The 130,427-nt window shown below is 41.5% G+C and overlaps 1 protein-coding gene and 1 long non-coding RNA gene across 3 annotated transcripts; one reads left to right on the forward strand and one right to left on the reverse strand.

Moving 5' to 3' along the window:
* Positions 1-752: 752 nt before the first annotated feature.
* On the reverse strand, positions 753-4,119 carry LOC138388317 (uncharacterized). Its single transcript, XR_011234113.1, has 3 exons — positions 3,643-4,119; positions 1,488-1,602; positions 753-804 (listed from the first exon to the last, which is right to left on the reverse strand). It is a non-coding gene; the product is annotated as an uncharacterized lncRNA (long non-coding RNA).
* A 112-nt stretch (positions 4,120-4,231) lies between these two features.
* FAM120A (family with sequence similarity 120 member A) lies at positions 4,232-119,872 on the forward strand. 2 transcript variants are annotated; one of them, XM_069476246.1, is made up of 18 exons: positions 4,232-4,929; positions 24,394-24,640; positions 28,882-28,964; positions 50,008-50,136; positions 51,035-51,131; positions 70,672-70,769; positions 70,984-71,267; positions 81,444-81,531; positions 83,320-83,547; positions 86,119-86,293; positions 96,463-96,712; positions 102,485-102,599; positions 107,954-108,163; positions 109,060-109,243; positions 109,792-109,929; positions 112,050-112,191; positions 112,782-112,878; positions 117,965-119,872. In XM_069476246.1, exons 1-18 carry the CDS (start codon positions 4,456-4,458, stop codon positions 118,274-118,276), a joined length of 3,351 nt encoding a protein of 1,116 aa, XP_069332347.1. In that variant the 5' UTR covers positions 4,232-4,455; the 3' UTR covers positions 118,277-119,872. The 2 variants fall into 2 exon arrangements, with proteins under 2 accessions (XP_069332347.1, XP_069332348.1); XM_069476247.1 differs by lacking the exons at positions 96,463-96,712; positions 102,485-102,599; positions 107,954-108,163; ... (3 more) ...; positions 112,782-112,878; positions 117,965-119,872 and adding an exon at positions 62,536-62,538 and having other exon boundaries at positions 4,424-4,929; positions 86,119-86,371.
* Positions 119,873-130,427: the final 10,555 nt, after the last annotated feature.

Genomic DNA, 130,427 nt, shown 5'->3' on the forward strand with positions numbered 1-130,427 from the left:
GGGATTGGTCTGGCTCCAAAGTGCAGGTGGAACTCGATGAGATGAGATCACTATCTCCACCTTGGAGGGCAGTATGATCTGTGGCAGGAGGTCTGGATAGGTTACTTAAGTCACATGGGTAACATTAATCCCTTTCTGTTCCTGATTTCTACACAAGTATGCTGATGTACTTTCCATACTACACTGCAATCTGTTCATATGTCTGTCTACTGTTAGACTGAGCTCCTTGAAGCATGTTTTTCTTCATCTCCATGTCCCCAGTAGCTAGCCAATGTCCAATATACACTTGGTGATCAGTGAATGACAGTTGTTTGGTTAGTTATTGACTCTATTCTGACTTTGGACATGTCACTTTCCCCTCCTGACCTCCATATTCACACCTGTGAAATGAGTAGGTGAGTAAAGGCCCTTCTAGTTTTAAAGAGTTAAATGAAACTTGAAACTGCCTATAGTGGCCGTACTGAAGAATTCCCAAGCCATTACACTTCCTGTTACTTCAGAGAGGGGTGTTTGACCATAACATCTTTCTTCCTGCCTTTTGATGCCATCTTAAAACCCAAGAAACCCCTCCGATACAAACAGAACTCTGAAACCAGAAACAGAAGCTACTGAGTGGTGAAGAGAGGGTTTTTCCTGGCATGCTGGATAGGACCTACAAATCTGGCTATTGAAGTGGTATCCTGCCACTTCAATGCCACTGCAGAATTTTACCCCAGTTTTCAAATTAGTCTCAAGAATGATCTTTAGTGTTGGTGGTTTTGTGAGTTTTTTGGGATTGTTATTGACACAACAGCTTCTGGAAATCTGAAAAGAAAAAAAAAGGTAAGTTATGTATCAGTTGTTTGGAACATGAAACACATTTTGTCCTGGTCTCAAGAGTGTGCATGTTGATCAGTCTCTCCTTGTAGTTCTCATACCCTAATGTTAAGTCATAGTATTGAAGGGATGGCAGAGCCTGAAGACCAACGACACTTAACTACTGCACTGTGTACAGTGTGATCAGTTACTAACGTACAATTTATGATGAAGACTGTTAAGGATAAATCTGTGCTCTTCTAGGTAATTTAAGTTGACATTAGTTAACAGATTAGGCATGGTGCTAGGAAAACATTACAGGTTCAAATCCCAAACATGGATTAATTTGCTCTCTTCCATGGCCACAGATTTCATGCTTAGCTCCAGTCTGCTGGTCTCCTAACATATGCCAACGATTATATGGGTAGGAGTGAGGTCTCTTATCACCTTACTTGAAAAACAAAATTCACTTTTTATTGCTGGTGGATAGACACCCCAACTCAGTAGAAAATTAATTAAAGGTATCATTCTACTATAAAACATGTTAGTTTGGAAAGAATCAAGTAAATAAGATACGATCTTCCAGCTTTGTGCTGTGGATCAATTGACCAAAAACAAATTCGAGCCTGAGAAAGAGTGAGACCCCATCTATACATAAAATGTAAAGATTAGCTGGGTGTGGTGGTGTGTACCTGTAATCCCAGCTACTTGGAAGGCTGAGGCAGGAGGATCACTTGAGCCCAGGAGCTTGAGGTTGCAGTGAACTATGATGATGCCACCACACTCTAGCCTCAGCAACAGTGAGATCTTATCTCAAAATAAAACAAAACAAATTGGTTGTAATGGTGTGAGGGCTGAAAATAAGTTTTTCTCTCACTGGTTGCCAAATATGGGTAATTTCTGCACACCACATGCTAACTCTTTTGTCTATTAATCACAACTTTTGAGGTTTTTTTGGGGGGGGGGGATTTTTTGTAAAGCATGGGTCATGTCCTTTTTAGCATTTTTACTTATTTTCCAGATTTTTTTTTCTCATTTGTGTGGCAATCTCTTTGGGAAATTAGAAGTTTTACATTCTATGTGAATTGTCCAAAGATTAAGTGATTGGAAATGAAAGTCTCTATTTGTTGTTATATTGTGAACCTGAAGAGGTACAACTTCATTAAATTTTAAATATAGATGTTTACTTTTACCTCATATTTCAAAAATTTAACTTCAACCAACCCCTGAATTTGAGCTGAGGATGCAGAGTATATTAAATGTTTGTCAGCCAAATATTTTGCCAGCCATTAATAATGGTACTCAAAAAATAAAAGAAATTTTTTTAAAAAAGGTGACTACACAGTTAAATAAGGAAAGTAAGCATAACTGAATTTTATGTTTCAGGTTGATGAAAATGAATTTTAAACTATCAAAAAGTAAAAATAACTGGTCCATGTTCTCAAGTGTAAAGTCTATACAATTATGTGGAAATACTAACTACAAAAGCAAACATTTATTGACTATTTGCTGTGTGGTAGGGACACAGATTATCTGATTTGATCCTTATAACAACCTGGTAGTTAAGTACTATCAATATGCTCATTTCATAGATGGTAAACATGAAAGTTCAAACAGGGTAATTTTAGCAAGGGCACAGAGTTAAGACGGGACAGATTTGGTGATCTGATTCCAGAATTTTAACACCCTACACTGTCTTAAGGTGAAAATAATTTATTTACAGACTCTCAGATACTGGCACTAATGCATTTTAAAAAATCAAAAGCAAGATTGCTCAAAAGAAATAAAAACAAGTACACAGTGAAGGTAAATATATGGAATGCAATAATACAAAATGAAAAATACAATGAGTGATTAAAACTACTACTCTTAATCTTGTGAACCTGCCTTGGGTTATACCAGGAAATTTGGATATTTCTAGGGTGTCCTCTTAATTGTTATTTAACATGGCTTTAAATAGCTAATTGTATTTCTAGATAATTTATAATCCTGGCTTCATCACTAACTTTGTGCATGAGCAAGTGGCCTAATTTGCCACGGTCCGAATTTTAAAAATTAAAGGTTAACTTATTAAAATACCAAGAGCATTTTATTTATGTATATATCATACTGCATTTGAGATGATTATGAAAAGGAAACAAAAATTCAATTTGCCTTTTTACAGAGAGCACGCGGGCTTCTTTGAGCCTACGTGGCGGAACAGGGTGGGTGCAGGCTCCATCTGCTCGGTAGCTGCTGTCTGGGCTACAGCATGTAGCGGCGTCCTGCTCCTCTACAGAGGCTGCTCCAGAAAAAGAATGGATGGAGGATTGACGATAACTAAAAAAGGCACTTTAAAACTCTTAAGATTTCTGGGTTTCTAAATGCTGCATTCTGAAAGACACTGGTCTCTTTTTAAAGACGTCTTACTAAAGCATAATATACATACAGCATTGTATTAACCTCATTTTATTATAGAAGCAATTATAACAGAGCTTTGGAATAGAAGTCATGTAAAGGATCTTCTTTCAGAAGACGCTACTAAAGCAACAGCAGTATTTAAGTCACCCTCCTTCAGAAACAATGCTGTGTGAAAAAAGAAAAAAAAAACAAAAAAAATAAATCACCCTCCTTAAGAGGTGCAGCGTGAGCCACAACAAAGAGCAAGTTTAAGAAGATGGGCTATCCTGCAGTAGGAACTAAATATTATAGAAAGCAGGCATTTCACACGCTGTTAACAGAACTATAAAGTCTGCTCTGTGATGATCAGACATTTAGGGCTAGTTGTATTTTCAGACATTAGAGTGTGTTTGACCATGTCACTTGTCACAGGTGTAAAAACGGCAAACGAGAGCCCGAAGCTGCTACCTTCTGCGGAATCCTGCTCCCTCGCAGGCACATCTACAACGTGCTCCAGCGCTCTACCCCGCTCTTTCCGAGACCGGCCTCGGGGACTGCCAGGATCCCGCTCCTTGGGGCAAGGAGTCTGCGTGGGCGGCAGGCCCTAAGTGAGAGCCAGACCGCCGGGTCAGAAAGGCAGCGTACGGGCCTTCAGCGACGAGCGGGGTGACTCGGCCTCCGTCTCCCACTCAGAGCTGCCATCTTGTCGCCGCTTCCTCACGAGCGTCGCGAGCTCTCCCCCAGGGCCCTCTTCGCCTCCCTTCGCCCGACTCCTGCCAGGCGGCGGCCTCTCAGGCCCTGCCGAGGCCGGGCCGGGACGGCAACAGGCCTGAGGCGGGTGGCCTGTGGCCTCTGGGCGCGGCCTGCTCCGGCCGAGGCACCTCCTTGGGCCTGTCCCGGTCCAGCTCCGGCCTCAGCCTCCGCCGCCGCCTCCAGGAGCCCCGCGCCGCGTCCCGCCGGCGCCGCCTCTTCCGCTTGCTCGCCCGCGGGCCTGCGCGGGCCTGGGCGGCGTCCGCTACGTCAGCGCCGCCCGCCCCGCCCCGGCCCCAGCTTCGGCCTCGGCCTCGCGGCAGCGGCAGCGGCGGCGGCGGCGGCAGGTCCCTCCCCAGACATGGCCCTGGGAGGCGGCAGCACATGGCGGCCGCGGCGGCCATGAGCGCGCCCCCGACCCGCCCCAGTCCCCCCTAGAGGCCGCCGCCCCCGCCCGCCCTCCCGCACGCCACGGCCCCGCCGCCCCCGGCCCCGCCGCCCCCCGCCCGCGCCCGCGCCCCCGCCGCCGCCATGGGCGTGCAGGGCTTCCAGGACTACATCGAGAAGCACTGCCCGAGCGCCGTGGTGCCGGTGGAGCTGCAGAAGCTGGCCCGGGGCAGCCTGGTGGGCGGCGGGCGGCAGCGGCCCCCGCAGACCCCACTGCGCCTGCTGGTGGACGCCGACAACTGCCTGCACCGCCTCTACGGTGGCTTCTACACCGACTGGGTCAGCGGCGGCCAGTGGAACCACATGCTCGGCTACCTGGCGGCGCTGGCCAAGGCCTGCTTCGGCGGCAACATCGAGCTCTTCGTCTTCTTCAACGGCGCGCTCGAGAAGGCCCGGCTGCACGAGTGGGTCAAGCGGCAGGGCAACGAGCGCCAGACGGCGCAGCAGATCGTCAGCCATGTCCAGAACAAGGGCACCCCGCCGCCCAAGGTCTGGTTCCTGCCGCCCGTCTGCATGGCCCACTGCATCCGCCTGGCACTCATTCGCTTCCACGTCAAGGTGAGGCTGGGCCGGGGATCTGGGGCGGGCCAGGGGCTCTCGAGCCCGGGGACCAGGGGCGCACTGCACCCCAAGCCCCTTTCCCAAGGCGCAGAATGTGGCCGGGACGTGGCGGCGCGCGGGGCGGCGAGTTCCCTCGGGCCGGGCTGGAGAGAGCGGGCTAGGAGCCGGGCCCGGCCGCAAGATGGATGGCCAGCTGTCCAGGCCGCGCACTCTTCAAGCCTGTCTCCAGCTTTCCCTCCTCAGTGGGCCTGCTCGGGGTCCACAGACGTGTGAGCACACTTGAGGGCTGGTAGAGAGCCCCGGACCAGAAGCCAGAAGTGGCAAGTAGTGTCTTCATCTCCAGTATCCTTAGGATTTTCCCCTCTTTTTTGAGGCAGACAGTTTACTTACCTTCAACTTTAACAAAATGCTCATTTTTCGAATTTAGCTTGTTCTTTCCGAGCAACAGGTTTATCTTGGAAGCAAGTAGGATAAATAGTAATAGTGGGGGGAATCGCCAGGGCCAGTGAGGAGAAGCAGCTGGAAATACTAGTGCTGCTGCTGCTACCTTCACAAATGTTAGCCAAATGACAGTGAAACTTGTGTAAGGGCCAATGCATTAGTCTTTTCTTCAGAACTCAGTACACTGTCTGTGTCCCTTTTAAAATAAGATGTTTAGGGAAATTGCGGTTTATTGTGTTAGATTTCAAGGAATTGTAAAATTTGACAGGATGGCATTTTGTCAGTTCTGTGACTTACAAATCTGTGTGAAAAAGTCTTTAAAGTAGTTCAGTTTTGTAGATCCGATGCAAAAGAAGTAGTGTCAAATTGGGGGCCATATGCAATACAGGCGTGAACTTACAAATTTATTTTTCTGGTGCACAGTAAGTATTCAGTGACCTTCAGCGGTGCCCTGATGGGTGGGTAATCAGAGCTCCACATTATCGGCCTTCTGCTGTCCCTTTGGCAGAGGGCTCCACAGCTGAAACTGGGCCAGAGGAGAACTTCAGGACCCAGCAGTGACTGTGAAGATAAGCAAATAAATGATCCTGGATTTCAGGTTTTGATTGCTTGCTTTTTCATTGGTTTTCTTAAAAACAATATTTTGGGGACTGTTTTGCTGTTTTAGCTCTGGTCACTCTGTCCTCCATCTTGTCATCCTTTTATGCTTGCTTGAAGCTGTACTTGAACTCAAAGTTTGTGAAATTCTCACTCTTCATGATTGCCCCTGCTCCTGTGATGAGATGGTGGTAGTTAAGCCTAAAATGATAGCGGAAGTCCCACCCAAGATCCGGTTGCAATTGGTGAAATGGTTTTTAAGCCTGTGGGTGGAGGCAGCCGGAAGAGTAGCGATTGGCCTGTGAACATGGTAGAGCCACAGCTTGCCATTCTTCAGGGAAGTTTGGGTGAGAGGAAGGGTCTGTCTCTCACATTTTCTGAATTGGAGCCTGGGGCTCAGAGCAGTAAGATGATGCCATTTCTCCTATGGGACCACCTCCAGAAGAGATCATAAAACTGTTCATAGCTTTATCTGGTTCAGAGACGGAAAATACTACTTAAAAGACAGGATGAGTTTCACTTACTGCTTTTGGTAACAGCATAGCTATATACTTAAATACTTAAGTGATTTTCAAGGGAACACTGTAAATATTACTTATGATTAGAATCAGTATGTATTTATATGGTCACTGTATCTTTTGAAAGAACCATTGAAAATTCTTTTTTAATTGTAATATTTCTTTATATTTGTCTTTGAATGCCTTGCATATATAGTAAGGTGCTCAGGATTTTGGCTAATGTGTAAGTGTTTGGAAACTAGAATTAAACTACGTTTAAGATAATCTCTTCTGTTTAGGCATCTGGACACGGTAATCTTGTCTATATTTTGCTTTAGGTAAACTTTTAATTCCTGATCCAGAATCATAGCCTAGTGTTAATTGCACAGATTACCTGTGTGATGACTCAGTTACCTGGTAGTATCTTAGTTGGCAAGCATACCTTTTTGAAAAATGCCTAAGTAATTAAGCTACTAGAAATTTCTCAGCAACCAAGCAAGATAATCAGGAAGTTTAGATGTAACGACTGGGGAGTGCCGGGAAGCTTTCACTTTCCTCACTGAAGAATCCTTTAAGCTCTCACTCACAGATCGCCCTCTTCTTTTTAGATGTAATTCTAACAAGCCTGGTTATCTACTTTCTAAACTCAGTTTGAGAAGAGGGTGAAGAGGAAAGTCTGCCAGAGGCGGGAGCACCATTAATAGCAAGAAGTGACAACAAGAGAGAAGATTTAAAAAGCTATAAAAAGCAGACATAATTCTGGGACTATTTTAGAAGAAGGAAAACAACCCTAGGTACTGCAACCCTAGGCCCCAGGGGTAGTACAATGTTTATTCTATAAGGGTGATTTGAGTCAGAAAAATTTATGTCATGCATTCTCTGTTTCAGGGAGTGAAACAGTGTATGCTGTTTTTTTTTAAAAGTTGTCCATTATAATGGTTAAAAAATTTAAAACCACAATGAGATACCACTACATACCTATTAAAATGGCTAAATGAAAGAATACTGGCAATACCACGTGCTAGGAAGAATGTTGAGCAGCTGAGATCCTTACACATTGCTGATGGGAATGCAGAATGGCACCGCCACTCTGGAAAATGTGTCAGTTTCTTATAAAGTTAAATGTACATTTATTATACAATTCAACAATCCCACTCCTGAGTATTTTTCTTTTCTTTTCTTTTTTTTTTTTTTTTTTAATGAAGGGGGGGTTGTGAGGAGGGTTGTTCAGTTTCCTCTTTTTTTTTTTTTTTTTTTGTTGAGACAGAGTCCTACTCTGTGACCCTGAGTAGAGTGCAGTTGGCGTCATTGTAGGCTCAAGTGATCCTCCTGCCTCAGCCTTCCGAGTAGCTGGGACTACAGGTGTGTGCCACCATGCCTGCCTGGTTCTGTTCTTTTTGGTAGAGATGAGGTCTCACTTTCTCCTGAGCTCAAGCAATCCTCCCACCTCCCAGAGTTCTAGGATTACAGGCATGAACCACTGTGCCCGCCCCTGAGTATTTTTGTAATGAAAACTTTTGTTAACACAAAAACCAGTACTTAAATATTCATAGCAGATTAATTCATAATAACTTCAAACAGGAAACAATCAAAATATCCTTTAATAAGTGAATGGTTAAACTGTGGTACATCCATACCATGGAATACTACTTAGCAATAAAAAGGAAGGAACTATTGGTATATATAACAGCTTTTGTGAATCTTCAATTGAAGTTTTATGCTGAGTGAAAGAAGCCAGGCTTAAAAGGTATGATTCTATTTATATGACAGTCTTGTGAAGATAAAACTATAGTGATAGGGACCAGATCAGTGGTTGTAAGACCGGAGGAGGGGAAGAGTGTGTATGTAAAGGGACAGCAGGAGGGAGAATTTTGGGGTGATGAATTCTTCTGTGTCCAGGTGATGGTGGTGGTAACATGTTTTAAAATCAGAACTATACATTCAAAGTAAATGTGATAATTTTACTGTATGATAATATGTGTTTGAAAAGGTTAATAAACATTGGCAAAGGAATTGACATGAATACTTCATTATATATAATGTTGGATGAATGAGACATTTCTCTTGTAAAAATTTAACATTTTATTGGCCTTCTCTAAATGGGCAGAAAAGCATAATTTCCTGTCATCCTTGCTTACAGAAATCTTTTTTTAGGGAGCATTTCTCTGATGGAATACTTTTTGTACAGTAATAATTGTATTTCTTTAAACAATTAGCTGATGGCCTGTGTATCAACTGATTTTGTCTAGGTCACTAAATAGCCTAACTTGAACTTGGCTTTAGCTACTCAGAGAATTTCCTCCTGTGTGCCTTGTGTCATCATAACCTTTGAAACTTTAGTGAGTGACTTATGTTTATTTTAAAATACTGGTGGCATTAAATCACTGGAGCTTCCCTAAATGTTTCTGCTACAAGACTCATGGTGTAGGTGTGAAGTTTTATAATGAAGTCCTTCAGATCTTATTTTGAATTTGCTTCCATTGGAATTTTGTTAAATCAATGCTCTGGTGTATTTACTTAGATTTTATATAAAATGGTGTTCATGTTTTAGGTCAGTGGGAGAATGTGAGGTTAGACTATGGTTTAAGATTTTCACGGTTAGCATAATAACATGTTTGTATTTAGGAATAATCTTTCTTCTTGTATGCTTGATGGGGAAGGGAACTAACTGATACCAGACCAGATCCTTGCTAGGTCCTTTCTCACATACACTATCTCATCTGTCACTCAAGAGTGCCTTTTTCCAAGTGAAGAGACAGGATCTACTGATTAAGTGACATCTGGAGACAAGTCATCAGTAACTCTTCAAGAAGGAAGTTCAGTGCTAAAGTCAAAAGTTCAGTTTCATTGTGTAAGAATGCTTTGTGGGTATGTTTACCTGTAATTTACCCCCAGGTCAATTCTGATAGCTAACCACCTGCACTATTTTTTCCTGTCAGAATAGGATCAGCAAAGTTCCTATGCATAAGAGAAGAATCTATTAACACTGTGGTCCCCAACCCCCCAGGCCTGTTAGTAACCGGGAAGTGCATTGCTGCCTGAGCTCTGCCAAAAACCGCCCCGCCCCCCAATCCCTGGAAAAATTATCTTCCATGAAAGTTAGGAACCTGTTCACACAGCAGAAGGTGAGCAGTGGCTTGAGGGCTTGAGGCTGGCAAAGCTTCATCTGTATTTACAGCTGTTCCCCATTGATTGCATCACCGTTTATCCTCTGCCTCCCTCTCCGCTGGTCCCCCCCTCCCCCACCCCACCCTGGGAAAAATTGTCTTGTCTTCCATGAAACCACTCCCTGGTGCCAAAAAGGTTGGGGACTGCTGCTTAACAGACCCTAAACACTGACAGACAGTGTATCTTATTCTTAAGGACCTTTAATTGACCAGAAAATACTTAAGGTTCAAAATTGACCACATTATAACTCACACCAGTCATCATGTACTTTTCCATGTACCAGTTTTGTGACTAGTTTAATTCACTTAGCATAATGTCTTCAAGGTTCATCCATATTATAGCTTGTATCAGAATTCCTTTTCTTTTTTTTTTTTTTTTTTTTTTTTGAGACAGAGTCTCACTCTGTTGCCCAGGCTAGAGTGCCATGGCGTCAGCCTAGCTCACAGCAACCTCAAACTCCTGGGCTCAAGCAATCCTCTTGCCTCAGCCTCCCGAGTAGCTGGGACTACAGGCATGCACCACCATGCCCGGCTCATTTTTCTATATATATTTTTAGCTGTCCATATGATTTCTTTCTATTTTTAGTAGAGATGGGGTCTCGCTCTTGCTCAGGCTGGTCTCAAACTCCTGAGCTCAAATGATCTGCCGGCCTCTGCCTCCCAGAGTGCTAGGATTACAGGCGTGAGCCACCGCGACCGGCCTAGAATTCCCTTTCTTTTTAAGGCTAAATAATATTTCATTGTGTGTATATACCACATTTTGTTTGTCCATTCATCCATTGATGGACACTTGGGTTGCTTCCACTTTTTGACTATCGTGGATAATGTTTCTATGAACATGGTATACAAATATTTGTTCGAGTTCCTGCTTTCATTTCTTTTGGGTATAAACTAGAAATGGTATTGCTGGGTTATATGGTAATTCTGTGTTTAACTTCTTTGAGGAATCACCACACTGTTTTTCACTGTGGCTGTGCAGGCCATATATTTTATATCATAATTTATATAATATATTATTACAGTATAGTTCTAATTTTTAACATTAATGTGATCACTTTACATTTTTCAGCAATTTGCTTTTTTTATGTGAAAATCTTACCTTGTTTATACTAATAGTTCTAATTCTTTTTAATGCGTACATAGTGTTCCTTAATTTATCCAACCTCTACAGATGGTATACACACACAGTAGTGCACAGTATGCACATTTTAAAAGTCATGCAGAACTATACAGTCAACATTGCCAGATGTTCAGATTTTTTTAGAAAGCCAGAAACCCAGATTTTATTTGAAATTATATTATTTTAAAAATACCAAGGCAAGCAATTCAGGTCTCTAGGCTAGCTACAGCTCTTGAGCCACCAGTTTGTAATTTGAGCACTGATCTTTATGAACAATTATCATCCTTTTCTGAATCTTTCCTTTGATGTTAGACCTATCAAAGCCCAGTTTGACTTGTCCTGTCTGCCTCCTTGAATCTTTTTCAGTTATTAAAGTTTCCTGAGGTTACTGAAATAAGACTTTCTCTGTGTGCCACAATCCTCTTGACCTTCTCCATAATGTACTCTTCGTTATATACTCTATATAGTCTCCAATATTACCTCTTTTGACATTAATACTAACCACGTGTTTATTCAACATCTGACAGTTTCCAAGGCGCAGCCTCACTGTCCTCAAAGAGTTCAGCACCTGGTTTTACATACTTATAGATTGTTTTTCACCATGTCCCATCAACATGCACACTGACTATTCTTATCCCTATAAACTGATCTCCTGATTCTTCAACTGGAGTGAATTTCTCACGTCACTTTAGCTGCCCCAGAGCTTGGACCCTATAATTAGTGAAAATAGTGTCCCCATCTTTAACACTTTTGCATGCTGTACCCTTTTTGCCCCATGCCACTCCCTCAGTGTGGCCCTTGCTGATGTGCTCTTTCTTCTCCTCTTGCATTCCACATTTCTCTTCTCCCATCCTGTTCTGGTTTCACTTTTAGCCCTAACTATCTTGAACCTTGTGATCACTCACTTCAGAGTGACATGCTCTACCACCCCAGAATCATGCTTGCCATTCCAACGTCCCATCCTGCCAGTCCCCAGAATAATGATACATCAGGCCAACTCTAGCTTAACAGTCTCTCACTAACTGTCATGCTCTTATTTCTCATGTCCCCAGCATTCAAATTCATGAAGTTTACCCAAAGGTCTAACAGGTGCTTTGCAAACCTATTGGTGGGTTTTGAAACCGTATTATTGGATGTTTACCACCGTTTAAAAAATGATGTAGAATAAAATACAACAACAACAACAACGAAATAGAATGCAAGAGTTATACTACTGGTAAATAGTTTACACTTTTCTTTTACTGTGGGCAGCATCCAGAATGGCCTCTGGATCTGCCAGGCTCACCAGTGGAACCCATCTTGCCCACCCTTGGCGGAGTAGTCTGACACATCTTCAGGGAGGTCACTCTCCTGCTCAGACTTGAACAAAACCATTAAGTCCAAACTCCTTGTTCAAGCTTGTAGACCCTCCTGCTACCTGAATCCATTCCACCTTCTTGTCTCACAATTCTTCTATTGTCTATTTAAATGTTCCCAACCCGGCTGCTCGCTATTTCCTCAAGAAATATCCAACTTTTGCTTGTATCATTCCCTCTTGTCTAACTGCCATACTATCCCACTTTTGCTCGTCACAATTTTACTCATTCTTCAAAGCCTGTCTCACATGCAACCTTTCTTCTTGGAGTCTCTTCTGATATTTGAAAAGGTGGACCAGAAACACATACATACAGCATCATGTACATTTCCATTAGACTTCTAGTAGTCTATTGTATTTACAGCCTACGGCATACTTACCTCCCACATCAAACTGTAAACTGCTCAAGGCCAGGGATTGTATTTTACTCCTCTTGTATTTCCTATATTTTTAGTGTAGGCATTCAGCTCTTTACAAAATATTTGCTGTGTTCTATTATTAATATATAGCCAGATGAATTTAATTATTTTGTTTCAAACATCTGGACCGATGGTGATTACTTAAGATTTATTTTGTTACCCCAAATTCTCAAATTTCTCCCCTCTCCTCCCCTCTCCTTTCCTTTTGAGACGGGGTCTCACTCTGTTGCCTGAGCTATAGTGCGGTGGTGTCATCATAGCTCTGTGCAACCTCAAACTCCTGGGCTCAAGCAGTCCTCCCGTCTTGGCCTCCCAAAGTGCTAAGATTACAGGCATGAGCCACTGTGCCTGGCCCGAAATTTCTTACACTCTCTTTTCTGACTGCTTCCCAATGGTGATTAATTCTCCTTTCAGCAAACATTTGAGCGCCTGTTATTGCCCAGGCCTAAAGGAATGAACAGAAGAGGAAAGGAAGGAAACTTTTAGGGAGCTTACAATTGGGGGTTGGGAGTTTCATTTAAATCCTTTTTGTGGGTTAATGTTTGGAACTTTCTTTGATATCATAGAACAATATATTTACTCAGTGAAGACCTGTGAGTGGTTCTTAACTGGGATTGATAGTTGAGACTTTTGGTAGCATCGGGAGGCATTTTTGTCTGTCACAGCTGCAGGGGTGGGTGTGGGAGTGTGTGTGTGTGGGGGCGGTGTTAACTGTCAGGATCTATTGGGTGGAGGCCAGGGATGCTGCCAAACATTCTACAATTCTACAGAACAGCCCCCCACAGCAAGGAATTATCTGGCCCCAAATATCAGTAGTGCCAAGGCAAGGAAATCCTGGTATGAACAAATTAAAAAATTCTAAGCTTGGGGCCTTCGTAAAGCCATATAAATGTTTGAAATATAGGTATCTAAGTATACCAGGAAGAGAAGTAATCAAAAATAAAACTTAATTTTCTAAATTAAAATACATACATGTATACATCCAATCTCTAACAAATCTTTAGACCCACATGCTCTTCGTTTTATAATAGTTTTCTGAAATTTATACTCATGGGAAGAAACTAATTAACACATACTACACATTCCAACCTTAGTAAGCAGTTGACCATAGGAATAAATGTCAAATACTATGTAATAAGAGATATTTCATTGTTTGAAAAATTGGACTATTTTCCAGTGGATTTATAGACAATATTTTCTAACTGAAAAGACATAAAAATAAGAGTTCAGATGAAAATATTCTTAAATTCTTCAGATGTCTCCATATAGCTCATCATTTATTTCATTTTTACTTATTTTTATGTTTTCTCTAGAAAGTAAGTGCGATTAATACCTTGCCTATTATCCAGCTCTTAGAACAATATCTGACATGTAGTACGTGCTCAAAAAATATTTGGTAAACGGATATAATAACTCACCGATTACTGCCCTCATGCAAGGCAGTGTGCTAGCATAGAGATGGTAGGAAGCTGGAGTTTTCATGTCCACATGAAATTAATTTCAAAGATCACTGGTCTCTGGTTGGCCACCTGTTGCAGAGGTTTGATCTTTGAGCAAGCCTTTTACGCTTCTTAGGAGATGTGTTGAGGGCATAAAAGAGGTGACTGCTTAGGGAAATGAGCCATCGTTTCTCTTGTTATACCTGGCTCTCTCACACATTGTTTCTAGCCGTCTTAGGGACAGTGTAGAGTTAACTTGACATCTGTTTGTGTCTGCAAAGGGGTGGTAAATCTACATTATGGTAGTTTAGAATCTGTGATTTAGAAACATGATACTTTCATGCTCCAGTCATTTGGCATTTCTCAGTTGTCTCTGGAATAAATTAACTTTTTTGAAAGGAATGAGTTTACCATGTTGTTGGCATTTTACCAGTTAGCATAGGAAAGTATACTGGAGGGTTTATTGTTGAAGCATTGACTTTTCACAGGTTGGAAGTGCATTGTTTATCTTCTTAGCTAGAACACATGTATAAACAGCAATAACAAGTCAGCCCAGACTGTTGGAGGGGATAACTAGACTATATGGATGAGATTTTCAGTATTCTGGACGTATAAAGAGTTTGCAAGTGTCACTATCTTGACATAAATGGTATCAATCTGAGGTTCTTTTTCCTAAATTCTGAAAATTAAGTTTTGATGTTTTGTATTTTGGAGTGAAATTTTAGCAAGAATAATATCGCTACGATTTAGCTGTGTCATTAGGAGATTAATATGGCAGGCTAAATAGATTCTAAATACAAATAATGTGGATGTTTCCTTTTTTTCATTTTATTTTTTATTTTTAAAGTGTATAAGTTTAGTTTGTATTCCCATTATGACATTCACGCCTTTATTATTATTGTTTTAGAAAGGAAAGACAACAATTGTACAGGTTGGTCATCTGTATACAAAATTCAGAAATCCTAAATCTGAAATGCTCCAAAATCTGAAACTTTTTGCTAGCATGATGCTCAAAGGAAATACTCATTGGAGCATTCTGGATTTCATATTTTTGAATTTGGAATGCTCAACTAGTAAGTATAATACAAATATTCCAAAATCCGAAAAAATCCTAAATCCAAAACACATCTGGTCCCAAGTGTTTCAGATAAGGGATATTCAACCTGTATTACCAAATAGGCATTGAATCAGGCTTAGATCATGTCACAGGCAATCTGCTAAAGAGATTGCAAAAAAAAAAGGAATCATACCTTTTGATATAGCCTGGCAGATACAATCTATTGCATACATGCTAATTGTTGTTTTCCAAAGGAAAAATAAAACTTCTATCTTTTGACAACTAGGAAGTTAAATTTTGAAGCCATGCACCTAGGCCTTCTGAGAAAACAGGGAGACAGGGTGAAACCCTTCTTTTTATTATTGTTATTATTATTTTTAATTGTGGTGAACTACACATAACATAAAATCACAAAATTTATCATCTCAACCATTTTGAAGTGTGTAGCTCAGTGGCATTAAGTACATTCACATTGTTGTACAGCCATCACCATCATCTGTCCCCAGAACTTTTTCAACGTCCTCAACTGAAACTCTGTCCCCATTAAATATAACTCCCCATTCTCTCCTCTTCCCATCCCCTGGTAATCACCATTCTACTTTTTGTCTCTCAATTTAACTACGTTAGGTACTCGTATAATATAATGAGATCATGTAGTATTTGTCCTTTTATGTTTGACTTGTTTAACTGAATGTAATATCTTCAAGTTTCATCCATGTTGTAACATATGTCAGAATCTCCTTCCTTTTTAAGGTTGAATAATATTCCATTGTGAACAGACTACATTTTGTTTATCAATTCATCTGTGGATGGATGCTTGCATTGCTTCTACCTTTTGGCCATGGTGCTGCAGTGAACATGAGTGTACCAGCATCTCTTTTGAGTCCATGTTTTTCAACTCAGAAGTGGAATTGCGAGATCATAGGGTGGTAATTCTAGGTTTAATTTTTGAGTAACCACCATACTATTTTCTATAGAGGCTGTGCACCATTTTACATTCCCACTAGCAATTCACAAGTGTTCTATTTTCTCCACATAACTTTGACAACACTTGTTATTTTCTGATTTTTTTTTTTTTTTTTGGTTTTGGTTTTGATAGTTGCCATTCTAATGGATGTGAGGTGGTACAGTATCTCTTTGTGGTTTTGATTTGTATGTCTCTAATGACAGGTGAAGTTGAGCATCTTTTCATGTGCCACTCCCTAATTTTAAAAGAAATTTTTTAGCTTGCTTTTAAGACCACTGCACCCAATTCTTATAGAGTAAATGAGATAGAGAAGTTTATTCAGCTATGAGGTTTCTTGAGGAGGAGACATTTCTTTTTAGAGACATTGCTAATGTATGTTATAATGCTTAAATTGCCCTTTAAAGTAAATATCAAAAGTCTGCCATCAAATTGGAGTTGAGGCCGGGCGCGGTGGCTCACGCCTGTAATCCTAGCACTCTGGGAGGCCGAGGCGGGTGGATTGCTCAAGGTCAGGAGTTCGAGACCAGCCTGAGCGAGACCCCGTCTCTACTAAAAATAGAAAGACATTATATGGACAACTAAAAATCTATATAGAAAAAATTAGCCGGGCATAGTGGCGCATGCCTGTAGTCCCAGCTACTCGGGAGGCTGAGGCAGTAGGATCGCTTAAGCCGAGGAGTCTGAGGTTGCTGTGAGCTAAGCTGACGCCACGGCACTCACTCTAGCCTGGGCAACAAAGTGAGACTCTGTCTCAACAAAAAAAAAAAAAAAAAAAAAAAAAAAAATTGGAGTTGACTTTTATCTTCTCATTCTTCAGTTGAACTAGAGTAGGAAACAGAAGCCTGAGAGTAAAATTTACCCACCTATTGACTAGAGTTCAGTTGAGTAAAAGTCAAAGCCTGTTTTGTTGTTGTTGTTGTTTGTTTTTTAACGAAAGAATTTACATTGACTTTACTATGGTCAGGTTGATGTATATCTTCTAAATCAGATAGCTGGCTGGAGGATGTATCACATTATTCCCTGAGCTGGTATAAAATTATTCTGAAGAAAAACCACATATGATATTTTTCTTAGTGTCATTTATGACAACTCATAGTGTTTCAGGCCCTTGTATGAAAAATAAAAAGAAATCTTTTTCATATAGCTTACTGAAAAATAAGTAGTAACAAACATTTGCCAAGTGCTTAATATTTGTTGATGATGCAGATCTGTTTACATGCAGTATGTTAAATCATCACAGCTACTCTATGAGGTAGAGGAATATTATTTTTGCAGATGAAGAAATGGAAGTACAGAAATATTAAAGCAGGCAATGGAGTTCACCCCCCACCCTGGTGCCAGAGACACAAAACCTCCTTGTAGAAGTGTTTCTTCACTGGAGATTAGGAGTCAAGTAACAGTGTTAAGTTTTCATTCTTATAGGGTTGTCCCCATAGCTGCTTTTCAGAATTAATAAATAATAAATACTTGCTAAGTAAGTTTGGGAATTTTTTAGGTATTGTTATAAAAATACTGAATTTTGATATATCTGCCTTTTTAATGATGAAACTTAAAACTATTGAGATAAGATTTACCTAGGAATTTGTGGTAAATTTATAATAGCATAAAGTTATCATCTTAAACTAAGTATAAAGTGGTTTCTTAGGACCCAAAATGGGACATTTTGCAGCTTTTAACCTTTCCACACTAACTACACCTACCGTATTTCTTGGGGAGGGGGTAGGCAGGGAAGAAGAGGCTGAGAAGTTTCATGATTCCTGTGCTGGTGTGTCCCAGGCTGGGGTGTTGTGTGTGTTAGACACTAGCTCCCTCATCACTGGACAAGAGCTGAAGTAGAATGCTCCTCGGGGAGTTGGATACACACAGAAGGAATTTTAGAGTTTCTTTTCCTTGTTTTTACACTTGCATTTTGATATGGTGGTAATGGCAGCCATGGCAAAACTTAATCAAGGCCTGGTGCTTTTAAAATGGCAGATAGTCTCAGTGGTTACTAGCTTGGGATTTTCAGTAATGAGGCAGCTCATAATTCAAAGTCTGATTTACCGCTGGTGGGTGATTTTACCCCGTTATGTAAGTACGTTTTCAGGGCTTGATTTTTTAAGTTGTTTTATACTTTGGGGGAGTTCAAAATGAAATCATCTTCTCATGATTGTATTTAATAGTTTAAACTCCCTTCTAAAATTGACATTAAGAACTAGAAATATGAATTTCCTTGTATCATGCCCAGTCTGAGCCAAGTGTTGGAAGGCCAGGAAAGAGGAGAAACAGATCAGGTTGAGAGAGTCTCTTAGCACAGGAGAAAGACAAAAGAGAATGAAATACCTTCAGAAGACCAGAAAAAAAGACAGCAGCTCAAATCTGTCAGACACTGAATCCCCAAAGCGTAAGCTTAGTACTTAATTTTTATTTCCAATTAAATAACTGCCTCTTAGGTTATTTTAACACAACCTGCAATCTTTTTCCTTTCCCCAGTCAAATCTTCCATCGTATCATCTTTTCAACCCTGTCAAATTCTCAACCAGATTTTTACCAGGTTTTGCATGACTTAAGTCTCAAGGGATTATTCACTGGGTCTCTTATAAATATTCTTAGTTGTTTGACCGCATTCATTCATTCATAAATTTATAGGTAATCAAATTCCACACTTTGAAGCCTTTCTTGTTTCTCTCAAGTGGACTGTCTGTGGGAAGAGTTCTGTTTTCATATAATAGGCTTTTTGAAACTCTGCTGTTTAGGCAGGGGTTCGTTTTTCAGGTTACAGCCTGTTACTGTAATACTTTGTTCATCTAATAAAGTGGTTTCAAGTAGTCTTTCAACTGATGTCTTATGTCTTATAGAATATTGACTTTTTTCTAAATAAACTTTTTATTTGGAATAATTTTAATTTTATACAAAAGTTGCACAGATAGTACAGAGAGTTCCCAAATATCCTTCGGTCAGCTTCCAGGATATTAACTTCCTACTAGCTAGTACAGAGATCTAAACTAAGAAATTAGCCTTGGTAGAATATTGTTAACTACATTAGGGACTTCATTTGGATTTCATCTGTTTTCCCACCAGTGTTCTTTTCTGTTCTGGGACCCCATCCAGGACCCCTCTCTTCTCCCATCCCTTCTAGTCTGGGCCAGCTTCTCTACTTTCCTGATCTTGACACTTGTGAGCAGTACTGGTTAGGTATTTTGTCCCCCATCTGGGTTTGTCTGATGCTTTCTCAGGATTAAATTACAGCTGTGCATTGCAGGAAAGGATAGCCTAGGAGTTTGTGGTGCTTCTTAGCATCCTGCATGGCACATAACATCAACTTGGCTTAGCACTGGGTGATTCTGACCTTGATCGATTGTGTGAGGGGCTGTTTGTGGGTGTTTGCTCTGTAGTGACAATTTTTACCTTTACTTATTTATAACATCTTCATCCTTTGGAAGCAGTCATTGAGTCTAGCCCAAATTCAAGGGGGAAGTGGTTAAACTTCACCTGTTGGGGAAGGATTGTACATTAATTTTTTATACTTCTGTGGGGAAAATTTGTCCCTTCTCCACCCTTCATTTATTTAATCATTTATCTACATCAGTATGGTCTCTCATCCTCCTTTTGTAGGGTTGTAATCAGTTCATTTGGGATTGTATCCAGTGCTGCACTATTTATTTCATTGCCTTAGCTCTGGCCTTGGGAGCTCTTTTGAGTTGGCCCCTGTGTCACACGCCATCCTTTTGTATTGGGGGCACTTCCTTGCATTCTGGCCCTACAAGATGCTTCAGAGGTGTCTTGTGTTTCCCTACTCCAGCATCAGCTGTCTCTCCAAGGAGCAGCCCTGGTTCCTTGGCATGGGGAAGGATGATTAGAAACCCAGGTCTGGGCACCTGTGTGCTCCTGCTGCTGGGGGTCCCTGTGACAAGGAGAAATGTGTGTACTAATCTGAGTGAACACCAGATCTTCCATCATTTCTGTACTTACCTGTCTCTGTGTGTGTGTATGTGTATTTTCACCTCAACACCTGTTCTCACTGATGTCTCGTGGCTAATCCAGCACCACAAGGTTCATTCTGGGCTTCTCCCTTTGTGTAATTATTTGTAGCTTCTTTCTGATAGTGAGAACCTGGCTCTTGTGCCATTTGCTTCAACTCTAGGGTTCGTGCAAAGTAGTTTCAGGATTATCAGCCCAGACCTGCGTGGGGAGACACAGCAAGTAGAGTAGTTTTCCCACGTTACTCAAGCAGCTCATTCTCCCCAACCCATTTCTGTGAGGTTATTTCATACATTTTATGATACAGTTAAATACATTTGTCCATCTGCATTCTATCCTGGCATCCCCTGACATCCTGGTTGATTTGTTTTTTAATTTGCATGCATTAAAGTTCATTCTGTGTCATGTACAATTGTATGAGTTTTGATAAATGCATAGAGTTATCTTGTACCCACTACCCCTAGGCAATTGACTTTTAACTCCCTCTTTCAGGGTTCTTCTTTTTTGTGGTTTTCTTTGGTGGATCTCTCCCTTCACCCACTGAATAACTGCTGAACCACACTGCCATTATTCACTCACTGAAGAAAGGATAACCTCTTTGTTACCTTGTGGTTGTGGGTTTTTTTTTTGTTTTTTTTTTTTTTTAAGAGAGAATCTCTCTCTGTTGCCCGGGCAAGAATGAGTGCCATGGTGTCAGCCTAGCTCACAGCAACCTCAAACTCCTGGGCTCAAGTGATCCTAGTGCCTCAGCCTCCCGAGTAGCTGGGACTACAGGCATGCGCCACCATGCCCGGCTAATTTTTTCTATATATATTTTAGTTGGCCAGCTAATTTCTTTCTATTTTTAGTAGAGACGGGGTCTTGCTCTTGCTCAGGCTGATCTCAAACTCCTGACCTCGAGCGATCCACCCGCCTCGGCCTCCCAGAGTGCTAGGATTACAGGCGTGAGCCACCGCGCCCGGCCTACCTTGTGGTTTTTAACACTATGCTGGGCATCCTCAGATGAAGGCATAATGAGTTTTAACATGGGGTAGAATACTAGAATTTTAGAAGTTGAAGGAACCTTAAAGATCCCTCTGATTTCACATCAGTAGTTGGCAGGTTGTCTCTCCAAGTTGAGTGTCTGGGCAGAGCAGGAGCCTAGACTTTTCCACTGCCCCCGCCCCCCGCCCCTCCCATGGCTGTTACTCTGGAGACTTGAAATGGGAAAGATGAGCTTAGGCCAGGGTAGGAGGGCTCCTCCCACCTTTGCTGCAGGTGTGAAGCTTTGTTCATAGGTGTGGTTCCTCTATCTTTTCTTTCAGGACATTCATTTTGGCATTCAAATGTTTGTTTAATGCTATGTGTGCTTTTCAGAAGGATTAAGGTATTGTTAATCATTTGCAAATTAGAGTTGTAGTGAGTTATTACTAGTTCATTCACTTTGCTTTTTAATGCCAATCTGAAATCAAATGTTCTGAGTGAAAAGGGAATTGTTAGGGGTGGAGGAAGAAAGTGATTGTGAAGAGCTTCACATACTACCTTTGCTGGGTGTTAGCCTTTACTGGATAGACTGTATCATATTAGTATTTATAGATAATTTAAGGAATCTTTGGGGACCCACAAAATGGGACCCCCAAATGGAACAGTTTTTAATTCTTTTAGTGCTTATTGGGTGCCAGGCACCAAGCTAGACCCGTGATACAAAGATGCATGAACTACACCCCTTGTCCTCTAGAGAGAGAGAGACATGTAAAAAGAAGTACTGTAGCAGAGATGACCAGAGTGTAGGAATGGTTTGTAATAGTAATTCTTTAGCTTTTTATTGGATTCTTTCTTTTACAAAAGGATTTTTAAAGCATAATTCTACCACCCTGATACAACTGTTTTGGTTTTTGCTTTTTTTCTTTCCAGTCTTTTTCCACAAACACAGTTTTACATGGCTGTATATACATGCTATTGTATTCCAAAATAGTTTTAATATTTTATCATAAGATTTTCCCAAGTTTCTCCACAGTACAGTGTAGTTGCTGTATCTGCCTGTCTCTATAGTGTTTATTTTTTTCCCAGAGAAGTCTACTATGATCCTTTTTATGCTTCTAATGTTTTTTATTTGGTGCATTGGTTTCTTAGGCTCTATTTCCTGGAGTGAGATTACTGGGTCAAAGAGTATGAACTTTTACAAGCTCTTGAAATATATTGCCTACTGTTTTACAACACTGACAGCATTATTTGAAAGCTGCCAGATTAGACCTGATCCCTGCTGTTCTCAGACTTCATCATCTCCCCCTTTTGCCTTTGATCCCAGGGTCAGCATGCTGGCTGTGCTAGGAACACACACTCATTTCCGAGCCTTTCTACTCCCCCCCCCCCCGCCCCCCCACCCAAGGACAATCTCTTTGGAGGACTGGGTTAGGATCATCTCCTTGTGAGATGCCTTTTCTCCTACTCCTGGACAGCAGCCTCTTCTCACACCCAGGCACTCTTCGCCACCCTGTGATGCTCATTGCTCAGGGACTGGCAGAGAGTGAGCCCTGGGTGTCCCTGACTCTAATCATGTAGGTGGGCGGGGCTGGACTCTGACCTGCTCTCAGTCTCCATTTTAATTGGCCCCGGCTCCTCTACAAGACAGAAAAATCTTATGAACAAGTAGTCATGCTGGAACCTTTTCTAGCACTCTCCCTGGAGGGATTAGGAGAGAAGAGAGTGGTGACTCACTGTCACCTTTCATTTTAGGTCTCTTAATAGAGTATACAGACTTACTATTAAGGATGTCTGGAAAACAGCCAGTAATTTCTAGTGATTTAAAAATACTTTAAAACATCACTGTAAATATAAAGTTCTATGTAATAAAATGATTTGAGGTAAAGAACTTGGACTTAGAGATTACTATTTGTAGAAATGAGAGGATGAAGCCAGCCTTTTTTTAGAATTTTTTTTAGCTATTCTATTTTAGCTGGTGTACAGTGTTTTTAGATTTAGGGATAAAACAGCATTCTCTTATTCTAATTCTAAGAAATAGAACATTGTTTGACTAATTGGATTTTTTATCTATAAAATAAAAATTTTTTATTGAAATATTTACCAAGAGAATTCAGAAAGTTATTTTACCTTTAAATATGCATCTTTAAAAGGTTTGCTTTGCCTCTCAGTGAGATTTCACTATAGTTAACTTTCCAACAAAATTTGGTAACCACTTTTATTATGAAAGCCAGTGAGAAATGAGGTTAGCTCTATAGTGATGTCTAAGAGAATTTTCTGAGCTAGTAGGAATGTTCTATATTTGTGCTGTCCAATTAGTATGTTAGCTGTTGGTCACTTGTGACCACTGTATGCTTGAACTTAATTTTTAATTTAATTTAATTTCAGTTTTCATTCAACATAGCCACATACTGGATAGTAGTTTTAGAAATTTAAGTTTAAGGGCATATGTTTGTCTCCTCTAAGGCTCTGTGGCGAGTTAATTTTCTGTTGTTAACTGAATCACCTGATTTAGTTTAAAGTTCTGTTCACCAAACCACCTTAAGCCATTGTAGAAATAAAAAAAAAAAAAAAAACGGCCAGAATTTTAGTTGGATGAATGAGTATGGGAAACAGCAGGAGATTTGATAGTCTTGGACTTTAAATAATTTATAATAGAAGACCGTTTTTTCCCCCAGGTCTTTCTGGTATATTTTTAGGACTAGAGAGAGTCCAGAGGACTTTCCACTTCTCAGAGGTGTTGCTCTGCCTCCTTCTTCCTATGTCCTAGAAGTCTGAGGTGGTATTGATGTGCCATAGTGGGAATTCAGTAGAAGTAAAGAAACTTTGGCTTATATTTTTCATCAGTTGATTTAGACCTAGTCCAAATGGTAGTTCTGACATTGTGTGTGGGACACAGAAGGAGCACATGGCAGTTGTTTTTAGGGTGCGTGCGTGCATCCTTATATGCTGAATGCCTTAGCAGTGTAGGAACTAGTAGACAAGTAGATGAGGGAGCATACTTGGCTTTTAGTTTTTAGAAAGTCCTTCTGATTAGTTCACCTATTTGACACATTTGGTCTACTTTGAAGAAATTGTTTTTGTTTCACTGAGAATGGTTGGCTTCTCTCTGTCTCCCTCCTTCCCACCTCTTCATTTTTCTCTTCTATGCCCACCACCTTCATGTCACAGGGGTCAGCCAGCTTTGTGTGTTTTCAAGCAAGGTGATCTTTGAATTTGACAAGAATTGAAAATTTACTTATGGTCTAGATGGGAGCATGAGGCATGAGTTACTGACAGGAAATGATTTAAATCTGATTTCCCACAGAGATTTATCGGAACAATGCGCTGCACACTTTATTTGGGCACTTTTTTGACTGTTTGGCTTTCTTGGATGGTTTTCATAAATGTCATTTTTTGACTTCTGTACAAACATGTCTGCTTATTGATCATGCTGCTCCAGCATAACCCTACATCTGATGAAGTTTTCTTCTCATTTGCTAGGTTGCACAGAGCATTGAGGATCACCATCAAGAAGTGATTGGTTTCTGCAGAGAGAACGGTTTCCATGGCTTGGTTGCATATGACTCTGATTATGCACTGTGCAACATCCCCTACTATTTCAGTGCCCATGCCCTAAAACTGAGCCGGAATGGAAAAAGTCTCACAACAAGCCAATATCTGATGCATGAAGTTGCCAAGCAACTGGACCTGAATCCAAATCGTTTTCCTATTTTTGCTGCTCTGTTAGGTAGGTGGAACAGTGTGAAAACTTTTATTTTATTTTATAAGGGAGTTACCATACTATGAGTATATTGATCTTTTAAATATACCAATGCTTGAAAGTTTTGATGCATATCTTAAATTTAAAAGAAACCAAGAAATGGGCTCTTCCTTAGCTTTCCTTACTTTGTATTATTTTTTGGTATAGCTGATAATGGGCTGCTTTTGTTCTTAAGTGTTTGTTTATGTATAGTTCTATCCAGACTGGAAAACTGATTTTGTGAATAAACTCACTTTAAGTTTTGCAAAAATAAAATTTCTAGGTCACAGATGTTAACAGATGCTCACTATGAAAATTAGGCATTTAAACCTTTGGCATAAACTATGTTTACAGTAAAAGAAAATATGTTATGGAGTTAGCACTTTTATGTTTTCTCCCCACTTTCAAGGCACTCTCTACTTTAAAAGAAAAACAACAAAAATAAACTAACTTACCTTGTTTGAACATGTGAATTTTGAGTAATTGTATAAATGTCTTTAAAAATTCCCTGGGAGGAATTTCTTATGTTGAATACCCAGAAAGGACAATATCTTATTTTAAACTACAATTTTACGTAATAATTTCTTTTTCCTAGAGGTAATGCATTTTTCTGTCACCTATGTTTGCATTGTATAGTTATTTTCTTTCTTTTCTCTTTTGTCAGCTACCCTTTCTTTTGCTTTCAGTGTGGGTATCTCAAGCTATTTTAATATACAGTTCTAATTTGCTGAGAGTTTGTAAGAATTGTGGCCAAATATAAGTAAATATGTTTTGCAGTGAAGCATTCCTGTGTGATTAGAATCCACAGTTCTGATGGGATTTGGGGCTGTTTTGGACACACCAGGCCCTTTTCCGAAGCTGTGTGATACCCAGTGCTCTCAGTTTGCTCATTCAAAGTTTGTATTTTACAGAGGTTAGTGATCCAATCCAGGCTTGTGTAAGAGGAATTATGTTGTGGATCCTTTTTAGAAACTTAGTTATCAGAAAGATTTTTATAAACATTCCAAAATAATTTTATACAAGTAGAAATTACAGTCAGGGAGTCATAATTTTTTATGTAGTATTTTGTCATAGCATTTCAAGTTTTATTATATAACAAGCACTCAACAAAATTCTCATTTCATAAGTTGTCTTTATTTATTTCGATCTTATCCCAAATACAGTTCATTAGGGAACTTTTGTGACTTTTGGAATTTGGAAGATTAAAACTTACCTTCTAAATATATTTTCAAATATTATAAAAGGATTTTTCCTCTGATGTTAAAAGTGAGTGTGTAGGTGGCATGTTATTTGAAAAGTTCCATATTTGCTTAAATGTTAGTGTAGAAGGACTTGGCATATTAATTGACTTTCAGTGAATGTGAAAATCACATGCTCTTAGACTATGGATGCTTTAGCTCATTTGAAATGTGGAAGAATATTTATCTTATTTAAGAAACATTGAAGGCCGGGCGCGGTGGCTCACGCCTGTAATCCTAGCACTCTGGGCGGCCGAGGTGGGCGGATCGTTTGAGCTCAGGAGTTCGAGACCAGCCTGAGCAAGAGCGAGACCCCATCTCTACTAAAAATAGAAAGAAATTATATGGACAGCTAAAAATATATATAGAAAAAATTAGCCGGGCATGGTGGTGCATGCCTGTAGTCCCAGCTACTCGGGAGGCTGAGACAGGAGGATCCCTTGAGCTCAGGAGTTTGAGGTTGCTGTGAGCTAGACTGACGCCATGGCACTCACTCTAGCCTGGGCAACACAGTGAGACTCTGTCTCAAATAAAAAATAAAAAAAAAAAAAGAAACATTGAATATGTTTCTTGGGAGATAATGGTAACTCATACTTTTCTAGCTAATTAGTCTGTGAAATTTTGAAATAAAACAAAATCAATAGTAATAATTTGTCAATTTAATTTAGGGCTTAGGATACTCTTTAAAAAGTTTAAGGAGGTTATAGCTAAGCTCCTAATTGGGTGAGCTTTTTTATTTTGGATTTATGTAAGTTTCCATGTCCCCATGATGAGAAAGCTGATTTTTCTTTCCCCTTCTGAAATAGAAAGTATAGCTATATAAGTTACTTTGTTTTAGGAAAGTTGGATGGAATATTCATTTAAGTATTTGACCCAAGTTTTCATAGAGACTATTACTGATGTTGGAGTTTGCTTAATATTTTTTTAAATTGAAGCTTCAAAGCTGGGCATAGTGGCTCATGCCTGTAATCTTAACACTCTGGGAGGCCGAGGTGGGGAGGATCCCTTGAGCTCAGGAGTTCAAGACCAGCCTGAGCAAGAGACCCCGTCTCTACCAAAAATAGAAAAAAATCAGCCAGATGTCATGGTATGCACCTGTAATCCCAGCTACTGGGGAGGCTGAGGCGGGAGGATTGCTTGAGCCCAGGCAGGAGTTTGAGGTTGTAGTGAGCTATCATGACACCACGGCACTCTACCCGGGGTGACAGAGTGAGACTCTGTCTCAGAAAATTAAATTAAAAATTGAAGCTTCAGGAAAAATCTCAGACACTTCATATTTCACAATAAAACTCTATGCAATCCATTAACAGGAAGACAAAGCACAGTAAACCTAGACAGTTAATGCTTAGGTTTGCTTATCTGGACATCATGGCAGTTCAGTACTGTTTATATGTTTGGAATACAGGTTTGGTATTCCTTATCTGAAATGTTTGTGACCAGAAGTATTTTGGATTTGAATTGTTTTGGATTTTGGAATATTTGCGTATATGTAATGAGATATCTTGAGCATGAGACCCAATGTTAAGTAAGAAATTCATTTATGTTTCATAGTATATACCTTATACACATAGCCTGAAGGTAATTTTATAAAATACTTTTTTTTTTTTTTTTTTTTTTTTTTTGAGACAGAGTCTCACTCTGTTGCCCAGGCTAGAGTGAGTGCCGTGGCGTCAGTCTAGCTCACAGCAACCTCAAACTCCTGAGCTCAAGTGATCCTCCTGTCTCAGCCTCCCGAGTAGCTGGGACTACAGGCTTGTGCCACCATGCCCGGCTAATTTTTTCTATATATATTTTTTTTAGCTGTCCATATAATTTCTTTCTATTTTTAGTAGAGGTGGGGTCTCGCTCTTGCTCAGGCTGGTCTCGAACTCCTGAGCTCAAACGATCCGCCCACCTCGGCCTCCCAGAGTGCTAGGATTACAGGCGTGAGCCACCGCGCCCGGCCTATAAAATACTTTTAATAATTTTGTGCATGAAACCGTTTTGACTGCAACTCATCACATGAACTCAGATGTGGAATTTTCCACTTGTGGCATCATGTTGGTGCTCAGAAAGTTTCAGATTTTGCAGCATTTTGGATTTTGGATTTTCAGATTAGGGAAGCTTATCCTGTGTAATGATATAGCAGTGTTGCAAGTGATTTTACCTTTTTTGCTTTCTTTTAGGAGCTACTTCATTAATCTGCTAACTTAATGTGAGGGTGATTTAAATCATGTTATGAAAATCACAGTTACTTGGGAAATTACTGCTTTTAAATCGCATTGAGATAACTAACACACTGAAGATCAGGTATATCAGGCATGCAAGCACTGTCCTAAAAGTAGAGTATTCCCCCCAAAATGTAGTTTCTCAATTGAACACATTTTATTTGTAGACCATGACACATCACTGGTTGATAGGATGAACAGCTTAATGGCACTCATGAGTATTGTTGTAGGATGTGCTTTGTCACATATGTTTGTGGGTGGTAATGAAAATTATGGGAGGAGGGTGTTGATTCATGTTACAATCAGCAGTCCTTGTCATTTAATCTTGCTAAGAAAGATTTTATAATCGTGCACATTCTACATTTGGCTGTTGTACCTAGTTCACATAATTTTGAACCACAGCCGTTTCATGGACAATTGAAAACTTGAATCTAGTTGGTATTTAACATCCTGACATCATCAAACTGACCTTTTGCAAACTGGTATTTGTTTTTAATACTGTGCTGGGAAGTTGCTTAGGTTGAATGCAGTCTTTAGTTTGAATGCTATTGGAACTATGCTGGAAATTCATACCATTCTTAAGGCAGCTGCAAGGAGTCTGCCTGTTTTGTTGCTTTATGTTAAAAAAAAATGAAGAAATATTCTCAATTTCTATTTGGAAGTTTTATGTAGTATATCAACAAACAAAGGTAATCTACTATAGATGACAAGAATCAGTGATTTTATAAGTTTCCCTGTGTCACTTATGATGATTGCTTTTGTGTTACTCATGTTTATTTTTTAGGAAATCACATTCTACCTGATGAAGATCTGGCTTCCTTTCATTGGAGTTTACTTGGTCCAGAACATCCACTAGCCTCACTAAAGGTACCAATTTCACTTCATTTCCGCCATTTGTAATAATCAGCTATTGATTTTGCTTACTTTAATAATATAAATTAGATTTTTATTATAGAAGGAAACATGCTACGAAGTTAGCATTATCCGGTTTTCACCTAATTTCAGGATCTGCACTGCCTTAAAAAACAACCAGCCATCATTCCTTCCCTGTATGTAGGTAAATTTATAAATGTCCTTGAAAATTCCTCTTGAGGAATTCTTCATGCCGTTTATCTAGATAGAAAATCTTTGAGCTGAAATTTTTATGTATTAATTTTCTTAAATATTTGTAATAGGAAATACAGTCACTGTCACCTAGATCAACATCTTTTAGCATAGTTGATTAATTTCTTAACTTACTGATTTTCTATAATTATAAAATTGTCTAATTTAGGCTCTAATGCCTTTTGGATAATGGGGAAGATCCAAATTCTTATAGAAATGGTCCATTTGTACTAGATTAATAGCACTTGATGTGTTTTCTTAGCTTTCTCCCTTTGTATTCCCTTGCTGTTGTGATAGTAATGAACATTAGGGAAGAGGCACTTAACTCTGACTTTCTGCAGTGGGAAGGCTTCCGTGTTTGGTGTGAACATAGTAGTAATGCGTGAGATTGGTATGAGCCGGTCAGAGACTTCAGCTTGAACTTGTTAGTGACTCCTGAGATTGTAATTATCATTTGTCAGGTATAAGTGCCTTTTGTGACCTGGGGAACTAGGAAGACAGAGAGTTAGCCTTTGTATCTGCTTCCTGCTCTGGAACTAGCTTCCTTACAGTAAAGGACAAAGGTTAAATTGAATGATTTCTGAAGACACACTTTCCTGTGAAATTCTGAATTGTGTCATAATTGCCCTCACTCCATAAACTGTTTTAATTGGTGGCTAGTTTCATTTTGGAGTTTTTCTTCCTACATTTTAATTTACACTTAACTTTGGTGATAATTGAACAGAATTCAAGCAGAATTCCTTTCCTGCTTCTTTCATTTTGTTCCTTGCTGTTTAAAATCCCTTTTCTTTTTTATCTCTTACTGGTGTGCTGTAAAATGTCATCATTTTCTCTCTAACAGTTCTTGGTACGGGCTGTTTTAAACTTGTATTCAAAAGTTAGTTTTTCTCCTGTTAGAAATTACTTGTTTGGCCATGGAGTCCCTCCCGTGTGTGTTTTCACGAATGAAGTGACGTGATCTGTAACCTGGACCCTAAGCTCCTGGTGATGTCTCGACTGAAATGCAGTTTGGGGAGTGCAGTCTGTAATCAGCTGTTCTTCAGAGCACTGTGCCTGTGTTTGTTAGATCTGTTAAGTGTTATGCTTTTATAAGTTAGACACAAATGAAGGCTTGTTTCTTAGAAGATTTATTTATTATTTTGTTTCGAAGAGCAGGATTGAGAAACTCTCAGGGTGTCAGGCCATATGCATATGTCTATGTTGAACTAGCCTTGCTGCATATGTTAGAGGGTTAGAAGTGAGGAGCTGTTGAAAGAATTACTGGAAAACCGGCTTAATCTATTGATGGATCAATAACATTACATGCATGTTTTCCCTAACTTTTCGACAAGAAAAATTTTGAGTATATAAAATGTTGAAAGAATAGAAAATGTTTATCCATATGTCCACCATCTTGGTTCAACAGTTGTCAACGGTTTGCCATCAAGTGTATGTCTATCTCTGTGTTTTGTTTTGTTTTTGACACAAACTATTGGGAAATAAGGTGCGGATATAACACTTTACCCATGAGAACTTCAGCTCACTTCACCACCACCTAAAAATAAGGACATTGTCTTAACTATCTTACTCTTACTGCATCAGCTAAATTAATAAAAATTCCCCAGTGTCATTTAATAAAAGGGCTATATTCATATTTTTCCAGTTATCTTCCAAATGTCATGTATAGTGTTATTTTTTAAAAAATTGGGATCAGTCAAGTTTTATGTATTATTACCGTATGTATTTTGAAATTAGCTGAGTATTATATGGCATAAAATGGAGAAGCATTCCAAAATTATTTTTCCCAAGGTGTAGGATTTTAAAGTCACATTCTGAAATGCAAGCACACCTGGCTTTGAGATGAGTTCAGAAATTGTATTTGTTGGACACTTTTATGTTTTGACCCTTTATACACATTTTCTGTAGGCAGCACCATTTCAGTCATCTTAATTTAGATGGGGGGAAATTGCCTGTGATTATTTTTTCTTGAGCATTATTCATGTGCAGAACTGCATATATTTTGTCTGCCATTTTAGTCTTTTTTCCAGTTATAAAACTAATTACATCTTTTGAAAATTTGGAGAGTTGTTGAATATCTCCATAATATTCTTAGAGTTTTATTTTCTCAAATATTCTTCATTTTTTTATTGGATTGAAATGTTGACAGGCTTAAGATTATGGTATTGCATGTTAAGAGATACTTTGAATTGATTAGATAATTTATATAATACCAGCCCTCTGTGAACAATAATAAATTTGACTTAGGCAAAATATTACAAATATAATATGATAAAAGGAATGGGCTAAGGAGGCTTGAAATTGAGGATGCAAAATCATATATCGTTAACAGCTGTTTATCCATTATACTGTGTTTAAAAAGGAACTAATAAAAAACATGAGAAAGTTTCATCTTTTTACCATCTGATGAAAATCACAAAATACCACGGATAGGAAGTCATTAGTAGTCCGCAATTATTTATTTATTTATTTATTTATTTAGTTTTTGAGACAGGCTCTCACTCTGTTGCCAGGGCTAGAGTACAGTGACATCATCAGAGCTCACTGTAACCTCAAGTTCCATGGCTTAAGCAATCCTCCTGCCTCAGCCTCCTCAGTAGCTGGGGTCTTGCTCTTGCTCAGGCTGGTTGCAAACAGTAGTCTGTAATTTATGTGATTCAAAATCCTTAATATGTTGGCAACACAATGAAATTTTATTTTTTATTTATTTGATTTGTATATAAATAGCATCCTTAGACTCATCTTTTAAACTTGTGTCTTTACCCACTTTACTACATGCATCACATCCATTCGCTGTGAATTTTTAACTCTCTCAACTGTCATCCAGCCAAGTGTATCAGTTAGAAACCATGAAGTCATCCCTCACTGTCCACAGCTCTGGTTGTGCTGAAAGAATAGCATTGCTGCTTTGGGGCTAGGAAGCACAGAGGAGAAGCTGAGACAATCATATCATTGGATGGTATCTGCAAACAAGAAAGCTAGGAAGGGAACCAAATTCTGTTTTGTGCTGCCTCATTAATCAATAGGTCATGCCTATTACTAGGTTATGAATGCAATGTTAGATATATTGAGAACCTAAAATTGTGAAAAGGAAATAGGAAGTAAGGTGCTAGTCAAGTTTTAAGCTTTTTCATACTTCAGTGTCAACGTAAGAGCTGCTAGTTGGGCGCGGTGTCTCACGCCTATAATCCTAGCACTCTGGGAGGCTGAGGAGGGAGGATTGTTTGAGCTCAGGAGTTCGAGAGCAGCCTGAGCAAGAGCGAGACCCCATCTCTACTAAAAATAGAAAAATTAGCCAGGTGTGGTGTTGCAGGCCTGTAGTCCCAGCTATTGGGGAGGCTGAGGCAGGAGGGTTGCTTGAGCCCAAGAGTTTGAGGTTACACAGTGGGCTACGATGACGCCACTGCACTCCAGCCTGGTGACAGAGTAAGACTCTGTCTCAAATAAACAAACAAACAAAACATTAACAGCTTCTAGTTAGGTGGGCATCAAATTTATTAGATTTCGAAGTAAAGAATATTTCATTTGTGTTCAGGACAATGGGAAGCCATTTCATGTAACATGTAAAATTCTAGGATGGGGTCAGGGGTGAGTGGGGAGGTAGCTTCTAAGATGCAGTTATCTCTATAATGAAAAAAAGAAATAAGAGTTATGTATTCCTCCAGGGACCTGGCTGTTGAGGTCCCACACTGCAGTCTGGGAGGCCCAGAGAGGCTGGGATGGAGCACAGCCTCTATCCCCACCCAGGCCCAGGCCCAGGCCCTGCAGAGCAGGGAGCCTGGCAGAGTGTGAGACAGAAGGGGCTGGGGAGGCCTGAGACTGTGTTTACCTTACTTTGCTTTTAGGTAAGTCATTCTGTTCTATTGGTTGTAGAAACTTAGGGAAATATTTTACTTACCTGGAATAGCTGAGGTATGCTCCTGCATACCTTCTATACAATGAGGAAAGCCTTGCTTACTTGAAGTTCTTCTGATGGAAGTATTTTTAAAAGGGATCACGTACTTAATAAACAAAATAAATTGAACATCCTTTCAGTATGTTTTTGGACGCAGTGTTATAATTATGAAGATCCATTATTGTATTCACAATAATGAAAAGTGAGCGGGTTGCCTATTTGCCTTCTGAAGAGGACACCCACCCACCCCAACCTGTCTTGTCCCCCACAACCTGTCTTGCACTGGGCTGTTGTGCTCCATTAGTTGTTTTGGTGTGGCAGTGTGTTATATATGAGAAACAGAAGGCCTCAAGCAGCCTGGTACTCAGAGAGTGGAGCCAGCAGAGCCTGGGCTTCAGGCCCCAGGCCTGACCTGTGCTTGCAGCCCCTTTGGTTGGTGGTGCAAACCTGCCTCCTGTGCCCTGGGAGCCTTGAGGCCACTCTGCGCAGTCATGAGGATCAGTGAGCTGGTAGGTGCGCAGCATAGCTGATGGGGCACGCCCTCAGCAGAGGGGCCATGACGCTGTGGTGGTCCTGACTCTAGACACATGCTAAATGAGCACTTTTTAAAAATGTGCTTCTCGAGTTTTTAAAATTGTTTTATGATTTTGTGTCGTAATCAGTTACGGGATTTTTTATTTTGGGTGGACAAAATAATTTAATTTTTAAAAATGTTTTATAGGTGTTTGCTAACTTTCATTTTTTAAAAAAATATAATTCTTGTTGCCTCTGGTTTTCTTGAGTCTTGGGTTTCTAGAATGCTTTATAGAAGGCTTTTCTTAACCTGGGTGTTCTACATTCTACTGACCTCATATTTGGATATAATAACTTACATAATTCAAGTTGGATAATTAGTTACAGGTCATCGTATTAATTTTAATGGTTTTTGTGTTCCTAAACTTCATATTCAGTTTCATATGTTTTGTGTTTCCATCTCTTTTGGTTGTTTGTGTCCCTGAGTATTTTTAGCTGCTGAGCCCCTTCTGTCCTCCTTGTCTGGGACACCCTATCTTGCAGATTTTATTTGGACTTTCCCTTTCCCCATACTACCAGCAGTTCTACTTTCTAGTTAGGCCAAGTCTCTGTTTTACTCTCTCTATACCACTGTTCCCACTGTTTTTGTAAAAGCCCTCCCTCCGTGTGGTGAGCCTCCTCCAGAGGTCCTTGTCCACCTGACCCGGCTGCGTCTGTTGGTGTCCTAGGCCAGGCTGCATTCTTGTCCCTAGAACTCCCTCGTCTCTGTGTGACCCTCTCACACTGCTTCTCTCAAAGCACTCTTGCTTTCTTCAGCATCTTCTAAGAAGCTCCCTCCAACTCCTAGCCCTGGCGTTTCTGCCTTTTTGATTTAAGTATCTTTTAGCACTTATAACCTTACCATTTGGATTCACATATTTTTAGTCGTCTTCCTTGACCAGCATGATCCTTCCCTGAGGTGGCTCTATACTGAGGGTGGTCTGTCAGGCCATATCAGGAAAACTTTGTTTTAAATTTACCTCAAATTTTACCTAAGAGTATCTTTAACTTTATATTTTTTATGTCTTATTGTCTTTAGCCAAAAGTCGTTGAGTGATACAAGTGTCCTTTAGGGACAGGATATGGCAGTTGGGTCTGGTTCTGAGAGAGTAGCAAGGAGGGTGGGCACCAGGGTCTCCAGGAGTGGAGGGTACACCATAGGGCCATCATCTGGCCTTCCCATTGTGGGGACCGCCACCCCCAGGTTTGAGATGCACTGCAGACCCCACCGAGGGCCAGTCTAGCTCAGGGCCCTTTGAAATAAGACGACTTGACCAGTCATTTTCTCTTGGGCTTCCCAGATGGACACCTGTGTGGCTTCTGCAGCTGCTGCCCAGGGCTGAGCCAGCCTGTGTCCTGGTGACCACTGTGCCTGGTGCCTATCTGTGTTGCTGTGGCTAGAGGAGCCCATGGGTCTCATGCAGTACCTGGGGGAGCTTCCCTCAGAGAAGAGATGCATCATTTCAGGCATTTTGAGGTTTTACTGTGTTTTAATTATACCATATAACCTTATTGGAGCTACAGGTTGGCAATCGGGTGGCATTATCTTTCTGAAATCCTTTTTTAAATTATGTTATATGTAAATTGTAAATAGAAAGATGGACTTCACTTATTTCTGAGTTTCACCTTTTTTATCATAGCAGGAGAGGATGGTTTTGACTCTATGAAGCATCCAGAGAAGTAATTCTTATTTACATATTAATGTTAATTGAAGTTAACCTAATATTTTCTTCCCAATAAGTCATTCTATACTTTAGTAAGAGGTAAGAAAAACATCCTAAAATCTAAGTACTTCTTGGGCTCTAGAACAATGTTAGGAGCCTGAAAGGCAAATAGATTAAACATTTTTCTATTCTATTTTTCTATATACCCTAAATATGGGGAAAATAGGGACAGATAAGATGAGGTAGTTTGACTAAACCTTCTGATCTTGTTAGTTAATCTTTGTAGTTTTCATATTTCTTATCCATTTTTACTGTTTTAACTACAGGCCTATGTTTTTAAAAACATCTCTTTTTTCTGATTATAAAAATAGTATGAAAAAATTCAGTCAGTACAGAAATACGTAATGTGGAAACAAAAGTTACTTTAGCAAGAAATTTAGTCTTTGCTCATTTTTAATTTATATGTGGAGTTGTTGAGTGAAATAATTTTAAATGCAAGACTGAACTCAAAAGATTTTCTCTTGTTTATATCTTCCAATTAGAGCTTCTCGGTTCCTTGTTTGTTTTAAAATAAAAGTGGAAAGCTTGAGGTTCTTAGGAATCTGCTGGAATCTGTTGGAACTCAAGAATAGCTTTTTTATGTTTTTCAAAATTTTTTATTTTGTTTAGAGACAATGTCTCACTCTGTTGCCTGAGTTGGATGGAGTGCAGTAGCTATTCAGTCACAATCATGGTGCACCACGACAACTGCGAACTTGCTGGGCTGAAGCTGTCCTCTTGCCTCCGCCTCCTGAGTAGCTGAAACTAGGATGTGTACCACCACACCTGCCTTCTGTTTTGGGGTTTTTTACAAATTAGAATTGGGTCTCCATTCACGTTGCTGGGAAGTGAGGGGCACAAGTTGTGGGAGGAGGTTTGTGTTCCTTACTTGTTACAGGATTGCTTTCAGTTGGGCTCCTCCCGTGCAGTGAGTGGGACTGCCAAACAGAATTCTTCCTGAGTGACCTGGAAGGGACAGCCCTGCCAGCAGGAGCAGGAACAGAGGCCAGCAAGGGAAAGACACGCACAATCTGAGTGGGATCTGAAAGATACAGTGTGTTGGTAGTGCTGGCACTTCTGATGCCTCTGGGAGAGAGACCAGGAGTAAAGCAAACAAAGGGAAGCTCTGTGGTAGTATTTTTTGCTTTCTGTGCTTAAACCTGGAAAGTTCTAGTTTTATTTTAAATAAGCAGCATAATATCAGTCTTAAAAGTAAGTGGGTAAATGTTTTCTAGCTTACTTCCTACCCCGTGAATCCATAACCTCAGCTTTGTTTCTAACCAGGCCTCTTCATCATTTCCTGCTCAGAACACTCACCTTACCCTGAGTGTTATGACAACCCTTTAGTGAAATTAGTCTTACCGCTACTCTCTAATCCTAGTCCAGTGTCGCCCCCTCTGCTCCAGGCAGATGAAACAGACGCTATTGTCACACTCTAACTGCATACCAAAGGCTCCAGGGTAGCTCTCCACCTGGAGAGCGTCACCCTTTTTAACAAATTTTGCCTGGGACCCTCCACCCAACCAAATCTGATACCAGATTTGGTACTTGCAGGCATGTTCCTTCCAAGACTAGTTCTTGGTCAAAAACAGAAGGCTTGCCCGCACTAGTTTTAGATGTGTCCACTATCTTGTTTTCATAAGTCTCTTGCTCACAGGCCTTGTCCAGGGTCAGTTTCTTTCTCTCTCTGACCCTTTTTGTTGTGTCTTTGAGATTCTGGCCCCTCTCCCCTCTCGCTTCTGACTCCTGGTACAAGCCATCTTCGTGCTTACTGAGGCTTGTCCCCTCCAGGCAGTGTTTCTGCCACCTTCTGCAGTGGAGTCCCTCACTCTCTCTTGTGTGACCAGTCACAGGGTGGACACATTGTGCAGGCTCCACTGCCACTTCTAGAGTGATTCTCTCCCCGCTTTTAGAAAAACAGCTTTATTGATATATGTAAGTCATGTACCATAAAATCCACCACTTTAAAGTAAACAATTCAGTGGTTTTGGGCATTTACAGAGCTATGTAACCATCATTAATATAAAATTTTAGAAATTTTTGTCATCCCAGAAAGAAACTGTGTGTGCATTAGCAATCACTCCCCACTTTTCCTCCTCCCCAATCCCTTGGAAACCACGAGTATCATTTCTGTCTCTATGGATTGCCTATTCTGGACATTTCTTATAAATAGAATCATATAGTATGTGTTCTTTATGTCTGCCTTCTTTCCCTGAGCATAATGCTTTCAGGATCCTTCCATGTTGTACCATGTGTCATTACTTCATTCTTTTTTATGACTGAATAATGTCCCATTGTACGGATATATCACATTTTGTTTATCCTTTCTTCAGTTGGTAAACATTTGGGTTGTTTCCAGCTTTTGGCAATTATAAATAATGCTGCCATGAACATTTGTGTATAAGTTTTTGTGTGTACATATGTTTTCATTTCTCTTGGGTATGTACCTATGAGTGAAATTTCTGGGTCATATTGTGACTCTACGTTTAACGCTTGGAGGAACCCCCAGACTGTTTTCCACAGCAGCTGCACGGTTTCCATTTCCCCCAGCAGTGTGTGAGGGTTCTGATTTCTCCACATCCTTGCCAACACTCGTTATTGTCTTTCATTTTGTTTTAGCCATCCTAGTGGGTGTAATGAGGTTTTTCCTTTTGGTTTTTACTTGCATTTCTCTGATGACTAATGATGTTGAGCATCTTTTCCTGTACTTATTAGTGATTTCTGTATCATTTTTGGATGTCTATTTGAGTCCTTTGCCCATTTTAAAAATGGGGTTATTTGTTTTTTCATCATTGAGTTATAATATATTCCAGATGCAATTCTCTTATTAGATAGATGATTTACACATTTTAATCTCATTGTGACTTGTCTTTTCTCTTTCTTAATGGTGTCCTTTGATAGTTCTCTGGGATTTGAGCCATTTCAGTATACCAGTTTGTGCTGCTCCTGGCTGTTCTACCCACCTAGTCACTTTTTGCCATCTTGTCCCCATTCCTACCTTCCACAGTCCTTACACTTCACTGTATTTTAGGTCACCCACTAAACAACTGAATAGCATTGTCCTTAGTCTTCCTTAATTCCAGTGATCTTCCCATCTACACCACTGCAGCCTCTGTCCCAGAATCATATGCTGGCTCTTGTCTTCTAGAATGGCTCCATTTCATGTCTTAAACTTGAATATCCCTTCTTTCTCCTGTCACTGCTGCCTTCTATCCCCAGTGTCATCAAGGGCAAAGGGCGTCCCAAGGGCATCTGCCCTTGATAATGCCAAGTTTTGGGGATGGTGTTGAGCAGCTACAGTTCTCTATGTTGCTGTGGAATGCAGAATCCAAAGAAGAGTCACTTTGAAAACAGTTATAAAGTTAAACTTAACTCTCTACCATATAACCCAACAATCTCACTTCTAGGTCCTTATGAGGTGGTGTTAGGTTGGGACAAGGAGGAAGGGAAACAGATGCTTTGTCTAGGGGTTTCTATTGAGAAATAGATGACATTAGGAGATGCTTTGTCTATTAGGAGGAACAAATTGACCAGAAGGGGAGCTTCCAAGAAGGAGCAGATGATGTGTCAAGGAGTCCCCAAGGACTGACCAACCAGGAAGAATTAGAAAGCCCACAAAGTAGAGATACGATCAAGGCCACAAATGAGGGTTTCTGGAGCATGTGTACAAGTAAAGTGACAGTATCCTCAAGTGACCTACCCCTATTAACATAGTAAAAATCACACCCACTGGCGCCATGACAGTTTACAAATACCGTGGCAACCCCCGGAAATTGCCTTACAAGGTTAAAAATGGGGAGGGTTCCCAGTTCCAGGAATTCTCCACCTTCTTCCAAGAAAAACCATGAATATTCCACTCCCCCACTTAACATAAAATTAAGGAATCAACATAAAGGGAGAAATCTTGTTAAACTCAGGGTCTCTTCCACTCTCGGGGATTTACCCATTCCTTCTCTGGAATATACTATGCATTAATAAACGTTTACACTTTGCTTGCTTGGATTGTCTTGGTCTGCTCATTTGCTCTGTCGACTCAGTACCAGTAACCCTTCTTTGGTACCAGGAACCAAGAACCAGGGAACACGAGGACCTGACATCTGGTCCCCACACCTGACAATGGAAGATCATGTTCACACACAGACTTATATCTGAATGTTCTTAGCAGCTTTATTCATTATAACCTCAACCTGGAAACTACCTATTATGTCTTTCAAGTGGTAGATAGCAGTGAAGATAACTCATTACTGATCTTGCAATATGTATGCATCCAAAAGCATTATCTTAAGTGAAGAGTCAAACTCAAAGGAAATATGTCTGATCACATTTATATGAAACTCTAGAAAAGGCAGAACTATAGTGATAGAAAGCAGACCCGTGGTTGCCTGGGGCTGGGGCTGGAAGGGGAGCACTGGGACTCTCTGGGTGATGGGGATGTGATGTTTTCTTGATTGTGATTACATACTAATATATGCATTTGTCAGACTCTTTGGATTGTGTGCTTAAAATTGATGGATTTTACTGCATGTAAAATATCTGGGTAAAACTGATTTGAAAAATGCTGGCGTCTGACTGCAGGCAGGCCCTCCCCATGGCAGTACCATTTTATGCTCCTTCACAGTTACCTAAAGCACTCAGCACTCTCTTCCTGGAGACTCAGTTTTACACTGCTTTCTCTTAGCAGATTCTTTATGCCAGAATATTGATATCTTTGGGCATGGTCTCTCTCAACTTCTCTTTCCCCAGGTAAACATTTATTTTCCCATTTTTACGTCCTTTTTCCTAGCCTGACACTACAGTATTCCTGACATTCTTGAGCCTTTGTCACTGAACACATCTCCTGGGGCCTCTGTGGGATATTTTCCTGGCAGGCCCCTCTGGCTCCTGTAGAATCTCTTCCTTTCTCTTGGCTCTCAGCCCTCGGTTTGTAAATACGGCGAGGTCTCTGCTACGTTCTCCTGATTCCTATCTTCTCTCTTCCTCTTCTCACCATCTATCTTCCGAGGGTAGACCCTGTCATGCCCCGTCAGCTTGACCCTCCCTTACTTGGATCTCGCTGTCGTGGGATTGCTTTTGTCAAGACCACTGATGTCTCCATTTCCTGATCTCATGAATGATTTTCAGCCTTATCTTCATCCTCTCCTCACAGGGGAACTCCTGCTTGCCTTTGCATGCATCAGTGTCTGCATTGCTTCTTTTTCTTCTTCTCTGTTGCTTCCTACAGGTCCCACCTGCACTTCGGTGCGACTCACATACTCTCCTGGCAGATCTTTGCTGAAGTCTCAGCTACCATCAGATGTATTTCTCTAGACAAGAGCCCTTTCCTGAACTGTCCACACAATTATTGCCACTTGGATGTTCCACCTGCACACCAATTTGATGTTTTTAATTTAAATATTTCATGATCTTCTCTAGATTGTTTTCTCATCCTGTACTATATTTCCCAGCTAGTGCTACCATCGTCCCTGTCAATCATCCAAGCTAGAAATGAGGAGTCATCTCCGATTCTTCTCCATCCCTGCATCTGTTCTGACATTACCTGAGTCACCGCTCCCTCTCCTGACCTCTGCCCTGGTCACTGCTCTCTTGGATTGATGTGGGAGCCATGTCCCTTCCCTCTTCGCTGGTCTTCTCTCCTAACCATCTTCCACATGGCTAACAAAATGATCGGTCTAAACTTAGGCCTGATCTCGTAATTCCCCTGTTTAGAATCTTTTAGTGGCTCTTTCATCTATAGCAGTGGTTTGAATTCCATGAATCTGTTTTAAAAAAAAGTTGAGAAGACTACCATTATGTTGCCAACTCTTAATTTTTCTAAATAAGAATAGTAAGAAAAAGGAATTCACCATATACCATCTTTTCATTAAAAAGTACATTTCAACACTTGAAAAGGGTGCAATTTAGAATGGAAGGTAAAAAGACCACAGTGTAGTGGCTAAGTGTGGAGAGTCCACCCAGCTGCTCACCTAGTTGGCTCTGGCAAGTACTTAGTCAGCTCATCCATAAGACAGAGATGTTAATGGTGACTACTCATAGAGTTGTTGTAAGAATTAAATGAAGTGATACATACTTGGAGCAGTACCTAGGCACATAACACTCAAAACTATTATAACTAATGACAGCCCTTCCCCCAAGAGAGGAAAGTGGCCGTAGTACACTACAGCTTCTTCCTTGGACTGATGGCACTTCTTCATAAAGAAATCCTATTGTTGTGGGATGGAGCCCAGGCTCTGGTGCAACTGAAGCCATCCCTGGGCCACTTGCCTTTTCATCCTAGCCTCTAAGGCCTGCAAAATGGGATGAAGAACTTTTCTTTATTCAGTTGAAATCCTTTGAATATTTCAGTAATCTGCATAGCAGTTTCCATCTGTGGAGCTAGGATCACACTTAGCCAATTGTTTGTGATTAATTGTTTTTTTTGCAGCCTTTTCATAGCTTTACTTAGGCAAATGTATACAAAATACTGATATGTGTAATAACTTTTCAAGAATTTTGAAGGCATGGCCAACCATTCATGATGCATAACAATTACAGTTTTTAAATGTTTTCCTTTCTCTTGACTGTTTTAGTAGAAAATCTTGGACTTGCAGGGTGCATTTAGTGATGAAGTAGCTTGGAGGGATTGTTAAAACACAGATTGTTGGAGCTGAGGACTGGAGTGGTGACAGGTTTTTGGCGACCACACTTAGCGCCATCCACTGCTTCTGTGGATGATGGAGGAAGCATTTCTCCCCCTAGCACCCCAGACCTGTGGTCCACTGTGTCCTCTCAGGGCTCTCATGGAGACTAGGCCAACATTTTGTCACCAAGAAGAATGTGAACTTCTTTGACTCAGGAAACTTGGAGAGTTGCTCTACATTCCTGTTGTGTAGTGCATGACTCACCCACGAGTGAATTTTTTTTTTTTTTTTTTGAGATAGAGTCAGTCTCTCTCTCTTTCTCTCTCTCTCATCTGGCCTAGAGTGCTGTGGCACAATCACAGCTCACTGCAACCTCAAACTCCTGGGCTCAAGTGATCCTCCAGCCTCAGCCTCCCGAGTAGCTGGGACTACAGGCACATGCCATCAAGAGCAACTAATTTCTCTATGTTTTGTAGAGACGGGGGTCTTGCTATGTTGCTCAGGTTGGTCTTTAACTACTGACCTCAAGCAGTCTTCCCTCCTCAGCTCCCAAAGTGCTAGGATTTAAAGCATGAGCCACCTCACATGGCCCTCATGAGTGAATATTGACTGAATCCAGCTTTCACTTTATTCCCTGAAATTGCCAGAACGGAGTGTTTATAATCTTTGCACTTTGCTGTTTCCGAACAGTAATGAAGTGGGTCCATTCTTTTGCTTTAGCAGTGATGTCAAGTGAAGCTTGTGTTTCTATGTGCTTGGATTTAATGAGCAGCCAAGAGACACTTTGGGAGCAGTGGCACCAGCAGCCTCCAAGTATTTAATCATAGTTTTGTATGGTGTATTTAATTAGCTTATAAATCCTACAGGGATATATTGACTGAGTGGATTTTAAAGATCAAGCCAGATGGACACAGATGATGAGCATGTGGAAGTCAGAGACTGACCGTGGTGTTTGTGGTTTGGGATTGTGTACTATTTTTATTGCTGTCCCGGTAATTGATTTTGAAAAGTGGTACGTATTCCTGTTTGTCAGTAATATAATATTGAGTAGTCTTTAGATGCTAAGATAAAAATTGAAACAACCGTGGTGCTTGCAGAAATGTATGTGATATTTAACATTTATGTGAAGTTTGGAAACAAGGGAGCATCAGGAAAGGTCTTTTTGATCTCATTTTTTCACTTAGTTAAGATTTATTTCAGTGCCTTAAAAGCGTTCAGACTAATCAAAATGGTAGTACTGCAATTTCTTATAGTATACAAATACTTCATATAAAGCTTTTGAAAATGTGGATACTATTAACTAATCCATAACAGCACATTTTCCGATTCCCCAAAACAAAATAAAATACCAAAGAACTTTGACATACTTAAGAGGACCTAATTAGCAGTAAGAGAATTGATATGTAGCTACAGTACTATTTAAACAAAACAGACACAAATCTGTTTTTACACATTACACATTTATTTTTAACTTAGCTTCTTTCAAGTATTTGGATTTCTGACATTAAGTTATATTTTCTAAAAATAAGCATTTCTTTATAAATAAAACATTTTCAGGCATAAACCGCATCATTTACCATAAATTAATAAGTAAAATATAGTCCAACTAAATGTATTCATCTTCCCCCAATCTAACATCAGTTTTAGACAACATTTAAAAATAGACTTTATAAATATTTTTACTAAAGTCAGATCTCTGAGTCATTTATACAGATTGGGGAAAAACTAGTTTATAATAAATTGTTATCACCTTTAAAGTTACCTTCCACATACCTCATTCCCAATGCCCAACATACACACATAGGATCTGGTGAGCAACAATGAATATATTTCAGAGGCTCAAACAGTTTGTGACCGTAGTTTCCTGAACATCGAACGATTTCAAATTTCTGCCACTATAAAGAAAAAGACTCAAATGGCTAAAAACCATATATTCTGTATGAGGAGAAATGCATAGGATGAAAATTATTTAAAGAATAAGTAAAATTTTTTTATTTATGCCATTTTTTTGGGCTTCAAGCCCTGATGTTAAATTACATGTGCACACACATCTCCAGTGATGTTTAATTGGCTATATAGTTTCTTTGGGTAAGGGGACCTAACTTTTTGTGTTAAGAAACTGGTGTATATAAATGGTTCATCCCAATCTTGTGGCCAACATAATGCTGAAATTCTTTTTCCTTAAAAATGCAGTACAGATATTCACGATGGTCCCTGTTCCCTTAGTGAGGGCACCGAGTGATAGGATAGATTCCATTTCTCGTGAGTATGCAGTTGTGAGGTGTTCCACATAGGATAAAGCTCATACTAACAGTTGTTTAAAGGAAAAAGGAACCGAAGTGAAGAAAATTTTTGAATGAGAATATCCATTCTAAAAGAGGGAAAAGTGCTGTCCAATACAAAAATATAACACCTATTAGCTTGGAAAAATGCTCATTTTCTTTGTCTTAAAAAAACAAACAAAAAGTGGTCTGAATGGGGTGTTGAGACAACTTAGAATTGGGGCAGGCAGGATCTATACAAAAATGAAATGTGATGCAACGACTTAGCCTCATGAAGGAAATGACTGATTAAAACAAAATTTCAGTTATCATGCACATGATGAAATGTTGGTTCATGATGTATCAAAAATCCCATGTCTGGATTCCCCCACATCTCTGTGGGATGCAGCCCCCCTCCTCACGAGCTATATGTGAGGCAGAAACTGGGAAGGAAGGGAGGGACTTGTCGTGTCACTAGTGGGCAGAAGCATTTTAGTGCCATCATGTGAAATTTAAGACCCTGTCAAATTATCCTTTCTGGCAATACATTTTAGAAACTTTGAAAGAGTTTTTAATCAGCATATTATATGAAAAAGAACCTTAGATTTTAATTGAATCCTTTGAGTACTGTGGCATGGTGGGTTTAATTTAACAGTTGAGATATAACATGGTGACTTCATTTGAATGAACTCACAGCTGTAGAGAAATGTTTGATTTAAAAAATATAACCAAGAATGAGACTGCAGAATTTTAAGCAGTGAAATGCTAGAAAACTATGAATAAATAAACGCTTCTTTAGCAGGGTCTAAATTATTTATTATTTTGCTTTCAGGAACCAGGAAGAGATTGTTTTCTCTGGGGGTTCAAATGTTGTTGTAATGTAATTGTTTCTTAGCTTCCTTAAGATGCCCCTTGAATGGCTGAAATAATTCACTGAAATCATTTGCTCTAAAGAATCAAAGATGGCCGGGCGCGGTGGCTCACGCCTGTAATCCTAGCACTCTGGGAGGCCGAGGTGGGCGGATCGTTTGAGCTCAGGAGTTCGAGACCAGCCTGAGCAAGAGCGAGACCCCATCTCTACTAAAAAATAGAAAGAAATTATATGGACAGCTAAAATATATATATAGAAAAAATTAGCCGGGCCTGGTGGCCCATGCCTGTAGTCCCAACTACTCGGGAGGCTGAGACAGAAGGATCCCTTGAGCTCAGGAGTTTGAGGTTGCTGTGAGCTAGGCTGACGCCACGGCACTCACTCTAGCCTGGGCAACAAAGTGAGACTCTGTCTCAAAAAAAAAAAAAAAAAAAAATAGAATCAAAGATCTTTTCTGTGTGTAGTAACCAATAAGTGGTTACAGCGAGGATATCCTCTTTGAGGTTGTGTATGATAGGGTTTCCATGGACTTCCTTGTAATCTGGCATTGTGAGTGCCATCCTCTGTTTGCTGTCATCTTTAGGTCCTGTCTACCTCCGATGATGGTATATCAATCAGTTAAAATACCTACCGTTTATTCCAAAAGTTAGCCCTGAGGGTGTCCAGCTGCTTAAAGATGGGGCTGAAGCCTCACACCACATGGCTGTGGCAGAAGTGCTGCTGGTGCTCCATAGAGCTGCCTGCTCAGGAAGCAGGCCTGGGAGTGTGACCAGCTGGGCGCCCATGCTACCAACCCAGCTCCAGGGCTACAGCCTCCTGGAGGGTTTTTGTTTTTTTTTTGTTTTTTTTTTTTTTTTTTGTTGAGACAGAGTCTCACTTTGTTGCCCAGGCTAGAGTGAGTGCCGTGGCGTCAGCTTAGCTCACAGCAACCTCAAACTCCTGGGCTCAAGCGATCCTACTGCCTCAGCCTCCCGAGTAGCTGGGACTACAGGCATGCGCCACTATGCCCGGCTAATTTTTTCTATATAGATTTTTAGGTGTCCATATAATGTCTTTCTATTTTTAGTAGAGACGGGGTCTCGCTCAGGCTGGTCTCGAACTCCTGACCTTGAGCAATCCACCCGCCTCGGCCTCCCAGAGTGCTAGGATTACAGGCGTGAGCCACCGCGCCCGGCCTGTTTTTTTTTTTTTTAAATACAGATTAAAGGTTGTCAAGAGTGGCCAAAAGATGGGAGGTTGTTGTGAATGACAAAGAAGGGACCATTACTTACCAATTGTGACATGTCAGAGAAATGAGGCCTGTGTAGCAAGGTCATCTGAGTCAGGTTTGGTGGCATCCTACCTTCAGCAAGGCCTACCATGTTACACCCATCAGTCAGTGATGGTTAGAAGATTGCAGTACAAATTTTTCAATAGGAAATGACAGGAGATTGGAGGAAAGATGATGCTGAAAGATTTTTTCACAGATGATGTTTTTGCACAGAGACAAGTATCACCAATTTCTACCCAAACGGTATCCATCTATCATTTATAGATCCTGCCTAGAGGCGTGGGGTGGGCTAAATCTTTTGGAGGTCTTTTCTAGCCTTGAATTTGTTTCTTTACTTGTAAAGCAAGTATCTAACAATTAGTGAAATTACTACAAAGTGCCATGGAAAAGGCAGTTGATCAATAAACATTTGCTTTTTAATTAGACAAAATTTACTTTCTATCCTTAGAGATGATAGAAAGTACATATATTTCCAACTTTAGGTGTGTTGCAATTTATTTGACTTTTGTTTTTCGCAATGTTAAGATTTGGGGCAAAAATAAAAAACTGATTAAAGAAAAAAGAGGAAACGGGATTTTCATGACAATATTTGGTAGTTGTGTCTCTAAGCAGCAAACATTTATTTGGTTTGAGCATTAATTTGGTTTTATGCATAGACAAGGAGAGATTACTTAAACCCTCCTTGCGTAGTTAGCTGTGATGAGAAGGAACCATGTGCTAGTTTAGGATCTTGGGGAAGGTTTAGCAGCACAGCCGGTGACACTTTTTGTGGGTAAGCAAGTCTCATGGTGTTTTTATCCCAGTTTAAAGTATATTGATAAATACCTTAATCTATATGGTATGTATATATGTATAAAGATATATATCTATAGATTGGATGTTTGTAAATATATCTTTATTTAAATGTACCGGGGAATCTTGCTACTAAAAGGAATTCTAGGGTAAATCCTTTTGAAACTTGTTAAATGTTTTGACATGATAAAAGTACCATATACATATTAGAAGTTAATTTATATGCTGTTTTCTTCAATTTAAAATGTCTCCCATACAGTAAAATCCTCCCACAGGTCCCCATGGTTTTGGATTGGTGTTGGATCTTTCTGTCACCTAGCTGCTTTCCTAAGTAGGGGTAGGGTTTGCTATTGTGACCAGGCCCTTAGGAGGGCACCTCCGAGTTCTTCTGCACTCCGGCAACACACACAGGCCAGGTCCTGACCTTAAGGATTAAGGAAGACGTCAGAGAGCTCATCCTGAATTGGATTTAGAAGGCTAGATTAGGAACCAGCCTGGAGGGAAGCAAGCCGATTGTCACAGACGCTTGGAGCTGCCTGGGAAGCAGGTGGTGGAGAGTGGCTGTGTAGTCAGCAAATCGTAAAGGGCCAGTGTTTTCAGTGTTAAACCAGAGGTAACATCTTTGGTGTTATTTAGCCACTCAGAAGGATTTAGGAAACAATTTAATTATAGCATCTGTTCATTTATGGACATTTTGTTCCTTATCGATATCCATAGGAACAAAAGCAGCAAATTCTGTTACTTTTACTATGAAGCAGGATAGGAGTTAAGCAGATCGCCCAGTCACTTTTGTCACAGGTGTAAGCCACTGTTGTGGGCTGCACATCTACCTGGAGAGAGGAGGCCATGCTCCCTCCCCCGTGAGTTCCTTGCCCCTGCAGGAAAGCCCTTTTCAAATTTTGGCCATTTTTATATCCAGTAAACTCAGTTCTTGCTATATTAATTGTTATTTATTTGTTTTGTATATAAAAATGCTTAAAATGACCATTTCAAATATTGCATGCAACATAAAATGAGGTAGTCATTGGCTTGTAGAGCATCAAGACCTGAGTGGTCTACTTGCCCAAAACTAATGTAGAGACGAGGAGGGTTGGGTCCCAGATAGTGGCCCCTCCTCAGACCTGACTGTCCCTTCCCTGTATGCCCAGTGATTATTTTGTAGCAGGAGCCTGAGAATGACTTAAGTGTAGCACACCTCAGGGTCTCTGTCTCCACTCCACGGCTGCCCCAGGGGCTCTCTTACTTGCCTACAGTGGGATTGTTAAAGCAGCCCCTCGAAGGTGCCACCTGTACTGGTGGTCCTAGTGCGCTTTCCCACATGCTCATTCACTCTGGAGCCTGTGTGGCAGTGGCTTCCACTTTCACAGAAAAGGAATGGGGTCTAGGAAGGCACTTACAGTCCACATCATCACACAAGTTAGTAGTGCTCTGTAGGACATGAAAATGCAATTTTATCTTCACCAGATACTAATAACCAAAACAAAGGGAAAGTGCTTCTCTAGAAAGCAAAGAGCAGCTATTCAAACAGGGACAAGATTGTTTTTATGAAAAACCAATTGCTTTTTGTAAAAGGAAATTTAATGTAGTCTTGTGCATCTGGAAATTTGCATGACAATAACTTCAAAGTGTAAATATATATGTTCTCCAGAGGTTTCTTTCATTCCATTTACTGACTTTTTCTAATCTTTCTCTCTCTCTCTCTTTCTCCCCCCACCCCCATCCCCCTCTTTCACTTAAAACAACACATTATTATCTTAGTGTTAGAGGCCAGAAGTCCAAAACAGGTCTCAGCGGCCTAAAATCACGGTGCAGCCAGGGCTGGTCCCTCTGGAGGTCCCGGGGAGGATGTTCCCTGCCCCTGTCCGGCCTCTTGCAGCTGCCCAAAAGCCTCCACCAGCAGAGCCAGCAATGGCCGTCAAGACCTTGTCCCACATCACTCTGCACCAAGTCCTTTGCTTCTTTTCTCCACGTTTAGAGGACCCTGTAATTACATTGGACATATCTGAATAATCCAGGACGGTATTTTTATTTCAAGGTCAGCTTACTGGCAACCCTAGTTCCATCTTGCCACATAAGCAGCATATTCCCAGGTTCTAGAGAGTAGAACATGGACAGCTCTGGGAGGCCGTTGTTCTGGCTACCACAAAGCCCTTAGTAGATGTTCTTGCCCTCTTTTTCAGTCTGATTATTTTTTCTGGTATCAACTCCTTTTGGACAATGAGATATTTCTAATGCTTTATTTCACAATCTCTGTCATTCTTTCATCAAACATGCACCGTAATAGGCAACAATACCATTTTTCTCCAGTTTAGAGCTGAAGTTGGCCTTTTAAGGTGGACTCAGGTACTTGGTAACAGCATTTATGCCTGTAGTTTCAGGGTGTCCTGAGCTCAGACCTAAAGATCATGCCAGTCTAGGCCTTCCTATTTGTTGGTGTTGAAAGGAAGGGAGAGAATGGTGGCTCAGGGTCTTCTTTGTGGGCTGCTGTGTGCTTCGCTTGTTAAGTGGTGCAGGTCCCTGGGCTTGGGATTAGTCATGAGCAGTTCTCAGACTTCTCAAAAGCAATGAAAGGCTGTCAGATGCTTTTTTTTTTTTTTTTTTTTTTTACCTAACATGCTTTAAGCAGCTGAGTTGTATTTGATCGACTAGAAGAAAAACTCAGTTTCTGGAGCTTCAGAACATGAAAGACTTAGGGGCGTCTTAGGGCAAGATCTCGAGGATGGATCTGATAGGCTTTGATAGGATCGTAGAAGGTAGCTGTGTGTTGGAATTTCTGGGTTGTACATTCAGATTAGCCTGGTTCTGGGTGCTAACTGCCCGCTGTTGACACATGCGTTTGTTTTCTCAGGTCCGGGCCCACCAGCTGGTCTTGCCACCTTGCGACGTAGTGATCAAAGCCGTTGCTGACTACGTCCGCAACATTCAGGACACCTCTGACTTGGATGCCATAGCTAAAGATGTTTTCCAGCATTCACAGGTAAAAAAAAAAATACAAATTGGCAGGATTGACAGGATAGGACTTTGCATAGTGGTGTGGCCAGGTTTGGAAGAAAGGGGCTTGAGAGGTGCGAGCTGACTGGACAGGTCTGGAAGCTCTTGCTCGGCCTATCAGGCCGCTGGGAAGAAGCCCTTGGCCATGGAGCTGAGGTTGCTTCACCATGCTGCCTGCCAGTTGGGTGAGCTCAACCACTTCACCTAGCTTTTCCAGCCTTACTCCCAGTCTGAACAGAAGAAAGAGGATTAATGTAGATAGTCACTGAGAATCTCTGCTGCTCCTAAGTTCTCTGTCTTAATAGGATCTTTATGTCAGAGTTTTCAGAAAATGAACTGTATCAAATCGGTCAGGTAGTATTAGGAACCTCTGATTTGTCTGTTTCCTTGAGGTGATGGTTAGGGATTTTCTTCTTTTTTTCTTGGGAAGTAAGGCATTCAAACAAGTCAGTGTTAGTAGAATAGGTGAGGTTTTGTGGGACTCCTGTTCTGTCTCTGGAGAGCTGAAACCCTGGGTAAGCAGATCCCAATCTGTCCACTGTCATCTGTCCCACTTGGTGCAGGTGGCTTGTGAAACCTTCCTGGGCAGGATCAGAGGCCGAGCAGTGTGGAAGTCAGAGAAGTCCTAGAGCTAGAACCCAGGGCCCTGACTACCACTTTAGAATCCTGCTGTTTTAACTATATTGCTTTAAAAGAATTAATGTTTGGTTTGATTCTTCAGTAATGATCTCTTGATTTTCCCTGTAGGTTTTAATGTCATTCTAAATTCTTATCTAACTTGAAAAACTGCAGATTATTATTCATGTGCTGAATTATAAAAAATATGTTAATACACATGACCAGTGGCATACTAATTTACAAAGGTTTTCCTACATTTATTTCAGTCTAGAACAGATGACAAAGTTATTCGATTTAAGAGAGCAATTGGATATTATTCAGCGACTAGTAAGCCTATGTCATTTCATCCAACACATTACTTAGGTAAGTAAATAAAGGCCTCACTGTGATCAACACTGACCATGCAATAATCCAAAGAGGTTGAAATATGCACCATATAATCTTGTAGGTTTATTCTTTTGAAATGTGATTTTCTGCAGTTATACAAATAAGTATAGCCAGACTTCCTGGGTAGACTCAGTGGTAATCCCTGAAAATATTGAGGAGCTAGAGAAGACTTATATATTCTTAGAGTGAAGAAGAATCACAGGAAGTCATGATGAGACTGGCAGGTCATAGTGATGTTGACATCTCGGTGTCTGAGTTGTCCTCTTCTAAATACAGAATTCCCCAAGGACATGGAGGGGCTTGCAAGCGATTTCCTAAGTGCAGTGGATTTGTGGCTTCTCTTTTGTTACCCACCCCCCCCCTTTTTTTTTTTTTTTTGCAAAAGACCAAATTTAATTCAGATATTTGAAACTTGGGAATAAAAATATTTGTAAGCTGTTAGTCTGAAGCCTGCTTGCATAGTGAACATCTCCTTGGAGGTCGTAAAGCACTAAGCTATAAGTACCATCCTCTTTATCTAATCAAATTTGCCTGTGTAAGGGGCCAGAGCAGTAGAAGTATGAGAAATAGACCACAACTCTGGTTTAAATTGTGTTGTTTGCTTCGTGTAAGCTTATTCAAAGGCGGCTTTGTTCAGGAGACTCTTAATGGAATTAGATTTTTTATTTGTTTCAAAAGATTAATTCCAAGGTTGAAAATGTCCTTAGGAGTTGTCCTTTACTGTGATAGTATTCCTTTGTTTATTCAAGCATAGTGTCTGCTGAGTGCTAGGCACTACAGATGCAGAGATCAGAGGTGCGGTGCTGACTGTGGATACCTGTTGGGTGGGTGGCAGACAGGAAGTGCCGCCTGCACTGATGCTGTGTGATAAAGGAGGAAGGGGTGGCAGGAGCCTGGAGGTGGGTGAGGTTGAAGGCCAGGGCTGCTTGGCCGTTTCTGCTGGCCCCAGCCTCCCCGGTCTGATGGCAGTAGGTGGTGGCAGCCTCCTGATCGGGCACTTGGCTTCCCTTTTGCTCCCCTACAGTTCGTTTTCCTCACAGCAAAGTAAGTTTAAAATGTAAATTGGACTGTGCTACTGTCATCCTTAGAATTCCCCATTGGCTTCCCATCACACTTGGAATAAACTTCCAACTTCTTACTCCACTTAAGCCCTGTAATCCAGCTCCTGCTGACTGCTGGGCCACTGGACCACTTGCTCCTCACTCATGAGCCCAACCTTCTTTCTTGCCTTGGATGAACAGAGCTGGCTTCTGCCTTTGTGCCAGCTGTTGTGCCTAGCAGCCTCCTTTCCCTGACTGGCTTGTGTTTGGGTCATTCTGACTTGTGAGATCCAGGCTTCAATGTTGTTCTCCAAGGTCTTTCTTGACTAGCTGATCTTAACTTGACACCAGACCTTTCCTGGTTGTGAACTAAAATAAAATCTTAAGTTTCCCCTCAGCTGATTGAATGGACTGCCTCTTGGACAAGGGGATGCCCTAAAACTGAGTTGCTTGCCATGAGGAGGGAGGTCAGACATGCCTCATCATGCCCCCCTCCTTTCTTGTAGATGTCCTTTGTAACTCATCCACGGGCCTATGGCTATGCAAGGCAAATCTGCAGGTCCTCAATTAACGTAACAAATCACTTGAGTCTGGGTATATGGCCTGTGGCTTGTCTCTCATTAACTGACTTCCTTAACTAAAAGCATTCCAAGCCTTTAGGTGAAGTTTCATTTCTTTAACCAATTACAAATCAGAGTCTTTAATTTTTTTTGTTTCAAAATTTTTACGCGAGTACAAACATTTGGGTTACATATATTGCACTTGCACCGCCTGAGTCAGAGCTACAGGTGTGCCCATCCCAGACCGTGCTCACTGTACCTATTAGGTATGAATTTACCCATCCCGTCCTCCCCCCCGACCTGCCCAATCCCCAATGAATGTTACTTCCACATGTGGACATAAGAGTTGATCAGTTAGTACCGATTTGAGGGAGAGTACATGTGGTGCTTGCTTTTCCATTCTTGTGATACTTCATATAGTAGAATGAGCCCCAGCTCTATCTAGGATAATACAAGAGGTGCTAGATCACCATCGTTTTTATTTCCATGGTATACATATACCACATTTTATCAGTCCACTCATGTTTTGATGGACACTTGGGTTGTTTCCACATGTTTGCAATTGTGAATTGTGCTGCTATAAACATTCAAGTGCAGATGTCTTTATTACAGAATGTCTTTTTTTCCTTTGGGTAGATGCCCAGTAGTGGGATTGCTGGATCAAATGGTAGCTTTGCTTTTAGTTCTTCGAGATATCTCTATGTTATTTTCCACAGAGGTTGCACTAGTTTGCAGTCCCACCAGCAGTGTATGAGTGTTCCTTTCTCCACATCCACACCAACATTTGTTGTTTTGGGACTTTTTGATAAAAGCCAATCTCACTGGAGTTAAGTGATATCTCATTGTGGTTTTGATTTGTATTTCCCTGATGATTAGAGATGTTGAACATTTTTTTCATATGTTTCTTGGCCATTAGTCTATGGAAAACGATACTGTGCTCATGGATCAGCACAATCAATATTGTTAAAATGTCTGTACTATCCAAAGTGATCTACAGATTCAATGCAATCCCTATTAAAATACCAACATCATTTTTCACAGATCTTGAAAAAATAATTTTATGCTTTGTATGGAACCAGAAAAGACCCCATATAGCCAAAGTAGCCTTAAGCAAAAAGAACAAATTGGGAGGCATCAATTTACCAGACTTCAAGCTATAAGGCTATAGTAACTAAAACAGCATGGTACTGGCACAAGAACAGAGACATAGACTAATGGAACAGGACTGAGAACCCAGATATAAAACCATTCTCATCTAGCCATCTAATCTTTGACAAAGCAGACAAAAACATACACTGGGGAAAAGAATCCCTAATCAATAAATGGTTCTGGGAAAGCTGGATAGCCACATGTAGACAACTGAAACAGGATCCACACCTGTCACCTCTCACAAAAATCAACTCACGGTGGATAACAGACTTAAACCTAAGGTAGGAAACCGTAAGAATTATAGAAGAAAATGTTGGAAAAACTCTTATAGACTTCAGCCTAGGCAAAGAATTTACGAAGACAATCCCAAAGGCAATGACAGCATCAACAAAAATAAATAAATAGGACCTGAACAAATTAAAAAGCTTCTGCACAGCCAAGGAAACTATCATTAGAGCAAATAGACAACCTACAGAATGGGAGAAAATATTTACATGCTACATATCTGACAAAGGGCTGATAACTAGAATCTATATAGAACTCAGGAAAATCAGTAATTAAAAAATCAAATAACGCCATTAAAAAGTGGGCAAAGGACATGAACAAATCAGAGTCTTTAAACCTGTAAACTCTCCCTTTGAGATATCCCACCTTTTTGAGTCAAACCAATATACGTCTTCCATGTATTGATTTATCACCTTATGTGTAATTCCTGCCTCCCTGAAATGTATAAAACCAAACTGTAACCCAGCCACAATGAGTTCGCTTGCCCAAGGCTTCCTGGGTGTGGCTCTGGCCTATCATGCTCAAATTTGGCTCAGAATAAACCTCTTTAAGTTATTTTAGAGAGTGTGGCTTCTTTTCCTTCCATTGACATAGTCACTCCTCCTGGCTTTAATTCTCTGCACACTCGTGGGCTGCTTTTCTTCACCTTCCTCCCACCCCCGAGAATGTAATGTCAGGGGGTGGGGACTAGGGCCTGTTTGTTACCTTCATTCTTGTCTCCCCAGTGGGTAAATATTTGACTGAATGAATTAATTCACTCACCATTTTTAAATCAGGGAAGTAAAGTGATGAGATGTGTTTTAGGATTACTCTTGGAAAAGGGGTGCAGGGCCTCAGAAGGAGGGAGACTGGTTATATACCCTTTTATCAGTTAAGGTAAAAAGTTATGGGATCAGATTGTGCTGTGTCTGCTGTATTCCTATCAATGGAAAAGAACCCAAACTCTGTAAAATAACTTAAAGAGGTTTATTCTGAACCAAGTTATGTACTACCATGGCCCAGAGAACCACACCCAGAAAGCCATGAGCAAGTGGTCTCACTGTAGTTGGGTTACAGTTTGGTTTCATACATTTCAGGGAGACAGGAATTACACGTAAAACCATAAATCAATATATGGAAAGCCTACATTGGCATGGCCCTAAAAGGTGTGACATCTGGGGTGGGGTGGAGGGTGAGATTACAGGTTACAAGTGGGTTTAAAGATTCTTTGATTTGTAATTTGTTAAAGAAATTAAGCTTTGTCTAAAGGCTTGGAATGTTTTAAGATGAGCAAGTTTCTTAATCAGAGGCAAGTCACCAGGACTTATACCAAACACATACCACGATCTGCTAAGTAAATTGATGACCTGCAGGTGTGGGTTAAGCTTTGTCTTGTACAGCCTTAGGCCTGTTAATGAGTTACAAAGGACGGTCTCCAAGAATAATGGAGGGGGGCATGACAAAGCGAGTCTGACCTCCCTTTTCATGGCCAGCAACTCTGCTTTAGGGTATTTCTTGGCCAAGAGCTAGTCCATTCAGTCAGCTGGGGTGGAGGTGCGTAAGATTTTATTTTAATTCACATACCCCCCACACAGGAGATGTCTAATAAGTGCTTATTGGGATGGTGGGAAGCATGAATGTTGCCACCAGATTGTGTACGTGGCCTCCTGGCCTCAGGCTCCCTATTTTATTAGACAGGGTCATTATGTGAATATTAAAAGAGGAAACATGTAAAGTGCTTCAGTGAAGTGCTTGTTAAATCATTCAGTGCCCTTTTAGGCCATTCTGACTATAGGAATACAGATACTGTCTGACAGCAGATACCATCATTGTTATTCTTGTGGGCAGAATGGCCTAAAAGGCACTGAATGGTTGGATGTTGGAATGAGTGGTGACAAGCCTGAGAGGAGCTCACAGAGGTGGCACTGGCATCCCGTGTCTCTGGATGTTCTGCTCTTTGTGGAATAATCTGTGTGGCAGCTGTAGTTTAGATAGTTACTAGACTGTACCTTGGGCAAGAAAATTTACTTAGGAGGAAAAAAATAGGAAAGTAATTGTGGAAAAAGACAGCATACTTAACATTTGGTGTTGATCTGGGCCAATAATAACAATCTTGAAGAAGTTTTGAATAGATATGGTAAGTTTTAAGTTTGAATGTCTTAACAATATGTATACTATTCTGCCAAGTGCTTTCATGTTCTTATTAAATCATTAAACAACATTTTAGGTAAGCATTTTATAGGTGAAGTTGACTCTTAGAATTCAGTTTCATTTTTACTTTCACCACTCAGTGGTTTATGGGAGCAGTCCCCAACCTTTATGGCACCAGGGACCAGTTTCATGGAAGACAATTGTTCCATGGACGGGGGATAGGGGATGGGGTGGGGAGATTTCAGGATAATTCAAGCACAAATCTCTCTGCTGATAATCTGTATTTGTAGCTGCTCCCCAGCACTAGCATCACCACCTCAGCTCCACCTCAGATCATCAGGCATTAGATTCTCATAAGAAGTGCGCAACCTAGATCCCTCCCACACACAGTTTACAGTAGGGTTCGTGTTCCTATGAGAATCTAATGCTGCAGCTGATCTGAAAGGATGCACAGCTTATGCAGTGATGCGAGCGATGGGGAGTGGCTGTAAATACAGATGAAGCTTTGCTGGCTTGTCCGCCACTCACCTCCTGCTGTGCCCTGGTTCCTAACAGGCCATGGGTGGGTACTGGCCTGTAGCCCAGGGGTTGGGGATCATAGGTTTGTGGAGAACAGGAATGTAACTGGTAATGAATTTGGGATGGTTAGAGTTATACTTTCAAGTAGGTTGATGTAGGTGATAACTGCCTATAAATCCTTCTATAAAGCATTTCTTGATGCTTCTGACTGTTGCAGAAATTATAATTGTATATGGTGAGGGACTAACAAAAAGCACAGGTGCAGAATTACAACAAGGCAGGAAGCTTGAGGCAGTGCAGAATTTCAGGATGGCTGGTGTGTGGCCTGGAATGGCTGAAGGTAAGACTGGAGAGAGGTTGAGGCAAGATTTGGAAGAAAGTTTTGTTTCTAAAGTACATGTACACAATTTGAAATCAACAGCAATGGATTCTTATAAAAATCACTTCAGTTTTTTTTCCCCTGTTAACTCTAAAGAAATAAAGCAATGTTAGCTCTTATTGATTTTACCTCTCTATACTACTGGGATCCTACCAGTGAAACTAGGAGGACAATGACTGGAACCCAAGTTGAGGATCTAGAAGAAACAACATGGACTTGAGGAGATGTTTTCTGATATCCCAAGTTAGTACCCAAAATATATGTTCTGTAGAAATGTTTTTATAAATGGTGGGTAGGTCATAAGTGGTCTTTGGTGATCTGTCCTAGAATCCAACCATAGTTCATTATGTTATTCTACAGGAAAACAACTTAAGAGTTTTGAACAACTAACATGGGGATATAGCTTTTTTGTTTATTAGAACATGTCTTTATGGCCGGGCGCGGTGGCTCACGCCTGTAATCCTAGCACTCTGGGAGGCCGAGGCGGGTGGATCGCTCAAGGTCAGGAGTTCGAGACCAGCCTGAGCAAGAGCGAGACCCCGTCTCTACTAAAAAAAGAAAGAAATTATATGGACAACTAAAAAACATATATAGAAAAAATTAGCCGGGCATAGTGGCGCATGCCTGTAGTCCCAGCTACTCGGGAGGCTGAGGCAGTAGGATTGCTTAAGCCCAGGAGTCTGAGGTTGCGAGGTTGCTGTGAGCTAAGCTGACGCCACGGCACTCACTCTAGCCTGGGCAACAAAGTGAGACTCTGTCTCAAAAAAAAAAAAAAAAAAAAAAAAGAACATGTCTTTATTAATCATTCAGAAATTGAAATATATGTAGAGTTTTGAAAAATTTTAGGAGAATCATACTAGAAGCTTAGAGTATGGCTATTGGAGAAAAAAATGGGGTGTTTGGCTCCAACCAGAGGTTTCTAAACCTGGCTGGAATTTTAGATTCTACCTCAAAACTGCTATTTCAAGATCTTAATTGGGCCTCAGGAATTTATATTTTTTTTAAAAAAGCTTCCTTGCTAGGCACCAGTTGGCCTGGCATTTGAGAACCACTGCTCTCACCTTCTGCGCCTTTATTTCTAACCATGTGGATCTTTTGCAGTGTTGAGGAAAAAACTCAGATCTCCAGTTACTGGGTAGTGTAGAGTTTATGGGAGGGAATATACACACCCCTGTTGCATTGCCCCAGCGCTACTGAAAGGCATAGTCCAGATAGATGGCAGGTATTCTTAAAAGGTGAAAAAAGAATGTATTCTAGTCCGTGCTGCGTTCACACTGTAGACTCCCAGAAATTGTCTATTCTGAGATTGATTTTTAAAAATAAGTGCTGATGAGATGAGTACTTATTTACTTAAATATTTACTATGCCATAAATATTGTGCTAGGACCTATAGATACAGAGATGATTGTGATTTGTCCTGTCACAGCACATAAAATCTGCTATAGCTCACCAGGGAATCACCAATCTAAATGCAAGGATAAATAAGATGTCACAATTCAGTTGTCAAAATATTTGGTTCCCTGGTTATGCCAGTAGCTTCAAAATCACTGGTAGAATTTTAAAAAATATCAAGTAACACAGGTGCTAGAGTCCCACCTCAGACTCTATGGGCACAAGCTAGTACTAATGTATATTTTTAAAACTGCACAGGTGAAACGGAGGCCCACTGAGGCTGAAGAAGCATCCACTGTGTCTCACTGGCCTTCCTCAGTGAAAAGTAACACTTGTTAGAATGCCTAAAATACAAAACACCAACACCACCAAGTGCTGATGAGGATGTGGAGCAACAGGAACTCTCATTTGTTGCTGGTAGAATTGCAAAATGACACAGTCACTTTGAAAGACAGTTTGGCAGTTTTTTACAAAACTAAACATACCCTTTCCATATGATCCAGCAGTTGTGCTCTTTGGTATTTACTCAAACGAATTGAAAAGTTAGGTCCACACAAAAACCTGCACACAGATGTTTATAGCAGCTTTATTCATAATTGCCAGAACTTGGAAGTTATCAAGATGTTTTCAGTAGGTTAATGGGTATATAAACCATGGTGCATTCAGACAATAAAATACTATTCAGCACTAAAAAGCAATGAACTATCAAGCTATATAAAGACATGGAGGAAGCTTATATGCATGTTACTAAGTGAAAGAAGCTAATCTGAAAAGGCTATGTGCTGTGTGATTTCAACTGTTGGACATTCTGGAAAAGGCAAAACTGGAGGTAGTGAAAAGATCAGGGGTTGCCAAGGGTTGGGGTGGGGGAAGGAGGGATGAATAAGCAGATTTTTAGGACAGCAAAACTACTTGGTATGACACTATAATGGTGATACATGTCATTATACATTTGTCCAAATCCTTACAATGTATAACACCAAGAGTGAACCCTGATTATCATCTGTGGACTTTAGTTAATAATGTATCAATATTGGTTCATCACTTGTAATAAATGTACTACACCAGTGCAGGATCTGTACTCTCTGCTCAAATTTCCTTAAAATTGCTCAAAAATAAAGTCTATTAATTTTTTTTTAAAAAGTAAAGCGCTCATTGATTGTTCATTTTGTGCCAGGCACTGTGCTGGTTGCTGGATGTGGTAAACAAGACAGCTGTATTGTTGCCCATACAGACGAGCATACGGCTAGTGGGGAAGATGAGCACCAAGGAATCCTGCAGGAATGAGAACGGGGACCTCAAGGCAGACCAACCTAATTGAATCAATATATAATTAAGTTAGTGGTTGATTCCGATGGGTGAGATTAATGTTGAGGGTGAAGTTTCAAGGTTTGGCAGAAATCTAGTAAGGCGTGGGTGTGGGAGGAAGTATATTCCATGTGGAAATGGCATGTTCCAAAGGCCTGGGGAGAGGACATGGTGTGGAGGAAAAGGAAGAAGAATGTGGATGGAGCACAGAAAGCAGGGAAGAGTGTTCAGGTGGTGTTGAGAGCTGCAATGCCTTCACTTTAGTCTTAGGATGATAAAAGCTCATTAAAGGATTTTTAACTATAAAAACCTAAATGATTTTGTAACTACCGTACTACCATGTATGTGTTTGTCAGTAGTAATATCTTAGCCCTCTTAATGTGTCTCTCCCTGGTCGCGTTCCCCTGTCCCCAATACCCTCTGTTTTATATTAATCATTCCCTTGCTTTTCTGCATAATTTTATCATGTCTCTATCCCTCGATACTGAATAGTTTCATTATGTCATTAAATGAAATCATATAGCATGTATTCTTCTGACTTTTTAACTCAGTGTTTATATTATTGGGTTTCATTTATGTTGGTGTAGTTCATTTTTTTACTGCTGTATAGCAGTGTATTAATACATGCTTATCCATTCTACCGTTGTTGGAAAATTGGGCTGTTTCCAGCTGCTTGCCATTACGGAGAGCACCACTGAGCACTCCCACTCGTGCCCATGTGTGCAGGAATGGCATTCCAGGCAACTCCAGGGTAGGGTCCTGCTCACACCTCCAGTGTCACCATGCACCGGTTTATTCTCCCAGCAGAAGTAGAGGACTCCTCCAGTTGCTCCGTGTTCTTTCTTTGTCTAATGGTTGTGAAATTATATCCCATAGTGGTTTCAGTTTGCATTTCCCTGATTACTAATGAAGTTCAGAATCTTTACCTATATTTATGGTCCAGTAGTGTTTTCTCCATTGTAAAATGCTTGTTCATGTTGTTTGCCTGTGTTTCTATTGAGTTGTTTTTCTTTTTGTGTTGATTCATTCATAGGAATACTTTATGTATATATATTGGATACTAGTATTCTGTCAGGTATGCGGGCTCCAAATATAATCTCCCAATTTGCAGCTTGCATTTTTCCTCTTTATCATGTATTTGATATCAGAGTTCTTGGCTTTAATGGCAGATAGGTAAATTTTTTCCTTTATTGTTTGTACTATTAAGAAGTCCTGTCCTATGTTTATGAATGAAATGACGTTATGTCCAAGATTTGCTTCAGAATAAAACAGTAGTGGGGGAGGAAGGGTAGAAGTGCAGATGATACACCACGGACCATGTCTGGTAATTTTGAAGGTGGGTGATGGATACACGTGGCTCATTGTACTGTTTCCTTTACTCTTGTGTATGTTTTACAAGTGTTCATGGGAAAGGAAAAAGAAAATATAAAGGAAGAATTCTGAGGTGATAAACATATTTTGTCTTCTGAAAGTTTTATTGATGGCTTTGCCTTTTAAATCTACCTGGCATTGAATTTTATTTATAATGTAAATAGGGGAATTAGATTTCTTGTGTACCCATGCTGATAACCTGTTGCCTTAGCACTGCTCACTGAGTGAGCTGTCCCATGCTGTCATGAGTCAAGTCTTTCTAAACATGTGGGTTTGTTTCTGGGCTTGGTTCTGTTGAATTTCTGATTATCCTTGTGCCAGTATTATACCATCCTAATTACCATAGCCTTGTAATAATATTTAGTATCTGATTGGGCAAATCTGCCCATATAATATTTCTGCAAGAGATCGAGACTATTCTGGATCCTTTTCACCTTTATGTACATTTTGTGACCCTTGTGGAGGTCTTGATTAGAATTACATTGATTCTATAGATCAATTTGGAGAGAAAAATATCTTTAATATAGAGTATATTCAAGAAAATGTTATATTTCTCTTGATTTGAGTTGTCTTGAATGGCTTTTAGTAAACTTTAATTTTCTTCATAAAGGTTTCATACATCTTTTGTTAGATATATTGCTAAATATTTTATTTTGGGATGCTATATTTAAGTGTATCTTTTCTTAAATTGTATTTTCAAACTGCTTGTGTATAGAATGCAAACTACTTTTGCAAGTTGATTTTGTATGAAACAACTTTGCTCAATTCTTATTAATTTTCATAATCGATTTGTATATTCCTTTGGGTGATTGTATCATCTGTAGTTCAGTATCTTCCTTTTTGACCCTCATGATCCACTGAACTGGCTGTGACTCAAAGCAGAGTATTCAAGAAGAGGTATAATGGTGACTGTTCTTGTCTAGCCCATGATTTTATGGGGAAGTCTAATGTCTCACCATCTTAACCTTTCACTCTGTCTCTTCACCTTGTCCAGATTAAGGAAATATCCTCATTAAAGGGATTTAATCTGCAGAGTAGTGTGCTCAGGTGTGGATTTCGATGGCTGGGGCCACAGTGTGCAAAGGGGATTTGGGTGGGCAAGGGCAGGTGAAGGGAGATGGGATAGGAAGGTCTCCCAATAGTAGCAGAGCAAGGCATGGTTGTGGTTGCTGGGCCAGCCTCTCCATAGTGGAAAGTGGGAGTACTAGGTGGATTTCAGAGATTTGGGGGAGATACTATAGAATGAGCAGGTGTTGATGCATAGGTATAGAAGCTCAGTGAATAGAAGAATTCAGGGGAAATGGCTCCCAGATTTTTTACTTGATCAGCTCAGATGATGGCACCATTAAGACAGAGATGATTGGAGGAGGAGCAGATTTGGAGGACAGCTTCACGCACAAATTTTCAGGCACCTTCTAGGATCTAAGCACCTGGATTTAGGATCCAGGTGAGGATGTGCAATAGGCAGTTGAATATACAGGTCGAAGCAGAATGAAGAGCTAAGGCCGAGTCCTAGGTTGGCTTTGCTGGTTGATGTGTAAGGTTCAGGGGGGCTGTGGTAGTGGGTGTGGCAGGTGAAGAAGGCTGGAGACAGTACCCCTTGGGCCAGGTCGAGGAGGAGGAGGAGGAGGGGCAAAAAGAGGAGGAATGGTGTGGTACAGCAAGGCCAGAGGAGACACTCTGAGCACAGTTGCTGGTAGCTCTGAGTTCTGCTGAGAGGTTGGGTAGGGTGACGATGCTGCCTATTAGGTGGAACATCAGCAGAACCCTGCAGGGCAGGCTTCAACTGCAGCTGGAGCTCCCTAACCTTGAGCAGATGTGTTTGGTTGGTTGGCCCTCCACAAGGGGCAAGGGATCCTAAGAAAAATACTTTTTAGCTTTCCACCTTCTTCAATACTGAAAGACATAGAGGCGAGGGGGATAGGTGGCAAGTGCCAGTCCTCTAAACCTACCTCTGGTCATTTCCAAAAGAGGTGGGGTTTTGAAATGGGAGGAAGGATTGAACAGATTTAGATTATTAATATGAGGATGATGACGACTGAGGGGGGAGGCTGAAGTGCAGAAAGGGTAGTTCTGGTGCACATGTGGTGGTTTCACTGCAGGGGGCAGGGGACACCTGCTCTCTCATGTCACACAGCATCCTAATGCCTGGCCTCTAGAAAGTCTAGCCTACCCTAAGCAGTATGGGGAGGTCACAGAGGGGGCAGGCCAAGGGCAGACGTATAGACAGCGAGACTGCTCCTGCACATAAGGGCAGAAATTTGCAAAGAGGACCATATTGAAATAGGTGCTAATCACTAAGCAAAGAACAGATGCTACAAAATGAGCAGCAAAGAGAGAACGTTTGGGTGCAGCAGCTGCTGGGTGCTTGAGAGGGACCCATGGGGTGTTCCATTGGGACAGGAGCCAGCCATAAGCCTGTGTCCTAACTGGTTCCCGAGGCTGGCCACATGCTACCAGACCAGGTCAGAGGGACCTCCTCCATACAGCCCCAACAACAGACGATGCAGTCCCAGGAGAGAGCAGGCATGACCTGTCGGGAGTCGGCACTCCTGAGTCTAGCTCTCAAGTCAGCCTGCGCAGGAAAGGGAATTAATGTTGAGAAAGTTGCTTGTGGCAAAGCCGAGAGAGAAACAGGGCTTGTTCTGGTGTGGTAGCTCTGGGTTCTGGCTGTGCGGAACATGGAGGGCATGTCCCTGCGTTGCTGTTGGGTGTGACTGAGAAGAACTCCTGTGCTGCATGAAGTTTGCGTGTGCTGGTGCTTCCCCTGCCTGTTGTCTGCAGGCTGCACACTCCTACTTCACATGTCACCACAGCCCTCAGCCCTGCGTCACTTTGCTCTGTAGATTGTGTTAACAATTATTTTGAAAATATAGCTGTATATCTCCGACAGAGTGCACCCCCAAAATCTGAGGAAAATATTTCACTCTGAAAATGAAGAGACAATGCAAAGAATGATGTTAAACACATGCCAATGGATCCTAAGCTGATGCAGTCTGGACCCTGAGGTCTGACCTGAGCCTATGGCAGGCTCTCCGGAGCTCAAGGCAGGGTGAGCTATTATGAGGAATCCATAGTGTACCTGCCTGATACAGCAGAGTTACCCCAGCAGAAGGTCCAAAATACAGATGCAGGTCCTCTAGGAAAAAAAGAGTAAAAGTGTAAAAGGCGATGTGGCTGCTGCCTACACTGCCCCAGGGCTGGGCCTGGCTGAGAGCCAGGTGGTTGCACCTGGAGCCTCCTGTAGAGGAGCAGGCCCAGCCGGCAGCAGGGACACCTCCAAGGGCTCCCTGAGCCTGGGGTCTATGACCCATAAGTGGGGCCCTATGAGCTGCTTGATGACTTGCCTCATTTCCACTTAACAGTATTCTTGTGAGTTTCCCTGTCACTTCACATAGGTCTGCCTTATTTTTTTCAGAGATGGTTTGATACTCTACAGGACAGATGCATGGTATTTAGCCATGTCTCTGCTGTCAGCATCTGGAATATGTTCAGGTTTTTGCTATTATAATTTAAAAAACATTTTATTTTCACAAGGTATTCAATATCATACTTTTGCTATACTTTACTAATAACTTCTTTTTTTTTTTTTTTTTTTTTTTTTGAGACAGAGTCTCGCTTTGTTGCCCAGGCTAGAGTGAGTGCCGTGGTGTCAGCCTAGCTCACAGCAACCTCAAACTCCTGAGCTCAAGGGATCCTCCTGTCTCAGCCTCCCGAGTAGCTGGGACTACAGGCATGCACCACCATGCCCGGCTAATTTTTTCTATACATATTTTTAGCTGTCCATATAATTTCTTTCTATTTTTAGTAGAGATGGGGTCTCGCTCTTGCTCAGGCTGGTCTCGAACTCCTGAGCTCAAACGATCCGCCCACCTCGGCCTCCCAGAGTGCTAGGATTACAGGCGTGAGCCACCACGCCCGGCCCTAATAACTTCTTAAAATTTGACATTCTTTTAAAATTTGTTATATTCACTCCTCAAGCTTTGCTTACTAGACCCACCCTTCCCTAGGTTTTTCTTTTTTTATTATGAAAAGCTGTAAATGTAACAAAAAATATAAGGAATACTATAATGAGCAGTGGTGTACTCACTGAACAGGTTTCACAAATGGTGCCATGTGCTTCAGATTTTTTTCTTTTAAAGAAATGCATCAGGCTTTTCTAAAAGTCATATATAGCCCCCTTAAACATGTTTTTTATTTCCTTACCTCATACATATGGAATAGTAAATAACATTGTTTTGATTTTAATTAAATACTCTGTTGTACATGTCATTCTGCACGTGCTGTTTGGATATGTCTCCTTGTTCATCTTTGTCAGTTTTTATCCTTTTAAAGATAATGCACATGATGTTGCTGTCAAGCCCCCAAGTCTGACAGCATAGACGGCGCTGGAGGGAAGCCGGCGTTGCCCCTGTTAAGGGGAAGGTCCCTCATCTTTCCCAGCCAGGCTGGAGTCCCCAAGTAGAAAAGCAGGTTCTGATGCTGCTGGAGCCTTTGCTTTCAGTCTCCATCTTGTGACTTTCACTCGGTTTTCAGTGAGTTTGTTTTAGTGTGGTATATTCAGTCACATAGGCTGTCTGATCTTGTGGCTTTTTGGAAGGTCATTTAAAAAAAAAAAACTTAAAAATTGGTTGTTTTGGAAGAACTGGAAATATACCCTCCTTTGAGGTATTGTCTGGATTAAAAGACTGCATGTAGGTCTTCCCCAGATGGATGCATGTTTTATATTAGGTAACAAGTAAGGAATGTCAGTTCAGTTTACCAATGACTTCAAAATAAAGGCCTGTTAGACTTTTATTTCAGGTTGTGCTTTTCCAAAATCCACAGATGGACTGAAAGTAATTTATCTTATTTTATCATAGACTTATAAAACCTTTAGGTGACCAAATGAGATTTACTGTTCCTTTAAAAACTGCTTTCTTGAACTTTGCTCAGTCAGTACAAGTATTTTTTGCTGTTTGAACTCTGATTAATTGAGCCAAGGAATTGAACACGTTTAGATAAAATTTGCTATTTAAGACTCAGGCACCAAGTAGATTTGAATGATGCTATACTCTTTGATGTGTACCCTCTCATATCCATGTTCAGGGATGGAAAAGATTTGGATAGCGAGGTAAGATTATATGTAAGTACCAACCCAACTCACTGTTGTGGAACGTTCTTATATGAGCAGTTGAAACAATCAAGCAACCCTTTTCATTGTTGAACTGCTCTAGTTCTTAGAAAGTTCTTGTTTATACTGACTTGAAGTATGCTTCCCTAGTTTAATTTTTTCTGTGCCCATTCACTTAGTTCATAATCTTATTTTTCATGGTCCTTGTAGTGAACCTTCTTCAAGCTGATTGTCTCAGGTTTTGCAGCCTTCTGCTGCCAGGCCTCTTCTGGATGCCGGCCTGTGGCTCTTCCCCTGTGATCTGGCCAGCACCACAGGCTCTAGGCTGGCATCAGCTCCCCTTCGCTCTTAGTTCCTGGGAGTTGGTGCTCAACCGTCCGCCTCCCTGGACACTGACCTGTGTCTGGTCTCAGTCCAGCTCAGCCTGCCTGACTCGCTCAGAAGGGCCTCCTCTCCTACAGGACAGCCAGACTGTCCCCTGCTTCTCCCACTGTGCTCCAGGGCCCATCCCTGCCTTGGTGGGGGAAGCTGTTCGTCTATAGTTTAATGGGAACAGATTACGTGAAAGTTTCCTTCCATTAACTTTGTGTCTTCTATAGAATATTGATATTTAGTAAATATGTCCATGTGAATGTGTTTAAGATGGTTGGAAAAGTTTGCCCTTTTTTTGCAAGCATTGAAAACTAATGTTGGTGATGGGGATTATATTGGTTTATTTAATTTTGAATCAAAATTTTCAAAGCTGTATTTTTGGGGTAACACTACAAAATCATACACCAGCCCTTGTCTGTATTAGAGAATTTTTTAAAAAGAAACTTTGTACTATGTTTTGTTTAATGTAACATCTCAGCAATAATATGCTGGGCAGTACATGAGCATTTGTTAGGTTGGGCTAGGAATGGGGACAGGGGTAAGGCCTACTGTAGTTCTAAGTAGATGCTCTAGTTCAGCACCATTCCTTTTAAAAATTTATCTTATTTTAATTTAGAGCAAAAGCTAGGCAGCTTAGTATAGCTGTAGTGAGTCATTCGAGGAAGTAGGTAACTTAACAGCACTTCTTGTATACCAGGGTGAAAGGTCAACATAGCACAGCTGAAGGACTGCAAGGCATGTTTCATTTCTCTTCATTCTTAAAGAAGTTCATAATATTTAAAACATTTTAAAATTATAGAATGTTTTTCATGGAGTAAACATCTTTTTTTTTTTTTTGCACTTTTTTCTCCTATCTTTTCCTGTCTTGAATCTGCATACTTTTCTAACAAAAGCCTACCTCTCTAGTAGTGTTTGTGAAAGGAAGAGAATGAGAAACTGGTGGTGGTGATCTCCACTCTGTGAGCCCAGTGTCTCTCCTGAGAAAGATGCTCTTGTAGAGAAGAGAGACAGTGGCTCTGCTCAGCGGCACTTGGGCTTGGAGAACAAGAACTGATTTAAAAGAAGGCCTGTAGTTTGCAGAAGCAGGCCCTGAGTTATTAGGCATTTCTGCAGCCTTCAGAAAAATGTAGACAAATTAATTCACTTATTGGACTAAGTTAGAATAGAATAGTAACTCGCTCTGTGGATTCACAAAGGTTTATTTGAGGTCAATGATTGCAAGTGATTTTAGAGAATATTTTTTCCTTGGAATTCTTTGGTTTTATGCTATAGTATAGTTTGTAAGGTAGACTTTTTACTGTGGTTTAAATTATTAATATAATTTTTGAGCTTGAATGGATTTTATAATATTCTTTGGTCCAAGTCTGGCTGTAATTCAGAATCAGCTGAGAACAGGTCTTTAAAAATTACAGGGACTTTTATCTCACACTCAGAGGTGCAGATCTAGTAGACTTACTGTTTGATTAGGAATGTTGCCTTGTGTTTGTAGGTGCTTTGCATGCATGTGTGGAGTGCGTGTGGGAGAGTGAGCGTGCGCTTGTGTGCATATGTTCCTCAGAGGTGTGGATTTAGTGGACTTAGCAGTGTCTTCTTGTGTGCATGTATATGTTTGTGTGTGTGCCTGTGAACATATACATGCCAGTCTCACTGTTCCCAGCAGCTTACACTGTAGTTTCATTTGTTCAGTACAAAGGTGGAAGCTGTGCCAAGATTTTTTCTTAGTGAGAGCCAGGATCAAAGGCCTATAGTTTTCAGAGCTTGAGAGCTGAGGGATTAGAAATGGGAACTTCAGATAGATAATAGCTTTTAAGATTTGTGGATCCTCATCTGAGGGGGAAGGAATTAGCAACGATCTGTGCTTCACTCCTGGCTCTGTGGGCTGTGCCTTGGCTCCCAGGAAGCCAGGGTCCAGGACGGTGTTTGCATTTCTGGTTGCACCGTGCCTAGTATCAGCTTAGGAAGCCTGTTATCAGTTCAGCCATGAAAGTTTGTATTCAGAGAATGAGAGGGAAGATTTGGGGAATTTTTATTAATATATTTAGTTTATTTTGGCAAATAGTATGAGAGGTGGTGGTTTGTGGGTTGGGTTCCTCTTGCCTAGTGTTTTCTGTCCAGATTCAGAGATTGGAAAAGCACTCCTACTGCTTAAAGAAGGCAACTGGAGTTCAGGGAGCTCTAGGCTTGCTTTTGTTCCACTTTTAAAATAAACCTAAGGGCCGGGCGCGGTGGCTCACGCCTGTAATCCTAGCACTCTGGGAGGCCGAGGTGGGCGGATCGTTTGAGCTCAGGAGTTCGAGACCAGCCTGAGCAAGAGCGAGACCCCATCTCTACTAAAAATAGAAAGAAATTATATGGACAGCTAAAAATATATATAGAAAAAATTAGCCGGGCATGGTGGTGCATGCCTGTAGTCCCAGCTACTCGGGAGGCTGAGACAAGGAGGATCCCTTGAGCTCAGGAGTTTGAGGTTGCTGTGAGCTAGGCTGACGCCATGGCACTCACTCTAGCCTGGGCATCAGAGAGAGACTCTGTCTCCAAAAAAAAAAAATTTATAAAATAAACCTAAGGAAGAGATGGTGCAGACAAGAGAGCTGCAGGTTGGTGTGTTATGTCTCCACAGGTTTTCTATTTTCTCTGCATCTTCAGCAGTCTAAGTCTTAACGACACCTTCTCGGGGCTCAGTTCGCCCCCAGGCCCCGTCCCCCAGCCAGACACATTGTCGGCACGCAGTACCTACCTGTCCGGCACAGGAGCATGGCTCTGAGGAGTCCACCTACTGTGCCTCTCACATGTCCACTTCTGGTGATAATTTGAAGTGTTAACTTCGGGGCTATGCTCAGTCCACATTATCACGGGTCTGGTGCTGTCTCTGGGAGAGCATAAAGCACTGTCAACTTACAGCTGACATACTAGTTTCATGTATGTCAGCCATGTAAGTGGCCCCTGAGCTCTCTCCCTCTGCTTAGACCCTTGAGGCCAGCCAAAGTGTGGAAGTGTGGAGGCTTCCAGGCCCTGCCTTGTGTCACAGCTTCAGGCTGGCCTGGCTCCTCATCCTGCTGTCACGCTTCGGCCATTCCTGCACTTGGCTTTCTATCCCCAAGTATAACGAATAGCACACACCCATATACATCAAAACAGGTTTATGAAGTCATGTTTGAAGAGAACACAAAATCCCATGTTACTGATCCTGTAATGCATGTTAAAATGTGTAACCTAATAACAGTTTTGCTTAACAATTAAAAACAACCTGAAAGTATAGGCAGCAATTACCACACTTTAATTTTTATATTTAAAACTTGCTAGTTAGCTAAGAACCTAATTTTAGTTGTGAAGTAGTTTAAATAGAAAAATTGTCTTGCTTTACAAATGTAAGAGACAGTGTTCTGTTGCTGTTTTGGGCCTTTCATCCCTGCCAGGGCTTCTGGTTTTGCTGAGATCTCAGGTTAGGAGCAGCAGTGAGCAAAGAGAGAAATGCCCATCAGGTTAAACACAGAGGGACAGCTGGGGCATCCAGGAAATGCACAAAAGTGAAAACACTGTCAAAAGTTCACTGAGAAATCTGGAAAGCTAAAATTCTAGCCTCACTGTATAAAATTGGTCGTTATAAAATTAAGTTTTTCTTAATGTTAAACATTAGTTTCTCTAAAGATTTCTCAGAAGTGGGACCAATGGTGGTATCAGTGTCTGAGGACCCATCAGTGTATAAAATTGATCATTACAAAATTAAGTATTTCTTAATGTTAAACATCAATTTCTAAAGATTTCTCAGAGGTGGGACCAATGGTGGTGTCAGTGTCTGAGGACCCATGAGGCCATGGGCCAGCCCCACGGATGTCCTGGGGAAATGGCATTTTGTTCACAGCTATTTTATTATTTTCTTTCTGTGTTGATGAAACAGCCAGACCCGGTCCGTTTGGAATGCCTGGGATGGTGCCACCGCACGTTCCTCCTCAGATGCTCAACATTCCGCAGACCTCTCTGCAAGCAAAGCCCGTGGTAAGGGTTCCCTGTGTTGGGTGGTGCAGCAGGCCTTGGACCTGGCACAAGACTCACATTTTGATGAATACTAAAATAATTTTTTAAAATCTCGAATTGATATGTGAAATAGATGCCAATGTTTGTTGACTTAAAAATTAACCAGGAAAAGTCAGCATGGACCTGAGTCAGGTCCTGCCTGGAGCGTGTGTGTGATCTGTGCCTTTTGTTTCAGGCCCCACAAGTGCCCAGCCCAGGGGGTGCCCCGGGCCAGGGTCCATACCCATACAGCCTCGCTGAGCCAGCTCTCACTTTGGACACGAGCGGGAAGAATCTGACGGAGCAGAACAACTACAGCAACATTCCTCATGAAGGGAAACACACACCACTGTATGAGCGGTCCTCGCCCATCAACCCGGCCCAGAGTGGCAGCCCCAATCATGTGGATTCTGCCTACTTCCCTGGCTCTTCTACATCGTCATCTTCAGACAACGATGAGGGTGGCGGAGGCGCGACAAAGTGAGTAGTGCGTGGGTGCTGAGTGCTCCCAGGTGGGTAGTGACCTGGGAAGCTGCCTTCTGGCCTCTGGCCACACAAGTATTTTACTCAAAGACGCAGTTTGCTACAGTGACCTACAGTAGGTGATGGTCACTCCGTGCTCAGACCAGGCGTCCTTGGGCATGGAGGAGAGAGGATGAGTAGATATGTTCTTTGAGGTTTTCATGACTTAAAATCTGCATCATCCCAGCCCTGTGGTCTGGAACTGCAGGAACCTTTCTGGGTAGGAGTTTGACAAGAACTGGTTTGTGTGATCAAAACGTTGGAAGATTTATCTGGTGTGGTCCTGCTCATCCACACACACACACACACACACACACACACGCGCATGCTCTTACACACCCTCTGCTGCCCCCCGAAAAATTAACCTCTTGGCTCCTGGATCAAGGGAACTCTGAATTTTCTTCTCCTTCTCCTAAACTCAGCAACCCATAAGAACATTCTTGAAATAACACTGTTTGCCCAACCAAAACCATAGAAAGCTGCTTAGGTGCAGGCCAGAATTCTTTCTACAGAGGAGTATTTTAAACAGCATGTGTCCCTGAGCACATAAATTCAGAAATACATAATTGATTAAAATATGATTGGGGAAATCTTAAATGTGCATTTCCCCTGCCCTTAAACTGTCTTATGTTTCGAAAAGAAAGAGAAAAAGAAAGGAAGTGTCTTTCCTGTAAGTCTGGGTCTCCTTTTCCTTAGTTTGAACTGCTCTACAGGGCAGATAACCAGGGCTGGTTGGTGTCACATAAGTTTCTCCTGTGGGAAATCTAAGACTTGTAGTTTTCAGTCTGTGTAAGTTCTTACCAGCGTGGCACCGGAAGCAAGTGATTTTTCCTCTTTGCTCTTTTTTCACCTGTAAAATGGGAATGAGTGTGTGCTGACCTAGAGCAGCAGTTACTGAAGACTTAACAGTCACCCAGAGATTGCACTTCCTATTTATAGCAGAGAAGTATAAAATTCATAAATGTTTATTTGCTGTATGTACAATCCTAAAATTCCAAAATGAAGTAAATAACTAACTATAATTTAGTATGAAAACTTTTAAATCTCTAGCAAGATAATATATTTAGGACCTGTTGAACCAGAAACTCTGAATTAGAACCCAGAAATCTGCATTTTTAAACAAGCATCCTGAAGTTTGAGAACAACTGATAGATGGTCTTACAAGCCCTTCCACTCTAGAATTCTAAGGCACTGTGCATTTTCTTTTAAAACTTGACTCATGCCACCAAGATCAAAATATCTGTACAATACAGGTTCATCTTATAAGAAATATTCTTTCTAAGCTCTGAAACTTAGCTAGAAGTAAGACAAAAAGCAAAAAAAAAAAAAAAGTAAGCTTTATGACTAAGAAGTTAAGTGCTGGTGACAGAGATATAGAAACCAGATTGAGGTGCTGACTTGGGGAGCGTGAATGGTGACCATGGCACATCTCAGTGGAGGCTGTTCTCTGCCTTAGGAGAGGGATTCAGAAGAAAGCATGTTGCTCATTTAATTTGGCAAGTTGTCCTCATTAGGATGAGAGCTGAACTTGGAGTAAGTAGGATTCCCTGAGCATTTCCCTTCTTTTCTGTGTATTCAGCTTTTTTTCTTTTTTTTTTTTTTTTTTTTTGAGACAGAGTCTCACTCTGTTGCCCAGGCTAGAGTGAGTGCCGTGGCGTCAGCCTAGCTCACAGCAACCTCAAACTCCTGAGCTCAAGGGATCCTCCTGTCTCAGCCTCCCGAGTAGCTGGGACTACAGGCATGCGCCACCATGCCCGGCTAATTTTTTCTATATATATTTTTAGCTGTCCATATAATTTCTTTCTATTTTTAGTAGAGGTGGGGTCTCGCTCTTGCTCAGGCTGGTCTCGAACTCCTGAGCTCAAACGATCCGCCCACCTCGGCCTCCCAGAGTGCTAGGATTACAGGCGTGAGCCACCGCGCCCGGCCTGTATTCAGCTTTTACTTGTTTGTTGTAAAGGTTCTTTCTGGTCAACTTTTCCTAGCTCCTGGGGATCCATTCTCCCTTTGAACTCTTGTGGCACCAATTATCTTTATCTCTGACATGGTGTTTTTACTGTGTTTTCTGGAGGTGCATCTTGTTTCTTTAACTGGAATTTGATCTGCTCGGTGTCTCAGTATTTTGCCATCCTTGCAGCATGAAGTGTCATGAAGAAAGCAGGGTACACATACAACCGGGAATCAAAAGATTGGATTCAAGCTATCTGACTTAGCAATGACTTAAGTTCCTTGGATCTGCTGCTACCTTCATTATAACTAAGAGACAGACTGTTAGAATTGAGATGCAGGAAGGCAGAGGAGACAAGAGTGCTTGCTTGTTCCAAAGGTTTTGGCATCAGAACTAGGTAGCATTTGACTCGGGGCCAAACCCTTGATTAGGGGCATACTTTGCTTATGACAGGTGTGGTGGTACAACCTGGATTTATGTATGTGGCAGGATGCCAAGGACGGATGGTGTTCATGATTTTCAGCAAGAATTCTAGCCTGCTGAATGCATTGTGTGTATTGTGTGTACCTTGAGTCTGTGTATAAGAGAACAAAGAATTGCTTTTGTGGTTTACAACATAATTCAGTAGGAATAATAAAGTCAGGACTTAGTTTATCTTTGGTTAGGACTTTAATTAGAACCCTGGAACCTACATTGCCCTTTCAGGATGGTCCTGGGGGAAGGGAAATTATCCATTAATTTAGCTGAAGAAGTGCTTGAGCACTTACTGTTTACCAGTGAAGGACATTGGATGGCACAGATAAGGTCTGTGCTCAGTGCTTGCGTTCTGATAGAAGACAGTCTGTAAGCAGTGAACAAACAAACCCTGTCGATATGAGTGTGTGAAGAACACATGCAGAGGAGTGACTAAAGCAGGGAGCACTGGAGACGGGAATGGTGGGAAGACTGAGAAGAAGGAAGTGAGAAGAACTGATATGCTGGGATGTGATGCCCAGCAGGGCTGGGCCTTGCAGAGCTGCATGTGTTCTAAGTGCCATAGAAACCATCCAGAGTGTGCTTAGAGTGGCCCTGGGCTGGAGAGACCTTGGTGTTTCTTTGGAAGTGAGTGTACTCCCATCTTGATGGCATTTGCACTCAGGACAGACAGGTCTCTGGACAGTTAGACCATTCAGCTGGTATGAATTCATGGACAGTTGAACTCCAGAGCTCTGGTCTTAATGTCAACAGATTGACAGTGGAAATGTTTGTAATTTCTAGACCATAAAATAACAGAGGGGAGAGGTCTTCCAGATGTCTAGTCTAGCAAGGTGTGCTCCCACCCGTTACTCTCTCGCCATCCAACCCTGACTCCTCCACCCCCAGGAGTGCATGGATGTGCTCCCAGGCTGGGTCTCGGCAGTCATTTGCCAAGGGTTGCTCAGTAAGTGCTCACTGATATCTGCAACAGAAAACAAAGAGTCAGTTTCTACAGTTTAAAAATATTTTCTACAGTAAATGTTCAGTGGTACCACAAGGACATAATAAACCAAATTCAGAATGTGGGACAATCTGTAAAATAAATGGCCTAGTTTCCCCAACAGTAAATCAGTGGCGCTTTTTTTTTTTTTTTTTTTTTTTTTTGAGACAGAGTCTCACTCTGTTGCCCAGGCTAGAGTGAGTGCCGTGGCGTCAGCCTAGCTCACAGCAACCTCAAACTCCTGAGCTCAAGCGATCCTCCTGTCTCAGCCTCCTGAGTAGCTGGGACTACAGGCATGCGCCACCATGCCCGGCTAATTTTTTCTATATATATTTTTAGCTGTCCATATAATTTCTTTCTATTTTTAGTAGAGATGGGGTCTCGCTCTTGCTCAGGCTGGTCTCGAACTCCTGAGCTCAAACGATCCGCCCACCTCGGCCTCCCAGAGTGCTAGGATTACAGGCGTGAGCCACCACGCCCGGCCCAGTGGCATTTTTTTTTAAAGAGTTGTGGTGATGGGTGATGGGGACTGTCACAGAATAAAAGAGACAACCAAAAAAGAAAAAAAGCACCGTACAAATTAAAAAGGTAAGTGTTTTTAGTGGCAAAAGATATAAATGTGCCGGGCATGGTGGCTGTAGTCTCAGCTACTTGGGAGGCTGAGGCAGGAGGATTGCTTGAGCCCAGGAGTTTGAGGCTCAAGTGTGCTATGATCACTGTGAATAGACACTGCATATTAGGCTGGGTAACATGGCAACACCCTATTTAAAAAAAAAAAAAAAGATATAAGCGTGCAATTCATAGAGGAAACACAGACATCAGTAAATGTAAAAGGTTGTTCACTCTCATTAAGAAAATCAAAGGAATGCAACTTAAGACATAACAAGATACCTTTTATGAAAAACCGATACAGTTGTCAAACATTTGTTTGTAAAGATATTATGTGGTGGGGGACATGGGTGGAGCTGCTGGGTCCTGGTTTTCACCCCTGAGCATCGCTGGGCGTTGCCACGACCTGTAGGTGTCTGAGAGCCATGTGCGCTCTGTGTGGACATTTGCTATGTGCCCGTGTGCAGGAGCGTAGGTGCGCAGTGTGTGTCATAGCGACATTGGTGAGAGCAGGTGTATGTGCCCTCCTCCCGCTCCCCATGCTGTCAGCAGGGCCTGTCCACACAGGGAGCATCACACCGCACTGCAGAGAATGTTCTTGGGTAGCCCCAAGTCCACGAGGCGGTGGCTGCACAGATGGCAACAGATCTGGACATGTTCTCAGCCAGTCCTCAGAGGCGGGCGGGGGCAGCCTTCACCGGGTGCATTTGGCAGGCAGCCTTATGCTTTTTCTCCTTCTTTTCGTCATGTTTCTTTAGTACCTTACCCAGCCTTTTAGTTTCTTCAGTTAGGGCAGTTGTTCAGTGTCTGTTCCACCATACTGTTGGATTGGAAGTCATGGGCTGTTACTCTTTCAAAGTCTAAGTTTCTCTTTAGAATTTTTGGAAAATTTGTGTTAGACGAGTAATTCTTAGAATAGGAGAAGCCACCTTGCCACACAGCTGTGGCTGCCTGAGGCATTTTTTCCAACAAAGATTAGAGGTGAGCTTTCGGGGAGCTCAGTCCCGAGTTTAATTCACTCCTTGGCAGAGACACAACACTGTTCTTTCTAGCAGTGTCTTTGTTCCTTAAAGGGAAATGGACTGGTGCCCTGGGCAGTGATTGGAACTGGCTGGTTGTTCTAGGGCCATAATGGTTGGTTTAGCAGTAAAATAAGAAGAAATGTGCTGCTTTCTAACTAAATAATATTCTCTGCTACACCTTTTGTTAGATTAGTATCAGCATATGCTGCTTGCTTTATTCTTGGTCAAAATTTAAAAAATGAAGGTGGCATTCTTGTTTTTCTTCCTTTCCTGGCATCTGTCAGACCTTTGTTTTGGTTGAATTAAGAACAGTTGAATACTTGTGGAATTGTTTATTTTTTATTTTTTTCATAGATTTGTTTGGACTTGTAGAATTTGAATCAAATCTGAGGTTGCTAAATTAAAGTTTTAAATTTTTTTCTCTTATACCTTTTTTACAAAGTTATATAGAATTCAAACATTGGAAAATACAATATAAGGAATACCCCATGATTCTACCTCTATAGCAGTAACTATATTCAAAAGGTTGGTGAATATTCAAACACTTTATTTTTCTCTGCATGTACTAAAATTTATAATAATGGGGTCTGATCTTTAGGGACAGCGACTTTTTTCCTTTTCTTCTTCCTTTTATACTTAATATACTTATGTAAGTAAATACATTATTTGTGCATTAAGTGTAAATATGTATATATATTTAATAAGTGTAACTCTACATTTTATTGCTGTCATGTTTTTGAATGTTATTACTGACATTTTAAAATGGATAGTTAAAAGTTCTATTCAGAAAGAAGACTTTTTCAGCTGTGTGACTTTATTTGTATAGATTTGTTTCATTTTCTTATACATTTATATATGTATCTTAAGTGCAATACAGTAGAATATTTCTATTGATTGATTGAGACGGGGTCTTGCTCTATTGCTTGGGCTAGAGTGTAGTGGCATCATCAAAACTCACTGCAGCCTCAAACTCATGGGCTCAAGTGATCCTCCTGCCTCAGCCTCCCGAGCTCACGAGTAGCTGGGACTACAGATGCGCCCCAACACTTCCATTTAATTTTTCTGGGTTTTTTTTTTTTTTTTTTTACTTTTTGGTAGAGATAGGGTCTGGCTCTGACCAGCTCAGGCTGGTCTCAAACTTCTGGTTTCAAGTGCCTTGGCCTCCCAAAGTAGTGCTAGGATTACAGGCATGAGCCACCACATCCAGCCATCAATATTTATCATTAATTTTGATATGTAGTGTTATGGTGGCATCTCTTGCATAAGCTTTGCAGGCCCTTCCCCCTGTTAATTTATGCTAATGACATGTGAGTCCCTGTAGGGCTGTATCTGCTGGGCTGTGAAAGATGAAAGGCAGGCTGCTCAGTGTCAGCATCCAAGGGATCCTGTGAGCAGCACTGAGTCTCAGCTGTTGCCAAGAACCGGTTCTCTCAGAATCTCTTGGCTGGTATTTGCAGGTGTAGTTGTGTGGCCTCAAGCTTGTCAAATCCTAGGACACTCCCTGAGTTGTTTGTGAATTAAGCTGATGAATAAATGTAATAAATAAATTGTAGCTATCACTGTTATTTAAAAATAACTCTTGATATAATATAAAACCAAAACATTGATTTGGTCTTTAATGTAAAATAGCTAACAACTTCATTCAGCTCCGCTTGACCTGGTATCCTAGGAAATATGTTCCTGATATCTTTTTTCCCTTTAAGATGATACAGATGTTTTTCTTGTACTTTGAGTGCTGCCAGACTCCATTTCCAAACGAACCATGTGTTTCGCAAAGAAAATTCTATATCACCCTGCCCTAGGATCCTGTGGCACAGACAGGCTCAGGGCTGAGAGGATGGCTTGAGTGTAGCTGTAGGTTTTTCTTTCAGATTGTTATGCTGATGTGCTAGGCAAATATCTACATTTATATTTTGGCTTTTTAACACATGGTAACATAATATTGTCTCATAAAAACGATTCTGAATTTCATATGTTGGCAAAAATTAATCACGATTTATGCCATGACAGTGAGAGTCTATATATATTCTAGCCACCCACTGACTTATGTAGACATTTTATATTGATCTTGTCATGACTGATGTGTGACTCACAGTTAGGTGTCTCTGAACCCTCACTCGTAGGCTGTTAAGAGGACAGCTCCGTGACCAGTTGGGACTGTAGGGGCACATGCTCTTCCGACAACAGTGAGAAGTTCTGGCAAGCCTGTGAAAGAAGCGTGAGCTGTCGTCCAACTGCCTCGTGGAAAAGCAGTTTCTCTGCTCCCGACCTTTTATGCTCACCCGTTACATGAAGGACTTGAATGTGTGACTTTAGCTTAATTAGGAGCATGAGGAGAGTAGGCCTGTCATGTGTCTGTCTGTGTAACTCTTGCAGCTTCTCTGGTCAGGCAATGCAGATAATTATGCTTCTGTAGGACGGCACCTGGCCATGGCTGGGGCCTGTGTGGGAACGCCAAGCGCTGTTGTATGACTGGGTCCTCCTGCCGCCGCCTCCTTTCTTATGTGGACAGAGAACCTCCCACTCTTCTGGTCTCAGCCCTGTTGAGTTGGGAAGCAGATAGAAATCAAAAATTTACACACATTAGATATTTCTACTGTGAATTTGATTTTTATCTTTCTAAATTTAATGATTTATTTCTTCCATTTTGGTTTTATTTTCCTTTTATTTTTCCTACTGACAGAGAAGTCAGCTTTTACTCAATGTTCTCTTCCTTTTCTGCTCTACAAAGGAAAACTCTGCACCCTGGCAGTCAGGAACATGAGTGACATGTCAGTAAACTCAGTATAAATGAACACCAGTATATTTCAATCCCAAATCACCTGCCTGCTGTCTAGAAAAATCTGGAGAAGAAATCATTCAGTAACTAGAATCATTTGCTATCTTCGACAGGCTTTCATGCAGAAAAAGCCCCAAGTGTTCCTAGTGAAGTGACACCTTGTAGCACGTCTCCGGCATCCTGCGAAGCCCCATTGTGTAATGCTGGGCTTCGCCCTGCGCTGTGGCTAGCTTACCAGAGCTGTGCTTTTCCATTGCTCGCTGCGCGCTCGCTCTGGCTCTCGTGTATGTGAACCGTCTGTCTGCCTGGCTCTCCAGTTATAGCATGTAGCAGTACTTTGGGATAATGGGTCTGGGTTTGAATCCAGTTACTTTTTTTGTAACTGTGGGTATATTCCTTCTCTCTGAGCCTGAATTGTATCATCAAAGATTTATACAGCAGGAGTGTGGATGAGATTCTGTGACAGCACAGAAGGCTTCCTACAGAGGGCCCGGTCCACAGCCAGGGCCTGTCTCAGTACATCCCAGCATAGTGGGAGGCAGGGAAATGTCTGTCTGGTTCTAAGTATAACTTTAAGGTATTATCAGTTGTGTAAAATGAAACATAAATGTATACAGACATATTCTGAAATTTAATGTCCAGTCTTCAAAAGCAAGGCATTTGTCATTGAGATACTTTGTTTTCTTAAGTTGTAAAGTAGTATAGTTATCCTATTGAAGCTATTGTCAAGATGTTTCTCAGGCAGAATTTTAGATTTTATAGTGTTATTGTTAGAAGGTCATATGAGCATCCAGATTATGACATTATCTTATTTTTCGTTCGATAATCTATGTAGAACAACACTAATATTTGAAAGGGTAGGTTCTGTGTGATCACAGGTAGCACAGGTGCTCGGCTCTGCAGTCTTAGTAGAGAGGTGTCCTCTCTTTGGATGGCATTTTGCTAATTCACAGCCTCCCCTGCTCTACCATCCTGGTGTGTGATTCTTAAGGTACCCCAGACACACGGGGCAGACTCCCCGGGGGATGGAGCGCCAGCCCTGCTTAAGCCCCCGCAAGTCCCCTGCTGCTTGTAGGACAGTGCATTTTACCTTTGCCTGCGGGTCAGGGTAAACCACTATGTGGTGGCCCATATACACAGTGAAGAAAGAATTTATTAAGTAATGCTTATTCAGACCACTTACTCTGGTGTGCTCCATTTCAGGTTTGTGAAGTGCTCATTAAACTCACTAAACTTTTTTCCCAGTCTACTAATGAATCACAGCACAGTTTTTTTAAAATGCTAATTGAAATTCCTTATTCTGGTATTTGAGATGCTCTATGTGTAATCTTCCCATCTCTTTTCCCCACCCTATTTTTTTACTGATTTGCCAAGGGGGGGGCAAAAAAAACATTCCCCCGTCAAGTTTTCATTAGCTCTTTGTTCTTTGAACTCACTAAATCCATTCCTTCTCCCTTTGCTGGGAATGCACCTTTTTTGCCTTTCTGATTGCCTAGTGTGAGTCATCCCCAGCCTTAGCTCTAATGCCTCCTTTCCATGAATAGGCTGGAATGCCCTTGTCACCTTACATTTATTTATAAATTATGTGTAGCATTCAATTCAGATAACATTTAATTTCACACTGTCTTATAATTGTCAACTAAATGATGTGATTCTTTATCTTATTTGCCTGTGACAATTGAAAGCTCCTTCAAGGCAAGGCCTGCCTTTGTTCTTCTGCACCCTCTGTGGCACTAAGCACATCATAGACCATCTTTAAAGTGCTTGATGACTTCTAAGTTAGGTGCCTGATAGTTTCTTTTCCATAGTAAGTGATGATCACTTACCCTCTTTTTTTTTTTAGACAGAGTCTCACTCTGTCACCCTGAGTAGCCTGGGTAGAGTGCAGTGGCATCATTGTAGCTCATTGCAACTTCAAACTCCTAGGCTCAAGGGATCCTCATGTCTCAGCCTCCTGAGTAGCTGGGACTACAGGTGTATGCCATGACGCCCAGCTAATTTTTCTATTTTTAGTAGAGACGGGGTATCACTCTTGCTCAGGCTGATCTCGAACTCCTGAGCTCAAGTGATCCTCCTGCCTCAGCCTCTCAAGTGCTGAGATTATAGGCGTGAGCCACCGTGCCCAGCCCACTTACCCTCTTGGAGCAGGAAGAAATATTCCTATAATAGAATTATTTCTAGAGATAATTTTGAGGGGTGGTAAGATTGGTAAAACATGAAAGTATTATTATTATGAGTCTGTAGACTTAGTTTGGGCCCTTATCATTGTGAGTTTGTTTGAGAAAGTGGTTGACAGTAATCATGTTCATTTTATGTTCAGCCATATCAGCGGGAACAAGATTGGCTGGGAGAAGACAGGAAGCCACTCAGAGCCTCAGGCACGGGGAGACCCAGGAGACCAAACAAAGGTAATGAGTCTGTGCCTTTTATTCTTTAAGTTCTGACTCTGTAAGCATGTTGTATTGGTAACTAATTTAAAGAAAAATCCATTCTCTCTCTTTTAAGCAGGTCTTATAAACCTTTACAAAGGGGATGAGGGGGAAGGAAGAGGTCAGAGCTGTGCCCTGGCCAGCCTGTTGCTTGGCATGGCAGGCACCTGATGCACATCCCTCCCCACTTGTCTGTTCTCTTGGACAAGGTGCTTAGAACCTTCCCGAGCCCTCATTTTTTATAGGGTTTTTGTGAAGAATAACTGAGAAAGCACCCAGGATGTGCACATTAAAAATGGAAATAAACTAAATTCCATTTCCCCCTTTTTTTCCCACTTCTACCTGTTAATAGTAATCTTTAGAAATATCTTTTTAATTTTCAAAGGCATGTCTGCCACATGTGATCACCAAAAAGGAGCAGGTCTCCAAGGTTGGTTTGTATTCAAGATCTCCTGAATATCAGAAATTCATCTACAACTCTTAAATAGTCTTACTATTGAATGATTGTACTGTAAATAAGCAAGAAAAATGCTTTGTGGATACCTGTATTTTCAAAGCACCTTCCAAAGCATTTTGAGTTGTTTTGCATCTATATTCTTTTTGAATGGAAAGTGTAGAAAACAGTAGTTAATTATCTGAGAGTTATTCTCAAGTTTAAGACTTGAGACTAGTTTTGGCACTTTGTGTTTTAAAGGATAAAATTAAGCACTTCATTCCATACCATTGTAAAGAATACATTTGTTTCAAAACAGAAAAATGTATGTTTTGTTAGGGCAGCGATAAGCAATTTTTATTGCCAACATTTATTCTGAAAAAGAAAAAAATGTTTAGTGTGCAAAAAATTGTTCTACAGTAGTTATTCAGACAATTCAGACTATGGTATTCTCCCTTCTTTTTTTTCTTTCTTCAGTCCCACTGCCTTGAGGTAGTCTGTCACTAAGTTTATAATTTGGGGTCCAGGCTCTTTCCTGTGCCTGTCCATACACTCCACATTTGGGTGCTTAGTTGACACAGAATGGGTGTTTTCACCTAACAGTACATCATGCACCTCTTACTATGTCAGTATCTGTAGATCTGAGACATTGTTTTTAATGGGATTAGCTTGTGGTTTGGGTTTTGTTTTATTTTGGTTTTGGCTTTAATTTTTGCCTGCGTGTAATTAATTTGGGGCTTTATAATGACTACAAAGAAGGCTTGAGTTAGGGTTTTTGTTTGTTCTTTAAGTACCAGCTGTGGCATGGAAGAGCAAGATGGAGTCAGGCCTGGATTGGAATCCCAGTTCTACAAGTTACAGTTGTGTAACAAGAGCCAGGCAAGACAGTGAAGCTGCCCAGGAATTAGCAGCCGCAGAAAGCTGCTGGCTAACAAGAGTCTCAAAGGGAGAAATCCATGGTTGGGGGGTCACCCAGCAGAAGCTAAAACCAAGGTGGAGAGCAGGAGCCACTTCTGAGACGAGTCCTCCAGGCTCCCACCCTCGAACACAGAGGGCATGCAAGGAGACACGGATCCTCTGGGAGCAGCAGGCCTGGTCTCCTGGGGCACAGTGAATGTCTGTGGCATTTCAGTGTGAGAGGCTGTCCAAGGAGAGGGTTGGATCAGGGTTCTCTCTCTGTTTGTTCTTAGGGTGGCACTAAATTGGGTCTCTCCTAGATAGGACTTGTCTTTCTATTCTCAGTGTCTGGCAGGTGGACAGGTCCCTAGCACACTTTAAATGAATGGAAATGTGATGTAAACTCATTTTCCTTGCTCCTGCCCTTTGCTCTGTAGGCAGAAGGTTCGTCCACTGCCTCTTCAGGAAGCCAACTAGCCGAAGGCAAGGGAAGCCAGATGGGCACTGTCCAGCCAATCCCGTGCCTCCTGTCGATGCCCACCAGGAACCACATGGACATCACCACGCCTCCCCTGCCCCCCGTTGCACCTGAGGTGCTGAGAGTGGCTGAGCACAGGCACAAGAAGGGGCTGATGTACCCTTACATCTTCCATGTCCTGACGAAGGTATTATCAAAAGGGCCCTGGAGTGGCTTCTGTTATTTGACAGGTCAGGTGGTCATTCCTGTGGGTGTTTTGTCCTTTTGTCCTTTTTTGAACCGTTTTTCTATCTCACTAAAGTATTTGAAACACAGTTCACTTTCCCCTTTCTAAACATTGAACAAAAGATGAAAATTTATAACTGTAAATACAATTTAAAAATAACTTGTGAAGTCTCACTTTTTACCTTCAATTTAGTATATTTTTGAAACTTCTGATGAAATAACATATATCACATTTTATCACTTGTAATTTTTTCTTTTTATTTCAATTTCAGAATTTCTTACACCATATTTATGCTGTAATATAAAGCTTAATTCTGATGCCAGATAAAATATCTGATTTCTTTATCATTTGTGCTTGTTCATCTACCTCATTGACTGCGATTTTTAATAGTGCTGATAGCAAAAAAAATGTAATACAGGATTTTGTTAAATGTACATAGTCAGAAAGTGCAATTATCTTTTTATACAGTGTCATAATTTCACTTTATTAGTGTCTTACCAAATGTATACTTAAATATATACGTATAGTATGACATTAATTGTTTTTTAATCTTGGTGTCTCAAATGCATCTATGTGTATTTAAATTTCCTCAATGATTTGTAGTCTTTCTGTTAATACTTATAACCCTAGACCTACAATTTAATAGGTTACTTTAGTGACCAGGTTTATCATGCAGAATTGGTTTATTACTATCATGTATTATTGACACGTTTTCATCAATACCTATACTAGCATCCATAATCAGACCTTTCTGTCTATTTTCTACACTCCGTCTGTGGTTTGTAAATTGGAGCCAGTAACTGCAAAATGCACTCCCATTCCACAGTACTCTCAAGGTGGACTTCAACTGTTAATTGACTAATCCAAACGTCGTTTACTTTTATAAATTAAAGGACATGAAGAATATTTAGCCAAAACTATTCACTCAGCTCCTTTAATTTATTTTTTTAAGTGTAATTGCCTCCAAATCTCATCTATTATTTGATATGGACCGTGTGTGTAGTATCACTTTTCAGATTATGGTTGTAAGGTAAACATTTTATTTTTCAGGTTCAACTTAAACTATAAAGGGTAAGTGAAAAGTTGTTGTGAGAAAAAGATTTTGCTAAGTTTAAGGAACCCAAGTTTTGGGAAGACATCTTTCAAAATAATGTGTAAAGAGACAACACCCTTTCCCTGTGGGGCTGTTTGAGACGTGAGGTCCCTGGAGCCACCTGCCGTCCCAACTGCCGGGTCTGCTGCATGGACAGTTGGTCAGATCCACATGAGGGTTGAAAACTGTACCAACGTTCTTCATTTCTCACAAATTTCAAGGCAAAACTGATAAAATGACTATGGTTGAAAATAGTAAACTTAATTGTCTTTTCAGATTTTAAGATGCTACTTATAATTTCTCAGTATACTAAGGAAGAGGTTAGACTGTAATGCATACTATTTCCTATGAGCTGAATAGCTCTGGTATTAAGTTATCTAGGCTGAGACATTTGCAGTGAGATGAATCGTAATGGTAATGTAGAGACTTATCAAAGCATCATAATATTAAGAGAAATATTCCTTAGATGAGATTGTTAGAACACATGTACCTACTGGATTAATGAATATGAAAATACTGAGGATAAGAGAAAACACCAATTTTGAAATTAAACTTACAGGAAAGAAAGAGCAAATGTTACAAAGTTATTAAAAGAGTATGCATCAATAAGTTTAACAGACAATGAAGATCATAAATGTATTTTTATGTTATGAATATACATAAATAAAATTCTTTGCAAAATATCTTGAGATGTATCTTGATGCCATAGAATATCAGAAATAAGTGACCACAGAATTTTGGCAACAGTCTCAGCTGCCAAAGGCCATAGTCTAGTCATTTGTCTCTCGGCAGCATGTTCTCGAGCCAAATGCAGTTCTTGCTGTGTTGGCCCTGCAACATGGAAAAGGTGGTGTGCTTTCATTTTCTGCCCTAGTGGCTGTTCACATCCTTGCCTGCTATGGGACACACCTACTGAATACCTGCCACACTGTGGCAGAAGCCTAATATATGATGGGGCATTTTTTTTTTTTTGCAGATGAGCCTGGTAAAGAAAATTTGACCATTATATTTTCAGGATATTTAGTTCCTTGGATTGCACATAGGTCATTCAGAATTATAACTTTCATTGCATATGACCATCCCAACTTTCTAAATAAAAGTTGCAAGTTCTCAGTGTTTTCTATTCTATTTGTTGTCTGATGCCATCTGTCTAGATTGTTTCAAAGACTTTGGATCATCTATGTAGTTTTCTTCTGTTCTTGGTTTCAGGTTAAACATAACATAACATAGATTTTATTTTGATTCTTTGAGCATACACTTTGACTACAGCCTGCCAAGAACTCTCCCTAAACATCTCGATGTAGGCAAATTGTTAAGCAATTGATTTGTAATAGAATTGCAATGTCATTAACTGGAGATAATACAGTATATTTCTGTGAGTTTATTGTAAATTCAACATGAAAAATGTGCAATGTTATTCTGCTTTCTTCCATGCAAAGGGTGAAATCAAAATTGCTGTTTCTATTGAAGATGAAGCCAACAAGGACCTGCCTCCGGCCGCTCTGCTCTATAGGCCAGTTCGTCAGTATGTTTACGGAGTCCTGTTTAGTTTGGCAGAAAGCAGAAAGAAAACTGAGAGACTTGCTTTTAGAAAGAACAGACTTCCACCAGAATGTATGTACTGTAAAAATCCATTGTTTGTTTTCCTCGGTACCTCGTAATCTCTTGTGCATTTTCTAAAGCCTTAGAAGAATCATGACTGAATTGACCCCGAGTGCCTCCATGTAAAGCAGGTGGGCCGTCATCGGGGGCAGTAGGCCAGGTAGAGGCTCTTAGAGAAGGAGGAGAAGCCACAGACCTTCTTCCTCAGTAATATTCCAATAATGATGTTTATTCAGTAAAATAATAAAACAGCAGGTTTACACTTTAAACTGAATGTTGACCTGAAAGCAGTCCCGAATTGCCATCACTCTCTGTAATTACCACGTCTTAGTAATCAGGATGAGTGTGTTTCTGTGCTCTGGTTTTTATGAGGTGCAGATCTGCTCTCTCCAAAAGGCCACTGTTCTGGAGAAAAGTTCGAGCAGGTCTCTGAAGGGCCATTTCTGGGCTGTTGGAGTGCCACCACGCACAGCTCTGCCGCTATAGCGAAGGTCGTGGGACTCGCGTGGATCTTTGCAGGATTATAATGATTTACCTTGGAGTCCTCGGAGATGTGTGCACCCAGCTGATCAACTCTGGGGGTGGAGGGCGAAGGTGGAAAGACTGAAAAGTATTGTTAAAAAATCTGGTCAAAGTTGAGATCAAAAGCATTTTTCTTTATCTTCTAGTGGCCTGCATAATATCCTGAGAAAACAATACCTTTCTGTTTAGGTAATTTTATCCCCTAATTTAAGGAATGTAAAAATAACTGTATATTTAGTAGGAAAAGATCCCCAAACATACAGTCTAAAATAAGAATATTATGAATTGTGGAAATTGTAAATTGCTAGATCATCCTTTAAACCAAAGCTGGTTACAGATTACCTGCTTGTGTGGTGGGTCCGTGCAGGCCTCATTAGATGGTGAAGCTCATCGCCAGCACAACCGACTGTGTGCGGTTCTGAGCTTTGCAACTTTAAGTTCATCAGATCTTTAAATTTTCTATTTGCAATTACTATAACAAACCTGTGATCTATGCGGTTTAAAATGAAGTGCCTCTGACTACCCTTCCTTGAGAGCAGTTGCTGAGCTGCTTATGTGATGTCATTGGCAGGTGAGGCCAGCTCTGCAGGGCTCCCATCTTTGACCTTCTGTGTCCATGATGGCTGGAGATACAATTTGGAACACAGTGTTACAAATGACATTTTTCTCAAAAATCCAGGGCATTCTTAAATGTACATATTTTCATTGTTTTTTTACATTGTGTGATTCATTTCCTCACAAAAATATGGCATTTCTTACTTTTTTTGTAGAGGGTGGTCACTTGTCCCACCCTGTCACTGCTCTTCTCTTCTCCTGTGGCCTTACTAGGCCCCCAGGCCCTCTGTGTGTGTTGCCCCTTTTTCTCCTGGGCTTAGCATGCCTGTGCTGCCGGCTCTGTCTGGGCCCACTCCTGTGACGTCCAGGCTTCTGCAGCCTGTTCATCCTGTGCTTCAGAGCATTGTGCTGGCTTCGTGGTGGAGGAAGCCACCATATTCTTTTTTTATTTGCTTGTGTGTTCCAACAACAGGGTTACCTTTACACAGCAAACTCCTCAAGGAGTTTCCAATGATCATAACCTCAGGTTGAATATGAATGGACCTTGTGGCCATTGTGCTGGCCTATGGAGTTGGATGTGACGGTCCCCTACCCCTCCAGTTTCAGAATGTTTCTACATCGTCAGTGTGCTGCAGTGCCAAACATGCTCAGGAAGCAGAGTCTCGACTTCTTGTACCCCACTGCAGGTCTGCGGCACACGCAGCTGATGGTGCTTGCTGCCGTCATCAGCTGTCTTGAGCCTAGGTTGGGAGGTCTCATGCTGGGCCTGTGAGACACTGTCCTGCTAGCAGACAGTAAGGGAAAGCATTCTGAAGGGCCAAAGTATATAGAGCACGGAGGGAGGAAGAAGTTGCTGGAAGCCAAGCAGGGCCACAGCTTTAGTGATGTCTGCCTGTCCATGACCCTGCTCTGACCAGGCCAACTCCAGCTGGGGTCAGACCTCACAGGAGTGGAGCCATCAAGGGAAGAAAAGACAAGAAGGGTTGGAGAAGTTTGGGATGACTCAAGCCGATAGGATGCCATTGACCTAAGTGGAAGAGTAAAGGGACATAGGAGAACACAAAAAGGGATGGAGGCAGCCCGCTGCACTGGTTGTTCTCTTGAGATGTGGCCGAGATGGCCCGGAGAAGGCCGTAGCTTTGGGAGGGGGGGATTCTGCCCTTCCCCTTTCTCCTCCTCTTCCCTCTCCTCCCCTGCTCCTCTTTTTTAAGGATAGGAAACTGAATAGTTCGGTTATTGTTATTTTTTTGACCGGTGGGGGAGAGATAAAATGAATTTACAGAAAGAATAGGAAAAAATTAGAAAGTTCTGGATAAGGATTTAATGTTAGTAGGGGTTAGGTGGGAGGGAGGAGCAGAAGGAGGAATGCATATGTTGGGATCACCTTTCTTGGTGAAGAAGGCAGGAAGAACTGGGGGTACGGATACCTCAGCTCTGGTTTGGGAAAGGCAGCCAGCCATCTGGCAGTGAACAAAGGGTGAGAGCCCGACCGGGGCTGAGCTGACGGATCCGTCATGGAGTGTGGGTATCTTCTCCACCGTGGAGGAGGCGTGAAGGCTGCCCTTTGCCAATTCTTTAGTGGTAAATGAGATTTTAGAAGTGATTTCATAAACACTTATGTCTGTTGTTATTGTGTATTACTCTTAAGAGGACTGTCCAGCAGGCAATAGAAGAATCAATGATAACTGGTATAGGTGCACAGCGTGTTGCAGAGGAAGATCCAAAGTTTGGTGCACTGGAAAATTAAACTCACTTGTGTGAGAGTATGTGTAATCACTGAGGTTCTTTGAAAGGTCAGTGCTAAATGAATTACACTCTTTTCTGCTCAGGTGATTTGCAAATTTCAGTTTTGACTTTTCTGTAGAGATGAGGAACCACTGAAGGTTTGGTATGATGTTTCTGTTTAGAAAGATGCGTTGGGTGGTGACATGTGGACTGAACCAAAACAGATATGAAGCCTTTAAATGGCAAAGAAAGGGCAGGTTCAGATGACCTTTGCTTAGACAGAGTTAATTAAGCTCCTGGAATTTAAATGTTTAGAAAAATGTGTTATTAATGTGCTATGACAAATAAAAAATTGCCTCTGAACGGAGAAGATGTAGAAATTTGACCTCTGAGTTTAAAAGTTGAGAGACCTTAGTACTGTAATTTCAGTGGGTGAGATTTTTATGAGCAGCTTTGGAATCTAGATCTTTATGGGGAGCTGATAAAATTGAACTTGTATAATGTGTTACATGAGGGGAAACAATCCTATAAAAAGGTTTTTATGTCAGTAATACATTCCTGATTATCACTCTTAATTGGAATACCAGCTCTCCCCAGTTTTGTCCTGAGAATCTCTTGTGATCGTTGAGCCTGAATGCTCTCAACTTGCTCAAGACAAATTTTGTGTGAGAAATTAATAGTATGCATGGTGTGGTTTCATTAAAATGCCTCCCTTATAACCTGTTGATTAGATTTTAGCTGACTAAATACTGACTCTGATCATCATCTGGCTTCATTACTTGAAATATCTATTAATTGGTTACACATGTTAACATGAGAATCCTATAACTGCTTGATTCTCTAAATGAGCTGGAGAAAATGTCTGGTTGTGCTGCAAGGAAGCTGACTTTGAAAAGTTTCTCAGGTTCTTGGTTGATGATGATTGTATTTAAATCTTACTGACATATGTTGTCTGACTTACAGTCACTCTTGGACCACATATAGGTTAAATGAAATCATTGGCACAGTGGAAGAAGATCCATAAGCCACAAAGTGCCCTGGGAGGGCAGGTCCCCGTGAAGAGTTGCTCTTAACCCCATTTGGCTTTCCATTGTGGTCTGGCAACTGAGACCTCTGCCCATGGGCTCCAGAGTGAGCAAGGTGCTCCAGCAGCTGATGGAACCATTTCTGAATGGGAAACTTGTGATCTGAAATAGCTTCAGAATCATACATGTGCAGATGTATGTTCCTGTTAATGGTCCCTGTAAAACTAAAAAATTTCCCAAGATGGCCTTATTATCAGCATGAACCATTGAAGTCTTAAGGGTTGTTTTAAAATATTTAACTCTCAGTGGATTTAAGACATTGATTTGGGAATCTGGTCTCTTGATTAAGGCATATGATGAAATGTTCATAATTTATAGTGAGTTTTCATGTGGTTTACCAGAGTTTCATTTTTAATGTCATTATACGGTTAAAGTAGAATATCAGGCCTTTAAAACATTTCCAGCCCTTTGAAAGTCATATTGAGTTACATGCTGGCAGTTTATTTTTCACTCCTTTCTCTCCATCCCTAGGTTCCATAATTTTGTTTTTGAGAAATTCATCAGAGTATTTGCTTATTATAGCAGTGTGCATCTTGGAATTCTAAGCCTTTCCAATGGCACCCACAGAAGAGAACTATCAACAACCAGGGACATGTGGATTCATGCAGATGTGATCTGTGATGACAGTAGCATCTTGTGGTTGGGCTGGGGTGGAACCCAGGGTCATGTTTCTGCTGATGGAATAAAGGTTGGGCCTGGAGACAGGAGCCCAGGGTCTGAAGTCCAGCTTTGAGGCCTTCACCTTACAAAAATACAGATACTGTGGCAAGTGTCGTGGATGCACTCCTGGAGTGGAGCAGGTCATGTGTCCCAGTGGCTTCCTCTCTTGTGGTGCCTCTTGGTTGCTCCCAGTAGCTGGGTTTTTTCCCAGGGGTCAGCAGGAGGGGCTGCAGTGATTTGTGGGCAAGCAAGACAGGGTGCAAGGCCTAAATTTTAAAAGATTGTAGTGTAATGAGTAGCCTCAGCTGTAATTGAAGATTGAAAAGTTCAAGAAGTAAAGCTTAGTAATTTACACATTTTTAAATTGACATCATCCACTTAATAAAATTGGCCTTTGTTTTCTTGTCTCACATTTCCTATAGCAAGTCTTCCCCAGTACCTCAAATTAAAGAAGTAAAAGAAACAGGCTTATAAGAAGTAGATGGATACAAATTATAGACATATGAAATAAATTTATAGAACTAGGAAGCAAATTTATAGACTGTGAATCCTATTTTTATAGAGAATTTTCTTATATTTATTCTTGTACTTTTTAAGCTCTCAAGAGAAGCCAAAGGGAGCATTGGTTCCCTCCCCCCACCTTCCATCCTGGTCCAATTTGCTTTAGAAATGTTTTTATTTGATAATTGGGACTGCTAATAAAAAATAAATAAACTCAGACCTAGCACAAGAAATGATTGCTTAGGAAGACAAATTATATGATAGGCCAGTCTGTGATGTTACTCTTTTGGGTTAATATTTATGTCATAAGTCCTTGAACTTTCGAGTTTCTAATATACTAAGAATAACGTGGGAGAATGAGGGATTCCAGCGTGTCTGTAATACCATGTTCCGCGTGTCCTGTGGCCTACTAAGCACTTATATTTTTGTGAACAGTCGGCTGCCTGAGCCTCAGATGTCAGAGGTTTAAGAAAAGCATTCACAGTCCTTTACCTTTGAAAATTATGGAGGTGCTTGCAGATTTGTCAAGTTAGTGGTCAGTTTTTCTATTAGAAGGAAAGAATAGTTTTTATTATGTCTGTTTTTCTGTTTCTGACCTGACATGAAGGATCTGGAGTTTTCTGTTGTTTTTGCTTATTTTTGTTCGTTTTCATAACAACCCCAGGAAAGCTCAGTGAGTAAGTCAATAGCTCCTCCCTAAATACACGCCCACCCTGCCCAGTCTAGTCAGCCACTGTCTTGGGAGCCATTCATCTCGCTGTGTCCTTTTCTCGCCTATGAACATGAATACGCGAATGCTGTGGCTCTCCCTTCCTAAGCCCTTCACTGGCATCACTAATTTAAGGGTGATGCTCTGGCACTGAGCTCAGAGACATACTTTATAATATGGTTTTATGGGCATCCGCTGCCAGTCAGTTGGAATTGGCTTACAAAATGAACCATGTCTGTTATTTCTGGGCTGGGATAGATCCCAGAGTCACCATTATGACAGATTTCCAAGGTAGCTAGTTGTCACATGTTAAATGCACTGCTAGGTGAACATGATTAACATCTGATGGAAAACACTGGGTTTTACTGACGGCTTAACTATGATAGTGTTTTATAGTCCCCCATTGTATTTTGAAGAGGTCCTTTCTGTGAAAAAAATGCATTATAAATTTAATCTCTAGTAACATAAAAAACTGATGCCCTAGGGTTGTTTTTGTCAGTGTAAAAATCCGGTTTAGCATAAGGTAAGGAAGATAGTCTAATATTCAGTGTTTTAGATGTAGGCTACTTCCTGAAGTAGGGAGTTTTTCCTATCAGTAGAAGAGATGAGATTAATATTTGTTGATGGTGGTAACACAAGATTTATTCATAGATCTTCATCTACATGAGCTGACCTCTAGGATTTTCTTATTCTTTATTCTACAAAAGCAGCATGAGCATACTTTTCTGCAATACCACTATGCTCCTCTAAGTTCCAGACAGTGCCCTTTCAGGATGTTCTGGAGCCCCAAGTGCCCTGATACTATCGTGAGCAAGCACACATACCCAGGGTGTTTTGCAAAAATGATAAAAACCCAGATTACTTACTGTTAGCAAATATTTACTTTGTATTTGCTTATTTCCTGTGGGCTGAACAACACCGTGAGAACTGAGAAGTCCACCCTCCTGGGCAACAGTGACTCTTGGGAAGAAACCGGCAGCCCAGAGAGAGCAGTAGGAGCAGCAGGTGTTCTCCTCCCTGATGGCTGCCCCCAGCTGCCCTGTGTCAGGGGACCTGCAGAGCAGAGGCAAGCCATTTTCTTTGCTCAGCCCTGGTACCCTTGAGGCTGCTTTGTGTCAAACCCCAAATTGAATGTCCCTTGGAATTCTTTATAAGCACTAATTTTTGATTAAATTTATTTAAGTGACGTATAAAATGTTAGCTAATCTCATACTTTTCCCTACATATGGAGGGGTGCTAGGTGCTTTTTCAGTTTGATCATCAGTATTGTGTTGCATAGTTAGGCATTAACCTCTTTTCTTGGTCCTCGGAACCACGTCCGGGTCTGAGAATCTAAGGAAAACCCTCACTGTCAGGCACACATTTGTGCAGGTCCACCTCGCCTGCCTGCCCCTTGTCTCCGCCCAGCCTGGCACATAGCAGAGGCTTCGTAAATGCCTACTGAATGATTTGGCCTAAGGTCTCACAGCTATTAAGTGGTGGTGTACTCATAAGATCTCTAAATATTAGATTAAAAACAGATGAGCACATTGTAAAAATAAAGCAAATCAAGAGCACCTCTGCTTTTGGAGCAAGCCTTTGGGTTAAGCCCATCTATTTACTTTGATAAAGACATGTGTTTTCTAAATTAGATTTGAACTGTTCTCATCATGAGTATTGCAGATAGACAACAAAAATGCTTAGCGCTGTGAGACAGGACAAATCCTTTTCCATCCCTACTACATCTGTAGTCTTACCTGGCACCATTCTAAGCCCTGCTAGGACTTGGGCAGCCTTTGGCTGGATTATTGCCTTGGCCAAGTCCATCAGCAAGAGTCTAGTTTTGGCCCTCAAGAGTGTGTTCATCAGTCGCTATCAGGGCTGTGTGGAGTCTGAGACCTGGCGCCGGGCCAGGCTCTTTCAGGCACATGGGAGGCCCTCAGAGCCCGAATGTGGAAAGCCTTTAGAACCCTGAAGGTGAAATACATATTTCTGAGAATACCTTGTAGAGTTAGGGTGAGTACCTCTGACTGCCGCTTAACTTAACCTAGGGCCTTGTAGAATGAAATATGTGGAGGCCTAAAGGTTCTGAATTTGAGAATGAAAATCCTCTACCAACAATTTTTTTCTGGAATGAAAACAAGACATAATAAAATAAATAATTGCTAAAAATGATTAGAGAGAGGTGAGAGCAGCGCTAACAAAAGAGAAAGAAATGACAAAGTTATGTAAAGGTAGGCTTAGTATGAAGGCCTCTCTTGAGAAAACCCCAAGCGGGTTGTACAGTCAAAACCCATGCTGCGTGGATGTGTGTGTGATGGGGGATATGGTGTGTGTGTGGTGTGTGTGTGGTGTGGAGTATGTGATGTTTGTTTGTTAAGTGTATATGGTGTGGTATGGAGTGTGTGTGTACATGTGAAGTAATCTAATAGAAACTAATCTAGTAGAAACATACTGGTGAACAGCTCATTCCAGAAGTTCACTTTGCCTGTTTTCTGTTGGGGCCAAGCAGCCTTTGTGCTGGATCACAGGAGGGAAGGTGGGGTCGGCTCACGGGAAGGCCTGCACATGGTGTGATCCTGTATGTTCTGATACTGCTGCTGAGGAAGCCTCCAGAAGCTGAGAGTTGTGCTGGAGTTCAGCAGTGTCGTGGTGGGGCGGTGCCTTAGATTGTGCGTCCAAGGACAGGGTCTGTTTGATAATGGAGACTTACTGGTTTTATATCTGACACCTAAAAATATTGAATAAAAACAAGCATGTATGTATATATATACATGTATACCTGTGTTTTGACTTGAACTTTAAAATGAGAATTTGGAATGTTTTAAATATTCCTTTAACATTTAAACACCCAGATGTTCAAATGTAAATGAAAGGAATTTGCCTAAAGATAACAGAGACTTTTTTGTAAAAGGAGAATTTTCAGTGACTGTCTTAACTTGTACACCCTCTTCTGTCAAGTAGGCGTCTCCTAAGGGGACACTGTCTGGAGCTGGCTCCGGAAGGGCTCACCACAGAGCCCTTGCCGCGAGGTCTTGACTCACAGCGTGTTCCTATATATGACACTGTTACCTGACTTATCGGGTATTGAAATGTGTTTAAGCATTTTTTTTCTGTTGCTGATAAACTGTATATCCAAGTATCTAACGCCTGAAGTTTTTCATTGCATTTTAAGAGATTATTGTATTGCCTGACTATATTTATACTTGGAGTGGAATTGGAAATCAGCCAGTTATACATTAACTCTGTCCTGATTTGGGATTCTTCAGAATGCCTTAGCCATTACTTTAGAGAAAACGAACTCAGCTGGATTAATGTTCTATGGGTAGAATTAATGTGTTAAAGATGAAATTAGAATTTATCATATCATCCTGGTTTCCGTACCAGCTGTTGGCCTTGGCGTGGCCGTGCAGTGGAACGTGTTAGCCAGTGATGGTGCCTCTGGTTCACGTTGAGCAGCTCACTGGGCAAGGGCCCACACATTTCCCTGCTTCGGTTCTGGTGTTTATTGAACGAAAGCAAATTCCTTGTTACTTATGACCACATCCAGGTTTTACCATTGAATTGTTACCTCAGTGCAGTTGATAAGAAATTTTAACATTCTATTGTGCAGTATGGATTGTTTTCATTGTATTTCCCCCATCATACTTTTTTCCTTAATTTATTTGGAAATTATGTGGGAAAATGTGCATGTTTGTGTGTTTGTAAGTATTAATTCAATCTAAGTGGTAAAACAACTGTGGATAAAAGATCATTGTTTTTGTATTATGTCAACTTAGAACTCCTTGCTTTTTTTGAGGTGAAATGTTGGAGAATTTTACACTCTGTCTTAAGTCTTGCTGAATATAATTACTATATGCTGGCATCATCTGGGATTCCAAAGCCTGGAATATTGCTTCTACTTGTATCTTACTGGCCAGTCTTTAAAATAGAGCTTCACAGTTATGTTTGTTAAAGCAGGAGGTCCTCAAGTAAAGTGCCTACCAAATGCAAATTATTTTTCCAGTCTAATTTGTGAAAGTATTTATGTATGTAGAAAAAGAGATTAGCTACCTAAATTAGATTTTCCATGTTAAAATAATTAATCACATACCTCTGTGAATACCAATTGTTATTAAAGCTATTAATAGATATAAAATATTAAAACAAATTTTGCCTAATATCCTTAATTTATACATATTAGTTATATGGGGGAAATCAATAATTTGATTGAGAAAAAATTTATCTGGAGCCTGACTAAAAATCTGAATGAACCATTACTTACACAGAGTAGAGGGGCAAACAAAATAAATGTGAGGACTGGGGGCTTGCTAAGGAGAGAAGGCATTGTTACCTGAGAGGCGACATCTTCAGACTCTAATTACTAGAGCTGTTTGTTTTTGTTAAAACTGAAAGTAGGTGAGCCCGTGCATGAATGTGTCTTCTCTGGTTATTCTTTTCTGTAGTCTCACCAGTGATCATTAAAGAATGGGCAGCTTACAAAGGGAAGTCTCCTCAAACTCCGGAACTGGTAGAAGCTCTTGCCTTCAGAGAGTGGACCTGCCCCAACCTGAAGAGGCTTTGGCTAGGCAAGGCGGTGGAGGACAAGAACCGCAGGATGAGGGCCTTCCTAGCCTGCATGAGGTCGGACACCCCTGCCATGCTCAACCCTGCCAACGTGCCCACTCACCTCATGGTGCTCTGCTGCGTCTTACGGTGGGTGCCGGGCATGGGAGCTGCAACTGGGGACCCCGCTGGGTGGGGGGGCCAAGACCACAGTGTCCATTGAGTTCTGGAAAGGATAGAAAGTTTATTCCATATGAACCATGTTGTCTGTTGAAATTTATCCTGATCCCATCCTGATCCCATATTTATATATATTATAGAAATGTAGGCTATGTAAATGCAATATATATTTTAATTTATGCCATATGTTCATAGAATAGGTATATTTGGTGAGCATATATGATATGTAAATATTATGTAATGGCTTTAAATGTAGTTTATTCTTTAAATATTAAAGATTTTGAAGGCTATAGTGTGGAATATATTATATGTTATTTGAAATTCCTATGTAGAGACAATTTATCTCTTCTTCCCCCTTCATTTATTAAATCATTCACACTGTATTGCTTAATGATGGGGATATGTTCTGAGAAGTGCATGATTTGGCTCTTTTGTCATTGTGTAAGTGTCACAGAGTATACTCACACAAACGTCGATGGCAGAGCCAGCTACACACTTGGGCTGTATGGTATGGCCTGTTGCTCCCAGGCTGCAGACCCGGGCACAGTGTGTTACTGTAATGGACACGTAGGCATGGGAGCACGATGGTATTGCAATTGTTAGATATTTGTGTATATAAACACAGCTAAACATAGAAAAGGTACAGTAAAAATATTATAATCTAATGGGACCACTGTCGTGTATGCAGTCTGTTGTTGACTGAAACATTATCATGTGACATATGAATGTATTTGTCAGTACGGGCTCATGTCCTCATTTTAGAGGGTTGTGATCAACTCATTTCGGGTTGTACCCAGTACTGTGTTATTCATCTCGTTGCTTGCATTGCCCCAGCCCTGGCCTCGAGCGCTCCTTTGGGTTGGCACCTGACACATGCCATCTTTTTGTTTTGGGAGCCCTTCCTTGCTTTCAGGCCCTATAAGATGCTTCCGGTGCTCCAGCATCAGCCATCTCTCTAAGGAGCAGCGCTGCTTCCTTATCATAGAGAAGGGTGTCTAGAAACCCAGGTCTGGGCGCCAGTGTGCTCCTGCTGCTGGGGTTTCTGCATCTAGGCCCTGGAAGCCAGCAGTTGCAGGAGTAGGTGTAGACACTGTTGATGTTTTGAAGTTAATTTGAGTTGGGATGCGTACAGGACATTCATTAGGTTTTGGAGTTGATTGGTTTAGTTTGATTTTGAAGCAATTTCAAACTTAGAGAAAAGTTGCGTGTACAATACAAAAATATTTTTCATTCAAATACTTTACTGTGATTTTCTAACAGACAAGGACATTTTCCTTTATAACCACCATCAAAATCAATCCATGTTGATACTGAAGTTCATCGTATCCGCAGGACCCATTTGGCTAATGTCCCAGCAGCATCCTTTGTGATAGGAGACCAGTTCCAGGCCATCTCTTTACTTTCAGGGGTGACGCCCCGCACAGCTCATTTATCCCGTTAGGTAGGATGCTGGCTCTGAAGCCTTGATGCAGAGCATCTGTGGCTTCTCCATGTGGAGTTGCACTCACCTTTTGCAACTGTATGCATCTCATGGGGAGATGCTTGGACATTCAGTAAACATTTCACTCCTCCTTAGACAGCCAACCTGTATGCATCAGTATGGACTCAGAGCTTCCTTTTTCTCCAGGAGTTTTTGGTCCACTGCACCATTATCTATTTTGATGGCTACCCTTGTCACCTTATCAACTGGCCTCCGTGGTCTTGCCAGTGACCCTGTCATTTTCTGATTACCTCTTTACTTCTCTGCACATGTTCTGCCTTCCTTTGTATCTCCCTGCCTCAGTTCCAGGGTCCTCATTTCTCCAAGCAGCCTCGGTTCCTACAAGTAGGGGACAGCATTTAGAAACCAGGCTCTCAGAGTAAAGGCTCCTTGCTGTGGGAGCTTTGCTTCCTCTGCCCTCCCAGTGCCTCTATGAGCCCACCCCAACAGCTGCTGCCGTGTGTTCCTGCTTCTCATTGAAAACGGTGAATTAACCCGTGCTCAATCTAGTGTCCCTCTCTACATTTGTAGCTGCTGGTTCTGGCAGTGAGAGCCTTGGGCTCAGGTACCCTTGTGACCTCTCCCTTGGCAGGGGCCCATCTGTTATGCTGTCCCCATTGCCCTTGTTCCTGTAGGGCCTTCCTCACCTTCTAGGCTGGCTGCTGTTGGGCAAGCACCGCTGACCGCCACTCCCTCTGCCTCCCACCTGACTAAGTTTAGGAAAGGAAGACAGAGTTTTATTCGTGCTTTTATTTCCTGAAATTTCTTAAATTTATAACAAACTTTAAGGTCAATAACTTATTTAGGAAGACTTCAGTGGAGGTTAAGTAGAGCACAGTGTGCCAATTTTCATTTTATTTCCATTGAAGATTAGCTAATGGGAAAGACTAGTTTTTTGTTTTTGTTTTTAGAGTTTTCTGGTTTCCTCTGATGGAAAATTTGGTTAAGGACATATTTTTATCAATAAAAACCTTATATTAATAAAAAATTTAAGATTAAGACTGTGGGTGTTCTAAAATCAAATTAGCTATAATGAATTTGGTTAGGTTATTTGTATTTCTCCCTTCCAAGTTTAAAATGATACGTGGCTTTTAGTGGAACACCTGGCTGTCCACCACATACCTGCCCTAAGGAGCACGCTGGGACCCCGGGGGAGGGCACATCACAGGGGCCCCATGGCCGTGGTAAAGGATAAGCACTGCTGCACTGTGAAGCATAAAGGTCACATCATTTCAGCTCCAAGCTTAAGTTCATCCTCCGTGGTGCGGTGTCGCGGACTCATGTCACTGTCTTGTCCTGCTGTTATTCACTCCATTCCTCATTAGGCTGGTGTCTCGTGCAGTGCTCCCTTTTTGTGGGCACTGAGACATGCGGACAATTGTGATGAACAAGAGAACAGTGTCGGTCTAATCTCTAGCATCCCCGGTAGCGGAGACAGTAGCAGAGGTTGATGCAGCGTGAAGGTGAAGGCCAAGCGTGCAGGTCAGAGCAGGTCTTTGTTGGGGATACAAGGTGGACAAAACAGATGAGGCCTTCCTTTGTCCAAAAGCAGCTTATGTTCTTGTAAGAGATAAGACAGCAGACAAAAAGATGCAGACTGAGTTAAGTCCTGGAAGAACTCGACTGAAGTCAGCATTAATAAACAAGATAACAGGGATGGAGAGCATGAAGCTCCCAAACGAAGCTAAAGCAAGTCAGTGTGAGCTCTGGATGTGTGTCCCAGGAGGTTGGTCAGACCAGGTGACACAGCAGCTGCCCGTGCTGGCCAGGGCCTGTGTCCCTCTTGTTGGAGCTCTGGCTTGCCCCAGCGTCCATGCTTGTAAAGGGCAGTGAGAGGAGATGATTCAGCCAGCTTTAGAAGGACTCCAGAACAATCTGCACAGCCCTCAGCCTTCTGTGGTAAGGGAAGGAAGGCCAGGGAAGGTTAGACAACCCCCGAGGTCCTATAGCTGCTTAGCACATCAAATGACATTTTTGTACTCTGCTCATTGCATGGAAAAAAACATCAAGAGATAAATTTTCCGGAAATTCCATAGGTAGATTTAGCAGGCATTTGAAAACATTCAAAATGCACAGATAAGAATAGAATGAGTAAATGAGATGACCAAGACGAAGTTATTAGCCACTCTTAACTGGGATGCCATTGTTGCTGTCTGTGTGTTTTGGCATTTAATCTGTGTATCTGTGTGTGTATGTACTTCGTATTCTCTGCATCCAGGGAAGATGTTTAGAGGACTGACCTGTGGGGAGGAAGAGCTAAATGTTGACTTTGTTATATAAAGCCAGATGGAGGAAATAGCAGATGTTCTGACCAACAGGGCTATTTGTTATCATGGCTAAACTGAGTTCTGAGAGCCTTAGCTGCCAAGAAAAACAGGAAAGATCCTGAGAAAACCAACCTGTCCCCAAGACAATCTTTTTCTGATTCAAAATTTTAAAAGGAGCCTATAGCCAGGGGCTGGGGGAGAGGGGACTGGGGAGCTGTTTAATGGCGACAGTTTCAGTTTGGGACAGTGAACGTTCTGTGGATGGATGATAGTGATGGTTACACCAATGTGAATGCGCTTAATGCACTGAAAAGTGGTTAAAATGGTAAATTTTATGTTAGGTAGATTTTACCACAATTTTTTAAAACAAAGTAATTGAATAAATAAAAACAAAAGGAACCTAAAACACGAATATTTAAGGCAAAGAAAATTGTATATTGAGCACAGTCTCTTCCACAGTGTTTTTCAGACAGAAGTGATGGGGGTGCTTTTTCATAGTTGCTATTTCTTGCATCAAGCCCCGGCTAAAACTCAGGCAGACCATCGTATTTAAGACTTTTGGCATTCAATCATAAAGTATGTAATTTTTGTCCTTGCAAATATTGACAGTTTAATTAAATAAAACTTTTACATCACTCTTAAATATATCTGATCGAATATAAATACCATAGAAATTTAACATTCACTATTTGTTCACCTTGAAATTGCATTTTCTTCCTACTTTTGCCACATTAATTTTACCATAAAGTATGTAAGCTTTCTATGCCTCATCTTTCCCATCTTTAAAATGGGATAATAATCATTCGTGCCTCAGTTGCTGTGACAATAGATGAGTTAATGTGCATAAAATACTTAGACCAATGCCTTGTACCTAAAGAGCATGTAAACTTACTTTCCAGTTTGGAATTTAATTGAAAATATATCTCGGTGAGCTGAATGGAACCTCCACCTTAGTTTATGTTCCCATGGATGAATATCAAGTATTTCAAGAATGAGTTAGGGCTCAGCACCAACACTGACCCTGGTTTTTATTAATTTAGATTTTAAGCATTGAGAAAATTTAGTAGATGGTAATGGAAAGAGCTTCGTTAAGCATGTCACAGTTTTCTGAACTCCTTTTGAGTTATTTGCCAGAGATCACATATCATCAGAAGCTATTTTTAGTGATGAGCTGGCAACTTGATTAGGTCATCTTTCAAGTTTGTTGAATGCAAAGAATTGGAAGCCATTAGACTTGCAGAAAGGTTTATGACTAAGTCATTATGGTTAGCCCTTCACCGTCCAGATACTGCTTGGGTTGTGCCCTGTGTAGTGCCCTAGGGTGTTTTCTGCTCGGGCAGTGCTAGCACAGAGAAAGGAAGGAAACTGGCGTGGAGCCTGGTGACTCCCAGGCACACTTATTCTAGTTGAAGATTTGGAAAATGACCTCTCTTCAGCTGCCCACACCAGGGTGCACCCATTTTGAAGTCTGTGGCTTTGGTGATGGTCCTGTAAGTTGTGTTCCTCAACTCTCCTTCCTCCTACCCCTGTGGTCCCTGTTCCATCCCCAGTTGTTTCCGGGCTATGCAGAGTCCCTATCATGCTCGCTGCTCTTCATCTGGAGTTTCATCTTTCTTGTTTGGACCTAGGATCTGCCTCCTGGGCATCCTGGCTTGAGTTCAGATGAATTAATCCTATAAATTGGTACTTGCAGTGTACTTAAATACATCACAAGAGTGAAGTTGTATCCAAAATCTCTGACCACCTAGTTTTCAGTACGCACAAATTGGTGTGCTATTTCTGATTACTCTAAAGTAAAACATTCTTGTCAGTCTGGATGATGATTGTTTTCATTTGTAATGGTGTCATCACGTGAAAATAGAAAAGCTGAGTAAGAAGTCATTATGGGCCTTCCAAGCTCGCATCATCCCGATTACTTAGAACCTCCCACTGGGTCTGTCCGTGTCATGGGTGACCACTCAGTAATCATGCCCGACTGTTTCTGCCCCTCACCAGGTACATGGTGCAGTGGCCGGGAGCACGCATCCTGCGTCGTCAGGAGCTAGACGCCTTCCTGGCTCAGGCACTGTCCCCCAAACTCTACGAGCCTGATCAGCTACAGGAGCTCAAGGTAATTTATCAGCCTCGTTTCATTGTCCTGGGTGGTCTTGCTTTGGAATTTGGTGTAACACAATTAACTTTTATGAGGCAGAATTGCTAATTCTTTAAACTAATTCTTTTAGCACACTAAACTGGTAATACTAATATGATGTGAACTTGATTGCCTTCAGGGCAAAAGGAATATTCCTTTCTAGTTATGGATTTGCCATCCCCAGTTTGGAAACGATCAGTCCCGGTTTTGTCCAAGAATGATTTCCCCTTGTTTACCAATGGATATTTATTCTCGTTTTTCACATCAGGAAATAAACTTGCCTTTTTTATTTTAGGAGGGGATTTCAAACCCTGGGAGGGCTTGATCTTAAGAATTTTCTAACATCTAGCAAGGATTCTTTTTCTTATTTCATTTCATTGTTCCTAATTACAACTTGTTTTCTCTACAGAATATTCTTTGCCCCACTAGTATTGTAAAATCCTTTTTAAAAAACCACTTGAAGAACAATTTACACCATCATCCCTGTACCCTTTTTAGTTAGCATTTAACATCATATTCCTTTTATTTTTGCCTTCTAGTAATTCCATTTGTTCTTTAATTGTTTTGACAATATTGATTTCCTCCAAGTTGCCACCTGTTTTTCAGTGTGCGTAGCTTTTCAGTACACGTTTATTAGATGCTGTGTTCACACGGTTGCAATTGCTTTCTAATTTCTGCGCTAAATTTTAGAAGTTGAAGACTTTTCAAAGTTAGTTAAATTAGTAGATCTACTTTTTCTTTTTAATATGCAGGGTTTTGTTTTTTCTTTGCCATCAGGTTTTCTTTTTTCAAAGTTTTATTTGTAATCATTTAATCTCGTTTGACAAAATTGCCTTCACCTTTAGCTCTTTTTGGCGTTCTTTACGAAGGCATTCTTTCCCTGCAGAGGAATTTTAGGCTCACTTTATAGATTTTCAGTATTTGACAGTTGGTGCTCGATAAATTTCTGGTTGTCCCTAAATTACTGTGTTAAATTGAGTAATTTGGTGTTGAATGACTCTCCTCAACTGCGTGGAGCCCACCTGAGGCTTCTGATGACTTTGAAATAAGCCAAATAAAAAAACCAAAACTTAGGAGAATTCACCTAAAATTGTATTCTTTGCTTTATAGATCAAGCTTTTCTGTTTGTTAGACAGAAATTATTATTATTTTTAATGTTTTTGAATTTACGTTTCTGTTTTCAATGTTTGGTCAGGTGTCCCCGTCAGGCAGTGTGGCTGGTGCTAAGTCAGGTCCTTCCCTGTGTCCTCACCTGGTTTGTCTCATCACCACCGTCTTCGTCACAGACTGTGCTTCAGGGGGTTGGAGATACTTTTACTAGAGTGTGGTGCCATCCCTCTACCTCTACTCCTGTTTCTCTTATATAGATTATTACATCAGTATTGACATCCCAGTTCTGAAAATCAGACCGCCAGGTATCAGGTATGCCCACTAAGCCTTATTCACCATCAAGTTACTTTTACTCAAAGTTCATCCTATATCCCATATCCTTTTCATTTTTGGATCAACACATAGGATATAACTGTTGAAAAACAATCACACTCTAAGCTTTCATTTTGGTTCTTTTGAGATCTTAGTGCTCTCATGGTTTTCTCCTGGTTCTTCATCTAAAGAGAGATGTATTCAGAAAGACATTTTATGTGTAGTTAACTTCAGTCTGATTCATTGTTCCTCTGGGTCTTGCTTGTCTGGAGGTCGACAGTTCCCTTTAGTGACAGCCTACACCTGTGGGTGCTTCATTTTCATGATTAGTATAAATTTTGAAAGAGCTGTAAGGAAGAATAGCGTTTGTTGGGGGGAAAGGCAGTTGTTTGCTTTTTTATTTTTTAAGATTGATCTCCTCTCAGCTATTAGATTGAGAATTATTAGGAATAATCATTATTTAAATGCTACAAAAATTCCTATGCAGAGCTGAGGGTTCCAAAATTCAGTGATAGAAAATTAAATTTTAAAGTTGCTTTTTCATTTAACTATTAAAGTTTTTTGATATATCGAAATCAACAACAGTGCTTTTCTGTAGTACACCATTTCACTGCTTATGATATAGTCAACTCTTGACTGTTACTGTTGTTGTGTCAGGGCCCGTTACCCAGTTTGTGGATTGCCCAGACCCTGTTTCTCTTCTCCCATTTATTGTCCACTACGTGCTTTGCCATCAGAGGAGGACAAGAGGAAGAAAAGACCCAGTGCTGACAGTTTGGACTCCTATTAGATTTTCTGATGGGAGGTTTGGTGGGAAAAGACGTTGAAACCATGAGCTAAACCGAATTTTTAGGAATTTCATCTCATCCATGTGTTCTCTGTCTACCACGTCCATGAATAATTAAGCGTGTTCTGTGTGGTTCCTTGAGTACCTGTACAGTGATTGATGACCCTCATTTTTTTCCTGTTATATTTTTTAAGTCCTTCTCCTAGGTTACCAGCATGAATGTAATTATTAAGGTAAAATTAGCACTCACCCTGTGTTTTGAGGAGGGCGGGTAAAGGATGAGGAGAAGGAACTTTGTACAGTTAAAATATTTGTCCAGTTTCTTTCTCCCTTGCTCTTGACATCCCTATAATTGCCTTAAATTCTTTTAACAGTTTCACATGCCAAGTGCAGAATATAAAAGATGGAAAATGAAGAGCTTTAAAGACAGTATTAGGGGCGTGCCACATGTCTGTGATACCTGTAAGAATTATTTTGCATATAGGTAAATATGACAAATTAAAGTAAGAGTCTGTTGCCCAGTATTTAGAAAGTAACTTAACTAGAATTTGGTTCATGAGCTAATTGGGCAGAGATTAAATTACATATTTGTATTTCCTAATAAAGTCAGAATTTTTTTCTGTGTTTCTCCAGTTGAGGAACCTTGGATAATGTTGAATGTTTTATCTCAACTGGTATAAAAGAATGAGGTTAGAACATGACTATTCAGCCATTTTTACAATCAAGGGTTCAGATTTGGGTTCTATCAATTATCTGTTCGGTGGCTCTGAGCCCTCTGCAACCCATCTGTGCAATGGAGATACTGTTAGAAACACCTGTATCTTATGGTTGTTGAGACATGGAAATGATATAAAAATACATGTTAAAAAAAAGGACAGTATCTGATACATATTTATTAAGTTCCTCATAAATACTAGATGTTATTTTTTGTATAATTACCATTTAGGGAAAGAAAAATTGTAATGTAAGTTTTAAAATATTTTTCAAAAGAAGCAAAATTTACACAGCAATTGAGATTTTATTCACATTGTTTATACAGCTCTTATTTTAAAAACTCTGTTAATGTAATGGTACTTGTCATAACTAAAACTGCTAATAGATTCTTGAAACTGTAAACATCATTTTTGAAATCCATAAAAACACAGTCTTTCAACTAACATTGAGGCCACTTTACACACACACACACACACACACACACACTCTCTCACTCACTCTAGTCTTGCTCCATTCCTCCTGTCAGCAAATTTGGAGATTACCAGTTCGAACTTGGGTGTTTCTGTGTTGTATGCATCTGCTGCTGTTTCTTACGCTCAGCGTGCAGATAGCCATTTGCTGGGAGAGTGGTTTTGAGTTCCATTTGTCACAGTGGTTTGAATCTGGCCATGATCGGCAACAGCCCGTTCCTAAGAAATACCAGCAGGGTGGTGCTGCATGTGCTTCCACAGAAGGCATCCGTGGCATTTTGTGTATGACATTTTGATAGTGAGGCAAACACCTTTAGAGCAGCATCAACTCTGTTATTTTCTCTCCCTAGTCCTTGACCCGGATGCACAGTTCTCTGGTGTAGGGTAGAGAGGGGGGCACGGAGGCCCTAGGCTGGAAATGGTAGAGTCCGTCTGATTGCAAGGGATTCGTGGTCATCATTCCCAAAGAACAAGGGGCCAGGGGATGGGTGTCCTGTCTATTCCAAGGCCTGCACCTCTGCTTGGCCTCTTCCCAACAGGAGCAGCTCCCTTTTTCTGCCTTGAGAGTTCTCCTTTCTTCCTGCAGCTCAGAACTCAGGGTGGCTGGGAACTAAATACATCAAATGCGTTTTCTCCATTTTGTTCCAGTTTGCCCATCTCTTTCTCCACTGTGCACATAAATAAAAAAATACATCTCATTTCATCACCCCAGCCCCACCTACCCACTGCTGAACATTTTTTAGTTTGCTTCCCAACAAATACATGGGAAAAGAAGGAGCCAGTGGTATACAGTAGGATCCAGAGGTGTAGCTAAAACAGCATTTATAAATTTGTGAACAGACTTTTCCAGGTTTTTGAAGTTGAACTGCATTGACTTAAAATTTAACAAAGGTTGGAAAACACAGTGTTAGCTGGTAATGGGGAATGTTAACACAAACAGCACAAAACAATAGATGATCATAAATTCATTAGCATTTGGCACCAGAATGACTTTTTCACTTTAATGAAAAGCACTTTTACCTGTCACAATTAGGCATTGCTTAGATTGATAACTCCATAAAGACTGCATTCTTGAAAAGCTTTCAGAGTGAGAAGACAAAAACCAGAGCAGAGTTAAAACTTTGTCCTGGATAATCCACAAACTTGGTCTTTACATACAGATGATCAAGAGTTGACTGTACTCATGTTAGCGTTTCTTACCCTGCTCATGATACGCTAGGAGGGTGGGCTCTGTGTCCAGAAGGCAGGCACCCAGCACTCATCACTGAGGGAAGTTAAAGTCTGTTCAAATTCTAATAGTATATTTGGTTCAAATACAGTATTTCTGTTGTTGTGTTCTTTCATTTATAAGCTATCCATTTCTCCAAAAACATTGACAGTCTTATTAATAAGTTGCTATCTAAAACATTAACGTATGAAATAACAAAGTATAAATTTATTTTAGAATGTAATTATGTATACAAAGTAGTTTTTTAATATAACTACTTGAGAAATGCAAAATCTTAATATTGAGTGTTCCTTTTTGACACCCTTTCTGTTAACACATTAATGTGTTCACATCTGAAATGTGAAATGTTATTTCATGAGGGGATTGTGGGGGCTCTGGAGTCAAAGGAGACTGCACATCATTGCTCAGTTTGTCACGTGTCAGCGTTAAATACAGCATCACTGTATACTGACACTTTATAAACCCCAACAGAAATATTTCAGTATGTTTATAAAACATTCTCTTAAATTTAAATTTGTTAAATAACATATAAGGTATTTCTGTTCAAACAAAGCCAGTTTTAGGTCAATATAAGGTAATTATAGGCCTACTCAGTAGTGCTGTTTTTGTTAAGGAATATTCTCTGTTAACTCTGGAAAGTTTTATTGAGACATTGGAAGGATTAAACACTGTAGTACTCTTATTCCATAGAGTTACTCTTTTCAATTTAAAGATTGAGAACCTAGACCCCCGAGGAATTCAGCTGTCAGCTCTCTTCATGAGTGGAGTAGACATGGCATTGTTTGCAAATGATGCATGTGGACAGCCAATCCCCTGGGAACACTGTTGTCCTTGGATGTATTTTGATGGGAAGCTCTTCCAATCCAAACTCCTCAAAGCCAGCCGGGAAAAGACCCCACTCATCGACCTCTGTGATGGTCAGGTATGCTGGGGGGGCAGGGCAGGCACCTCTGATGAAATGAAATAAAGCTCACTGGGTAAATCTGTCCTCTTTTATACCATATTTGTCATGAAACTTGTGTGACAGTATTCTCTTTTTGGGTTGGGCCCGGCCCAGTGTGTATAACTAAATATTGCTTTAGTGCCCATAATGAGTCAGGCTCCTGATAATACAGTTGATTTTCGTTATTCACGGTAGCTATGTTCTGAAATTCACCTTGAACACTGGATTAGCAAATACTGAACCATTGCTCCTAGGGGAAGTACAGGGTTAGGGTCCTTCAAGGCTCTGGTCACATATTTTTGTCATAGAACCAGTACATAACCTTGTTTCTTATGTGTTTCTGTTTAAAGATACCTTATTAAATATGTATTGTTAATTCATTATTGAACTCACAGGCAGCAGCCCATAACTCGTGCCTGAATGAAGCTTCTACAACATGGATTTTCTTCTCTGCACTTGGGAATGCTGGGGAGGACTTCAGCACTAAGCTGGGGGTGTTTGTAAACAGTGAAATCACCAAGAAAAAGCACAAAAGTGTAAAAACTTTGACACTAAATAGGCTCTGTTTTCAGGGTGAGCTGAAATAAGAAGGCAGGCGTGATCTTGTTTGACCTCAGCTGGGGTTGGTGTGTTCGGCATCTAAAATTCTTCCCCCATTTTGTACAAGTCTGTGACCAGAAAAGTGCCATGAGTATTGATTTTGTAGTTACAAGCAAATGTTAGCAAGTGGGTGGATTTGCATATATAGGACTCATGAATAAAGAGGACCAACTGTACTTTTTTATAGCAGTTGATGTATCTAATTTCTTTCATGCTCATTTCAGTTCACTTAAAACACTGAATCGAGCTTTCACATGCTGGTCCTTGCCTTGCAGGCTGAGCAGGCTGCCAAGGTGGAGAAGATGCGCCAGAGCGTGCTGGAGGGGCTCAACTTCTCCCGGCAGAGCCACGCGCTCCCCTTCCCGCCGCCACCCGCCCTGCCCTTCTACCCCGCCTCTGCGTACCCTCGGCACTTCGGGCCTGTCCCCCCGTCTCAGGGCAGGGGCCGAGGCTTTGCAGGTGAGTGGTTTGGCATGACTCGTTCCTGGGAAGAGTGTGCAGCCGTCCTAGGCGAGCCTGTCTGCTGTGTCGACCCTGTCATTGTCAGTCACGGGGGCTCACAGCAGCAGTTCTTCAAGTCCGCAAGGAGTGAGCTTGATCCTGGAGATTAGGGGGAGAGAGCTGTAGATGCAGATGCAGAGGCTGCATCCTGAAATCTGTCATTCTAGCTAAAAACTCTCTGCTCACATTTTAAGAGTTTTTCCTCATGTGTGAGGGGAAATAACCATCCAGGTTAGAGAAAGCTGTCTTCCAAGACCCATCTCCCAGGGCCCATCCTCAGCCCTGATGCCAGTACCCCATTGAATGACCTGCTGTAAGGAGGGTGGCATTTCAGTGCTGGTCCCTGGGGACGATGGGCCCAAGACAGCAAGGCAACAAGAGGGGCCAGGAGACCCCTCCCTGGCAGCTGAAGGAGGCAGGGGCTGCTCTGCCCGAATGCCCTGCAGGGCCCCCAAGCCCTGTCCCTCACGCTTCTCCCCTGTTTCTCTCTACCCCGGGTCCCACAGGAGTCTGTGGCTTTGGAGGCCCCTATGGGGAAACGGTAGCGACAGGCCCTTACCGTGCCTTCCGGGTGGCGACAGCATCGGGACACTGCGGAGCCTTCTCAGGCAGTGACAGCAGCAGGACTAGCAAGTCCCAGGGCGGTAATTATACCCACCCCTTCCCAGAGCTTCTGCCTGCCAGCACTTCCTTTGCTCCATCGTCTGACGCCTGCCTTCCTTTACTGTCTTCACAAGCCCCTCCTCCAACAGAATTCCCTGTCTTCTGGGTCCCTGAGCTGACCCTCATTGATTGCTCCCCCGCCCCCGAGACTCTCTGCCCTCAGGTCTCTGCAGCGGTTCTGCTGTGGCCAGTCTTTCCTTTCAGGGCAGACCACTGAGTGTCCACCTAGAACAGAGCCTTTCTGTGCACCTGGTAACCTGACCATCGCCTCGTGTTCATAGGATGAGCTGCTGACTAATACTCAGTGGTGTTTCTTTCCCAAGCAGCCATCTTTTGGTAAAGATTATCATGCTTGTATAGAAGATTCTAATAGTCACAGAGTCCCTGGCATAAAAAGTCTGTCACAGTTTGTTTCATAGAAACGTTTTTAAACAAAGACCTAATGTCAGATACATAAATAATCTGTTTACTTTAGATTCCCATTGCTTCTCTTTTAATTTGTATTAGACTTGCAAGGGAGAAAAAAGTCTCAACATTTAGCATTAGAAATAATGTCTGGTGATATTGCTATAATTTGAAGCCTGTGACTTGTGGCTTGTCCTAATCTCACATTATGGGACTGCAGATATAAATCTGGCCATCAAGTCACATAACAGGATTGTTCAGATACATTTTGAAGTCACTTTGAGGATGGGCAAGCCTTTCTCTCTTATCAGCGATGTTTTTCCACCTCAGTTACTTGGGGTATTTAGGGAGGCCAGAGAGGGGTGCTGTGTGGAAAGGTGACTCTTGCAGACGTGGCGTTGGATCAGCTCCTCTGTCTCAGCCACAGAAGTTACCTCGCCTTTCCCTGGTGCAGCTGCATGCCCCTCTGCCTGCTCTCTGTCCTCCCACCAGCCTCCTGCAGGGCACTCTGTCCTGGGGCTGTTCCTCGGGCAGCTTGCAGCCGTGTGTCCTCTTTGCTTCTTGATTGGCTTCAGCAACTTGCAGTGCCTTGAAACTGAAGCTGGCCTGTAGTCGGGACAACAGACTGAAGGAGGGGAGATTTCACTGTGGATAATGTGCAGTGAGAAGTGATTTCTTAGACTGGAATGAGAGGAACTTGCTTCTCAACTATTCTAAAACTGTGTCCGAAACTCATGTCTTCATTGTCCAATGTAGTAGCCACTGGCCACATGCACTATTGAACACTTCAACTGTGACTAGAAAGTGTAAAATGCACACGAGATTTTAAGGACTTAATACAGGGAAAGGAATGTAAAATAGCTCATTAATTTTTTTTATCTTGACTACCTGTTGAAATAATATTATTTTGGATATATTGGGTTAAATAAATATTAAAACTTATTTAATCTGTTTCTTTGTATTTTTTTCATGTGGCTATTAGAAAATATAAAGCTTGTAGATTTTTATTGGACAGTGCTCTATTGCCATGGCTAACACCAAGATGATAGAGTATTTATTATAATCTGTTCCCATGGCCAGAGAAGATGATTGGGGCTCTGTTTTTTGTTCATTTGTTTTGTTTCCTTTACATCAGAGATTTGGCTATCAGTTAACACTTTCAGAATTTTCTTAAGTCAGAAAACCTTAGAATATGCAGGCCAACAGTAATTAATAGAAGTTAGTGAATACAATGAATATTTATGACTGCTTATGGAAATTCTAATTTAACAATATAGTAAGACATACAGGCTAGATTTACTTATCTTCTATAACGTTTGGTTAAGGTGTAATAACCTGGAAGTGTTTAACTAAAGAGAAAAACATTCTGAGTTTGCAGATTTCCATCTTGGTAATATAGAAAGCATGCCATATGTACCCAGTGACAACACTTTATTGAATCTGTTTCTATCTAAAAAACCTTGCACATTTGTAGTTGTAACGTAATTCAGTTGTCATGGGTTCTTCTTAACAGCAGTGTAAAATCAAAGCGTGCACGTAGATACTCCACATAATGAAAAAGAAGTCTTTACAAAGCAGGATAAAGCAGCTTCATGCTAAATATAAACCAAAACTGAAAAGTTTCTTGCTTGTATCTCCTTGCTATTCTTAATTCTGTGATTGTAAAGATTTTGTCTTTTCCTATCTTTTTGTGCAGGAGTCCAACCTATACCTTCTCAGGGAGGGAAACTAGAAATAGCTGGCACTGTGGTTGGCCACTGGGCTGGGAGCAGACGGGGCCGCGGGGGCCGGGGGCCTTTCCCCCTGCAAGTGGTTTCTGTTGGAGGCCCAGCAAGAGGGTAAGTTCTGAACCACAAAAATGTCTTTTGTATAAAGAAAGAAAACAGTCCGTAACTTGCTTTTTTACTTACGAGTTTAGTAAGAATATTTCTATATCGGTAGATACATTCTCCTTTAACATCATTCTTAATGATTGCATAGGATCCAATTTATAGCACTATTTAACCATTATTAAATTATTAACCACACATTAATTAATTAACCCAGTGCCTTTATTTTTATTTTTTATTTTTTTGAGGGATCTCACTGTGTTGCCCAAGCTGATCTTGAACTTGTGACCTCAAGCAATCCTCCTACCTCAGCCTCCCAAGTTATCTGAGATTATAGGCACATACCACCACACTTGGCTAAAATATTTTTTTTAAATAGCATTTTTAAAGTATTATATTTTCAAATTAAGTGTGTTGGATATGAACCAAAAAATGAGATGGATTCCTTGTAATAAATCTGTGATATGACCATACTTAATAAACCCAATGCTTCATAAAGCATAAGATTAGACACCTTTAAATCCATTTGATATGATTTTAAATGTTAAATCTGTAACAGATTTAAGTCTCTTTGCTGTTGTCCTTTTTTATTGATTTAGGCGTCCAAGAGGAGTGATTTCTACCCCAGTCATTAGAACATTTGGAAGAGGTGGAAGGTACTATGGCAGAGGTTACAAAAACCAAGCAGCAATTCAGGTAAGAAGACAGCACAGTGTTTGTGCCAGCTCACTCCCTTCAATGCTGTCTTCTTTCTAAGCTAGTTTTCTCATGCCCGTGTTCAGAGGTCTGTGAGGACACCACTGTGGCTGTCAAGTGTCAAACACAACAACTAGGACATGGGTGCTCACCAAATGTCAGTTCCCTCGAGCCCAAATCCTGTTGTTTGGGAGCCTCTTCAAGTTGGCTCTGTCCTTTGCCAAGACTCTGATCTATGGTGGCTTTGTGCCTGGTGTAGCGTGATAGGCCAGCCACACCTTGGGCATCGTCTGGCCACACAGACCTGGGACAGCCACTTCTTTTAGTTGGTTTCTTTAGTGGGAAACAGCATTTGAAGACCACAGTCCGGGCACCAATGGATCCTTATCACCACAGGCTCGGTCACTATTCCTCGTGCTCTTCTGTGGACAGAGCGAGGGGAGCATGTAGGCGTCCGAGTTCTGTTTCTTCACGCACACCCATACAGGCTTTCTTTTTTTTTTAAGATAAGATCCTCTTGAATTCCTTTTGATGTTTCCAATTCAAACTGAAAACTACAGGGCTTTTTATAAGCTTTTCTCTCTTACATCCGTATGTCCTTTCTTCTGTACCGAGTCACTGTATGTAGGTTTTTCCTATAAACAGCACTAGAGGGGAAAGGCATACCCACACACATGCATGTATATATGCTATGCACACATGTATGTATACACATATACCCCGTATATACCGACATGCTCCCTGCAATAAAATGTGATGAGTTTATACTGAATCGTCCAGTTCAAATTTAGGATTTCTGGAATTGTACTTAACCTCTACTGTTATATCCAAATGTCTTTTCTTCCATCTTGAGAATCTTGGTTCTTAAGAAGCCAGGTGTTGATTAAATTAGAATATCCTATAACTAAGCATTTACTTTATCCCATGTTGTACACACAGCAGACTCAAAATAACTATGAATACTACTGTCACCAGTGTCATTCACTGAGAACAGTTAAAGGAAAATGTTTGCATATGTGCTCGCCATTCTCCCCCACCATTCTAGCATTCCTAAAAAAAAAAAAAACTATGCTATTATTGTCTATGTTATCTGGGCAGACAGCCATGACCTCGTGTACTTTCCCTTTTACCTCGTTTGTCTTGGTTCTATAAACACCTACACATCAAGTGCCCTCCACTAAGCCTTCTGTCTTTGTGTCCATTTTGGTCTTTGAAATGCTTTCTTTAATAGATTCTGCAGGAAGGACTTAGGGAAAAATATTCTATTTCAAAACAGTTAATTTTCCTTATTTGGAAGCATTGGCTCACATTTTCTTTCCTCAAATATGTTATTTACTTCTGGAATAAAGCTTCTCTGTCAAAAATTGATGATAATCTAATTTTCTTCACCTTTGAACTCATTGCTGTTTTGGCCTAAATGCCCAAATTATTTTTATTTTTCTGTAAAAGTTTCCTGGCCTCACTTGATCGTGCCCTGGTACTGGTTATTCTGGATCAGGGTACTCAGTATAAGGGGCGCTTTCTCCAAATGTGATTTCAAATCTTATTTAAGAAAGTTTTCTTGATTTAATAGTTTTTTATTTTTGTACTCGTTCTTTGTTTTCATCTTCTGCTTGCAGGTTCTTTTGTTACTATCTTCAATATTTGGCATGCTTTTTTTTTTTTTTTAATTTTTTTTTGTTACAGAGAGTCTTGCTCTGTTGACCTGGCTGGAGTATAGTGGCATCAGCCTAGCTCACAGCAGCCTCAAACTCCTGGGCTCAAGCAATCCTCCTGCCTCAGCCTTCCAAGTAGCTGGGACTACAGGAGTGCACCACTACACCCAGCTAATTTTTTTCTATTTTTGATAGAGACAGGGTCTCGCTCTTGCTCAGGCAGGTCTTGAACTCCTGACCTCAAGCAGTCCTGCCGCCTTGGTCTCCCAGAGTGCTAGGATTATAGGCATCAGCCACTGCACCCAGCCCAGCATGCTCTTTTGATTCCACTTTATCTCTTCCTTTTTTGACTCACATTCTATGAAGTTCACCTGTTTAAAGTACAATTTAGTGGTTTGTGTATTTTAGAGACCAATTTTTAGAGCAGTTTTAGGTTCACAGCAAAATCTAGCAGAAGTTACAGATGCATAAGGCAGAGAGTTCTCATATACCCCTGCCCCCAACACCCACAGCTTCCTCCACTGTCAGCACCTCACACAGAATGGCTGGTTTGTTAGAATTGAGGAACCTACACTGGTACCTCATCATCACTCAAAGTCCATAGTTGACATTAGGGTTGTACATTCTGTGGGTTTGTACAAATGTATAATGACATTTATTTACCACTGGAGTATCACACAGAGTAGTGTCACTGCCCTAAAATTCCTCTGTGCTCTACCTGTTCATCCCTCCCTCCCCTCTCACCACAGGCAGTCACTGATCTTTTTTACTGTTGCCTTTTCCAGAGTGTCCTATAGTTGAAATCATGTCGTATGTAACCTTCTCAGATTGGCATCTTTCACTTAATAATGAGCACTTAATTATTTCCTCCATGTCTTTTAATGGCTTCGTGGCTCATTTCTTTTTAGCACTGAATAATATTTTATTGTCTGGATATACCAGTTTATTTATCCATTAACCCACCAAAGGACATCTTGGTTGCTTATAGTTTGGCAGTTATGAATAAAGTTGCTGTAAACATTCATGTGCAGGTTTTTGTGTAGACATAAGTTTTCATCTGCTTTAGGTAAATACCCATGAGCATGACTGCTGGATTTATATAGTAGTAAGAGTGTGTTTAGTTTTGTAAAACACCACCACTTTCTTCCAAAGTGGCTTTACCATTTTGCATTCCCAACAGCAATGAATGAGAGTTCCTCTTGCTCCATATTCTCAGTGGCATTTGGTGTTGTCAGTGTTTTGGATTTTGGCCATCCTGATAGGTGTGTTGTGGGACCTCATTGTTTTCTTAATTTGCATTTCCCGGATGGCTTGTGATGTGGAACATCTTTTCATGTGCTTATTTGCCATCTGTATATCTTCTTTGGTAAAGTGTCCCTTCAGGTCTTTGCATCATTTTCTAATCAGGTTTTTGTAATTCAGTGGTTTTTAGTCTGTTCTCAAGGTCAAGAAACTATCACCAATAATTCCAGAATATTCTTCACCACAAAAAGAAACCTTTTACCCATTAACAGTCACTCTCTAATTCCCCCATCCCCTCCTCTAGCCCTTGGCAACCATTGATCTATTTTGTGTGTCTTGTGGATTTGCTTGTTTTGTACATTCCTTGTAAGCATACATGTTGTGCCATGTATCAGTATCTCATTCCTTTCTCTTGCTGACTAATGTTTCATTGTATGGATAGACCACATTAATGTATCTACTCATTTGTTGACGGACATTTGCATTGTTTCCATTTTGGGGCAGATAAGTTATGAACACTTACCTGCAAATTTTTGTGTAAATATGTGTTTTCAGTTCTCTTGGGTATATGCCTAGGAGTAGAATTGCTGGGTCACATGGTCACTACAATGTTTAGCCATTTGAGAAGCTGCCAGACTGTCTTCCAAAGGTGGCCACACCATTTTACATTCCCACCAGCAATGTACATGAGGGTTCCAATTTCTCCATATCCTCGCCAACACTTGTTATTTTCCGTATTCTTGATTCTAGCCATCCTAGTGGATGTGAAGTGTTATCTCATTGTGGTTTTGATTTGCATTTCCCTATCTTCATTTCTTTCTGCTTTAAAAAATGTTTTTTCCTTTTAATCTTCTCCAGATATTATTTGTTCTTCTGTTTCTTCTAATGTAGTCTTCATTTCTGGAATGATTTTTTTCCCCCCTTCTTGGTCCTGCTATATTTTTATATTTTATAGTATTTGTCTCAAGTTTCTAAGAAAATGACAATAGCATTGACTTATGACAGGAGCATGTTAGTATTAGAAGCTAAAATGAGAAGACACTGTGGAGAATGTGTGGGGCCCCCTGGTTCATGGAGGTTGTCCCTCCAGTTAAGGTCACAGGGCACACTCCATCTCCATCTGAGCCGAGCGAATAGGCGTTGTTTTCCAACAAGGCAAATACCCTGTTTTCATCATAGGAGGCTTGGAGATGGTAGAAAGCACCACCATCTCTTCTTGTTGGAAAGAGGCTGGGATGAAGAGTTGAAAGATGCCTTTTCTCATCTGAAAAATGACCATTTGAAGGTGAAAACCATCCAGGTTTCCTTTAGCACTGAGTCAGTCTGTGACAGTGGTACTCAGCCCTGGCAGTTGGTGCTCCAGGGTCATTTGGAGACATTGTTGATTGCCACAAGTTGGTGCAAGTCAGATGCCACTGGCTTCTAATGGGTGGAGGCTTGGGGTGCTGTCAAACACCCTGCCGTGCAAGGGGCAGCCCCGTGGCAGAGAATCACCAGGGCCACACACAGTGTCATATGCTGAGGGAGAGAAACTGGTCTGTGTTATCAGCAACTCAAGATTTCAAGCTGTCTTCACTGTCCTCACAGAGAGCCCTGTCTTTCAGGAAATGTGCTGAATCACTCAAGTTTCATTTTTTTCCAGAGAATTATTTTTAAATCTGTTAAGTGGAAGGGGGAGACCCATTCAGAAGAGGTATTTCACAAACACATGTAGTGATTCTCAGTGCAGATTTGTTTCTTGCTGAGGTTGCCCCGAGGTGGTTTTGCTTTCCCAGGAGAAGTGGGGCGTGTGTGCTGCTGCTCGTCACAGGCAGATGCGGGATGCCTGTTGTTTGGCCAGGGCAGGAATAGTCTCCATTTCAGAGAGGACTTACTGAGGGTATTTGTCATTTTAAATGATTTGGTACTATACAAAGGGTTAGACAGAGCTCCCTAAGTGAAAATCTCCCTCATTTTCAGGACATTGACTACAGAGAAGTTGAGGGAGGGGCCACAGTGGGAACTGACTGAGGCAGGTGAAGCTCCTCACACCTGACGCTCAGTCAAAGCAAAGACAGAGTCAGAAGGACCCCACCATGTGCTTCCTGCTCTTGAATCTGTGGGGTAGCATTCGGACAAAATCAGCATTCTCTCACTCCCGATATTTATCAAAAGCCGCCTTATCGTTTGTTGTCCTTCATTTTAAATAGGGCAGACCTCCTTATGCTGCTTCAGCAGAAGAAGTGGCCAAAGAACTTAAGTCGAAATCTGGGGAATTGAAGTCCTCTGCTGTGTCTTCAGACGGGTCCCTGGCTGAAAACGGAGTGATGGCCGAGGAGAAGCCGGCTCCCCAGATGAACGGGAGTGCGGGCAACGCCAGGGCCCCCAGCCACTCCGAAAGTGCCTTGAACAATGACTCTAAAACGTGCAATACAAATCCTCATTTAAATGCACTAAGTACAGACAGCACTTGCCACAGAGAGGCTGCTCTGGAGGCAGCTGTCTTAAATAAAGAAGAGTAAACTTATTTTTTATAGAGGGTGAAGGATGCTGGAAGGGTAAGGATTTAGGAATATCTGGAGAGAAAGAGAGCCTGCAGTTACGTACATTTTGTCCTTTCCGTAAGAGAAAAATGAGGACTTTGGAAATTCAGATCCCTCTTTGATATCAGAGATTTAAACAACACATTTTTAGTTTTAACCAGTTGTAGTCAAAATGCTACAATAAAACAAAAAAGAGAAAGAAAATGAAGAGCATTTGACTCCCGCACTTAAAATGAAGTACACAAAGTTTAAACTGGTTATGACAAAGCCTATAGTTGTGTTTCTTGAACTATAAAGAAAACAAATTTTGGCAGTCTTTAAGTATATATAGCTTAAAATATAATTTTTAGCATTTGGCACCATATGTATGCCATTATATTTGATTTTGCATTACTGTTTCACAATGAAGCTTTGTTTAAGGCTTTGATTTTTATGATTATGAAAGAAATAAGGCACAACCACAGTTTTTCTTTCTTACTTAAATTTCATCACTGTTGATGTGGTTCTTTTGTGTTAAAAAAAGTGCAACTATCAAAACTAAAAAAATTATAGAGTAATATTGCTGTTCTGCTGATTTTAAATATACAGTACATCATACATACTTTACAAGCAAGTTAAATGGAGATAAAGTTGAAATCATAGAAGATGCAAATGACCTTTCAAAATCAACATAATGTGTTCTGAAACTTTTCGTGACTAATACCATGCATCTGTGATCAATGAACTATGTGGTTTTGAATCGGACGTAGACCATTAGTACTACTACTTGAGCTAAACTTCTGCATGGTTCATAATTTTTAAAGTGTGTAGTTAATATTATGCATGTTATTGTCCTTTCTTCCATTCTTACCAGTATGTGCCCATTTGCAAAACAAAAATGCTAATAATCAGTAATAGTCCTATAAAAGATGTTAACTCTGTTTAGTCATTGACTGATCTTGCTCTAACCTTAAAATTTTGTGATTATTGACATCTGTTGCATTTATTCTAAATCCCCCCCAAAAATTATCTAGCTGTTTCAAATATCAACATTACCCTGGTGTATTCACTGCTGTATGCATTATTGTTCTTTGTTGCTGTTTTATGCCTTCATATTAGCAAAATATGAAATTCTGTGAAAAAAAAAACCCTTTGATCTTTAAAAAAAAAAAAACACCCCCCCTTCTGTAGCAGGAAACAAATTGCTTGTTCTTGAGAACTTTCCCATCAAGAATTTAGTAGAAGCAGGTATACTTCTATCATTTTGATGTTTTTGTTAATGTTTCCAAACAATGTACTTTGAAATCAGAATCACTTCTTATCGTTTTCATATACTTCTGATGCTCTTCATCACATTAGTGATCAGAAATGAGGTGTAATTCCCCAACCCCTGCCCGCAAGAGCTAAGTAGGATCTTACTGTAAGTTGAAGGGAGTTTTGCCCTAACTCATGGATTGTGCAAGAATGAACTGCTGTTGGGTTTGATTGACTGTCGATGGATTGTGGTGTGGCGTATCTGAAGGCTATTGAATGCAACTTACAATGCTTAATAAAAATCTTTATTCTTTTAGTATAAAGTATGGTGTGGCTTTTAAATTCACTTGTAAAAACATAAATTTTACCGAAGTTTTACTCAAATTGAAATAACTACTGAAAAGCTTGATCAGATAACCAAAGTTTAAAATATTTTTCCTTTTCAAAGTAATTCCAGGTTTCCAGCTCTAGGGGAACATTAATACATGATTAATATGAAAATTATGCTGATGCTTACGTTTGTTTCATTGGTAAATTTCAAGCAACCAAAGAGATAAAAAAAAAAAAATTCTGATAAAGCAGACATAGAAATAGAAAACAGTTTCTTTTAAAGCTCTGAGGAAGAGATAAATTTGATTAAACCACGTTTTTAAAACCTGGTGTTACAAGTGTAGCTTATTTTTCATGCCATCATTTTTGTCTCGAAGCTCTTCTCTGCAGCCTGGTATGAAGTACAGGTGTACTGCTGTGACCGCCTCACCTGGGCAGCCAGCACCTTGGGAGACGCGCCCCGTGCTGCCACCTAGGGGTGGGGAGGCGGGCGGGACCCGGAAGTGCCCAGCAACACTGGGAGAAAAAAGGAGGGCGCCACGATCCGCGCGTCCCAGTAGGGGCAGGCGCCCGCCCCGGAGGCGCGTTTGCTTCCTGTGGAGGGGCAGGGCGGGGCTTGAGCGGGAGGCGGGGCCTTGCGTGGCGCTGCCCCTCCCCTGGCCCCCAACCGCGCAGGCCCGGGTGCGCGCGCAGCGCTCAGGGCGGTGTCGCGGCCTTTGAGCCTGGTGTCCTGGATTTGCCATCGCGGCGGTGGAGGCCCGCCCGACGAGAGCCCGGTGTGCCCGGGACCGAGGCCGGGACGACCAGATTCCTTCCGTGCCCGGGACCGACCAGGCTCCGGGTGCCTGATGCAGACTAACGGCCCAAGTTGGGCCAAAGTCTCTCCACTTAAGCCCCCGCCAGCTCTCCCAGTTCTAGTTGTTCAGACCCAAAACGAATTTAATCTGTTTTTCACAGGATCTGGCTTTCAGATTTTGGAGGAAATGAAGCAAGGCTCACCCTGAGGCCTCTTTCCCCTCCCTGTCTGTCACTCATGCTGGCGCCGCCATCTCAGGGCCCTTCCTCACAGCCGCCCTGTCTGGCCAAGGGCCACACGGGCTCCAGCCTGCTGGTGGCCAACAGCCCGCCCTCGTCTGTGCTTGGGAAGGTGGAGGAAGACCGCTCCATCTTTTAAAAAAAATCACCGCTCCAGTGACGGCTCTTGCCTGTAAGGGGAGCACATTTAATCCACTCTGGGTTGCAAACGCCTGGCAGAGGGACAGCGTTTTGGAGGAAGACAAGTGTTTTTGTTCCCACAGGCCTCCACCCACCCGCTGCCGGCAGTGCCTCCCCCCAAAAAACCCCTGCAATACTGCCTGCGTTCTTTCTCTGGGCAGGTCCACCCTACTTCAGAAAAGTAAACTGGAACAGCCCACTGGCTTGGAGAGGGAAGAGGGACGGGTTTCTCTGTAAAGTCACAGCAACAGGAACGCAGTCACCTCAAGGATGCATCCTCACTCCGCAACAAGCAGGTGTTCCTTCCTAACAATGCTCTCATCACTTACACAGTTGCAGTTGCTCTAAGTGAGGAAGGATCCTTACAGCATGCTCTGGGTCACTCTTAACAGAGACTGGGCAGAAACTGGCCCCAAGCTCCAAGGGGGGGGTCTTTCCAGGTGCTCTTGAAGCCCCTGAAGATGCAGGCATGGGCAGGAAGGAAATAGGAAAGGAGAGGGTGCTGAGGCGGAACAGGGAGGACAGGACACCCTGCTGGGCAGGAGACACACTGGCCACTCCTCCCACACTCATAGAATTGCAGGGTAAGGCCTGGGGACCAGTGGCCATGGTGGTGCTGGTGGGGCTCAGGACCAGATTCTGATGCTGGTGTTTCTCCTGGCAGCATGGCATCCTGGGGCAAACCACACACTCTCCCAGCTGACCACCTATTTTCTCTCTTTAAAAAACTAGCTTTTATTGATTTTTTTCTTGTTTCAAAAGTAGTATGTTGTGGTACATTTTAAAAATACTGTATAGGTACACAAAAAGAAACAGTCACCAGTAATTCCTCCACCCTGAGACACCTATTGTTAACATTTGGTCTCTCTCTCCTATGCAATATAGATTTTTCTTTTTCTTTCTTTCTTTTTTCTTTTCTTTTCTTTTTTCTTTTTTTTTTTTTTTTTTTTTTTTTTTTGAGACAGAGTCTCACTCTGTCACCCAGGCTGGAGTGCAGTGGTATTGTCATAGCTCACTTCAGCCTCAAACTCCTGGGCTCAACTGATCCTCCTACCTCAGCTTCCCAAATAGCTGGGACTACAGGCATGCACCACCACATCTGGCTAATTTTTCTAGTTTTTGCAGAGACGGGGTCTCGCTCTTGCTCAGGTGGGTCTCAGCCTCCCGAGCTCAAGTAATCCTCCAGCCTTGGCCTCCTGAGTGCTAGGATTACAGGCGTGAGCCACCACACTGGCCAGATTTTTTTTCTTATACAAAAAAATAATCATGCTGTCCATACATATTTTGTAACATTTTTCCCACCTAGGATCATTTGATGACTGTCTTTCCCTGCCATGCCATAGCCTGCCATAGCCCCACAGACTCCACGGTGGGGCTGCACCAGAATGTGTTCCGTCTTTACCACCAGCGTGGTTGGTGTTTCACATTATTTGTCCTTCAACAAGTACTTCAGAGCAGAGCGGCTGTGTCAGGCCTAGCCCTAGGCCCATGGGAAAGAATGCTTCAAGACCCTGCCTTTGTGATACTTACATTTGAATGGGGGGACAACATACATGTATACAAATAAGAATATTTCAAGCAAGAAAATGAGGAAAGGAAGGTGGGGTGATGGGTCGGGTGGGCAAGGTGACAGAGCCATGAGAGGAGCTAGTCAGGGAAGATGGGGTCCAGGTCAGGGGAGGTGGATAGAGTGCCTGGCAGAGGGGCATCCACGGAGAGGGGAGAAGCCCACAGCCACCCTGAGGGCAGGGCTTTGGGGTGTCTTGGCATGCTGTGGCCCTTGGAAGGCTGCAAGGAAGGATGGGGTGTACTCCGATGCCCAGTGGGCCCTGGACACACACACCACCCCGTAGGTGAGTCTTGTGATCATCCATGTCATTAGTCCTGGTTAGCATTTCATCAGAAGCTCCCAGGGTGGGAAGGGTGAGGAAAGGGAGACATGGTGCTCCCACAGATTTGGCCCCAAGATTCGGCCTGGTGTCCAAGGCCCAGGAGCTGTTTGTCTGCAATAGCCCTGCACAGTCAAGGCATTGGTCTTTGCCCGTTTGACAGTGTCAAAATGGGTTTTCATTTGCATGGCTTTGATTTCTAGTGAGAGTGAACATTTCCTCTCTTACGTTTAATTTGCCCACAGTTTCTTCATTTTTCAATTGACAAGGATCTTCTAATGTCCCCCCTGGCTCTTTTATGATACTCCAAACAATTAGGCCAAAGGCAAGAATTTTAAGAAATAATTCACTGTCTACACCTTTATCCATATCATCACCAGCAACGAGCAAGGGAGTGCTAGGTTTGGCCTTTGGAACACTGCCTGCCTGCCCATGTCTCCTCCTCCCTGCTGGGAGGGAGCCTGTCTCTGCACTGCAGGGGCAGACAGCAGGGTGCCAGACCTCTCAAGATGGATGATATTCTTAGAGGCGAATCTCTCCTCTATCAGTTTTATTCTGCCCTCAATTCTTCTGAGAATGCACTAATTTCTTGTTGCTTCCTCTGCCCCCAACCCACTACATCTTGGACAAAAATCCTTTGCTACTTAGCTCTTCACTTTGTGGAGTGGCTGTTGTAGGGGCTTTCTGCTAGGAGCCTGCTGCTAGCCAGTCTGCCAGCCTCACTTTCATCCTCCCCACCCTTGGTCCCCAGGGTGTCTGCTTCCTCCTCCATGTGCCCCCGGGAAGCCGCCAGACCTGGCCCTGTTAACTCCCCTATCAGAGCTCAGGCTAAGTTGACCCCAGGATCTGCAGATGGGGCAAAACAGGCTTTTCATTAAGATGCTTCACCCTGTGATATCGGCTGAATGGTGTCCCCAAATTCATATGAAGTCCTGACCCCCAGGACCTCAGAATGTGACCTTATTTGGAAATAGTGTGTTTGCTGATGTCATTAGTTAGGTTAGGATGGGGTCATGTTGGAGTAGGATGGTCCCTAATTCAATATGACTGGTATCCTTATAAAAAGGAAATTTGGGCACAGAAAGACATGCACACAGGGAGAATGTCGTGTAAAGATGGGAGTTATTTTGCCACAGGCCAAGGAACTGCAAAAGCTGGAGAGAGGCCGGGAACAGATCCTTCCCTTAGTGCCCTCAGAGGGACAGGGCCCTGCAGACTTCTGGCCTCCAGAACTGGGAGACACTCAATTTCTGTTGGTCTAAGGTACCTAGTCTGTGGTACTTTGTTACACAGCCCTAGAATCTAATAGACCCTGCATGCCACCATGGAGACAGTACCCTGCCTGGGTGTCTAAGCCCACAGTGGGACCACCACCATTCCTGACCCTCTGCAGGGTGTGACTTAGCTCTGGAATGCACACATTTCTTTTTTCTTGATTCCTAGAACTGGAAGTAGCCCAGGCTGAACAGAACATGAACAGTTTGGTCAGGAATGAACCTGCCTAGGTGGCAACAACTATGGTCCTGTCTCTCTGACAAGTAGAGGTCAGATTTGAGGCTGAGGGCCTTACCTACACCAGTACCCCCAAAGCCATGGAAACCTGGAAAGAAAGATCTTGGGTTTCCCTTGCACAGAGGAATATTCCTCTGTGCCTTCATCTGCCCACCAGTCACCCTGGGAGGGTCTACAGGGGGCAGTGCTGGGAAATAACAGTTGTGGAAATGTGCACAAGAGAAAATAAATCCAAGTGAAAATGCAGCAGCAATGGTAGGAAGCTCTATGAAGAAAACACACAGAGGAAATGAGGAATGTACAGGGCTCGTGAGGGTGGGAGGAAGTTGAGAGGGAAGCCTCTCTGAGGAACGACCTAGAGGTCAGGTGGGAATTACCCAGGCAGATTCCAGGCACCTCGGGGCAGATGCCCAGGATGGCCTTTTTCCATGCTGTGCCCAGAAGGCACAGGAGGCAAACAGCTAGAGGCACCCTGACCTCAGTAAACTAGGCTACTCCTGGCATTTGTGCATGTCCATTCCTGCAGACTCAAATGACCCCCACGTGGGCTGTAGGGAGGGTCTCTCCAGCCCTGGTTTGCCCTGTTCTAGTGTGTTAGTAACAGCATTCCTTTGGATAGCCACTTGGCCAAGGGGCTCTTGTCTATAAACTCACTGCATCCAAACATCATAGGACCATCCCAGAAATGGTCAACAAGAAGGATCACTTTCATACCTACCAGAAAAACACAGATGACTTAAAAAATTTCCATGGGGCACTGTTCACTTCAGTGGGTTCTGGAACAAATTGGTTTGATCAGGTATCCCAAGAAGCGGCCCACTCTTAGAACTTCCAGTGCACCAACCAAATGGATTCATCTGTCACGAAAACACATACCCAACCTTGAACTAGTATCTCCTTTCTGACATCTTCTTCCCCTCAACAGTTATTAATAGTTATCTGTCTCTTGCTCTGGCCTATGAGCTCTATGGAGACAGGAATGTGTCTGCCTTGTTCATTGCTATGAAACCTGCACTAGTTGTGTGCCAACAAAATAACCTAGATGGAATGGACAAATTCCTAGAAACGTATAACCCACCAAGACTGACTCATGAAGAAATAAAAAAATCTCAACAGACCTACAACTAGTAAGGAGATTGGGTCACTAATCAAAAGCCTCCCAACAAAACAAAGCCCAGGAACAGATGTCTTCACTTGTGAATTGTACCAAACATTTAAAGAAAACTTAACACCAGTCTTTCTCAAACTCTTACAAAAAATTGGACGGTAGGGAATACTTTTGGGTGTATTTTATGAGGCCATCATTACTTTGATACCAAAACCAGACAAAGATACTAGAAAACTTTAGACCAAAATCTCTTATGAATACTGATCCCAAAATCCTTAACAAAATACTAGCAAATTGAATTTAGCAGCATATCTAAAGGATTATATAACATGACCAAGTGGGATTTATTCCTGGAATACAAGGATGGTTCAACATCCAAAAATCAATCTGTAATTTACTATATTAACAGAATGAGGGATAAAAACCTACATGATCATCTCAATTAATATAGAAAAAGCATTTAACATAATTCAACAACTTTTCTTGATTAAAAAAATTCAATAAATTAGGAATAAAAGGGAACTTCTCAACATAGTAAAGGCCATATGTGAAAAGCCTACAGCTAACATCATACTCAATGATAAAAAGCTGAAAGTGTTTCCTCTAGGATCAGGGACAAGGCAAAGATAAGAAGCTCTCGCCATTTCTATTCAACATAATACTGGAAGTCCTACCGATAGCAATTAGGCAAGAAAAAGAAATAAAAGGTATCCAAATTGGAATGGAATAAGTAAAATGATCTCTGTTCACAGATGACATGGTCTTATATCATGTAAGATCAAGATTTAGAAACCCTATAGAGTACACACACACACACACACACACACACCCCAATCCAAAAACCTGTTAGAACTAAGAATGAATTCAGCAAAGAGCAGGATACAAAATCAACATACAAAAATTAGCTTTGTTTCCATATACTAACAATGAACAACCTAAGAAAACTAAGAAAAGAATTCCATTTATAATAGCATCAAAAAGAATAGAATACTCAGGAGTAAACTTAACCAAGGAGACAAAAGACTTGTACACTGAAAACTAACAAATATTGCTGAAAGCAATTTAAGAAGACACAAATAAAAGACAGGCTTTGTCCATGAATTAGAAGACTTACTCTTAAAAGATCAATCTCTTAAAGGCAATTTACAGATCCACTGCAACTCCTATCAAAATCCCAACGTTTTCTACAGAAATAATTTTTTTAAGGAAAATCCATCCTAAAATTCATATGGAATCTCAAGGGACCCCAGGTAGCCAAAATAATCTTAAAAAAGAAGAACAAAGTTGGAGATCTCACACTTCCTGATTTCAAAACTTACTACAAAGCTATAGTAATCAAAACTGTGTGGTACTGACATAAAAGACATATAGACAAATGAAATGCAATAGAGAGCCCAGATGTAAACTCTCACATAATGATCAAATGATTTTTGACAAAGGGGCCAAGACTATTTAACGAGGAAAGGACAATCATTTCAACAATGGTGCTCTAAAAACCATATATCCATATGCAAAAGAATCAAGTTGCACCCTTACTTTATACCATTTACAAAAATTAACTCAAAATGGATCAAAAACCTAAATGTAAGAGCTAAAACTATAAAACTCATAGAAAAAAACATAGGGAAAAAGCTTCATGACATTGGATTTGGCAATGATTTCTTGGCTATGAAACCAAAGTAGAGGCAACACAAGAAAAAACAGATAATTTAGACTTCATCAAAATTAAAAACTTGTAAATCAAAGGACACAATCAACAGAGTAAAAAGGAAATCTATGGAATAGGAGAAAATATTTGCAAGTCATACACCTGATAAGGGATTAATATCCAGAATATATAAAGAATGCCTACAATTCAAAACCAGAAAACAAACCAACCAATTCAAAATTGGGCAAAGAGTGTGAATAGATATTTCTCCAAAGAAAATGCCAATCATTGGGGAAATGAAGGTAAAAAACACAATGAGATACTGCATTATACCCACTAGGATGGCTATTACCAAACATAAACAAAACAAAACCAAGCCAAAAACAAAACAGAAAATAATGAGTGTTGAGGTGGATGTGGACAAATTGGACCTCTTGTGAATTGCTGGTGGGAATGTAAAATGGCACAGGCACTGAGGAAAATGGTATGGCAGTTGCTCAAAAATATGAAAATATACCAACATAAACACCTGCACTGAAAAAAATATGTAAAAATAGAATTACCATATGACCCAGTAATTCTATTTCTGGATATATATCCAAAAGAAGTGAAAGCAGGGACTCAAACAGTTATTTGCACACTGATATTCACAGCAGCATTATTCACAATAGCCAAGGGGTGGAAACAACCCAGTATCCACTGGCAGATGAATGGATAAACAACACATGGTATATCCATTTAATGGAATGTTATTCAGTCTTAAAAAGCAAGAAGATTGTGACATATGCTACAACAGGGACGAACCTGAAGACATTATGTTAAATGAAATAAGCCAGTCACAAAAGGGCAAATACTGTATAATTCCACATTTTTTTCTTCCCTGGTCTGTCTGCCCATGATTCCACTTATAAGAGGGTTCTAAAGTCATCAAATTCACAAAGACAGAAAGGAGAATGGTGGTTACCAGGGGCTGGGCGGAGGGGAGAAAAGGGAATTATTGTTTAACAGGGACAGAGTTTCAGTTGGGGAAGGTAAAAAAATTTCTGGAGATGAACAGTGCTGATGATTGCACAACAGTGTGAATGTATTTAATACCACTGCACTGCACATCAAAAATGGTTAAAATGGTAAGTTTTATATTATGTACATTTAGCCACAAATTTTTAAAAACCTGCATAGCACTTAGCACACTGAGTGAGTGAACACATAAAACAACAGGAACTGGAACAGGCTAGGCTTAAACACTAGGTAGGAAGGGGAACAAAGCCCGTCTTCCTCAAGCCTGGGCAACAGAGACACCATCTCCACAATAAAACATTTAAAATATTAGCCTCAGATGCTCACTGCCCATGTGCAATGCTGTAGTCTGGCTGTCACTGGAGCACCAGGGTACAGGGGTGACAGGGTCCACATAGCTTTTGAGCCCACCCACCTTGTGCCCGCAATGTGCCAGGCCGACTGGGGTGCTGAGTGGGGACATCTTCACGCTCACACAGCTTTGTGGCTCTGAATGGCAGCAGAGCCCTGGGGAACAGAGGGTGTGGCAGACAGCTGCTGAAGCACAGGGCAGTGCAAGCAGAGGGGCCACCGAGTGTCGGGCCAGAGGCAACACAGTACTGAGGGCAAGACACCACCTGAACTTCGGAGACCACTGCCCTCCTCCCCTTGGGGCCTGTCCCTCCCTCTCACCTCTGGACACAAGCAAACTCACTTTACTCCTTGCCCTCTCTGTGCCATCCTGGCCTCTGCTCCCAGGTCACCTTCTCGGGGGCCATCTCTGCCCACCCCTCTGCCCAGGGCCATTCTGCCTACCCAATGCACTCAAACTTACATACATATCAACTGTCTCTACTCCAGTGGGAACTCCAACACAGCTGAGACTGCTGAATCCTCAGTGTCTCCAATGCTGCTCTGCACACACAGAAGTGCTTGATAAGTACCTAAGCATAGGAGTGAGAGGAGGAGGGAAGGAGGAAGGGAGGAGTGGAGAGGTGTGTGTCTGGGATGAGACAGAGAAAAGGGGAAGTCAGACAGAGAAGCCAAACAGAAGGAGCTCACGGGCCCAGGACCTGTTTTGTCCTGCAGAAGGCAGGCAGCCAGGCAGCCCCCATGGGGGGCTTTGAACAAGAGGAATAACTACAGGTGGGCCCAGCTGCAGATAGGACTGCTCCAGAGGGCAGGGATTGGTGGTGAGTGGGGAGGGCAGACAGCCCTGAATGACCTCTACTGACCTCTATGAGCTTTCCCAGGCAGGGTAGGGACACAGGCTGGGGACTTGCAAACTGAGGGTTCCTTGCTTGCTCCCTCCCCTTCCCTCTCAGCAGGCAGCTGACCTCTGGCTAGGCATTTAATTGCCTTGAGCCTCAGTTTTCACTTCTGTAAAATGGCACCAATGACACCTATCTAACTGCTGGGTATGTAGTAATAGCCACCTTGACCCAGGCAATATGCCAAGCACTTTACAAACTTCTGGCTGAATACTGGTAAAAGCTGTGGAGAACCGAGCCCCGTGCACTGTCTTCAGTGAGCATTTGGTAACTATTGGGTAACTATTATAATTATTTGTAAACAAGGGAATAGAACTGTTAGGAGATAGAGGAATGCCCACAGTCACAGAAACTTTCCCTGCACCATGGTGGCCTCCAGAAGTTTCTAGCTTCGTCAGGGGTTTGGGCCCTACTCATCTGACCACTTTAGTACTGCTGTAAGGGCAAGGGAAATTTTTCAGGTACCTGGGCAGCACCCACCCTCTGGGCTCTCTCTGGGCCTCCTTTTAGACATTCACCTTCAGGGTGAGCACTCTTTACCTGCATGAATTCACGCCAGGGTGCTAATGGTGGATGATGGCTTAATAGTTATTCCTTTCCCAGAACCATAGTACTAAAGAACCGCCTAGCCTTTCACCCAGGAAGAAGGGAACCAGAGGTCACAGCTGGAGTTCAGGTAGGGAGGCCTTATTGTGCTCCATCTTCAACAGCTCTGAGGTGGGAGAGGTAGGAGTAACCCTCTCTCTCTTCTCTCCCTCCATCCCCAGCTTCTTTTTCCCTCCCTCCTCTTTCCCATGCTTGTGCCCCCTCCCCCAAGGCCCTGCCATGGGTAGTGTCCTGAATCAGTGGCTGAGGGAGGGTGGCAGACTCTGAGGGCAGATTTTGGCTCAGTAGGAAGGAGGACCTTAACTGAGCCTGCTGCAGTGGA

This window comes from Eulemur rufifrons, chromosome 7 (genome assembly GCF_041146395.1).
Source record: "Eulemur rufifrons isolate Redbay chromosome 7, OSU_ERuf_1, whole genome shotgun sequence".
NCBI lineage: Eukaryota > Metazoa > Chordata > Mammalia > Primates > Lemuridae > Eulemur > Eulemur rufifrons.

What these genes read in the sequence shown, in the direction of transcription:
- FAM120A (XM_069476246.1), top strand. Translation starts at nt 4,456, where the DNA reads ATGGGCGTGCAGGGCTTCCAGGACTACATCGAGAAGCACTGCCCGAGC. An exon ending in ACCCAGGAGACCAAACAAAG is followed by an intron (nt 81,532 to 83,319) that starts GTAATGAGTCTG and finishes TTTGCTCTGTAG; the next exon opens with GCAGAAGGTTCGTCCACTGC. An exon ending in TCGACCTCTGTGATGGTCAG is followed by an intron (nt 108,164 to 109,059) that starts GTATGCTGGGGG and finishes CTTGCCTTGCAG; the next exon opens with GCTGAGCAGGCTGCCAAGGT.